We start from the raw sequence: 139,420 nt of genomic DNA on the forward strand, positions 1-139,420 counted from the left end.
CGCAAGGTGTGATCGTTCGACATGATTGTTGCGGAGTCGAGAAATGGTCGGCGATCCAGTCGACGCCGACGACTTTATCGGGGAAAACGACCCACATCATCTGCAATAATCAGACACGGATCGGGTATCACGTGCCTTGCAGTACTGCGGATTCGAGATTATTGTGTATTTACTTCCTATCTCCCCTCAGTCCGTGACTGCGAGCAAGATCGAACGATTGAACGATACCTGCCAGAAACCTGCTCACGTGACAATCAGAATTCGTAAGTTTTCCGATCGCCTGATTTTCCGGGAAACGCCGTTTTATTCGAGGCGTTTCGTCGGCCCCACAATCGATCGACCATCGAATCAAATGCGCAAAGAACATGCAATCTCATTGTGAGCACTTGATGTTCTGCAAGGTGAAATCGGCGGCGAAGTATTCTTGAAATATCTCACTCAAGCGTTTGATGCGCGACCCGACGGCTGCTACTCTACTCGCTGTTCATTTAGCATAAGTCCGACGGAGCGGAAGTCATCCTCGATTTACTGGGGTGTTCATCGCTTATATAGAGGTCAAGGACAGACGGAAGTAGTTGTCGTCGTCCCTACGGCCGCCGCGGCTGCCGCCGTCAACAACGAGGTCGATATCCGTGACGTTGACCGTAGTGTCCACCGCCCAGCACTGACCGGGTCCCGTTTCATGAGGGATTCTCTTTCGGAGAATGACGCAAGGCAATCATGGAATGGGCGACGCATATTCAGTAGACATTGTTTCCCCGGACGCGCACCGGATGGCAAATCACTTTAAACTGATTCTGAGTTTGCGGATGACTTAATCGCATGGAAAAAAAGACTCGTGCTGGAAGTTTCTTGTTTGCGGCGCCAAGTACGCGCTCTGACTCAGGTTCCGATCGGAATCTGATTGCGTCTAGTTCATTTGATTGTGGAGGTAGATTCGCTGTGCTCGAGAAAGCATGTATTGAATTTTCTCCTCGACGACGCCATGGTCCGCGAATTATTCCGCTGGAATTCCGCTCCACGTCCGCTCCACGTCCGCCCGACGACGGCATCAGCTCTGAAGGAGTGAGTCGTTGAGACTGCCGTAGTCTTCGGGCCAGCAGCTTGATCAATTAGTGTTCGTACATGAACCTTCGATGGTGTGGCCATCAGGAGAAATGTCTTTCTCTTATTGAGCTAAGCGTGACTCAAGACCCACAACGAGACCCTACCGTGTTTCTCGCCGTGGAGTCGTGTACAGCAATTTCTGTTCGCGATGCTCGTTATGCTAGCGGACCAGAAACGATCCTGGTCGGTTTTTCCATGCCGGAGCCGCCTCTTGGCAACGAGCTCCGAAGTTTTGTTTTGAGACAGAGCTTCTGGACGGATCGCTGGGAGGCTCATCGTTGGCGGCTCCTGACTCCTGAGCCTTGGGAACTTCGCTATTCACCTCAACTTGAGAAACAACGAAACACTGCACGAGCCGCATTTCAAGATCAAATCGAGGGCTATCGCGTTTGGCGAAAACCTCGACTTGACGAACGGCTTCAAATCAAAGCGTTGTCAGACGGTGAACTTCGATTCGCTGGAATGCTGGAGCGCCGTTCCGAACAGGAAATCGAACCCGGAATTACAGGGGGAAATTACGCAAACTATAGCGGTCGCAACGCGTCATCTCGTCAAGACAGAAAGGGTCAAAAACTCTGGTGCCGTCGTCGGCATCACCGCCGCGGCCGTCTAGTCCCCGTAGCGTTCTACCGCGAACGTAGAAACATCAGTGCGCATTCATCCACACCAGACCATCCTTCCCATTGAGTCAGCGGCACATGCAGGAGGCGACAGAAATTATTCGGAGCATCTGTGGGTAAGAGCTCTCCTAAGACGCCCATGGTTCTGATCTCGGTGGGCTTTTCGAAATTGATAATGCCCGAAAATAAAAATGTATCAGATTTAATCGCTCGGCTCTTTATGTTAATCTGTGTGTTTGTTGTTCGCGTGCTGTTACTTTCCTCTCGCAGCTACCTGTCATTAGAGAATTGGGCCCCGCAGAATATCCCTGAATGAAATTGTACCGAAAATATTCGCCGTACTGTTCTGTGCAAGCACTTCCGAATGAGTTCCGTGACACAGATTTTCGTCCACGTCAAAAACAGAAGAAAGTCGCAGACGTAGAAAACCCCGTCGATGTCGCCGCCGCCGCCACAACTCCGGCCGTTAGGGCGGAATCACCCAGAGTGTTCGCTTCGAATGCGATCGATCTTTCGGCGCTTTTCTCTTCCATCCACGAAGCGAATTATGAATAAAATAAAATTATTACGCGTCTGCAAGTGAGTGTCTTGGAAATCTGAAGTTTGGCGTGAAAATCACCTGTGCCTGAAGGGGCAGCAGAAGACAGCAGAGGCACTCAGAGCAGGAGAAGAAGCAGCGAAAGTTAGATCGAGGAAAAAAGCTATTTCTCTACCGGAAAAGATTCGCGCGGCTGCTAGTGATCGCGAGAAGTTGTCGGATCGTCGACGACCAAAAGTTCAGCGCTTCCGATGTGAAAAGCGGGGAGAAAAACTCCCGAACGCTTCCGAACACGTTATACGGCTTCTTCTGTCGCTTCGGTAAGCCACCCTCACCTACAAGGTCGGCCATACTAATTAGGAAATGTCTCATAGTGACTGTTCCAGCCATCTCATGCATCAAATCTGTTGAAGACCGACGTCCATTCTTTGTAAGCTACCGAGCAAGCGAGCGAACGAACAAGTAGGGATGTAAACTAGCAGACAGACGAACTCGATCCATCATTCATCCATCGACATGAAGTCGCCGGTCCGAGAAAGAAACCCCCTCGAACAGCCATCTCGGCGGCTACCCAAAGCCGTAGCAAAGCCGATTTGATGTCTTATCGCCCTGGATTCAGAGAAATCATCGTCCCTCGTTCGGTCCGACTTAACAGAAATGTTCGAACGGCTCTCGACTATTTGTTTTGAAGTTAGTCGCCGCTACAGGCAGCTCCCCGGTATTGCATATAACGCCCCGGTGACTTCGATGTCCAGAACCTTTCACTTCTCGTGGTGGCGGTAGCGGGGCCACCGCAATTTCTTCTGATTCAACCCGAGAATATAACGCCCCAGTGTGAAATGAGAGGAAAGACACGGGGCCCGCCACCGCGGCAAGAAAAAAAGTGAGCTTAAACGCACACGGAAGTGAATTGGAGCTAATGAAGAACAAGAAAGAGCGGTGGCGCGAACGCGCTGACAACTCACTTTTGATTGACCACGGTCGGAATTTCTTCAGACCGAAGGCGAACTTCAGCAGGCCGTAGGTGCAGTCCCCGGTAATATTGAGTTCGTGGATGTCTCGCACAAAATGCGGCGCGATGTACTCCATAACGTCGGCGGACACGGCCTTAATGAGTTTGCTCTGTTTCTCCGAGTAGTACTTGAATGGATTGGCGGGGTCGGGTCCTGGATCCGGGGTTGTTGTTTCTTCGACGAGGAGATCTGGCTCGCTCTCGGCTCCATCGTCCATCGATGACTGAGCAAGATTTGGAGATTCATCACTTACGAGTTCCTGGCCGACTGCCGTACGCGTGACTAGACAACAACACACCGCAAACGCACTTAAACCAAACCAGCGCATGGTTGCTGGCCAGCACCGGGGAGCACCAGTTTCAGCGGATTCTGTCTCAGCTGCTCGCTCAACTCAACACCGAGTCGCTGTGTGACAACTAGAAAATGATGTGAGTACACTCTGCGTTAGAACTGGAATAACACATGGCATCGAACGAGCGCGCTGATCGCTTCCCAAAGCGCTATTTGCGAGACTTAATCTGAAGCGCGAGAAGGAAATTCGGAAAGGGAGTACCGGCCCGGTGGCACGTAAGAGAACCAGCCGTGCTTTCTCGACGACTGACTGACTGACTGCTCGCCTGCCTGCTCGTCGTCTGACGCTTCGACCAGCTCGACTTGGACGAGATGAACTTGAAGCAAAATTTCGACTTGTGGCACAGGCGATCGGCTTCAGCACCGCCACAAAATTCAGAAAATCCTCATCCTCCTCGCCCTCCAGATCGATCTCACCCCAATCGGTATATCGACCTGCAGCACGTTCGCTAACGACGGGGGTTCTGACGAGAGAGAAAGGGAGAGAGGGACGAAGAGAACCCGCGCACCTCGCTCGAGAGAGAGTACCCCTCGGGAAGTCACGTAAGCCACGTTCTCGAGTGTTCGGCTCGATGCGGATACTGGGACGGTATCTTAAGAGGCTTTCGGTCTTACGTCGAAAACATCAGAAATCGACTGAGTCCGCTGGTCGTTTCGTCATAGAAACGTCAGAAACGACTGCGCTATCAGTGTCATTGAAACGCACCCAAGAGAAGATACCTCAGTGCAACATTGATTCCACGGTAGGGAAACACTTCGATCGGAATTCTGGAGCGCTCCCGTCATTCTCATGCAATCTAACGGGGATTGTCGCGAGACGTTCGGTCGAATCCGCGCCATCGGATCAGATCTAGAGCAGCTCGACAGCTGCTCGCCATAGCCGCTCGATCGGTTCTCGAAACCCTCCGCGAAAACTCGACCCGATCGATGTTCGCTCAATTTTCTCGAAGGCCGCGGAACCGCATGTGTGCGTTTTCGGAGTTGGAATCGGATTGAGACTCTGGTCCGACGGCCCGTCATGAGATCGATGCCTCTCTGAGCGGCCGGTGTCGCGAGGGTGCCTCGAGTCTTCAGAAAACCTTGCTGAACGTTCGTTCTTCTCTTCGGCGACTTTCCTCGCGATGTTCGGATTGAGATTCTCCGCTCGAGAGCAAGGCCCTCTCTCCCCTTGGACGTAGAAGATTCGCCTCAGCAAATGGCTCAGTAAATGCTTTCCCTCGCTACCCTATCCCTTTACATCGGTACGAGGTGATTCGATATGTGCATCTTCGGACAATTTATGTCCAGGATGTACGAACATCCTTCGAAAATCCCTTCGATCTGTCTTTTCAGAAACAAAAGTTTTATTCTCGTTCCGCCGTTTACGTCATCGCAGAAACTTGTTTCTGGCGAACGGTAGGTTTTCACTTTGAACGAGCTTCGGATATCCCTGGCAATTAAGTCCGTCGACCCGCGCCGATTCCCGGCAGATCTTCTTCGAAGGAATTGAGTATCGTCCTACGCCAGGGGGGCCGAGATGACTGGGCGATGCCTCCGGTCGCTATCCGTCGGAGTGTCAACCAGGCAGGAGATCAGGTTTCCAAGCAGAGGAATTGACGTCTATCGCTCGGACTCGGAGCTCGCACCATTCCGGGACAGGAACCGGTACGCGTCAAGACGCGCAGCTGACAAGGTCGCGACGAAGTTATGCTATTTAGCGTTCCGGGCAAAGCTGATTCCTCATGGAAATCAGTGGCTCCTGTCCGAGATATCCGATGCACAGAAAATATGCAACGGAAACGGAAGCAACGTGATAAGCTGAGCATTCCCGGAGAATTCTACCCGAGTCAATTCGAACGAGTTTGATTCCTGGGATGGCCGCAGGTATGCCATAGGGTCGGCGGATCGAGTTTCCTCTGGGTTCGTCTGACGCCAAGGAATCGTATGAGAGATAAATAAACGACCGCTCGAGAATCGGTGCGAGTGGACCGCGTCGTTGACAATCTATCGAGTCAATCACGGGAGAGGAGCTGGTGCGACAGGAAAACATATGTATGCATATTCTCTCCTTGGAATGCTGAGCACGCATCGCTTTTTCCGTGAATCGTTCTCTGGATGTCCGACGGAGAGACGCGGTGGGGTCTTCGGTTTGCCAAATGGACTTGGTAATTCTTCAAAACATGGACAACGCCGATTGAGTCGCAAACACAACCTCGACGCCCATCCCTCGACGTATTCGAGACCTGAACAAACATTCATTTCGGCGCTTTGCGCAACGAGGATGCCAAGGTCCCCGAGACGATTATTTCATGACGTATTCCTGATTTATCAATAGGCACTCATCGTTCTCCGCTAGCGTATCGCCTGTGAGGGCTCCGAAGCGACAGAAAAAGCGCAGACCTACAAACATACGAACGAAAGAAGAGACGGTCAGAAGACGGGACCTGCGGATGGGCAGACGGACGCGGGGATCGCCGGAGAGACGCCGAGGCGATGCGCGCACGAACGCACATGAATCGCAGGCGAAACAAACGGGAATCCGATCTGGTGAAGAAACCACGAGGATTTCTGGGAGTGGGTTCGTCGTAAAACCCCGCTGGATAGGAGGATCAGAAGAAAGCTGGGATAGAGGATCAGAAGAAAGCTGGTGGACTCCCTGAGCGCCGGCTCCGTGGTTGTATCAGCAAACTGTGAGCGCCGAAGGAGAACGGGAGGCAACAAGCTGGCAAAGTCGCGAACCCTTGTGCTCATCCGCTCCGAGTCTGAATCGTCCGCGAGTAGAACACTAGCAGAAAATCCGGTCGGAGGCGCCAAGAGTTTTGCAAGTCGAAGGTACTTGTACTGATCTCTTCTTTCAAGGTGTCGGACTCTTCGCGGAGCTACCCGAAAAAAGATCTTGTGGGAATCTTGGAGATCGCTCGTCAGATAGACATATTCAAGTTCCTTCTTATCTGGTTGGCTGTCATCGGAGATTTTTCTGGGAACCCAGACCCTAGTGGCTCTTTACGTTTCCTTTCGGAACTTTGGGAATTGGCAACGTTCACCAAACCACAGATAAGTGGGTCACTTAAGTAGAATCGGCATAGATATAGAGAAAGAAACATTATTCAATAACGATCTCTCTCTACGTGATGAGGTTTATGTCTTACGAAAGGCGGACGTCTGATCTGTGGTATTTAACCAGCTCGTCGAAGAGAGACCGATGATTGGATTGAATCGATATGAGATGGGATTCGAATGAGGGAAGACGAAATTATCCAGAAAAAGTTCATTCGGAGTTTATTGTTACACATTCCAAATCTATTTCATCAACTGTCGTGTTACTATCTATCTCGGATCTGGGGCATCTGTTTGATTACGCGAAAAGTGGAATCTGGATTTATTACATACAAAGTAAAGAATCAGAAGAGAGGGAATCTGTCGGACTCGTCTGAAAAATCGATCGACGTCTGTCCGATCAATGAGCGGATTGAGAGAGGAGTGTTCTATCTAGAAGCTTCTACCTATTCGGTTTTTACCTAATTGGTGGTGTTCGCTCATAAAATCTACATTTTGCTTCATCGTCGAGTATTGCGCCCAGTGACCGACAAGTGCTCCGCTCACTTGGCGATCGGAATCGAAGCTAAACTGCTGATTTTAAATAAATTATCTTTCGCCGGTCCCTACTCTTCTTCAGAGAAGAATCAATGACGCTCAATCGCGCAGTCCCTCCAGAACACCGTTTTATCTCCGACATCTCCGATCCTACGTGTCCGTATTCTACGTCTTGAGCAAGTGCTCGATGGCTGGAGGAAGAAAGATTTCTCACTCCAATAATAAGTTAGTCTTTACGATCTACTTAATTAGCACGCCGCCAGCAACCAAACTAGGATGTTGGGTTCTGTAACTGAAAGCGATTTCTCTCCATCCTGTCTGACAGTTGCAAATGGGAACTTTGTACAACGGAACCTGCCCACGCGATTTTGTCTCTCCTCCGTCAAATCTATCTACAGCGTGTCTCTTCCAGGGCGGCGGTCCTCCAATGACTTAAAATGCTTGGCATTCAAAACATTCCTAACTGCAATTACTCGACTTCGATTACGAAGTCTGGTCCTCCGTATCGCTGTCTGCAATCGAGAGAGAAATTATGTCAAGTCGAGCTTCGGTTCAGATCTTCACGCGGATCGAATGTCAGAGATCGTCACCGCGGCAACGTGACAACCAGAGCGTGTCCACCCCGATTCAAAAGGATTCATTCACTTATATTCCAATACGAAAGAATCAATCACTTGATCGATCAAATATTCAATGGTTGAAGGAGATCAGGTAAGGGAATTGAGATTCTCTCATACCTTTTTTATGTCCGGTGTACTGATGTCGTCGTAGCCGGTCATAAAGGTCTTCTTTGGTGCCATAGAGGCTGGCATTGCTCCGAGCGAGCGTGCCGCCCTTGTGAAGACCATCTTTCATGTAGGTTTCGTTGTAGAAGTTGGGCATCTCCCAACCTGTAACAGAGAAGATAATTTTCTCGTCAATGAGGATTCCTTCGAGTCGAGTCCGGAATAAAATAATTGTTCGCAGTCAACTGCTGAGGAGCGCGGTGAGCGCTCCTCTCGAGCATGCTAGGGACAGAGACTGGACACATAGAAATCTACCAGAGTTAGGGAGACACGTGCCATCGTCTTCATCGTCGTAGTAATGCGCGTAGGTCGAATGATGCGACGGCGCTATGCTCTCGGCGTACGGTGCGGGCGCCCCGTAGTAGAAGTTCTGTTGTGAACCCGAGAGGTCCATGGCGGGTGGGAGCGGCATTTTCCCGGGCTTCCCTCGCCACGTCATCCTGCAAAGGGAATTGAAATGAAATTCACGGATCGATCGTCGAAACCTCAATCTCAGCGAACAGTCACGCTTCGGATCGAGCGGTATCAGCTCGCACAAATCAGCCTTTCCAGTTAGAATTCAGTGAACAGCCCGATACTTTTTTTCGCCAGAAACAGGTCTTTGTCAACTTTGACGAAGGAGTGCGGATTCTAATCGCGACATCTATCCAGGCCCTTTCTTCCGGTCGGTCGGTCTGACTGGTGGTTGTGTTCAACTGGCGCGCAAGCTTCGGCGCATTCGCGTAAACTTGACCTTCAGCCGATGTGACTACTCGAAGCAGCCTTGGGAGAACGATGGTCAATGACGAGCATGGCGAAGGGAACTTCTACACATGTGCGCGCAATTAGACACTTCACGATGTTTTTCAACAGAGCGAACTTGTGCTCCTTCGATGGCTACTCCGTTCTAACGGTCGTAAACAGTTCGAGTTCTTGGAACGGCTCCGACCGATCGCCACAGTTGCTGATTCTGTCGGCAATGGGGGGATAAGCCGACCGGAAGAAGAATCGTTCTGTTTCTCAATTCCTCGATTGATTCTCCCCGTCGCTTGACGTATTTCGCTATGCCGAATTCTTTTTTTGTCTATTCGCTCCGAGTTCCGCGAGCTTACGCATCTTCGTGTCGGCGCAGCACCCCAGAATTATCGCTTTTCATCGAGACGGTAGGTACTACGGTGCCTATGAGGTAAGATCCTTGCATATTCGACTGGCATCCATGATAGATCACATCGGAAGCGCTCGTCGGACGGAATTTCGGTTCTATGTGTTTGATGCGGATCCGTCTATGCTAAGCCTGTCTATGATACGACAGACGGCCCTGAAGCCGAACGATCGCTCGAGCACGATCCCGATGGGAGAATAATTCTTCTTCGCGATTAATAATCACCAACTCTGCTCGAGGATTTCTTCCCCCTTTTTCATGTAATCGAGCGTTCTCTCGGCTCTGCACGTAACATTACGTACCTGACGCAAATCATCCAGATCAGAAGCACCATCACGATGAGGAACACGACGGCAGCCGCGATACCTCCAGCGACGTAAACGAAGTCGGACTTTCTCTCACAGCGTTCGCCGTAGAAATTACTGTGACATACGCAACGGGGCTCGACTGCATTCTGCGGGATTTCGCATTTACCGCCATTCTCGCAGTAATCCTCGCAGACGTCTGTAAAAAACAGAAAAGTTCAGTTCCTGTCGTGCTCGAGCTTCTGAGAGAGCGCTCCGTGGATTCTCGAAACTTCGAGAACAATCGGCGTCGGCTTCGAATATATTTCAGAGGGAAGACATTTCCGTTGCGTTCAGGATCGATTCCCGAAGCTCAAGGATACTCACCGACACACTCGGCCGTCTCGTTGCTGAATTTGAACTTCGGCATACACTTGCAGGCAAAGTCCTGTTCGTCCTCAATAAATACGCAGTAGGCGTTCTTGTGACAGACACGTTTCTCGCCGTTCACCATGCACGGATCAGAGCAGTAGCTGGGATCCGTCGCTCCGACAGCGTCGGTGGTAGTGTCAGCCGGACACGGTTTGCATTCTGAGTCTCGTTGTTCTTCGTCCTGGTACGTTCCCTTCGGGCACGGCATACAATAGTTCCGTGTGACGTTGAGGTAGTGACCGATTTGACAGACTTCGAGCGAACACTGTTCCACAGTCGTGGAGCCGAAGTCCGCCGTGGTCCTTCCCTTGGGACACTGTTGACAAGACGGCATACCGCTCGTGCGGAATGTTCCTTTCGGACACGGTTCGCACTGTCCCGTGATGGTCAGTTGGAGTCCCGATTTGCATTCTTCGCGACATTCCTGGATCGAAGCGGCCTCGTTCGTGCGGGTCGTGAGCCCCGGTCCGCAGGGCTCGCACTTGAAGGATCCCTCCTCGGGCTGATAGAAACCGTAGCCGCACGGTCGGCAGAAACCGACGGTGGCGTCGAAGTACTGGCCTGGAGTGCAGCGTTGCTTGCACTCTTCGACCGATCGAGCTCCGAAACTGGCCGTGATGCCCTGCTTCCCGTTGATTTCGGGACATGCTTTGCAGGCGAGCTGACCGCTCGCGTCCTGGTAGAAACCGTTGGGACAAGAATCGCAAGTACTTGTCTTGTTGTTGTAGAATGTTCCGAGAGAACACTTGACGCAGAACGTGTTCACCGGAACCTCGCCGGCGCCGCACGAGTAATCGGTGGAGATCTTCAACGACGTGAGGTCAGGCTGAACGTTCGGGAGGGTTTCACGGACATCGAAGGCATTCGCCTGCAAGATGGCCTGCTCGACAACCGACCGCACGGTGGCTTTTTGTTGATTTTCCGAGCTGACTACGGGATCCTTGCGAGCGGGGAAACTGATTTCCAGGGAATAGATGCTGACCGGTTCTCCGTCTTTGTCGGCTTGGCGCTTGGCGCGACCGCCGTTCTTGTGGCATTTGACGTTGAGTTGGGTTCCGGTGCAATGGGGTGGGAATCGATCGACGCACACGTGCCACTTATCGTTGACCTGGAGAAGAGCTTCGGTGATCCTGGATCGCAGGATTTTCTTCCCAGAGTCAGAGCAGACAACGGTCGACGAGAAGTCCATCGCAATCCTGAAGAGACGTTGAGCCGGTCTCTTGGCTGAAAATTAAATTATTTTCATCATTATTTCCTCGATGATTCTCGTGCCCGACAACGAGTTTCGAGATATTCATCTGTAGAGAAAGATGAATCATTTATTTCTCAGCGGGATATAACAAAGAAACCGATTCGACCGTGGTCGACGAAACTCACGAGCACAAGCGGGGAAGGTGAAAGGCAATTCGGGTCGATCGTTGGGTCGCCAGAAACCTTCGGCTCCGCAAACGAAGAACTGGGGAACTTTTTCAGAGAAATCCAATCCGTCATCGCATCCGATGCTGCACACCTTGAACCTGCTACCCGGACCCCAGTCGGAGCATTGCCGGTAGCCTCCGATCGGGGCAGGCGGGATCGGACAGAAATCGTTGAGGACGTGAATACGGAAATCGCATTGCGCCTGGTTGCCGGCGACGTCCTTGGCGACGTACGAGAGATCGAAGATACCCTTGGAGAAAGTGTGACCGGATCGGATACCGTTCAGTTCGCTGATGGCCACCTTCTGTCCCGTCTCGTCCGAGAACTCCGGCTCTTCCCACTGAAGTGCTATCGAGTCGTTCGGGGTGACGACCCACATGTCGGGCGGGCAGTAGATGGTTCTCGGGGGGACTTTGTCACCGACTTTGGCGATGCATTCCTCCGTGACAGTCGTGGTGCACGACTGCTCTCCGCAGCGTCCCGGGCTTTGGCGTTCGACCGTTCCGACGATTTTGTCGTAGTTCGCCCATCGAACCAGCAGGCCGTTGAAGAGAACCGGCGAGTTCTGACACGATCTGAATTGTCCCGGAATTTCATGGTTTTGGTCCAGCACGCGGTCCCAGATGTTCACTCGAGACAGACGCCCGTGGAATCCGCTTTCCGGCTTCGTTCGCATTTCGTCGGTGTCGACCGGTGCCCCAAGACTCAACCAGCCGTACGGAGGGAGTCTCTCGCCCTTCACGTAGCCGGTGACGACGCCCGCGAGGGCTGTGTCCGTGATAAGGGTCAAGGTGCCTTCCTGACCATCCCATTGGACGACGACGTGATGCCAATTACCATCGTTGATTGGAACGTTGTCGAGATACGGTATGAAGATTTCGATCGTGTGCCGAGGGAAGAACGAGACCCGAACTCCGGAGTCGTCGAGTTTCAATAGTCGAGTCTTGTTCTGGATCTTGTGCATGTGTGATACGGAATAGAGAGTGACAATGTTTCCGCTGCTTCCCGGGGTGTTGAACTGAACCCAGAGCCCGAGAGAGAAGCTCGTCGCGTTCAAATCGAAAGGCGTGTTGAGAGCAGCTCCAGAAGAACGGCTCTCGTCGTTGAAGTACAGATCATAGTTGATTGAAACCTGCTTTCGGCAGTCTTCACCGGTGTAGTTGAAGGGACACTTGCAGTAGAAACCATTTGTGAGGTCGATGCATTCGGCGTTTGGTGGACACGAGGTAGCGCTACAATCCTGGATGTCCTGCTCGCACATTTTCCCGCCGTATCCCGGAGGACAGTCGCACACGTACGTTTTGCCGCTACGCTGGCATTTGCCACCGTTCTGACAAACGTTTTCGGCGCATGCCTGAGGATGATAAAGAACGAGTTATCCCGGGGTCAAAGGGGAAAAGAAGGAACGACGAGGGAACAAAACTACACCGAAGGGTAGGAAGAAGAGGTTGTTCTTCCATTGGGTACTCACGTCAAATTCGTACTGGCAGCCTATGCCGGCGAACTCTTCAGAGCACGAGCAGTTGAGTCCGCTACCGTAGTCCTGGCAACTCGATCCGTGCATGCAAGGATCGCCGATGCATCGTTGAGGCGAGGTCTGACAGCGTTTCCCGTCGGTACCGCTTGGACAGACGCAGAAGAAGTCCTCGAAGAGATCGATGCAACGAGCATTGTTCAGACAGGGGTTGGAATCGCAACCCCCGATGTCGACGTCACAACGTTCTCCAGTCCATCCAGGCGGACAGTTACAGTAGAAACTGCCGACCTTGTCGATACACTTGGCACCGTTCTCGCAAGGCGAAGCCTCGCATTCGTCGATGTCTACTTCACAGAATTCTCCACGGTAACCTGCGTTGCACACGCATCTGGAAGTGAATTCAAATGGCGGCGTTAGAGGGGAACCCTCGGATAAATTCGGACTGAGGGCAATGGAGGAAAGTAACTAATTTGCTACTCGGGCGCATCATCTACGTCATCGGTCGGAGTCTCCATTGCACTCACTCGAAACCGTTATCCTTGTCGATACATTGCGCCGTTCCAGTGGCGTGGCACGGTAACGAGAGACACTCGTCGATTTCAGCTTCGCACTGCAGCCCGACGAATCCAGGTCGGCACTCACAAGTGAAGCCGTCGATTTGGTCGACACACGATCCACCATTCTGGCAGGGTTCCGACTTGCAATCATCGATGTGATGCTGGCACCTGTCAAACGAAACAAAATACTTTACTCGAACGCGGATCAATCGCAATCGGCTCCCTCCGTTCCGCAGCCCTCGCGGGAGTCCTGTGGCCGAGCCACATCATCGGTACGGATACCGTGGTGCGTATCGGGTGAACTTACGTCATCCCGGTGAATCCAGAATCGCATTGGCAACGGAAGCCGTCGATCATATCGATACAGACTCCGTTGTTCTGACAGGGAGACGAAACGCATTCGTCGACGTTGTCCTCGCAGCCGGGACCGCTCCAGCCGGGTTTGCATACGCATTCGTGACTGAACATCTTATCGACGCATACTCCGTGATCTCCGCATGGATTGTTCGCGCAGAGGTCCACCTTGATTTGGCAACGTTTTCCGGTGAAACCAGGCGGACATTCGCAGGCGAAGTCATTGACCAGATCCGTACAATTAGCTCCAAGGAGACAGGGACTCTCGGCGCAATCGTCAATGTTTGATTCGCAGTTGGGTCCGGTCCATCCAGGTGCGCAGCTGCACTTGTATCGGCCGTGCTTGAGAGGAATACATCTTGCCTCGTTGTGGCATGGGCTCTGACCCACCGTGCAGGGATTCACTGTCACGTTGCACGTCGGACCCTCGTAGCCCGATCGGCAGAGACAGTTCACCGAACCAGAGCCGGGCAGGTCCTGGCACATGGCACGTTCAGGACAGATGTTCGGTACATCGCATTCGGACTTCTCGATTTCGCACTGGGAGCCCGAGTAACCGGTAGGGCACTTGCAAGCGAAGCCCTGGGGCCGATCGATGCAGGACCCTCCGTTATAGCAAGGATTCGAGGCACACTCCTCCATGTCGTTCTCGCAGTACTGACCGGTGAAGCCCGCGGGACAGTAGCAGGTGGCTTGATGATTCTGGGCGAGACACAGGCCACCGTTCTTGCAAATGGTTGGGTTGCATTGAACCGGCTGACACGCCTCCGGAGTCGTCTGGCCAGGAGAGTTGGTCTTCTGGTTCGACGCGCACCGGATGCATTGTGTCTGGCCGTCCTGTGGCTGGTAGAAGTTGGCGGGGCACTCGTAGCAGGGTTCAAGTCCGGTCTCGGAATAACTTCCCGGACGACATCTGGCCTTGCAGGCGCTGGCGTGGGCGGCGCCGTCCGAATACGTGAACGAGTTCGGCTGGCATTTAGTGCACTCGCGGAAACCTTCAGGAGGAGGAGTGCCGGCGAAGGAGTTCTCCGGACACTGCAAGCAGGGCACGAGGCCGCTCGCAGAGTAGGTTCCGTATCCGCAGACCGGTACGCAGTCGCTGAGCGATTTGCTACCCTCCTCTCTCGTGTGGGTTCCGTCAGGGCACTTCTTGCACTGAGCCTGTCTCGTTAGGTCCTGATAGAAACCTCGAGGGCAGAAGCTGCACTTTTCGTCCTCGGCTGCGAAAGTCCCCGCGGGACAGTGCAGACATCTCGGCACGATACCTGTTTCGTTAGTGAGCACTTCCCCGAATTCGCAGGTGAAGCCTCGTTTGATCGTTGATCGTTTTGCTTGAATCGTCGGACAGAGTCCTCCGATCTCCTGGGCGCTAATATTGAGGATCGGTTCAATGAGTGCTGACGTGCTCGGGACGCTCAGATCGAAAATGAGTCCGAGAGTGGACCCACAGAGATCGTAGAGCAGTTTCTGGTGCACGACGGGTACGATACGAACCACGTAATCGATAGTCAACTCGTTTTCGCTTTTAATCATGGCCGTAGTGTTGTGGAACGATAAATCCATTTGTACGTTGATGGCGGAGCAGCGGTCGGAAAGCTGTCGGTTGAGCCGTTCGTAGAAAGTTCGGACGTAGCGGACGTAGTGGTCGAGACAGGAATCGTGGACCGCGCCTCCGGAACGGTATTCAACCTGAGCGGTGACGTCGTACGAGGCTTGATTCGTCTGTTCCGATACGCAGTCGGGTATGATCGATTTCGGTAGCCACGGTCCCTTGTTTTTGCATTCGAACGTCTTGGCCTTCTCGCCATCGGTGAAACGGTAGCCGTTCTTGCAGGTGGCCAGACACTGATAGCCGGTGGCTTCATCGTTCGGCAGACAGTTCACAATGCCGTTAGTGGGAGCGTGCAGTGACCAATCGACGCAGCTCGTGGCCTGCACCGACACTTGGAAGTAACAGAAGGCCTGGTTCCCGAAGCGATCCGTCCCGGTGACGGTGATGTTTCTATAACCGCCGATCGGAATCACGGCAGTTTCCGGGGTGACCGTAATATCGACGTGACCCGATTTGTCGTTGGCTGAGATCTGGGCGCGAGTTTCGTTGAAGTTCACCACGAAACTTTCCTGTTTCTCGGTCAACTCGACCACGTACGACTGGGGACACTTGATCGAGGGCGGTGTGTAGTCAGGGACGGTGATGTTCACCACGCAAACGGCGACGTTACCGTCGTGATCGTACGCGATGTACTGCACCACCGTGTCTTCGAACACCATCTGAGGGGGTCTGAAGCCGAGTGGCTTAATTTCCATGCGGGCAACCCGTCCGGAATTATCGGTCGCCGTCGGCACCGGGAAGTTCACCGGCAGAATACCGTTTGTCGACGACTCGACCACGATTGGGTGGGTCGGACAGTTCTCGAAACGAGGCGGTTCCTTGTCAACGCAGACGGGCGCAGCGCTCTCGTAGCCGAGAAGTACGTCGTCGACGCTGTCTTCACAGCCGAGGAGCTCGAACTTCAGACATGGGTTCTTGTTGTAGCTCACGATCCCGAGGATCACGTAGCGGGCTTTGACGCTGAGCGGCAGATCGATCACGGTGAGCTCGCCGTAGTTTCCGGGATCTCGGGACGTCAGGTTGAAGTTGGGGAAGTAGACCACGAAGTTTTCGTTTTCTTTCACCTTATAGAAGAATCGCAGCTCGGTCGGACGACCCACCACGTCGTTCGTTATGACTCCCTTAACCATAATGGCCTTGACGTGGTGCACCTTCTGGAGGTCGACGGTGACGTAGGTGAACGCTTCTTGGGTGCCGCACCATCCAGTGGTCGATCCCATTCGAACGTTTTTCGCCTCGTAGTTGCTTCGAGCGGACGTAGCGTTGATTGCGCTGTCCGGAATCTTACCAGAGGTGATTCCCAGCGGCTTGACGACTTTGCAGTCGGCATCTGAAATTAGAGTCATCCATTAGAAGACCGCTCCTGGACTTTCAAAAAGTGGTTCCTTCGATTCTTCAGCCGAATATTTTATTCAATTGGTAATGAGAGGAACGCTCCTCGAGCTAGGATTGGTAATCTTTCGTTTCTTCTCGGGAATAATTGGAATGCTCCCCGGGCGGGTTTCCTCTTCGGATACCCCCTCCCGAGCGTTCTCTTCGGTGTTCCGACAGGGCCCGATAGTGAAAATTTGCTCACTTTTGACGCAGGTGATCGGATCGGTGCTGTAGGGCACGTATCCGGGTCGAGTACATCCGAAAGTCACTTCAGATCCTTGTTCGTAGCTGTTCGCGATCTGGTAGCCATCGGCGGGCCTGCCGGGATCTTGACAGACGGGTCCCTCACAACGGAGGTCCCCGAAATCCCAGGAGCCGTCTTCTTGGCATCGTATGACATTATCGTTCAAACTGCTTTTGCCAACCAGGGTGAAGGTTTCTTCACAGCCGAAGAAGAAAGAAGCGCGATATTTCGTGTCAACGTGGAAGCCGTACGTAGCACCGATGCTGTCGAGGGGAGGTCCACAATCGACTCCTGTGGAAGAGAGGAGAATTAGTGACACTGAGTTTGAACTTATCTTGCTTAATATTCTTTCCCTCAATAAATTCCGCATGCCTTCGTTGATTCGAGTAGATTCAATGGCATCTCGCTCAAAGACGCCCGAATGTCTTACGCGGCCCAAAAATGACTTGAATCGACACCGGAAAAAATTAGGTCGACTCACGTTCACAAGCTGGAGAGGATCCAGCGAGCCAGTAGTCCTGCTTCCCAGGTTGTGGATTGTAGACGCACTGACGGAACTCCGAAGTGGCGGTGTTCCGAAGCGGACGTCCTGTCTCCGAGCACGAGATGGTCACGTTGTCTTGGAACGCTACGTAGTTATCATGCGAATTCGATCTTAGTGAAAGGCCCTGAGCCGGATCGTCGTGCAATCCGAGACACTTCGCTGGCAGGCACGCGGGCATGGTACCGTTCCAATTGCCGCCGGACGTGCATGTGAGAGCGTGGGCTCCGTGCAGCACGAATCCAAAGTCGCATTGGAAACTAACGGAGTCGCCGAAGCGGAATCGTTCTTTCGTCGAGAGCATACGACCGTTTTCAGGTGACCTCAGCATCGAACATTCCCTAGCTGCAGCAGCCATGTAAGGGGAAAAGATAAATATGGGTTAATTCGGCCATAAAAAACTCAGTCGCTAGTGGATAATTACGCTTTAAATATGTTTGAACGACAGCGATGGCGGCGGCGGTGGTGGTGCCGATGATACTCACGGACGCATGTCTTGTTAATTTGATAAGTGTCTCCATCGCGGTAACCGGTTTCGGTCGGCGGAACGAAGAAGCCCGAAGTTCCGTTCTTGGTGTAGAGTTCGTAGCCGACGTTACACATGCAATGGAATCCGCCGGGACTGTTGACGCACCGCTGATGACAGCCGCCTTGAAGGAGCCAAAAATCAGAAAAGACGACAACGACAAAGGGAAAAAAATGCCAAAACAAAAACGCTCTTGTTTCTGTGACCGTTCGGAAACAACAGGCGCCATTTTTACTCCTGTCATTTTCTCCCTTCTGCCGACTCCGAGAGGTAACGCGAACACTAAATGACTCGTGCCACGAATTCAGCTCCTGTGGTGGGTTTCGAGTCGCGACTTCCGAGTCTGGTTCGCCCCCTCCCGGCCGGGGATTCATATTTGCCCATTGGCCGTGCAGAACGTCGGAATGACGACTCACCGTTCTTCTGGAGACACTCATTGACGTCGATACAGTCCTGACGGGAACAGCCCATGACTTCGAGCCGCATGCATGGTGCTCCGACGTACTCCATGACGAGCACTCGCACAAATCGGGCCTCGATCGGCAGAGGCAGATGGACGACGGCCAGACCAGATCCGCCATTGGGAGTCAGAGAAAATTCCATTGGCCGACCCAACGCGTCGGTATAATCTCTGAACACGTCGATCACTTCATCGGTGTACTGGATCCTCACGCTGATCGGGAACGCCTGTCCACCGTCCTGACGGATGACCGGTTGCGTTCGCAGACCACGGATAACGGTAGGAGCTGCGAGATCGATCTGCACGAAGTTTTCTCCGGCTCTGGGAACCGATCCGCACCAACCTCCTTCGCCGTCCAGTCGGAGCTTTTCTTTCGGGTAACCGGTCTCAGAACTCGAAACCGTGATGCCATGGTCTGGGATAGCGCCGTTGGCGAGCCCAAGATCGCCGACGGGCCTGCAGTCGACGTTTCGCTCGAAGCCCTTTTTGCCTGGGGGAAAATGAATGGATTGCGGATGTTAGCTTCTCGTTTGAACTGCAGCGCAACCTGACGGCTTCCACGGTATTGAGAGTTTCCGGTGTCGGAAGCTGTCTCAAGATGTTAATTTTTACACATCCGTTAGGACTTCCTATCGGCATCTTTGAATACTCATGAGTCATGACCGTCGCTGAGAGGTGAACGGCCAGCTCAGATCTACGATCAATTAGGAAAGAATTATACGAAGAGTCTCGAATGTCTAAGTCAGCGGTGGCCTGAGGGAGCTGAATGTGAATAGAACAAGGTGAAAAGAGAAATAATAGAATGTTTTGCAATCAATGATTGTGTCGATGATGCTTCAAATTCAGAACCCACCGAGTGGTCTCATTCTGTATCAGATCGTTTTGGTCGGGCAGAAATTATCTCGCCCGACTGATTGAGCTTCCCCTTTTCTCCGACGTCTTCGTCGTCGATCTCGTTCGTCGTTTTTTTCTCCCGACCGGTGCCCTGGAGACGGCACCGCCACGAGCGGCCGCGCCGGCACGGCAAAGACGGCCCTGTCAGAATGACCCAGATGCTCGATGGCACTTCTGGAGCAGCAGCGGCAGCATCGGCAACGAGCACCACTACTAGTAGGAGCGAGCGAAAGAGCGAATCTGCCAGCCAGCTAGTCAAGTTCGCTCCGGCATTTTTCTCTGCTTTCCCCCCATTGCTCCAACATTACCACCGGCGATGCCGCCGCGCGGCCGCAGCCCTCGAGGAAAACGCTACCACTTGCAGGAATTCTGCACGCCGCAAATCATCGATGCCTGTCATCGTTTGGCTGGCGCTCTCGATACCGCTTTATCAATATCATCATGACTAACAATTCTTTTTCGGTCGTTTTATGCCGCTCTATAAGGCGACGTCGACACGGATCCTCCTCTCCAGTATATGTTCATGAGGGATGCTTATCGATCGGTGCATAGCGGCGGACAGGAGCATCGCAGACACCGATCGCAATCGCCCTCGATGCTCACGAGCACGTCCGGATAGTTTGATGACCATGCTCCTGCGTTTCTGGTTAAACGTCGACACAACAACTCAATGTTTTTACAAAACGACGCATCGCTCCTTTCCGGATAGCGGCAGATGGCGCACTCATTGTGCGATGAGTTGTCGTTTCACGATCCACTTTCGCGTTCATTTTTTATACGCGGTATTCAAAAAGAGAAAAATTCAAATTCCCGAGTTCGAAGCCGCCCTAATCAGTTCTCCGCCGATCGCCTGCTCACTGAAAATGGAACCAGAAGGAGACAAATCGATGAAAACAGAGGAAATTTCATAAAAAAAATGGACAGGCGCCGGGAGCCAGAATCCGAGGAAGATCAGACACGTCCGAAGAAATCAGCTCAACCAGGCAACAGAACAAACGGCAGAAGGAGGAAGAGAGACCGCGCGGACACGCCAACTCAGTGTTGAAGCCCACAGCGATCATGCTTTTTTCTCCGGTCTGCGGTCCCGTTTCCTTGGAGTCCCGAATTATGATGCAGCGTTATTCAGAAAACGAATAGCATCTTCCAATGCGTCCGATTCTTCCCATCAAGAAAATGTGCGTGAAAGTGATCGCATCAACAATCACGTTCAGAGCCTACGTCGATTCCGGTCGGTACCTATCAAAACGCTTGACTTTCTTTTCATATTTCACCATTCGCCTCCACCGGCCTTTCATTGAGCGATATCAGGCTCTTTCTCGACAAGAAGCCTTTCTCTTCTCTAAAACACGATTCGACGATCGGAAAAATGCTTCTGTCCTCCCGAGTGCTCGAATCCCCGAACGATACGAAGAGTGAACGTCACAAGTCGTATCAGGGATCGCGCACTGGAAGCGGGGCACTCTGGGCGTTTCCCCATGATACAAAAAAATTGAAATCTCTTTCATTTCCTGCATTGCTCTCATTAATACTGAAATCAGAGCTGGCAGCTACTCAAGTCGCCGAGCAAGGTCTGACCGATTCACTATAAAAAAATAAAAAACGAGTTTGCGAGGCTTTGTCTGGACTCATTTTTTCTAAGTAAGTAGATAAGATGCTGAAGTTTTCTTTGCTTACATTTGCAGAAGAAGCTTCCTGGAGTGTTGATACACATTGTCGAAGCCGAGTCGCAAGCGGTGGGGGAGCTGCACTCGTTTATGTCGACGCAGGTAGGAACGTCTTCAAATGTTTTGTTCGAACCGCAGGTGATCGTGGATTGACCTTCCAGCTTGTAGCCTTTGTTGCACTGAACCTTAACTTTGTCACCGAAGAGGTATTCCCGTTTCTCCATCACGACGATTCCGTTCTCGATTTTAGGCACCTTATGGCATTGAGCTTTCTGACAACTGGGTGGGTTGGCGCTCCAGAGTCCGTTGCTCTTGCATACCACAACCGGATAGCCTGGAAAAGACACGTATGAGGAAAAAAGAACATAAAATAACGGTAGCTTGGATAATAGAATCATTTCCTTTTTTTTTGCGCCATCGAGTTTTGTATCGAGAATGATTCAGCGTGACGGACCGCCTGGCCAGCTCGTCTGGAATAGCACTTCACAAGTCGTTTGGCACGAGGGAAATTCGACGATGCCGCACCGTACGGTCGCCGGTGAACCGAGGATTGTTGCCCGTTCGCTCGGGGGCTGAATGAACCTCCCCTTTCTTTTGTTTTTCTCCCTCTATCTTTTGTGAATTTTTTTCAAGTTTATTATCCTCGATACGATTCATCCGCTTTTACCTGATCGTCTGAATCCAGGCTCGCAGTCGAACCGGACGACGGTTCCGTAGTTTCTTCCGGCTCCGTTGAGGAATTTGGCGACTGCGTTAGGGACTTCTGGTAGCGGAGGACACGACGACGCCATGCAGACTGGGAGATTATCCCAATTTCCGTATTCATTACATCTGGAAAGATTGAGATGTTTTTTTCTAATTTTGAATAACGATTCCGGAGCTTCTCCGTACTTTTGCCGCGATCGTCCCTCCTATGATCGATCAGGGGATTGGAAAATAGAGACAGCATGTCAAACTATTCAATTCGAGGCATTGTTGGCTGGAAAGCGTCTTTCCCCCGTTCTTCTAGCTTTCGAGTCGTCTTCTGACCCGGCTTCCTTGTTGTTCCCGAAATCCGTCAGTTAGCATCGTCTGATCACCAAACTATTTCGTGCGCAGCATTAAACTATTCCGTTCGCTTCTCACAATCAGTGAAATGGAGCCTCGATCATGATTCTACCGTTTGATGTCTGCGTGGATTCTTGTGACGGTCGGCGTGTCTGACGACGATTCGTCGATCAGCTGAAAAAGAGCTGTCGTTTCTCCGAAACGCTTGTCGGCCGGCAGCCAGTCAGTCAGTGAGTCAGGTCGTCCGTCCGGCCGGCCGACCGTCCTCCCCTCGGTCGGTTCGAGCGACCGACAGTCAGTGAGTGAGTTTTCTACCAAAAGTTAATGACGGTTCGTCGAGAAAAAGATGCCGCGCTTACCAAGGGAGCCAAGCCGACGCGCAATCGTAGAAGAAAAATGCTGACCCACTTCTTACCTGACCGCTTGTTGCTGAAGCCCGCCGGGAAAAGTGAAGCCGGCGTAGCATTGGTATGTCGCCTGTCCTCGGAATGTTACGTTCGTGGCGGCCACGGCGAATCCGCTACTGATTTGAGGAACAGGTCCGCAGTAAATCTCTTGGCAGGAGGGTATATGGGCGACCGACCATTTGCCACCCGGCAAACACTCGGCGACAATCTTCTTGCGTCCGGTGCTGAATTCCATTCCACTAGGGCACGTGTAGGTAACCTCGGCGCCGAACGTCGTGTCACGGCTTGAGGCCAGAGCTCGTTCTCCGACGGTCATCAGCGGACAATCAGAAGAGAAGCTCGCTTGCCACCCGGCAGCGGTATTCAGCGAGTTCGATTGGAACACGACGTAAAGAGAGCCTGACGTTGCCGTCAGAGTGTGGGTGGGCCTCGCGGCTCCTGAGTAACCTTGTCCAGCATGGAGCTTGACAGATTTGGCGTTCTGACCGTCGTAAACCTGGATGTGGTCGTCGCTGGCTACGAGGAACTTGTCGAATTTCAAAGAGATCGGGCCCCCACCGGGTCGGGTGATTCGGTAGGCGCAGTTCTGATTCGAAGGGTATTTGCCCACTCCAAAGGCCGGCGAGTTTATGATGCCCTGGTCAGCGATCATGTCCACTTGACAACCGGCGCGGAATCGGATCGAGAAGCCCTTGCTCGAAGCGTGAGCCGTGTCAGTTTTGAAATAGATGTAGACGCGGTTCTGTGTTGAGAGGATGAACTTGGGGTTTTCCGAGGTCTTTCCGCCCAGTCTCGCCAACAGCGTGTCGCTGGGAGTTGCTCCGTCTCGGAGGAGAATCGAGTCTGTCACTTCCAGATCCAGATCGACGATCTCCAACGAAACGAGTTTGTTGTGCGGCGCCGTGATGACCCACAGACACTCGATCCCACCGGGGTAAGCGTTCGGGTATCCTGGAGAATTCAGGACTTGAGCGGATGAGTGAGCGAAGAGCTCCCCTCCGCATTTCACAGGCTCAGTTTTCCAGCTTGCTCGGAATCCTTTCTTCTCGGCTGCCGCGTCCGATTTGAATTTCACGATCATCAGGTTGCTTCCGGTGATGTAGCTCTTCGAAGAGATGTTCTGCTTGCCGGAAAGCTGCGCCAGTGAAACGCTGGATTTTTCGGTGCGACCTCCAGACAGCACCTGGACAGCGTCGAAGTTCGCCTCGGTCTCGAAATCCGAAAACTGCAAGACGATGCCCGTTCCCAGTGGCCCCTCCAGAGTCCATTTGCAATCGAGGTTCGAGTCGTATCTCTGAGGGTAGTTCGGAGACTGGATCGAATCGCCGGAACTCTTCAAGTAGTGATGGCAGAGTCCTGGAAAAATGGGGAAAAATCGGTTCAGTTTCGGTTCACAATGTCCAGGGCAGAGACGTTCAGCTCTTTGCTTGACTTGGGTTCCTGTCCGCGTAACGGATTCGCTTGTACTGCGCCGACGATGTAATTCTCGGGAAACCAGAAACACTTTCTTCGGGTAATGCTGCTCGAGCCATAAGGAACTTTCGCCAAGAATGAGGAAGGTTCGCGCGATTTGCTGAATTGGAAAATTCTTCAATCGACAACCGATTTTTTTCACTATTTTCACGAACGTTCGAAACGAGCACGTCATAAAATCGAGCCAAACGAACCCCTGTTGGGTCTACTGCTGCTCCTGCCGGGGAATTGCGAGGGAATCATCGTGGTAAATGTGATGGAAAATATTACCGTTGTCGGAATGGATAAAAATTTCACTTGACGCCCTTGTCCCTCGTTTCGGTACGTTTCATCCGTAGCAATACATCCCACGAAGACGAGGAATCGACAACGATCTAATGCGAGGGGAGCTCGGGGACGGGCTGTAGGGAAGAGCTCATAAGGAGCATTATAGTTCGCATGGATGACAGCCGCGATGATCCTAGCCCTCATATCCTCGTCTTACTTTCACGTATCTGATCGCGAATCGCAAGGCCGCGCGCCGTCGTGAATCTTTCTAGAGCATTCGGGCCCACGAAAATCGTTCCGCGATTCGCAAATTTCGCGAGGGCCGAGCTTAGAGGATTCATTCTGTCCCAAGGTTCCCATAAGCTCCTATAAAGTCCGAGAATCTGACACAGTGTCCACAATTTCTTCCTATAAATTGCTGACACTACATGGGTGTCCTGATGCGAATGAAGAAAACAAGACCCGCGAAAAAATGTTGAAATGACGTACGCCGCGTCGCTCTCAGAGCTCGGGCCTGGTGTCCAACGAACGAGAAAAATGAACATCCAGTCGTATCGTGCTCCTTAGGGGCGACTGCGCGCACGTTCTTGCCGAGGGAGATCCTGGCGTCGTCATCGTCCCCAAGAGAGAGATTTGAAGGATCACCAAGGCCAGCAAATCACAAACCACTGGGGTGATTGATGCGAAAAGGCTCGGACAACGGTCCTCGCTCGTCTATCCCTCGCCGCTTGCCTAATGTCCACGGTATCTGACAGAACCGATCGAACACATTTTTCAGATCCCCTCGTCTCCATGAAAATTGCGTCTTCCCACTGTTGGATCCCCTTTTTCCACAAACTCTCCCGCGGACGGCAGGGAACAAAGCTCCCTTGTTACGAAACACTACTTGACGACATCGTAAGCTGTCACCATTTGTGGAGAAAAACGAGGAATTCTTCTCGGGAAGACCGTCAGGCGACGTTTCTCGGCGCCGTCTCCCGGAATCGGTCACCGAAGAGCTCGCTCATCGAACTTTTCCCGCTGGTCTCGCATGTCTCTGATCGAGATCCTAAATATGCCTCGATAGATCCCGGAGTTTACTCGGCCCACAGAGGAAAATATCAATAAGCGACAAAAATAGGTTGGCCCTGGTCACGTCCGGTACCTCGGAGCGGGAGTTGCGAGCTACGAGTCGCGACATGCTAACGACGCAGAACGAACCGAATGAGAGCTGTCGTCTTCACAATGAGCGGCCTGCTGTGACTCCTGAACAACTTTCGTCAAGGTTGCCCACCGGGCTATTTGTCAGTGACTCGTCTGTCCATTCAGTTGGTCGGCCGGTTCTGACCAGCTCGCTCGTTGTATAACAATTATAGCCGAGTGCTTCAATAGTGAAAATGGCCTTATTGTGTCACAAAAACCCCTCATCTGTCTGTTCACTGTCTCGTCCCCTGTCGACTTCCCCCTTAAGTTCACTCTATCCCGCTCTCTGTCCAAGTCGTTCGCCGCAACAGGAGTCCATTTCTTCGGTTTGTTGAGGATCTCCAATCCTTCCGCGCCATTTGTCCGCGATCCCGAAGATGATTCAGCGGCTCTGAGCGACCGGAGCGACACGTTCCTTGACGCGGAGAGAGTTTGCGATACGCCAACGGATAAATGCTTTCGGAGGGCAACGCTCGGTCGTCGACCGAAAACTTTTGAATTCTGGCTCCAAGCCAAATCCAAGGGATCAGGAGTGTTCGTCGCGCTCTTTTTCCAGTACCGCTTCCGAAGCTGGAAATCCAAGTCGCTGGAAGAGCGGCGGAAACAAGGGTAGTTTCAATAGACCGAAAAATTGAGCTAGAGAAGGCGTTCTGGACGACCGTCTCAGGTCGTCTATCGAACAGCGGCAGGGAGACTGCATGAAAGACATAGCAATGAGTATTCGCGATACGGAATAAGTCATATACGATTCAGGAGATGACGGCCGCGACCCTGAGGGGGAAGACGTTGATTTCGTCGAAGATAAGCATCGCCATTGTCTGGAGTCGTTCGCCAGGGGCTTTGTGTCTCGTTCTGACACAGTATCGAGCCTTCTCTTCGTCGGCATCGTCTGCTCCTCCAAGAAGAGGAAAACTCGCGCACGCTTTGCATGTTCCGTCCGTCCGAGCGGTCAATGCGTCGGGCGGACGGACGATGCTTCGTTCGTCGGAATTAAAAATTTCACGTTTTCCGATTTCGGTCCCCGGTCATGCGCTTCAAATCCGCTCGATGGTGAGGAGGTGAGCGCATATGAGAATGGGATCGCAAATGGCTTGATTCTTCCGAATGAGAAGCTATGAAGATGATTGTCCAGATAAGCCAATACAGATTTTTTAATCTCAACCAAGTACCGGTCAGCGGAACCTTTCGGAATTTTGATGGGCGGGTTAATTCTCGGAAGATCCCCCTGCTCAGGCGCGATGGAAATGAAATCACCGGCAGGAACACCGCTAGCACGTAATTAAACGATCTTTTTACGATCATTGATCTTTGAAACTGAATTATTCTGCTCAGTTATTCTCATTCTGTGTTCTTCCCTTCCGCGCAAGCGTCTGGCCGAAATGGACGAGCTACTTTCTAGACTTCCGTCCGTTGTCGTTGCTTTTAAAATGCCTCAAAAAGAGGAGGGTCAGAGCGGAATTTCGGGCTAGATAATATCATCAGAAAACTGTTCGTTCCGCCGCGGTCGTAACTAATAAATTGATGGTCGCGCGGACAAACGAAGAGAGGCGTATTACCACTTCTACGCTGGAGGAGCGACAGAAACTCCTCCTATCGGTTGATATCCCTATGAGTTGCGGAATTCCGCAGCGAACGGATCATCCGCGTTTCTCTCCAGCAAGCCCCGAATTCTTCATCTCGTGCTGGCGCATACATGGCAAAGATATAGTAAATGCGGCAACCGCAAGGAGCCGGCTGAGATTGGGTCGGTCGCACCAAGAACATTCTGGGACGAAGACCTAGCATACGGACGGCTTCTAGCAGCGAAGCCGGAACCTATCGTCATTCAGGCAAGTTATTATCGCGATTCAAGTTGAATAATCCATTGAGGAATGGGACAGGAGAACACTTATGAACATACAATAGGATACTTACGAGGGCAATCCATTTCGTCGGAGCCGTCTCCGCAGTCGTCCACTCCATCGCATTGCCACTTTTTGTTGAGACATTTCCCGCTGGCACACAGAAAGGTTCCTGAAAAAAAGAAGATGGATCCCTTGATATTTGTTTCTCGGATTCTCTTCCCCATTGCTTCTGATTGGTTCTGCTCCCCCAAACGAATAATTAGAGCACTCGAATTCTGATTTCTGGAGTCTGGGCGAGCGCCTAAGTGCCAAATAGCCAGGGAGTCAACCTTGCTTCAGAAAACGAACTCATCATTTTCGCACACTTCTGACTTCTCGAAGGTCGACTCGGTTCCAAGAGGTTCAAATGCGGTTTTTCTTTTGTGGATCCGTAAGGACGGTGATGTCAAGCGACTACTGTTCTGACTGAGCTGCAGGTAATGAGCTCTTTTAAGAAAAACGCCTTTTTCTGATGCCTTCGTTTTCCCCGAAGGTGTCGTCCTTAGCGTTCTAGCCTTTCTCTCCATGAAGAATGAGAATCGCGTTCCTCAGACCTGGACAAAACGAGTTCTGAACGGAATACGGACTAGACGGGCATAATTTACTGAAATTCCGATTTGCAAAACTGTTCGAGATTCGGAGAGATACAGTCAGCTCATGAGCTCGCCCGCCGAGTTTTTGAAGGAACTCGATGATCTGAGGAACGCAGCTCAGGCATTACCAATTCCACGATTCCAAGAAGCTCCTTGATACGCCGAAAGGACGATTCCAAGTTTTCCGACACGGATGCACCGATCGAATGGATGACCCAGGGATACCTGCCGGAAGCCGATAGCTCCCCTCATAAGACCGAGGAAATCGCAAAAATCAGCATGGGGACAAATATGCAAATCGGCGCAACGCTCAGAAGCGAATAGTGCATTAAGACGCACTTATGCGCCAGAAACAAATTACGAGCCGGCTTGGAGCGTCGGCGAACGACTCCGATTATTTCATTGAGGATCGATTGAACATATCTATGGAAACCGATGCACTCGGACGACACTTAATCGACAGACGGAACTCGGGCGGGCAGATTGGCGGAAAAGACGCAGTGAAGTAGGCATTCAGCCAGCCAGTCAACCAGACCGTCACTCACTCCCTCAGTCCGTCAATGGCAGCTGAACGGGCGGGCGGGCGTTCGAGCGGGTGGGCTTCATATGGACAGGAAGAGTTGTGCGTTCTTCTTCTGCAGCAGCTTCTTCTTCTTTACGGAGAGGTCTAGGGTCAGAGGTCTATCGCACCAAACAACTAATCGACTGGCTGGTGCCTCGGTCTGTTTTGCTGCCTAGCGACAAGCCTGTTTGCCTCCGATGACGACGCCACCGCCGCTCTGTCCAGCTAGCCACGTCTCTTCAAGTTAATAAAGCCAGAGAAGAATCAAGCGAGCAGCGATTCTGCATCGTTTTGTCGACGGCAGCGGCGGCGCTTTTAAGGGCACAACTGTTAAGAGACGCACTGTTCACTTTTGCTGCTGGGAAAATAGAATTTCCGGAACGGAAGATACCGGCAGATGGAGCGCCGGCGGCTCCGCAAGAAAATTCCAAAACTCTCGTCATTGCTGCATGTGGCGGCGGCGGCGCGGCGGTGCTGATAGCAGGTGAAAAGGGACGTTGGCGCACGTTGCCACAAGTGCCGGTGGTAATGGAGCCGAAATTCGAGGAACTACCGTTTTCCTTTCCGTAGTTTTTTTCTGCGAAATTCAGACGCTCAAACAGATTTGTTCATTCAGTCACTCCGTTCCTGCTCCTCCCGCGGCGGCTACGGCGATGGGTAGCGTTTACTACATGGTCATTATGCGTGCACACAGAACCACGAATAACTCGCAGCGAGTGTTTCAGTTCCTTCGGCAAACATGGGGTGATGACGTTGATGACTATATTTTATCCTGCTCCTCATCTCGCTCACAAACCAAAGTGTCTCAGACATTAACCCGAATCTACTCGGTGAGAGCCACTCGCCGATAGCCCCCTGACGTGCGCCCCGCGCGTTATGCGAATCCTGATTGAGATTTCGCCTACCGACGTGTTCCGTGCCGTTGCTGCGGTGGTTGTTCAGGAATCATACTTCGGACGACAATCGAGGCTTCTATTGGCCGAAACACGATGCTAGCAAATGTTTTCGAAAGGCCTGATCGCATACACATCTAGGGCTGGTGTGGATCACTCCGAGGCTCATTACCATCGGAGTGGATCGTTTAGCGATGGTAGAACGATGCTTGCTCACCGGGTAGGGCACCGATTCCTTTGATCTAAGAACAGTGATCGTAGCGGAAGAAATCGGCCCGGATCGGTCCGAACTTCCGATGACTCATTTTTTTGAGTCTCGGATCGATGATTGAATTTCGAAATGGAGACCGAATCATCGTTCGACTCGTCAGTATGAAAGGCTCGACCTAAGGAAGTATCTGAGATCGATGCGGGGTGCGGACAAGGTCATTCGAGCTCGGCGCACTGGTTCCTTGCTGTCGGAGGACGCTCTATAGAACGAATTCCACCGTGAAGGGACGGGTTGTCTTTGATTCGTATGTCGTAGCGAGGTTAAAAATCACAGGTAGACCCAGAGGGAAACGAAGAACCGCAGGAGATCCCAAAACGATTCCACCGAATCGGTCAGTATTCAGTATTCTCGGTCAGCCGCAGTGTGATAGCACGCCTCAACGAATTCAATTGGCGAGATCCTCATTCATATTCCGCTCTTCGATCTTCTTCCGTTTGTCGCCTCTTTCAGTCCCACATTTTCTCGTCCACAGGGTTGGTTGATTTCTCACATCGTAATTGATCAGAATGAGAATTTCAGATATCTGTAGATTAAGTCTGCGATTTATCTTCTCCGCCGAAAGTTTCCGGCTTCTAGCCGAATCTGTGTCAAGTGTTGAAATCAAAAGCAGAATGTGGAGCAGCGCAATTATTGAGATTTTCGAATACACAGCTTCATCGAAAAAATAACTGATTCTCCACAGTTCGGGTGGAGCATCTTCGCGGCAGCGGTCTTATCCATTCAGAAGTCATCACGAACCGAAGGGGACGATCCACGAGGAAGATTCGAGACCTTCACTGAAGAAGACAGAGGATGTTTGGAACTTACCGGTTGGGCAGGCGGGAACTTGACATACGAAGGGCAACATGGTCTCGCAGGAGGTCAGGCCCCATTCTTGCGTCCGTTCTCCAACCTGAGCATGAACGCATTGACCCTTCTCCGGTTGCGGCTGATCCAGAGACCAGTGACCAACGTACTTCGGGATGAAGTATCCTGAAGACGACTCCAATGTGTTTGTAGCGAGATCCTTGACTGATTTCAGACCGAGCCAGTAGGCATTCTGGGGCTGGTCTTTCAAGCCTTCGGTGGCCAGAGCCCTCGTGAAGTTATTCTGGTGGTAGTTGAGGACGAGCGCAAGTTGACTTCCATACCGACGACAAACCTCCTCGGCTCGTCGCCACGAGTGTTTGTTACTAAAAAACTTGAAACAATATACGCTGTCTCGAGTCCAACCTGGAAAAATGAAAGGACGTCCGTTTAGAATCGATTTCTGAACGGAAATAATTCGAGCTGGGGAATGAGGATGTCCCGCATGAACGTAGGACGTACGATTAAAAAAATCAGAAGTAATAATGAATGCCATTCAAGAATCTAATCCCTAGATCATGGCAGGAAGTGATAAAGAAAGCGCAGCAAAGTATCCGGCGATGCGGCCCGTAAATCCACCCTCGTTGGGTTCTGCGACGAGGTGTAGAACGTGACGAATCACTATCCGTTCGCAGTATATCACGCAGATTTCGCGTTTCGAGCCCACTTTTCCGGCTTCCGATGGTGATAGAAGGGATTGAGGCATCGTATACAGGAGAGTCGCTCCATCCGCCAGGAGACTCGATTCCAGACAAGGGCGCGGGGGGAGGATGAAACAGTGTCGCCGATGGACTGCTTATGACCGACTTATCAACGTACCGATTCTAGTCCCTATCGCAGATTGCCCAGCGGAATAATCAGGTTGCAACCCATTGATACTCTCCGAATTTTTTTTCCGATGCACCGAAGTTTTGGAAGGGTTTCCCCTCGTTCTTCTCCCGCGAAGTCCAGGGGTGTCAGACTTAAATTTTTGGCGGGTTACGTTCGAGCGCCGCAGGTGCCCGCGGGCCATATTTAAAACTCACTTTCGTACGAAAGGAGAATATATGCCTAGCGTCCATGGAAGAATGCTTTTCCAGCCTCCAGTGATCGAGGGAAAATTCGTTCGTTCGGTCTTCAGGAGCGATTCATGCCATCGATGTCATTCGATTTCCGAGCACTCATCCGAAATGGTCGGCTTCGAGTATGTGGGGAGATAGTGGCGGGCCACAAAAGAAGACCTCGCGGACCACATGTGGCCCGAGGGCCACGGATTAGACACCCTTGGCCTAGTCCCTTAGCTGACAGTTCTGCCCGGTCTACTCGCTCCCGGTGGTCGGAACGAGAGCTCTGGTCCAGAGATCGAGCCCAGAGGGGTTCGCGACGGGAATACTCTGGGATCCTCCGCAGGAATCGTCCCCCAGAGAAGCTGTGGTATGTCACCGGGAGGAAGATCCTCGGCTGACTCGGTGCTGCCGGCAGCGTCAAGCGGGCTGCATCCCAATGACACAAAGAAGCATTCTCTTCTGAGTTTCTCAACAGATGGAATGCCACATCAAGTGATGACACCGCCAGTACCCGCAAGAGCAAGACCGTTTCCGCGGGGAAGACGGACCTAGCTAGGCGACGGCTGCGGCGAAGGAGAACTCGGTGCCAAAACAACTGTCAACAACTCGACTTGGGGACAGGACACCGATAACTCGAACACTTGTCGTGCGTCAACACTCGTCCACAGGCATTCCGCCTATTTGGGGAGAGCCGGGATCCGAACCCAGAGGAATGACGGAAGGATCAAGGAGAGGTCAGGCGCTCTTGGCTTGGAAAGAGTGCGTGCCTGAGAGTAGGTTGAAAAATGAAAATATTGATGTCAGAACCTTCTCCTTCTTCCTTACCGCTTCCCTGCAGAGCTCGATGTTCTCTTTTGACATTAGCGCTACTGATTGTCGACGTGCCGATCACGTAGTGACACCGGGCTGTGCACTTCGTTCACTGGCGAAGAGACGCCCATGGTTCGGACATCAGGTGCCCCAGAGATGTTGAAATATCGAAAGAGCGTGAACGGCCAGGAGTTGAAAGGAAGCGCAGATTGTCTTACACTCGCGAGAAAAAAAACTGCGACGGAGTCGGGTCGAGCTCTTTGACTTGCACAATCGAGGCGAATGAAGGTCACCGCTGATATTTTGTAGCAGGAACTAGCGGTTAGAACCCCCCATTCCGGCAATCCAAGAGAAGAGAAGTGTGGGCAAAGCCCAACTTCTGAACTTAGACTTTTTTGTCGCGGTCTTCGGAAACACGGGATATCTGACTTCGCTTTCACTTCCTTAGCGAGCTACCAGCCACCATTCCATGAATCTCTTCTTGACGGGGAGAAAAAAATGTGTAAAAAGCTCCAGTGGTCCATAGATGGCAGATGTCCTTTTGCGGTGCCTGCAGCGGTCCATCATCGAGAACGCATCTAATGTGCTCGATGCGAGTTTTTGAGTAGTATTTCAGCTTCTCCCCTTTTACCCCAAAAATGCCGTTGTTTTTAGCCCAATCATTCAGATGATTCAGGAGCCTCGCATGTCCGCTCGTTAATATCAGAGACGATTTTCGACTTGGCTCGTTCAGAAAGCTCTAAACGGTGCGTATTATTACGGTCGGAAGATCTGGATGGGATGTTTCTACGTTGCTCGGAATGAACATGGATGGTCGCTCGTTGGAGTTTAAGTCGACCATTTGAATGAACGTTTCCGAAACATATCTACGCGCCCCATTAGACTTCGTGCTCACCTCAGGAAGACGACATACGAGGAGGCATCATCCGTCTAAACGATCCCGTCCATTGCGGATATTAGAAAACGCGCAAAATGTCGGAGAATAACCGCACTTTGGGTTCAGTGGGGGCGTTAAGCCTGCCGGTTTGCCTTCAACAGAACCAGACCATCAACGTCGGAACCATTATTTCTGCAGCGGCGGCGGCGACCGCTGCTGTACTTATTGTTCTTAAACAACATCAGCACCTACAACAAAGCCCGGAACGTCTTTGACTCGACGTACAACACATCAGCACCGCCTCGCATTCCGACACACGCGCTCGAAAATCAACAGTGTCCGCTAATTCACATTCTGCCGCTTCCCTGACTTCCAATCGATGAGAGAAGTGCGAAGGGAAAACGAACGACTGTGCGGATTCCGGAATGTTTGCGAAGTTCCCATTCGACGAATCGCTGCGAAGTGAAAGAAGAAGTCGACTGAAGGTCCCATACAAAGACGCGTAGGGAACCAAACGTGGGACGTGAAGAGCCGAAGGAGGTGCGATTTCAATTAGATATCAAATTGACCCGAGAAGCAAGAGGGCAAAACGGAGCATCTCGGAGCAAGAGGTATTCCGCTCTGAATGGGCAATAAAAGCCCTAAGAGCTTCCCTCCTTGATTGCTGCTCCAAGTTCCGGAAGGGCAAAGGTTTCACGGCGATCGAGAGTGCGGGCCAGTGGTGGCCGGACCGAGGCCCGCGGTGCGGACTCGGACCGAAGCTCTTATTTCGCTGACCTCCAAAAAACCAATACAGAGATTCTCCGACTTGAGATCTCAATCGAACGGCGACTCTCTCCGCACTTCTGTTCAACCGAAACTCGCGACCGAGGGCGGAATTAAGTCGTTCTTTGCGGTCTTATAATACCGCTTATCAAGAACGTGTGTAACAACAACGGTCCTCTCGGTAGAGAGAAAAAACAGGTCCCCGCACAGGATCCGACGTTGACGTAAAGGCTATCCGGAAGTATGTGGGGAACAGACCGGACACTTTGATTGAAATCAGCTCCCTCGAGGCTCTCCTGATTACCGCCGAAAACCGACCAGATCGTTGCGATCTAATTTCCCTGCCGCGAACTCCGTTCGAAATTCAAAACTCCACTCGCTCGCCTCCAACGCGAATCTTCATCCCTATGGGAAAATCTTGCGATTTTTCAATGCATTTGAAACATATTTACTGTGGGAACAGTATTTCAATGGCTCGATATTCCTGAGAAGCATTGCTGAATTCCCCAAGGGAATTCAAGAATGAGAGCAGCGACGGTGAAATCGGCACGAAGATGCAACGAACGAAAGAGTCCGGGCCAACAAATTGCTCAATGATATTTTCCTGATGCTTGAAGCCTACTGCGGTTATGCCTCGGCCATATTCACATTCCTGCTCCTCACACTGGTCAAGGAAGGCGGAGTTTCCAGCACAAGGAAATTGTGGCTCTTGATGGCTGAGCCGAGTCCGAACCCGACCCCTAATTTCATCTTAGTGAGCTCGCCACGTGTCAGGCCCGAGTTGGATCGTCGTCCAGGACACGGTCCTGAGAACATTGACAAGTCCAACTTCTTGAGAGATTTCCGGTAGAATTCTCAAAGTTTCTGTCGGGAGGATCCCGGGGATTAATGGAAGGGCATTGGTGTTCCAGACGGATATGAGCGACTGACATAGTAAACAAGCCCCGGAAGAAAATGGAGCCATTCCAGAGCTCACCCGAATTTTCGGCACAAAAATGCAGTCACATTAATTCTGAGTTTGGGGAACAAGACGGCGGATGGAAGTCAAATAATGAAAAAGGCTCCCGAGTCTCGTTGGGATCCCATGGTGGAAGCGATTTGCAAATTGATGAAGCTAAATCGGACACAATGCGATATCGACCCACGCGTGCCTCAAGAATATATTTGCATGCATTTCTTTCTATTCGAGGATGTATTCTGGAATTTAAAACGTACCATGTGGACAGTCGAATTGAGCAGTGACCTGAAATCAGGAGAAGAGACACTGTTAGAACCAATGAATCGAGCATGCTTTCTTTCTTCTAAGCAAATGAGATCGTCCCGAGTTGGGAAACTTCGGATTGAAACCCGGAATCCCCCCAATGCGCTTATCCTAGATCTCTGTTTGCCAGAAGCCCCTCCTTTCTAAGGCATCGGTTTTCACTCTCCGGAGCCGTTGAGCTCATGACCGAATTGGAAACGAGGCCAATCTGAGCGAATTAAATTGAATGATACGTAGCAATGTCGGTTCGAAGTTCGACGCCTCTCCCGATAGGAGCCATCGAAATGCATCAGAGGTGAAAGTTCGCTCTCAAAGATATCCTCCGGCTGCGGATAAGGCCCTCTCACACGTTCGCCTAGTTCTTTGCGCGAGGTCCTATGATCCAGACTGCACGTTGTGGCTCGGTTCCTGGAGATTCTCATGGAGCTCCTTGAAGACTGAAGACGGCTCGTCTTTCCGCTTTTAGCCAACGGATATTGGCGGATATTTTTTTTCGTCTTTTTTTCGGTAATTTCGTCTTGGTTCGCCTGATAAATCGTCTGTCAATATTTCTACTCATATTAATTCCGTCTGCATCGTGCCCGCCTGCTCGGGGTTGATGAACTTGGCGACCGATTTTCTCCGAGTTTCGTTTCGTCGGGAAAACTTCACTGCTGCGCCGCCGCCGCTACCGCTTTCGACGTCCGTGGCAGAAGCAGCAAGTAGCCGAATTAGAAACCCAAAAACAAATAGGGGTACTTTTGTAAGAGCGCTCTGAAGGCGACGATATCCCGCTCCTGGAGCTTTACACGAAAGAATAATAATTCTACGGTAGCTGTCAACAGTTGTCTTCTCATAGTCGTTGACTGACGGTGTCCCAAAAGGGTGGAGGGTCATCCTCCCTGGTTTTAACTGAATTTTTCATTCGCTCGTTCTTGCATTATCCGGTTCTACATCTCTTTAATGAATCACTCCGGAGATAACTCCGACTGGAAAAGCAAAGGTCACCGAGATCCAATCCTCGTGTCGCAGCGGAGTGCCGTGAACTTGTCGCGGTGCGGCGTACGCTCTTCGATTCTCCGATAAGGTTCCTGTATTTCCCTACGTGCCAACAAGACATAAATCTGAATGTTCAACCGACGAGTTATCCCCGTCGACCGTTTCGATACTGATTCCGATCCCGGAGTTCAGCAGCGAGACGATAGCGTTCTTCTTGAGCTGTGGACGTTTTCCGGAGCGGAGTGGATTTTCGCGAGTTCAGCAAATTTTCTTGTTCCGATTTTCCAACACTGGCGGCTCTGCTTCCGATCATTGGGTGGGATAGCGATCACGCAAAAGATAATCCTTTGCCTCCTGTCTGTTCCCCATACCGTGGCCTGTCGTGTCAGTCTTCCACGGTGCTGCGGCGTTGCCACTCCGATTCACGCCGATATTCCGCTTCTTTTCTTCCCCGATGCGCTTTCGCGGTTCGCGAATTGCCGTCTTCTGCCTGATTTTCACACTCGTGCGAGCAGATGCCGCTGTCCATCATCGCCGAACTCACGCATTGTGCGAGGGAAGAGACATTTCGTTTGTTGTTACGAGCCGTTAACTCGCCGCCGCCACTGCTGCCACTGTTCGATGATCGAGAAAATTCCCTCGCTGGTGGTGTGTGTCTTTCTGTTTGACCGGTAAGCTCGGCGGCTTCGGATGATCGCGTTTGCCTCTCCGCGGTCTTGGTGACCCTCGTGTCGGATCTCGATCTAGATTCTGATCTAGGTGCGGGGAAGATCCTTCCTTTCAAAACGCACTGGGCCAAACTTTTATCGCCTAAATGGCGCTGGTGATAAGCGACCACGTATTTTCTGTCTCTTCTATATCTCCATTCGCTAAGCGAGTGAGCGCCCGTCTGTCTGACCGTCCGAACGAACCACCAACCGACTGAGTGACTAGGTAGCTCTGGCTCAATCCATGTGACATCCAGAAGACGACCACCTCATTCAGTGGTGATGATGTTGAGCGCTTGCAGTGAAGGGGACATCTTCAGTTATCCAGAAAATGGCTTTGCAAATGAACACAAAATGGATGTCCAGAAGTGGTATTTCGCGAGAGCCTCGCAGAACGTTGGGCACCACTCAAAAATGCCATCCTTAAGAGTGATATCTCAGTCTGGTCGAAGCTCCGGGCCGTATTTTCGGCGTTTCTTCCGTTTCTCTCGCGTCGAAACTCACGTCTAGCGACGGCCGAGGGCCGCCGTATCGGTAGGTCCCGTCAGTTTCTGATTGAACGGACCTGCCGACCGGATGACTGGCGGATGGACGAGCGTCGAAGACGTAGGGGAGTAGGGAGGAGGAGGGGGAATTATTGTCGACGTTTGTTAATTGCTGGAAGTGTGCCACTGAGATCCACTGGCCCATGCAGTCCAATCGGCAGCTTCAACATATCCGAAGCCTCGCTAGGAAAGCTTCTGCCGTTTCTATCAACGTTGTCTTTCTGCCGCCGGCCGGCCGTGTGGAGGAGGAATCCTCCCATGGGTTTCTCCCATGCTAGCCTCGACTGCCTTGCAAGTAGCTTTCTGGCTCGCTCGCTCACTTGCCCGCTCGCCGACGGACCAGCCCGCTAGTCGACCGACTACCCGGCGAGCGGGAGCCGTCGTCGTCGACTTGTTGTGGGAGAATCGCTCCGACATCCTAGCCTAGTTACCAGAAATCGTCAGAAAAACCAAACACGCAAAACACGCGCGAGAAAAAGCTGCTCCCGCAGCCGACACGGCTAGCCCAGCTCAGGCCGATACGACGTCGACTACAACAAGTGGTGAAGTGCCCACACAGATGTAGTAGCCTGTCCTTTCGGATTCCTCGGCGCTTCCATTCACAGGAGATAACGGCGAGCCTCAGCCTGGCTCGCAATTCCCCCTGGCTCTGATTTATCTGCCTAATCGAACGCGCTCCAATCAAACTATCTCTGACAGCCCGCGAGATGCTCCTTTTCCCGATGGTTTCCTCCGGCGAGATTCGCTAGAAAGCTGCTGGATCGATCAGGTGGTAAATTCACTCGAGCTCTCACCGAAATTCTTGCCGAAATCCGCGGTCATCGTCGCGGTACGACCTGTCGCGCGCTCCAGAAACACTTTGTGATCCCGGCTCTCGATAGGAAGACACGCGACATGCGACAGGTTTTTTCTTCCTGATGGGGCGAGCGGCTGCCGGGCTAAGCGGCCTGCCTACTCGGTTCTCTGGCTTCGGCCTTGCTCATTGTCGCTCATATTCGCTCATACCCGTCTGGAGCTCTTGCCCCAAGAGCAACGAGAGCTACTTTCCCCGCATTTCACAGCCAGGCAGAAAAAAGAGTGACTTCAGAAAAAAGATTGGGAGGGGCTCTCAATTGGTTCGCTCGGTCATCCGTTCACTTACGGACACTTACGCAACTCAGAATCCATTCAGAGTCGGAACGAAGAAAAGAATCGAGCCCCGCCAAACCCTCCAGTGTTACGACCACTCGCATTCTGGTGACGTCTGGCTTTCGAATTGCTCAAGTCGTCGATTATCTAGTTTGAGTTTGTGTATATCGGGAGGGGAGTTTCAACCATCCGGTCGTCTATTTCTCCATATAAGAGAGTCACTGTCAGACAGAACGCGTGGTTGAGTGTTTCTAGATTGACTGACTAGAAAGTGAGGGTCGTATTCCTAAAACAGCAGACTTATGGACGGCCTTAGCCTGTCACGCTCACAAAACGTTTGTCACCGTTCGAGCAAGCAACCGATCAACCGAAAGAAGGGGTCGCGGCACTCCCATCGTGCTCAAACAAATCCTGGAATCTTTACGCTTGTCAGACAGGGTTCCGATCCTCATTCGAACAAGTCTCGAGGGAGGGAAAAGGAAGAGAACGGCACATGACTCACGTTCGAACTGAATGAGAAGTCTCGCGTTTCTCGCTAGATTCTTCGATTAAATTCAATAGTTGATATTCGGAGTGAGTGGGCATGACGGCGAGCGCGTGCCAAGAAGACGAAGGATCGAATCTCGAGGGTTCGGTTGGCCCTTCCCGCGGTATTGTTCTGATGGCGATTTTTTGAAGCGAACTCAGGTACGGGTCTGCCAAAACCACACCTCTCAGAATTTCTCCAATGGAGACGAGCGATTTCTCTGCTCCCGTGAATCAAGTGCAGAGTCCTTGGAAATCCGAAGTGTTTGTTCCGCGAAATCGATGCAGCATCCAACGGACCTGATTGACCGACTATTGGAAAATATCGACGAAGTCAAATCAAAGTCTCTTGTAGAAATCCCGGGGTGAGTTTCATTCACTGAAGGAGTTGTGGACGACTATCCCGAGAATGTTGTCGGGACGCTCAGCCGATCATTCAGAGGAGGGGATGCCTCCAAGCTTCGAACGAGCGCTGGGTCAGGAACCGCAGCACTTCACCGGTGGATGCTCAAGGAATCTCCTCTGAGGGGTCTGAGAAGACCTCAATTGGGGTGAGGGATTCACGACCGCGGAAGTTCCGACAGAAACCCGAGCGAGACACGGGGAAGCCCAGGGGAATCCGGGAGCTTTCCGCGGGTGGCTCGTCGTCGGATTTGAACCGGAGACCTCCCGCTCGATACGGTTCCGACACGTTTGATAGAGAAGTGCATGCGATGTGCAGACCGCTCCGACTTTCCGAGTACCCGTCGGTAGAGCTCCGATGTCGCCGAGCGCGTTCCCTGAACCGATAAATTTTGTAGTTCCGTGGATGACCCGGAGATATCGAACGCATGGGAGGTGGAGAAAAAGTTACACATGGAGCAAACAGGAAAATCAGGTTTGTCCTATCTTGGACCTTTGACTGCAATCGACTACGACGGCGGCAGCGAGTACAGCAGTCCACAGCGAGAGATATAATAAGGTGTCACCTGAAGGTCAATGGAACTGTGTCACCGCAACCACACCGGCATCGTCGACACCGCCAATGGCCGCATCGCCGGTCGAAGACATCGTCGATGTACGAACGTGGCACAGAAAGCAGTTTGGGCAGATTTTCACTGACGGCCAAACCGACGGCAGCAATCGCTCCTGATTTCCCGCGTTGTCAAGATAACTCCCCGGATAAGCCGGCCGACGCTACTACAGCACAGAAATTTGGTCGTGTTCGATTTCACCTAGCTCTCATCCGTGCTCGCTCCCTTCTATGAAGCTGGAGGCTCACTGAAAAGCCCGCAGAGCGAGAGATAGAAGCGAGCCAGAACTCCTCTGGAATGTCGGAGCTTCACCACAAGCTTGATTTGTTGTCACTGCAGCCGAAGTGTTTTGAACTATTTTTTTTCGGAAATCTCTCCCTCTCGCTCCAAAGGGAATATACCCGAATAGTCTTCTCCCGGTGTAGTCGGAATATTTTATTGTTCCTCCGGGATTTCCAGCGGAAGATTATCCGATTTTACGTTTGGATAGGCGAAGATCGAAATTATGAACGTAACGGAAAGCCTCACTGCCGTCGCCACAACCGGCACGGACTCGTCTTGGCGAAGCGACTGACTGGCCAACTCTGTGCGAGAACGTGGAAAGATGATAATTTTTTTTCTGGCTCAAAACAGAAGATGAAGATGCGCCCGTGGCCCAAATCTGGTCTCTGCAGAAAGGGTGACCAGCCACCACCGCCGACGGCAACACCAGCATCTTCGGCAGAAACGCGTCCACGTTGACCAAGCAGTACTTGAGCCGGGCCGAAGAGGAAGGAGAAGAGGCTTTCGAGAGAGAATGAGAGTGCTAGACGATGGAGACGAAGTCGATTTCGTCTCGACGCTCTTCAAAATCAATACCGCTGACCGAACGTAATAGGCATCGCACAAGTGGTCAGCTCCTTGGAGAATAACCGCTACCAGGCTACGGGCCAAAGAGCCGACCGGGCGGCCAGCGTCGGTGGTGCTGCTCGTTCCTCGCGGTTGCTCTGACCACGCTGACGACGACCGGAGTCACAAGGAATGAAGTCTGTTGGAGAAAATCCGATAGTATGCCTCCGCTTCTTGTTCCCGAAAACCCGACGCACGACTCACAACAAAGGCTATAGCGGCACACAAAGGGGGGAACTATGTTTGAGTCCCTCGTGGAATACGAGACCCACCAGCACAGCTATCGCTCAGGATCATCTTCGCGAGCATCGACAGGTCGACGTCGGTGTATCGGCAGCGGCGGAAACGTCGCTCGATAAGTAGGAGTGCGTCTCGCTGAGCCGCACGACTCCCGGCGGCTAATCCTCAGCAAATAAATCAGGACACACGAGCATCGAAAATGTCGGAGCGGATGGAGCTCGAGAGCCGAGAATTCGGGGCGCAAAAAACCGCAAGAAATAGGCAATGAATATCGGCATCAGTGCAAACACAGGAGGAAACGGAGAGCCATGACAGGCCCAGACGAACCTAAACGCTCCGATATTGCCGAGGGGAAGTGGCGCTTAATGTTTCCACATCATCACGGGAATTTACGGGGCTGATTCCATGACTCCGTTTCCGATCCTTGTTGGTTCCGTGATTAGAAAACTTGTGAATCGGAATTCTCTTACGATCCGTTCGGAGCGCCGTTCACTAATGCGCCCGGCGACCCCGATTCATTTCTTTCCGCGCAAGGTCCAGAATTCTTCTCTGATTGCGAGTTTGGATGGGAGAACGTTCTCAATAAAACGGAATCGAATCAAAGCGAAAATCAAGGCGGCCATTGGAAGATTCCAACTGATGTGCCGGACCAACAGGAGGAATTCGTAGCGTTAGGGTGAACGAGACACCTTCCGGAACCGTCCCCTCGACCAATCGGAGTTCCTACGCCTTGCGTTTCTCGACAGAGGAGTAAAAATTAGGAGGGTTTGCGAACGAGAGGATGACTGGAGCTCGAGAACGTGAATTCCATCACACACGCCTACAACATGGCGTACAGTCGCGTAGAGACGGAGTGTTTTTGTAAAGGCAGCTTGAGAAGGAGAGGAACTTCTGAATCATTCTGAAGATTACAACGAGATGATACGATCAGAATAGAATGTAATTGTCCGTCCACCCACACCATCTGCAGCAGAAGATACAGCCGGTCCCAATCCATCAAGCAGAGAACGAGATTACGAAGCGATGTTCACAGATTTGTTGAGTGGAAGTTTCAACAGGCGGATCGTCCAACCGTAAGTTTGGGTACGAGACTCCTTCTCATTCTGATTTCCTGGGTTTTTGAAAAGTTACCAGAATTCGACACCGGCGTAATCGGGGACGCAATGGAGGGAATCGAACACAAACCCGCTCTTATCTTCGATCGGGACGGGCTCGCAATCGGGACCGGGACTCCATTCTATTAACGGAATATCCGAACAGAGGAAGCTCGCTCATTGCTCCCTGGCTCAGCCGAGTTCTTCCGATGAATTGGATCTTCTGACGCAAAGGCCGACCGCGGCGACGTTGGTGTCGCCTCGCCGTCGTCGCCGCACTGCCTTCGCTAGAATGGAGAAGTGTCTCGCGGCGGCGATGTTTGCCTCTCGGCTTGTCTACAGTCATCCACAATTGACATAGATCTAGATTCGGATCAATGTGACTCAGTCAGCGAGACATTTGGTCCGTTTTCGGCTTTCCCGTTTCGACCAGAGAAGGTCTCCGGGAGCTTTGGGCTAACATCGATCGTTGAACGAAAAAATAAAAATAAACCGAACGCAGTCATCATCGAATTCGCTGCACAAACACCCTTTTTGACGACGAAATCGAAGAGAATGAAGGATCCGGGCTCGATGGAGCTCTCAGGAAAAACTTCGTTCACTCGGTCTGTTTGCCGAATTTACTCCGCCGAAATCCCGCTCCAATTTTTTTCTCTCGGCGTCCCCGGCGAAATCGCCCCGAATCGGAGCGAGTGAGAAAAGAATGAAGCGATTCTCATGATCTACCTCGGAGAGATACTTTTCGGCTGTGATTGGCGGCGTCAATTCGAATCCCACTCACTCACTCAGTCAGTCAAGCAGTTTCGTATTGGGTGACACGCAAACACACGCACGCACACCGGTGGATAAACGGCCGAGCGGACGAACAGACGCTTGATCCGTATATCGAGGCTGACGACGTCCCACACCAGCCACTGCTGGGCGGGTCCCTCATCATTAGTACCACTACCGTAGTGAACTCCTTGTTGTCCATACGGGTGTCACGTTGTTGCGAGATCCCGACACCCTGACAGTACTCGAGCCCGGAGCCACCTAAGCTCAGCGGCGTCGGCCCCCGGGCCGAGATTGATTGATGCGAGATGACTGCTACACAATCGTCTCCGTAGCATTTTTTGGATCTAGTCACATTTTCAATGATTTGCGCGAGCGGCTCGTCGATCCGCTCGCGAGGACATCCTGTGCGTTCCGTCGCACGAATGTCGCTTCAAAGGGAAGCTGAACCCGTTTTTGAAAAACTTCTTCCTCCAGTTTACTCCACTTTATCATTCTTCTGACGATCGGGGCATTGTCAATGGATCAATGAGTTTGCCAACGTCGATCATGCATTATTTCTTTATGTACGCGTGGCGAGATTCGGCGACGGGTTGTGTCCTTTGACCAATCGCGGGTCGCAGCAACCTTGCTCACAAGTGTCAATCATGAGCAAAAAGCCTCAGAAATTCCCTTTGCCGGCTCTCAATGCTCCGATAGCTTTCTTCCTCGCCGCTGTGTCTTTTTTTCTCCTTTTTGTGTTCGCTATCCTTTCGCTTGGTCTATATTCAGAAGAAATCAATGCTCCGACGGAGAAAAATCCGCGGAAATTCTTCCTTAGCGTGTTCGAAGTCGAAATTCCAGGAAGTCGTACGGAAGAAAAGAAAATTTTCGAATCGAATGAGAGCTCCGGCGTGACCGCAAGCTCTCACAAAAAGTAAACTTCAATCATCATAGCGAGCGATGATGACGATGAAGTCTACAGTGATGAACCACTGCGACTCACGCATGGCCTCAGTTCTTTTTTGACACATTTTAAAGAAAGCCACTCAGTCAGTGCTGACAGAAGAATCATTAGATTCCACGTGAAGTTCCGTGTCACCGGCGAGAACCGCTATGAACGTGGAAGAATTCGGAGAATAACTATACGAATGTATGGGCGCCGAATCACCGCTCCTGCCGACTCAGAAAATCTGTCGAGCATTTTTTTCCTCCCGTAGTCACGTTCATCATTTTGCCGACACCATCGGTGCGTGATGTGAAAACCCTCCGGAATCGAGCCGGAACACTTGAAACAAGCGAACCTATTATCGCGAGAACAAGAGAAATCCACTTCGAATGGAGATAGCGGCGACGTCGCGGAATACGTTTCCATCATCAGCAAACTGGCCAACGTAACCATTATTCAACTGCGTACCCCGGTCGTCGGCTGCGGCGACGAGCTCCGTTAGGAATTCCATAACTAGCCTATCCGGTTATCGTTTCGCATTCCAATCAATTTTCCTCTCGTTGACTCCGCCTCACGCTTCGATTTTCCGGTGGGTCGTCACTATCGTGTGCGCGTACGGAACCAGCTGAGACCTCAGAACGTTTTGGTTTCATTTACGTTGAAAATTTCAAACATCCCGCTGTTCTTCGCTATACATCTTATTCTCCCTCGCGGTGATTTGTTGTAAATGTCAGTCCCGTTCGCATGGACATCCCCTCGCATAGTATGTCGACAGTTGAAGAAAACGATGGGAACGGACCTCGTTCTTATAACCATGGTGCTATCCCAAGGCTGACGAGAAGACCTACAAGTGAGTCGCTGACGTAAGATCCGATGAGTCTATCGAACGATCTGCCAAGATAAGAAAAATCCCAAAGTTTCCCATTTAAATTCTCGCGACACGGGAACGCTCGTCTTGCGTAGTCTCCGTCCGATCGAGCCGGGACGGCGTTCATTAAATTCTCCTCCAGGAAGACTGCTCCGCCGATTCGCAGAACTGCGATCACAACGGAACGATTTCCACAGATGTTTAGCCGGAGGCATCACTTAACCCGTTTTCTCCGGGAGGATCGAGAATCCGCTCCACATATATTTTTTCAGTGGCGTGCCAGCCCGGCGCGAGATGCGCGACCGACGCGACGTTTTCCCGAGCAAAATTCTGCTCTTCATTTTTGTTTCTGCCTTTCTACCGCTGATTCGGTTTATTTACCCGTTCACGGTAACAAAGCAAATTTCCTCAACAGCGCAAGAGTTTCGTCTTCCACCGTGTCGCGGAAAAGATCTTGTTTCGAGCTCCCATCAAAAAGTTTGAGAGCCCGCACGCAGAAGAGCGCAGGGCTCCGACAGTCAGGAATTCACGGGGTAGGAGCTTATGAGCAGTAAACATCGCATTGGGACAAGGGTTCTTCCGTCGACGCTCATATGGATATATGGAGACGGAACTCAAGGTGTTTACCCATTTTTCGGCTGTCTGAGTGAGTGACTGATCGCCTAATACAGTCTCGCGGAACTGAGCAGAGTTCCGCTAGTCTGAGTTCATTTATCCGAAACATCATTTGACCGTGGAGTTGCTTGAGTTGCCGCTTCGGCATCATCATTGCAGTTTTTGGTGATGGTGGTTGCGGTACGTCGACGTTGATAGAACAGACGACTCCAGGCAGCACCACCGTCGAATCATTGCGATTTCCGTTTGTTCCAACGCTTGGGAAAGCCGGGGTCAAAGATTCGGAGGAGAATTTTATTTTCTTGCTCTTACGCAACTGGTTCCCGCGGACATTCCTCCATCGGGTCACACTCGTCGCTGTTTAATTGCTTCGCACGCCTGAACTTGGACCACTGTCGGCGACGGTTTCGACGATGAGAAACGAGAAAAACAGAGGAAAAGCGGCGTCGGAAAGATTCGCAGACGACCGCTATCTATGGCTCCCAGTGTTGATTCTCACTCAGAATTCTACTCCCATGGGTGAATTCCCTCGTTCTCGTTGACCGTGAGTCGATGAAGAATTATTATTCCTCGGAACTTTAGCCGTTCAAGTCAGGCAGGTTTCTATTACGCGAGTCCCTCGCGGTGGCTCCGAGCCATCAGACCGGAAGAGGAGGATCCATCTCGTCGACTGCATCTCCTTCGAGAGGTCCTCTCGTTACATCAAATGGATGGACCCTCGCGGAGATTCAAAATTATCTCACTTGCATTAATTCATATGCATTCCTCCGCCGCAGTCGGCTCCATGTGCGACAACCTGCACGGTCGGTCGTGTTGCTGGCTGTTCGGTCGCTTGCTTGATTGGCCGCTTGATCCAACTCCGAGTGGCAAGTTATGGACAAATTCGTGCAAAGCGCCGTGTCTCTGACAGCCCGACCTATCGGCGGGCCGCGCGATCGGTCGACCGGCCGGCCGGTCGGTCGAACGCCGCGTTTTGGTGTTTTGCCAAGTTGCCGTCTTGCTCGTCGGTTTGTTGATCATGGATTCGTCGGTGGGTCGCTCGGTTGGCATTTTCTGGGAAACGGTTCTTCTTCTTCTTCTGTGCGTAGCGGCAGAATATCCAGTCGTCGAGACGAGCTCCTCATGCCCAGGTGGACGAAGGAACGCGCGGATGGATGCATGCATGAATGAAGGGACGCATGGACCGAGCGAGCGACCGACGCATAGATGAACGGAGGAATGGATGCGACAGCAGACAGCGCCTAAGGCCATCCAGTCTGTGCGTCCGTGCGTTTGTCTGACTGACTTGGCAGATTCTCCGTTCGTTCCGACGTAACCCAGTTGGCTCGACGTCACTTGCCCTACTCAGTGAAACGCTAGCGGTGCAAGCAGCAGGAAGCAGTCCACGTGCTCTAGTCGTTCGCCGTCCAGTTTGATCGGCTCGCGTAAGGACTCACTCACGCAAAGGCTCCATACAAGCCCCCCGCTTGTTTTACACGTTGTTTTCCTTCTCTCCCTGGAACACGCTCCTCTTTGTTCCGCCGTCGGAGCCGTTGAATCCGTCTGCACGTGGTCGAGGACGAGCTCGCGGGGGACGAAATGAATAATCGGATGTTCGTCGCGAGGTCTATCAGAACAAATGAGGTTCTTCTTGCCGAGCGTAATTTCTTCGCTCGGTCTGAAACAAACTGTTCTGTTCGAATAGCTCTCAATGGCCGTCAATCACTCGGGTCTTGAACTTGGCGTCGACTGCTCGCCTGCCGGCTGGCCAACCCGCCGGCTGGTCGACTAGCTGTCAAGGCTCGAGATGCCAAACCCTCAATGCTGGACTTCGGAGCGGGCCGGGAAGATCTCAAGGATCGAGTCGAGTTGCTGCGATGATTTACACTATCCGCGACGACGACGACCGACTTTGAGCTTGAGCACGGACAACTTTAACGGACGATTTCACAAAAACGGAAAGCAATTTTACAATGACCGTCGTCGTCTTATCGTTTTTTTACGAGCGAAGGCCGATCTAGTTCTGCTGCTCCCGCGTGATCATTAGCTGTACGTAATCTCCGCAAGCAGTGCTCGCTCGAGCTGTCCGAGAGACGGAGCGTTGGAGACCCTCAACCCGCGAAATATCCGATTGGTGAAAGTTCCGGCCCCATCTATCCTTCCTATCCGTTCGCTCGCCCGCCCGCCCGCCCATCCGTCTGCTTGCCCGCCCGTGCATTCGTCCGTCCGTCCGTTCCTTCATCGGGTCTAGTGTTTTTACGCCACCCACCCCACGTATCGCACCGGGTCGACGCAGCGGCCGCAGAGGAGGCGATATCGGAAATACTAGATACAATAAAAATAAAGAGAAGAAGAAGAACGATTCAATTTGCTCCATTCAGTATCCGAGTTCCAGATATTTCTACCGGAGGAATCAGCTGATTGGCTGCGCTGTCCACCGCTGATAGACTGGGTTTCAACCAGCACACGTATGATTCCGTGTCTCAAGGATTCCTCTGTTCGGGATCAATTCTGGAGATTCATGAAATCCGCATACATTCCCTATCTATGTCCACCTCTTCGCTCCGTGTGACTTAAAGCCATCGCGTCATTCATTCCACCGAGAATGATCGCTAGTCATTCGACGAGCAATCGAATGGATATCTGCGGCGAACGAATATCTGTCATCGTCGAAGAAGTTTAGCGGTGCCGCCTCCGGGTTGAGCTCAAAATATGACGAAAGTCTCAAACTATACGGTTTTCGAGTCTCAATTTACAGCCCCTGATGAAAACTACTCGTTCGCCCCATTTGATGGACGGAGTTTGAACTGCCCCAAATCAGGGAATTTTTGAATGTTCGTAGCATTCCAGTCCACCGGAACAACGACAAGAGTGACTGAGAAGCAGAGATTCTAACGATAACTTGAATGCATGAGCGTCTGGCAACGATCACTCTTGGACTTGAGCCATGGGGCAGCGAAACCAGATGTGGGCACTACGAGAGAGTCGACTGTTGTCAACAGACCCACGCCGGCGACTTATATCATAGGCGAAAAAAGAGTGAGACTCGACATCCGTTGCGTAATATCAAAAAGAACGTCAACGAGCGAGTCAGTGATGAGGTCAATTCAATGAGTTTGAGCGGGTGGGCGGGCGTCGAACAGACGGGGGGCGTCGGCTCCCGCAATTCACTTGGTCAAGAACACCCCGGTTGAGATTCCGAAACAGGTTTCAATTCCGAGGCTTCTCCCCGAATGGTTCGCGGAAGCCTTATTGCCTCCTACTCCGATCCGAGCGGAGATCTTCGGAGCTGCGGATTCACTTCGACACGATCAGACCGGCGTACACGATCGGGGGGAGAAATCCGGTAGAGAGTCTATCGTATACAATTTCAGACTTCGACCTTTGACATGGAAAAGTCCCGAGCCGGGGGAAGAGGAGAAAAAACAGGGAAGAGTCGACCAGCACGAACTGGAAGTCGATTTTGGAGAAGTTGTTGTGGAACGAACGCAATGTCACAATATTACAGAAATAGTGTCATCCAAACGTCGACGTCGGCCCAACGCTGAATGGGTTGAGCAACAAGTCAGTCGGATGTGAGTATTTCTTTCGTTCTTTGTGCCATCGTTTTTTTTTCCTTCCCGATTCGTATATTTCTTGCCTCCCGATGGATCGGTTAGGAAACGTCGGCCTGCTGAGAATCAAGACGGCTTAATGGTCGACGGATACCATATTCAAATTTCTAATGCACACAGCGGATTCCGAGAGAGTTTATGGATACGCACAATGTAGTACAGCCGTGGGTGAAGTAAAGCGCACAGTCGGCGGATGGTCGATAGCGACTTGAACTTTTCTGGATCTGACTCACGGGCTCCTCGCTCGAACAAGCGACCGACTGACTCGCTGAATGAATGAAAGAGTGACACGAAACCGTCGAAAAAACTCCCACTTTTTCGACTCGGATGAAATTCAAATTAGGCCACAGAAAGTGAGGCCACGCACGAATTTCTATGGAAGCGCCCCAGAACGATGTCTCGACGCTCTCCCGCTTAGTCGGGGGGCATCACCAGGCTAACGCCAGGCGCGGCCCCAAGGCGGCTCAGCTAGTCAGATTATGAGCAGATCAAGCGGTTCGTAACATTTTCCACCACAGAGTCATCGATCGCCACCGGCCGGCCCGCCTGCAGAAAACTGATCGGTGTGTTGCTCCGAGAAGAAGCCGCGATCCGTTCAGTTCCGAGAGGAAACGAGCACTGATGGAGATTGTGAACGAACACACTATTTGCTGGTGCAATCTAAGACAACGATCTGCCCCTTACAAATGACTGTATTGAATGTCGCCTCTGATGTCTCTGTCAGTCGGTCGCTCAGTCGGTCGGTCGCTTTACGCGGAGAGCGACTCGAAGGAGAAGAACGAGATGGGATTTCAATTAAAGAGTTGAATCGATAGATGTCACGCGAGCATCCGACGGTAACGGTTTGAAACGTGACGAAGTTTTCGGGCAGCGAGCGGCTACAGCGAGATTTGAGAACCTGTCCAGAAAGATGAGCACGGATCGGCCGCGTGCCCCGAGCTCTTAAACGATGGAGCCTAGAATGTGAGCTCCTTGAATACGAAGCGATCAGGGCACGCACCCGGGTGAGCGGATCAACTGCAAAAACAGATTGCGATGACGAATCGAGCCCCGGAACTCCGAGACCTTGTCTCGGAAAACGTCTCGGGTGCAGTGAGGAATTCAACTATGAAAAAAACGATATAAGGGCATGGGCAAATAAGCGGTGTCAATGAAAGTCATCTGAGAGCTGCGCTAAAATTCGACAATGAACCCAAAGAGGAGGAACGATGCTTCGAACAATCCATCCACGTATCACAATAATTACTCGTGGTGCAATCTTCACCTCAACGACTTTTGGCCTATGTCTCTGTGTCTGCCGCGGCATCTACCGATGTAAAGTTGGTGGTGTCGATGGTGGTCGAGGTGGTCACTCGTCAGCCGTCCACCGCCAAAGTGGCCCTCGTAAACAAATCAGTGAGTTTCATCAGCTAGGGTAGTTACCCTTTTTCTTATTCTTCTTCATTCTTTGATCAATCGATCAATCAAGCAACCCCTGCGTCCGTCCGTTTACTTGAAAACCACGACGAATTTCGGCGAGCACGGCATTCGAGGCTTTTGGCGAACAGGAGGCTAATCAACTTTGCTCGGGGAGAAACTATTACCAGGTGCCGTTATGAGGCACCACCTGACATCGAGCGCCGTTGTTCTTAGGGAAGATCGTGTGTCATCCGCTCTGTCCGTCGCAATATCTGCCGCTCACCTAGCGGTACAGCTCATGGGATCGACAGAAACGTCCAGTGCGTGGCGGGTTCGATCTCTTCCCTCTATCCTTCTAGCTTATCCGGGACGTATCTTCAGCTCAGAAAGACTTGTACGCCGAGGAATGGCGAAGGAACGAGCTAGCGAACGGATGGATGGATGGATGCATGGATTTATGACAGCTATTCTTCTTTGGAATGCTCACCTGTTGGAGGAGAACAGCTCCTCCTATGAGTAAGGTCACTGCTAGTTTAACCATGGTATTCCTAAAAGGTATTCCCAGTTGAAGCAAAATACTTGTCTCAGAACCTCATGTTCGTTTTGGCACTTGGAGGCCGGTCAGCCCTGCACTTGTCAAACACCAAACACAATCCAGCCGGTCTCTTCGCGGTCCGAGTCGATTGAGATCAGCACTTGGGAGAACTCGACTCGGAGGGAACTAATTTCTCGATGTCGGCCGAGTTGCTGGTGGTGGCAGTAGCAGTCGAGAGCGCTGGAACTCGTTGGTCAAACGTTTTAAAAATCGTATGTACCGCCTAGCCCTACAACACCAGCAACCACCGAAGGGAACTGTGTGACGGTGAAGCCGACCCGAAGACCGTCAAACGAGTTCTTCGCCCTCACCCCGGGGATGAAGCGCCGCTGTCGACGTCTTCTTGCCGAGCAGCGCCACCGAAGAACGCCAACAGCCAAGACCGAAGTTAGACGGAGCCCCTCGCGACGGCGGCGGCTGCGCCAGCACCAGCAGCAGAAGAAGAAGAAGCAGCGGCGGTTCTATAGGACAAGCAGCAAACAGCAACCCGTCAGTTCAGCAAGATTCAAGATCCATCCGACCAACTAGGGTTCCGAAGCCAAGTTGGCAACGGCGCTACCTGAGTTCGTCGCTCGCTTCGTACCACCACCGCGGTATGAGGTCTATCTGGTACGGCCGCGGAAGGAGCGCGCTGTCGAGAGACTGAACGGGGTCAGAAATGTCAAAGATTCATTGGATTCCAGCGTCGTCGTCGATACTTGAGAAGTATCCGATTCAGCCTGTGGCACTGAGAAGCGATCGATCGGCTCGCTTCAGAAGATTCAGCGATTTTCGAAAATTCTCGACACAATCGCTCCAGATCGCTAAGTGACCCCTCAGAGCTATTTTCCTTGCCGTCGCTGCTCTAGTCACTTCAGGAGTTCCATGTCGACTGTTGACTCCGACCCGATTGATACGCCGGTATATTGGAGCGAATCGTTCGTATTCCCGTAGATTTATCAGCTGTTAAGTAGCTGCAGTGTCAAGCTCAATCCACCTGGGTGCTGTTCCTGGCCGGGGTTGTCGCCCCATGCCGGGTCTTCCCTGTTCTCGTTCGGACGGGACTCATTCCCGGCATGATTTCGCACGGAGGGACGGACGATTTCAGTGATGACGCTCCTGGAGGCAAAAATGGCAGAGAGGCCCTCCGGCATCTGGAAAGACTTCAGCGTCCCGTCGTTGCTAACTTTCACTGTCGGACTGCTCACCGGCAATATCAAAATGAACGGCAGTGGTCAAGCGAGGGGGCCAGCGACCGTCGCGCGGCTCTACAATGTCAGTCTCGGCACGGCTCCGCATTCAGAGCTTGATTGGTAAATGTGGGAGGTGTTTGATGCCTTCGATATAATTAGAATTCATTTTCTCGACTCCAGAAACTATCACGCTAGTCGAAAAACGGATTGAAACGGGAAGGTCACCGTGGGCCATTGTGCTTATATCGCGCGTGAATCTCGGGCGAATAGAATCACTGTATCCGATTCATTCCTCCCGAGAAATAATTACCGGCTTAATTGATTATTATTTATCATCGATGATGAGGTACTCGTCAAATTTTTGATGGTCATACCCAACGATTCTTCTGCCTTTCGGTATTGAGAATAGCATGCTCATTCTGATCGAAGACGAGCGTGGATTCGAAAAAATGGTGATAGTACGGATCATGACTCATGAATCACAGCTCTGGAATGCGTAAGGTTCAAAAATGGACTTTCCGTTAGCTGGACGCTTCTTCGAAGCATTAACGTGTGGAAAAATGTTTTGATTCTGTTTGAGAATGCGGAGCGAATCATCCAGGAAATCTCAGAAACCGATGAAGAAGATTCCTCCGATCTAATCGCATGGCGATAACCTAGAAAAATCCACTTGAGCGCGGAAACCCCGGACCTAAGCTTTTTATTAGCGCCGTGTTACAGAACTTCAGGCGGACGGTCGGCGGCGAAAAATATCGAGATTAAAACTCGCAGTGAGCCTCTCCTGTAGTTTTATCCTGCCATTGAAGAGTTTTTACGTGTCTTTTCCCGAAGATGTTATTCCGTTCTACTGACTTGATTTGATCGGTTCGAGTTGCCTGACTTTGCCCAGATGGCGGAGCGGCGTCCGAGATACGAATTAAAAGCTATGGAGGAAGCGCGCTGAGAAGCGGACGGAGAATTCGTCCTCTTGTCTGGATTCAAGCGTAGAAATGAGGATAGACATTGTTGACTATTCGCTGCTTTACGTTCCTGTGAGACATGTTGCATTCTAGACAAGTGCATCCATCTGTCCCTCACAAAAAAAGTAATCGATCGACCGAGAACAAACATTCCAAATAGTCGATCATTCTCCTTTCCTCATTGTCGTGGAGACGAAATGTGAAAAGCCAGCGAACGTCTTTATGTGCTTTGGAGCTGCGAATTCCGGCTGCGTCCTCGTCTGTACCACAGTCGTTTAAAATTTCTTCTGTGTATGCTCTCTCATCGGGGAACTTATCGGGATGGACCGATTGTTCCTCCACGGGAAAAATGGGTTCCTCGGGAGATCGGATGGCGGACTCGACAATTCTCGAGAAGAGTCCTTGAGCATTTCGCTCGAGCGATACGCTCTTAGTCGGTCCCGGTTAGAAGCTCGACGAAGATTCTGGTGTGATATGCTCGTGGGAAGTTCGAAATGCATGCGTTTATAGGTGACACCGTCGTTGACGTTGGTGGCGTTGTCGTCACGACGCTCAATTCTGTTTGCAGCATTGACCTTTTTAACGGAATTCCCACGGAGCTTCACTTCAGTCTTCGAAAACGTCTCGTCTGTCTCTTGAGGTCAACGTCGCCGGTGAGCGGTGTCACTATTGCGAACAAATTTTCAGAACGATATATTTCCATGCATGAAATGTGTGAGTTTTTCATATTTTTTTCCTGCATTTCTTCTGGTTCGGATTAGCCTCGACCCGAGTGAGGTATTCTTGAGATTTTCGTTCGACTGCTCCGAGAGAATCTCACAATGCGAAACGGACAGGATAACCCTTGGTCTAAGATTCAAACATGCATCCCATGTCAGGAATTTTGAATATAAATAATATAATATTTACAGTAAGCGGTGACTCCTGATCTTGTTCAGGGCATTCAGCTTCCTGTCCATCGGTATCGAATAACAAAGCGGAAGATCAAGTTAAAATCTCAAGTAGCATCTAAACTCGGACGGGAACCGGATCGTGTAGTTCCCTGGTGTTCGAGTGAAGGTTGAAATTTGCGAACAAAGGTTTCATGCTGTGTATTTCTGCAGTCCGTCTCGCTAATTTTCATCCCAGCTGACTGAAGTGAGACAGCCGTGACCGATGGAGCAAATTCTCAGTGCCAACGACTAGGATGTTGCTTCGCTGAACATCGATAGCCGCCATCCTTTCTCTGCGCGTGCTCCGAGTGACTCAGGAGTCCCTGATTATCGCCACTTGTTCTGCCGGTATGGGGAGACCGAACAAGGTTGTTACGGTGGAAAATCACAAAATCAAGAACGATGCGGTGAAAACGGATTGAGGCAGGTGGCTCTGTATCGATGTCAGTCGGTGGATTCCCGTCGTCTAAAAACTTCCCTCGCAGACGATTTCTTTCCGGCTGCAACGGAGCACTTTCAGTTTTCGCCCCCCGATTCGCGATAATATTACACCAAACACCCACGCAGACAGTTATCGTACAATAAAGCACTGAAATCGCGTCCCGATGCTTGCTCTTGGAACGTTCGCGATAAAGGCAGCACCGGCGGCCAGCGATACGAAAAGCGGTGAAGTTCTTCTCACTCAGGTCTGAGGGCTCGACACCGGAAGAGTGTCGATCGACAGTTTTTCGCTTTCGTCAGAGCGACGCTCCAAACTAACTCACCCCCTGAGACCATTGAGGTATCGTCTGTGCTTCGACAGTCTCAGCTCCCGGTCCACATGGCGAGCGGAAGGTCAAAAAACGTCGATGATTGGCTTGTCAATGGAGCGTTCTCCCTATCTCAGTTTGGAGCGAGACTTAGAGGGAGATCTCGGGCGGAGTCATTCGGTTCATTCAAAGGATAAGGTAGAGAATTTCGGTGGCTTTGTGATGAGGGCGAAAACTCGGCGATAAATGAGGCTGGTGAATCGCGGTCTGACGCTACGCAGAGCGACGGAATCAGTGGAGTTCGGGGTGCGCGTTCTTAATGCGGAAGCCGACTTCAATGAAGGCCCTGCGAGCGGTTCGATGGATAGGAAGCTCCGAGGGCGATGAATACGAGCAAAAAGGAAAACTCACGTTAGGGGGCCGACGTGAAGCTCAAGCCCCGAGCAACACCTTCTTCGCTTTTACAGAAAAACGAGACAAACATCGGAAAGAATTCAACCCATGCGGAGGAAAAGTTCCTTTCCGGTCGCGAGGAGGCGGATCGAACACATGTGCCGACGGAAATCGTCACGAAGGGGCGAATTCGAGGAACGACACCCAATGATCAGAGATAGACCCTCCGGCAAACTTATTGTGTTGGAACTATTCAATTTTCAATGACAACAGCGTGCGCGGCACCGACGACTTCAACGCCACTCGGCAGCGGGTGGGACGCACCGACCGATAGACGGAGCAGGCAGCGTAGGGACAGACGGAGAAATTGACGGAATAGTCGAAGAGCCCAATAGGCACAGGAAGATGCAGACAAGGAATTGCGACCAACTACAAACGTCAACGTCAGGTGGATCCAAACGGAAGAGAAAACCAGAAAGCGGGTCAGCTTTCCAGTCGAGTCCTTTCACCAGGTTTGTTCGCGGCCGCAGTCTGAAGCAGAAAACTATGAAGACCAAAGAAAAGTCTATTGAAGTTTTACCGTTTCTTTTCCCTCTCTCTCCGTTTCAGCGAGGGGGAGGCGAATAGTGAAGTTGTGACCGCGGGGAAATCGATATTCCATCTCGTTAGGCGGAACTCTGCGGAATGTCGGACAGCGCGGGATCCCTGATCGATTGATTGATTGAGGATGGGAAAACCCACCTCAGAGACCCATCTACAGTCATTGGGGAGTGAAGCTCTACGGGGCGTCGCCGTACTCGCCGCTCGAATCGACGATTGACAAGACGACAACGGGAGACCAGCCAGCACATATACCCTACTCTTCTGTCCCACTTTCTGCCGGCTCATTAGAAATAAATATGTAGTGTGCCGATCCTGTCGGTGACGGTCGCTCAATCTGCGGAATGAGGAGACGGCAGAGAAGGAAAGGTTTTGACTCGGCCGAGTGCCGCGAAAATTTCATCACCTTGGAATAGCTGTTACCACCGAAAATTATTATCGACTTCTCGAGAAACCCGATTCCGTGACGAGCGCGTTTCGAGCATGCATTCCAGTCGGCGAACTCGACGGTCTCCCGTCCGGAACTCAAACCGGCACGCGGAACTCAAACCGCGTCTCACCTACATTGATTGTATTCTTCCTGTTCGACTCCAGAGAATCTCTCCAGGAGTCTGACGTCAGACGGTGAACATCGGATGATTGTGAGCAGAAGACGCTGTAACAAGAGCTCGTTTGATGATCACTTGGAATGTTCGTGATGCATTCCGGAACCCCCTCCTCCTCGGAGCTTCAGCAGGCGCGTCAATGATCCGACCGAAATGCTTCCAGAAATCGTGATTCATCAGGAGCGGGGACGGGAACGGTGCGAACCCGATCAATCGGTGCTGGGCATGACACAGAAATTATAAACGAACACCTGAACAAATAATGAAGAGAATATCGGGAATGCGCAAGGTTTTAGCGAGTCGTTTCCCCGAGGAGGTTTCAAATGGAATCCGTACCCTTGGTCGGCGTCGATCGTGCCTGAAACGGCGTACCGGATCGTCAAATTGATTTCTGCTTCTATCGGAGTGAAACTTGTAGGGTCGACCGCAAGTGTTCCCTCTCCGTAATTTGAGCAGTCTCGAGAATTCTCATACTTCGAAAACGATCAACGCTCATATCGAACCCACAATGAAGCCCACCCCTGTCCGAGCTTACCAGGAGATCGGAACCCGGACCGCTTGTCCCGAAGTTTCCCACGTTCAGGAGCTCGGAGATATTTCCAAAATGAGAGACGATGCATTAGAAATGATTAGAATCTGAAGTCTAGAGTCTGCTTTCCTGCCTCGCAGGAGCATACATGCGGACTGACGTTCGATATCTTCTGAATCGTGAATACGCACTCGACGCACCGCTCTGCAGCGGCTATCTGTACCGTTTTTACGCCACCCAGAATTGCCATCAATTACTGTCAGGGGACTACATACGCGCAAAATCGTGAGATAGACGACGAGGTGGACGGATGTATAGGCCATCAGATTCATTGATTCATCTGTCGATCGATATTATTCTGCGTTTCAGATAGACCCACATTCATCGCGTTATCTGCTATTGCCGACGGAGTAGGGGAGCCGATTGCCTATTGGACACACTAGGGAAAAACTTTCTTCTGACGATAACTAGACTTACATACGGAGGAAACACTCGTAAAAGTCACTCGATTCGCCGTTGACCGAGTTTCTCCGAACCGAATTCGACCACGTGATAATCATCACTTCGATTGGTTGATCCTGCAGTGATGTTGACGCTTCCCAAGTTTTTCACTTTCTGAGTTATTCCTCAACGCTGCCGGGTATCAGGACAAGGCGAAAAATAGCTATCCTCGAGCTTTTCAGTGAAGTGACTTCTTATCAGATAATCATCCTACAGGGAGCAGCTCAAACGGGTTCTAATCCCATGATTTGCTGCTTTCAATTTAGTCAACTGTCATCCAGCTCCGGATCCTAGCGCCGGATCAATGTACGATTTGTCCTTAATTTGGGATCGGAGGGAAATCAATTCGATTCCTGACCTTCGAATCGATGCCACGCCATCCGGCCCCTCGATTCTTAACCGGAGTTGGGTGTTTGGACGAACGTCCTTCTTCGCGGGTCGTTCCGTCGAGTTTCCATCATCGGGGAGAGCTGCGAGTGAGAATTAGAAACGGCAGCGGCTCCTTCAGACATCGTCGGAGCAATGCAGGAACCTCTAAAGAGCAGAACGTCGAAAATGTGCGTAATGACAGAAATGTCGTGGACGGATCTGGGGCGATCCGCAGCTCCTCGGAGGTACTTGTATCGATCCGATGTTCTGCGCATGGCGAAAAAATTCCTCTATATCAGAGATTCGAATCTTCTATTCAGGGATCATCCAGAAAAAAAGGGAAGAGATCGCTCGTTCGTCTGCCGTTTTCCACAAGCGGGAGAATGCTCCAGATGATACAATCTGTATAATTTGAAAAACGGCTTGTGTCTTTCCGATAATGGTATTCGCCATCAGTGTCTTCGACCGTCTACGTTCCGTCAAAGAAGTCATCGCGACTTCTGCCGAGCGGCTGCCATCTCTATCGTTTGTTTTGCACATGGAGTCACGCCCGCCTCGCCGGCAACTACGCGTGAAAAAAATACGTACAGAATTGTCGGGTGGAAATATCTCCGCCGTCGGCGCCGTCTACAAAAGGACGATGGAACATATTCTCCCACAACGCCCTCGTTTTCCGCCGACGACCCGGAGTCGCCGTCCTCATAGACGACGTCTCTCCTCCGAAATTAGCCCGTAAGACTTGTGTAACATCGTGACAAAATCATGGCTGCCTCAGCCGGCAGCGGAGGAATTCATAGAGGAAAAATGCCTTTTTAGCTTCTCCTCCCGCCGATTAACTGGGTCGAGCCAATCGTGAATCGTGCCCTCTTCTCATCGTCTGTCGATCATGAGAATCGGGCGCTCCAAGTCAGTGGTCTCCTCGCCACGGCCACCGTTTTCGCCCCGGCTTCGAGGTAGCCACCGCGCCATTAAAATGTATATTGCTTCTGATGACACGTTTTCGGAATGGGCCTTCGTATATTCGGGCCGGAGTCGGAATCTCGGATCTGATGGATCGAATTCCTCACAGCGTTCCATTCTGTGTCTGCTCCCCTGAGATTATTTTCCTTCGGAAGATCTGTCAGGGCATGATTCCAGGCAGAATAACTTTTGGGAGGAATTAATTTTCAATATTCAGTTCAGCTCTGGATCCCCGGAGAATTTCCAATCCGATTGTTCGAAGACGACGCCTCACGAGTCACGATGGTCAAGAGCAGCCGTGATCGGAACTCGTTCCTAGAGACGTGCCGCGTGCTGCCGGGGAATGTCAAGGCCGATCTTAATGCGGCTCCGATTATTGTTATTATATTCAAAAGCATCAATGGCCGCCGTTGGTTACGCCTTCGTAGCCTCTATGGAATGGAAAGACAAACAGAGCCGGCCTCATCAGAAAATATCAAAGCAGCGCCGGCGTCGAGAAGTTTGAGGCTTGGGACCCGGCCACCCGCCACAACGTCATCGCTGCGACGTCGTTGACAACATTGGCGACGGCAACAACGAAAACGATAATAATGAACGCAGTGACGTCGCCGACCATGACGGGAGCAGCATCTGATTCGGGAACGAACTAGATGCTGTCAGAATGTCGACAGAAAATTACGGTCAGCCCTGCGTCGTCCTCGGCGGTCGCGAGATCACCCGACCGAATGAGTGAGGAGATCCGGGCGCGTCTCCAGGACGTGCGTAAAAAGCGTCAACTCTGCTTAGCATATTTTCCGACATCGTCGCCTGTTTCGAGCCAGTGAGTCAGGCGTCTTAAAGTTCACGAGTTCCGCGGCGTATGCATCGGCGGCTGCGTGCGACGTCTCGCGGCGGGGTTACTTTGAGGCGTATGATATCAATGCGAAAAGAACGATGCCAGATGATGAATATCTCGGCGTTGCGACACTCCCTCAGGGAGAATCGATGAAGTCCTCGGAATCCAAGAGTTCCGCTCATCGACAACTTCTGCAAGCTCTTGCGCAAGTAGGAGGAAGTGTAGGGACGACGAACTGTCGCGTCGCTCATTGTTTTCGAAACAAACATCTGTACCGAGAGGGAATCGATCGATTTTCTGAAGAATACAAAGCCATCGATTGTAGGAAGTCCACCGACAACCGAAGAATGATGTCTCACTTGCCGCTTCGGGAGGACGGGCAACAATCGATCAAAGGATCAATTAGATTTCGCTCCATGGCGATTCTATTTTGTGATCGTTTACCAGCTCGCTTCTGCCAAGGTTCTGCGTTTGTGTCTTCTTTTGTTTTCCTTCAGGGAGCCGTTGTGAGCCAAGTGTTAAGTGCGAGTAATGGTGGTACGGGGGGATCAGAACGGTATCTGAAATACTGTTGCTGGGACCGAGACTGCACGATTCGGCTCGATGTGCGCTTGGATCTGTAGGAAGATATCTATTCGAAACCCCAAGAGGAACGGACTCTGCCTGACAGAGAAATACGAGCGTTCAATAAGCGAGCAATTTACCAAACGGGCTATTTACGCTAGTGGAAGAAGAGCCGTACATCAGTGTCTCAGTCGTTCATTAATCGGTGTCGCCGACATTTTCGGACGTTGCATTGAAAATCTGAGAGATAGCTCTATGAACACAGATGAGCGGTCCGAGCTCTGAGTTGGAAAATATTCCGAAAGTTTCAGGCAGAAAGTTCATTTTCGCCCTCCGATGGCTATTCGATCTGAAGGCTATGATTGGGCTGTCTGAGCTCAGATCCGGATTGGCTCACGCTGGAACGAGAGCTCCGTAGTCGCGAATTCGCTGATTCAGACGACGCAGTGCCGAAGTCTCGGGGAAAGACTTCGCTCCCCGAGAGATGCGTGCTCCCAACGCTTCTGAGCGATTTCAATCGATTGGAAATTCTTGAGTTCGGGTTGACCGATTTCTTTTCAATAGATTCTGTCAGGATCACAGCCGTTCGGTTCCGTCAACTGCAGTCATGGGCTCAGGCGCTCAAAGGTAATATTAGCGTATGAGCCAGCACGCTCACCGGCGCCGGTAAGGTTGACGACCTCGATCCCCTGGCCCGATCATTGCCCGCTATAATTGGTACTTATCGTCCACGATAGTCACCTCATCGTTGACTGGCGAGAAATCGGGGCGAGAAATCGATCTCTCGATCCAAAGACAGAGACGACACGACGGAGAGCCACCGACACTGCGGCCGCCGCCGTGGAACGATTCATGTGTGAACTCATCCTAATATGATTGTCCAGCTTCATGAGCCGCTAATGAATATTCGCGACATTTCCCCGCTTGGAGGAGCACGACGTTGAGAGGGATTCCGCATCCTTCACCCTGCCTCCGGGGATCATTATATATCTGTGTCTTTCTTGATCGCCATTCGTTCGGAAAGGTGCTCTTCCTCGTTCCCACGCATAAATTCGTTGGGCAATGGGATCTTGCGCAGAATCAAGAAAAAGTCTCTGCTGAGAAGCGCGTCTTGTGATCTACGGGACCTGCAAAGTGATATACAAATGTTTATTTCCTCTTGGTGCATCGAAGCTTGATTCCTCCACGTTTTCCATCCCGATAGGTAGAAATAAGCTTCAGATAAGGGCAAATAACCGATGGCACCGCTCTCCGAATACCATTTGAAGTGTCGTGAAGTAACATTCACGAACCTCGGAATTACAATACTGTTTTGAAATAAATCTCGTTGATCGAATCGACTCCCTGAAATATTCTCCCCCGTCGAGATCAAGGATCAGGCATGCCGATTCACGGATGTTCAACGCCGGTCATAGCTGCAAAGCAGAGGCTCTTTCGCTCTCGATCTCTCGTGGTGATATAATGTCATGCATTACGAATGGAGTTAAGGACTTTCAAACTGGTTCAATGGGAAACGAGCCCGAAAAAATCGAATCAAGAACGAATGTGTTTGTTGCTTCTCCACTGATATATGTAAGTCGTAACCGAAGTCGAGCGACCGACAGGCAGATGGCTGGCAATAAACATGCGACGGATTATCGTCCCGAAGAACATTTTTCTCTACATTTCTGCCCGATGACACGGATCGCTGCTGGAGGCTCGTATTAGGGTGAGCCGAATCGTTAAGAACCTTCTCCCATCTCGGTTTCGCTTGAACGTCGATATCGAAACTTCCCCCTACTAATGCTTCCGTTCTCCTAATCAGCGTGCTGCCTCTCCTAGTCAGCGGTCTCTTATTTTAATATTTCTCCCGGCTGAACGAGCGACCTCCTCTTGTCACTTTTTCCGTACCGAATTACCGTCGGCGTCGGTAGACCGACGAGTCTGGCGGAGTCCCGGAGGGAGCTCTTAGCGCGAAGGCTGGGTTCGCGGAATGCGAGTAGCATTTGGGCCGCTGATTGTGAGCCGTGTGACGAGTCAAAGAAAAAACAAATTGAGAGTGGGCTACTGATGAGGCTACATTTGACGCATTACGTGACTGCCCTGTAATGTCTTGATTATTGGCTCTACTGAAGTTGTATCGGATAGAAAATTAGTGGGGGGATCGAAAGTACCGTCAAGCGCCTCATCTGAGAAATTTCGACTAGGGACAGGGCCGATGGTCGAGCGAAGTACGGTCCGCTTGCTCCGTACGAAGCGAATCTGGGCAGGCTCAATCGGAAGTTCGAATTCGTTGAGCGTGGGAAATACTCGCCGAATGTCCCGCTCGGGTTAATAACCTGGGCCGTAAAACCCGCAGTGCCAAGGGAGAAAAAAATGATATATCCCATAATATTCTCGTCGAATCGAAAGACGATAATTAGTGAGTAGTGAAGTGAAGGGTTGGCAGTTGGGGGTGTTTACAGCCATCATTGCTTGATACCCGACTCTAACCCGACTTTTGGCGAAATATTAAAGACTACAGACTGCATTTTCATCATCATTCCTTATTTTGTCACTTGGCCCGCCCTCGATTCAACTCCCGAGGGTAGAGAACACTTTGAGCTCGTCGATAAAATTTCTCGTCGGAGGGGAAACCAGGCTTCAAGAAGAAAGTCCAGCGGACTCAGCCTGGGACATTGTCAACAATCTTGGTCGGTGATCGATTGATTTTACATTGAACGTCATCTGAATATCAATTATCAATTATTTCGAATATTATATTCCAAGTGAGAATCAACACATTTGTCTCTTCAATATCCGAAGCGATCGGTGTAACTTTGATTGCGTTTTGTAGCGTTTCGGTCCAGAGCGTCCAGTCCCCGACCCTGCTCTGACGACTCGTCACGAGGAGGATTGGGGTCCGGATATCTTGGTTGTTGAGTTTGTTTTGAACAATCAGGTAACAGACTAGAAGGCTTGATGTTGAACAATAAGGGGGCCGCCGGAGTTGGAAGATCTGTAAATGTGGAAATTCCGCTTTATCTCAACAGATCTGATCAATCCTTCCGGCGATTTACTAAAACGGTGAGCGGAGCCCAGGTGGAGAAAGAAATGGTTCGAAAAGCTCACCGAATGTCGATTTCCCCCAAGGACTGTACTGTGCTCGCTCTTCGTGCGAGAAAAGCGACGCGTAGGAAGGTTGACTAGATGAGACCGACGGTTCTGTGTCCTGAACGGACAGATTATGGAGGCTACTGAGAATCGTGCCGCTCAAGTCGTTGTAATTGGAACGAACCCTACTGCTTGTTGAGGCCGAGGAGAGGAAATCACCAGGAATTCCAGGCGGCGACGGCTCGTCGAACGACAGCAGCGAATGGACCTCAGAATCTCCGCCTCTGACGCGTTCCCTGACAGCGGGCTCTCGATAATCTCGTCTTTGACCGATCGCGCCGCTTGCGCCGCCCGCACTAGCAGCTGCATAGGAGGCTCTCGGAGCCTCTGTTGAGACCGATTTACCGGACGGGAAAGCACCCGCTCGAGATTGTACGGTCTCGCCGCCGCTTTGATAAGTTTGATGGAGCATTTGACTGGAAGTCGCCCCGGCCACACTTGTTGCATATTGGTTGTAAACATCCGATATCCCCAAGTATTGCGTATTCAATGATTGAGCACCGGTATGGGATGATATCACTGATGGGAAGAAAGATGACATTCCGGGAGGGGGGGAACAAGTCGAACAAGGAGAATGAGTAGTCTGTGTTGAAGTATTTCTCGTTGGAACCGTGCGCGTCGGAGCTATCTCCATGCCGTTCGGCTCCTTTACTAATTTTTGGTTCGCCTTTAGCTGCGTGACTTCGTTCTGCAGGGTCTGCATTTTTTTCGCCAGGAGCGAATTGCTTTTCTTATACCGCTCGGTTTCGGCGCGTTCCTCGCTAAGTTTGCCCTCGAGCTCCCTCAACTTGTAGTCTGTCTCATCGAACTTTTGCCACGACCGCTTGAGCCGCTCGCGCAATGAGTCTGTATCGGATTTGGCTTTCATCAGGTCTGATCTGCTTGACTCTAGCTCGGTGGCAAGTTCCTCCTTTTTCTGCTTTATCTTGTCACGGTCTGAGAGGAGCTCCTTTTTCACGTTATCGAAATTCCTTATCCTCTTCTCTTTCGCCGTCAGGTCCTTCTGTAGTTTAAGAATTTCTTCCTCCTGAGTAAAAGTTTTCACTCGGTGATCGTCGGCCAATTGTCGAAGATCCACGAGCTCCTTCTCTAGCGCCTCGACTCGGTGATCGGAAGCGCGCGCCCTCTCCACCACTAAGCACATTTCCCGCTTGTGCGTATCCAGGATTTCGTTGGTTTTCTCGCGGTGGGCGTCCATGGCCCCAACGAGTCCCTGGAAGAAAAGATACCTCGTCAATGATTTGGGAGGTGAAAGACCGCAGAGGGAGAGTAGAGAGAGAGAGAATTATCCAATCCGCGCACTCCTGAATCGATCGGTGACTGGACAAGCATCGAAGGAGATTTCACACCGGCGGGGACTGACCTTTTTGAGCTCGTTCACCATTTCGAGGACTTCGTTGACGAAATCCTTATACATCCTGCCATACTTGACGATAAACTTCCACAAATCGAGCGAGTTATGAGCTTTGTTTGCGAAAGCTTCCTGCAGCTCCATATCGTTCGGGAAAATTTCGGCCACTAGGTCTGTCAAGTCGTCCAATGATGTCACAGCACAACACTCCGCCTGAGCAAGGCAATGAGGCTGGATCTCCCCTTCCACTAGTTGTTGGGACCGAGCGGGAACTTTTGGGGTGCGGCTCTCGATATCCTCCACTAATCGTAATGGCTTCGAGATTGCGAGGTAGGTCGATGAGGATCGACCGCTCGAGCTGGCTGTATCCAGACCGAATCTGGAGCCAAGGATGTCCTCGATATTGAAGCCAGTGATCTCTTTCATTCTCTCTAAAACGGCGAACTCCAGCGCATCCTTCGGTACACAGGCTGCGCTCCCTGTCGCCGATCCGACCTCCGCGGCCGGTGCCGCCGCATCGATAATAGTTTCGTCGTCGTCGTCTTCGTTTTCATTTTCGTCATCGTCGTCGGCGATCGCCGCAGCGGCATTCTTCTTCTTCTTGTTCTTTTTCTTGTTGCGTTTCTTCTTCTTCTTTTTGCAAGCAGCTGCGCCATCGAGCTTCACCAATTCTTCGTACGTACATCCCGCGAACTGGAACACCTCGTCACAATCGCTGTCATCGATTCGTTTGGGCGTAGTGGTCATCAGAGTGATGTTGTCCACCGATGCGTCTTCTAGACGGAGCAGCCTCAAAGCTTTCGTCGTGGCCCCCACCACTCGGACGTAACCGACCTGGAGCTGCGGTGACGTCGGCGAGGGCGGTGGTGCGGAAGGTTCTGGCAGGGTCTCCTCGATCTTCGCACCATCGTCTCGTACCCTGGCAGGCGTTGTCAACACAACTTTAGGAATCGGAGGAGCCGACAGCATCTTGGACTCGGGACTGCTAGCCTCGATTTCGCTTAGCGATGGAGTTTCTGAAACGTCAGGCGTCGGAATACCTCTGACGTCAGACGACGATGTAGCCGCCGACAGCGTTGGCGAGCGTCGCGTCGGAGATCGTGTCGAACTAGCCAAGTTCGGAGAGGAACTTAGTTTGGTGGGCCTGGTCGCGCTCTCTTTGTCGCTGTTGACTTTGGTAGTTTTTTTCGGAAGCACAGCAGCCTCGTGACTCGGGTCGATTTTGATTTCTTTCACCTCAGCCAAATTCTTCAGCATCACAACCAGCTGTTCCCTCAGCTGTGGGTTCAACTTAACGTAATCTTGAATGAGCTTATCAACATCAGCCGCTTTCTTGCCACTCTTATCGGAAGATAGTAGGTAGTCTATGACGAAATCGATGAAATTCCAATCGAAGTTTTGCTTCTGTTGCTGATGGAAACAATCGTTGACAGCTTTGATATCGTTCAAGGAGCAAACTGTTCCGGCTGCAGAAGTTTCTGAGCCAGGGCTCATCGCTGAGCTGGAATAAACAGAACAAGGATACCTCAGCTATCTCGTCACCTTTCGTTAATTTGGGCAGGACTGAGCGATCATGACCGCATGGAGTTCTCATGAGGGCCCGGAGGTCGGCTAACGCTTTCCGGCGGGAAAATATCTCTTTGCCGAACGAAACCTCATTCGACAATCAATCATGACATATCCGGCTGAGTTTGCTCGCGAGAAGTCACAAGGCGAGATACCACGGGAGTCCTCTTCTCGAAATAGGGCGGAGCATGAGAAAAAGAGAGGAACTAACATTCTCAGGATCGGGACCGATCCTTCGGCCATCGCTTCGCACCAATAGTCAATAATATTTAACCACAACCACATTCTGCCGCTTGCCTCGGCGTCTGCCAGAGCGGACATAGAGCTTCGAAGCCCAATTCAGGCCGTAGGCTCGGAGAGAATGAACACAACCAAGAATCGTTGGCGTGCTGCCAGGTCTCGCTCAGCTGTAAGCAGCAAAGTCCGCTGTTAGGAGGGGCGGGCGCACTTTTTTAAGACGGTGCTCGATATGATCATGACCATAAAACCACGTCGACGTCAAAGCTCCTCGATAATACAGTCTCGATGGGGGAACTGTCGACGCCTAATTCCCATCAGCGTCGTCGAGCCTGGTACAGGCGGATGGAGATCGCCTCCCCGGAGCACCTCAGGCTCGCTCCGACGATTTCAGTCAAATACCGGGGAACCTTGGACACCGAAGACAGATTTCGAGATGGCCACCGAAAGGACCCCGTCTACATGTGAGCATCCGTCGCTCGTATGGCTTCCGCATGCCGTAATCTCCGTAAGCAGTGAGCGGCACCAAAGAATGGAGAATCCCGCCGGCCTGACTGGGCTAGTGCGCTGCGAACGAGTATTGGTTCCGATCGCGCAAGCTGAAACGGTCACACGTCCTTCACGAATCGTTGTTCGGAGCGGTCGTGAGAGGAGCACTCAAGATTGATTCGGAGATCTACGTAAGCTTTTTGGAGATTCACCGCGAGCTATCCTCTGGGATGATGGGTTCCGAAATCTTCCAGAGCGCGGATTCGTGACGCGGCGCCGGCGATCGAATTCCTCCCTATCCTCCCCAAGCTTCAATCGAAAACGACCGTGTTATCCCGGAAGTGTCACAAGGGATATGTTCGTGGTAATGAACGAAAATGAGATTTCTGAGATTATCCGATGCTGTGCAATCGGAAACGTTCTCCCACACACAAACTCAGCTCTGGCAGCTGCTGTGTATAAGTAGACGAAGTACTGAAAAAATCCTACCAGTTTTCTTTGACGGTCCTCGATACGGCACCCTGGCCAAATTTTCGCACGAGGGTCGAATAGAATTCATCCGATTCAGGGCCTGCAGGCATCGAAAACTTGATCACTGCACCTTGATCAGCCGCCGCCGGTAACTTTTTCGGAGCGCTCTCCGCATCCATGACTTTCGCCGGGGAAAGATGTTCCGATAGGGATTTATTTCTTCTTCCGAACGGGGAAAATCAACGGAGAAAAAAAAGAGAAAAGAAGTAAAGTTTCGATCGCCGATGCGACGACGACGGCACCATTCAGACTAGCACTCGTGTGGTGAGAAGAATATTGAGCCACTTTCAAAACAAACTCTCAGACCAGCGTGGCGCGCTTTTCAAAGATCCCGAAAAAGCGATCCCTAGCACGCGGACAAGGTGATAGCTATCTCGAATTGTGAGAGCGGACTCTGGCAACGAATTCGTTCCGCGGGGGGAACTTCGCGAAAACCGAGTTGGTCAAGTGAAATATCGCTCATCAACAATTGGCATTACTCCCGATGCATTCGCACGACGATCCGAGTGACGAAAAACTCGAAGATCTGCTCACCGAAACTCAGAGATTCGAGCTTTCCTTCGCGACTCTGACGCACCTACTGATACGGACGGGTTTGTTTTCGAGTCGGACCGAATAGGGAAATCCCTCCTCACCCTCGCAAGCGAAACGTATGGTCAATTGCGATGGACAACCACCTCGCATCCCTAGCGAAATCCCCAGTATCTGCATGCGCGCGCATCATGGGAGACGCGCACAATGCATATTCCCGCTCACTCAGCGAGCGGTTTCGCGCACGGAGTACGTGACGCTGATTCCGCCTCAGCGAACGCTGGTTACCTGCGAAAACCTCAGGTGCCTATCCAGGCCACCGCTCCGCGAGCTGGGTGATCCTCCGTTCCTCAGCGCTCGAGCTCCAGTCATTTCTATAAACGCGTCAGAGCTTCGGGGACTACTGCAATTTTCAGGGCACGACAAAAGTATATTCGAGATGAGAAGAAGGCATGTCCCGGAGAGGGGAACAAAAATATCGCCCAACGTGGGGCTCGAACCCACGACCCTGAGATTAAGAGTCTCATGCTCTACCGACTGAGCTAGCCGGGCGTGGAGAGGATGAGCGCCGTCGCTTGTTTTATGCAAGCTCTGAGCGAACTAAAGACGAAAGCCTAGTTGTACGAGGAAACTGTAATCCGCGTTCGAACGCTAGTTTGGGCGGGCTCAAATGTTCAGGTATGGTCTCCGTGGCCGCTCAGAAATACGGTTGGAGGAGCATATGCTCGGGGCGGTCGACGACCTTCACGACATTCGGCGTCGTATTGGCGGCAACGAAGAACGCGCCAGACGGTTCGCTATGATGACGTCATGTCGAATCCAGCTGGCAGCGCGTCCAATCATCCGTTATCGGTACGTAGACCGCCGTTAAGCGTCAGACCGGTCAGCGATCTGCCCTATATACCGTGGGGATGTAGCTCAGATGGTAGAGCGCTCGCTTAGCATGCGAGAGTACGGGGATCGATACCCCGCATCTCCAGTGTTCATTTTTCCTCCGCTTGGGCTGGACATCCCCCCTGACGTGAGGTTCTGACTCGGGAATTCTCGCCCTCCTCGACCATAACCACGACCATCCAATGACTCGAATGAGCCGACTTAGAAGTCGAGGCCGTAGACGAATACTCGACGCGTAGCTGACGACAGGCTACCCCTCCGAGAGCACCAGCAGCCGAGGATTCGGAATGGTTTTCCGGGGATTCCCGAACATAAGCGATCCTGATATTCCCCCCGAAGTCAGATTATATCAGTTTTTGAGTCGTGACGCTCGTCAAAACCAGGAGACTTGCGGATCATTCAGTAGGGACTCTGAAACTCAATCTGCATGAATGGTTTGGATCCGTTGCCCGTGTGAAAGGCCGTGAAACATTGACGCGCTGAGAGCGCGCAGTAGTGTCCGATCCCGATAGAATTCGACCGTCTGACGATGAGAGATGACGAGGGACGACACGAAAACGGCGAAAAAAGCTGGCCCACACAGGGATCGAACCTATGACCTTCGCGTTATTAGCACGACGCTCTAACCGACTGAGCTAGTGGGCCGATGAGCAGCGCGGGCCCTATCGTTGGGCACAAGCCTGCCGATACGAGCCCTTGCAACCGCAATCGCACAACCCGATGATCATAGTCTCAATGATAACCTGAATCTGCCAGGGCTCGACCTTGATCATGGCACTGCTGCCGGAGTCTCAAGGCGATCCTCAGCTCCCATGTTCTCTATGGGAAATCGTAACGAAATTCTGCGGGACACCACGGCTTCGGCCACGGGCCGCGACAGGACAGGAATCGAGCCTGGAGCATGATTATCGGCTCTGGTAAGGTCTCGACCGATTTGAATCCCCGAGGCTACCCCTGAATCCATGTTCAGGGAACGCACCGTAGCCGGTTCCATGGATGGGTTTGTCCCGACCAGGGTCAACACGTCGGAGCGCAAGCAGATCGATGCTTCAAACATCCGATATAACGAAGTTCCTTGAGAACTCTCATGATTCATGATAATTCCTTGATTGACATGTCGCCAAAGCACGATGATGCAGATGAGGATGAATCGTCGTCAGGCAGTCGATCCTCTAGGAATCGCGGACCGGAGATACGACTCAGGGCTGAGGATGAGGCCTCCGCTACGAGGACGAAACGGACGTCTCTGCGGAGGAGGAGAGCTTCGCGCAGCCGACTCCGGGTATGTTGGCATTGCTCCGGAATGGAAGTTCTCTTCGACTTCGATTCTGGGCATCGGTATCCAATTTGATAAGTTGTCTCGGGTAATCGAGGGAGTCGCTCTTATCATCGATATTCTGTCCAGGCGGAGGGAATGAAGAAACCTGGACCGTGTCTCACAGCTATAGGCAAGTCCCACGTCTATTAGAACTGGGCTGCGGATGAATAGAATTGGGGTTATAGATTATCTCGTCCACAGGATGCATGAGCCTGATGTTCGGACTGATGAGTACAACCATAGCACTTTTCGCTCTGATCAAATTCGACTTAATTTTCGTGGGGGTTTTGAACAAACACCTGGCTTTGTCCCCCGAGTCGCCGAACTTTCACTATTGGACCGACATGGAGGACCATTACGATGTGCGGCTAGCTTGGTATTTCTTCAATCTGACTAATCCGAGGGAGTTCAAGAGCGGCGAGCCTCCCGTGCTTAAGGAAGTCGGGCCTTTCTGGTATTAGTAAGTACCTCAGCGAGACGACCGCGCTATTTCCCAGATTCCGTCGGTTCGTCATCCATTGTCTCGACTCCTCACGAACTCCCACTTTTCGCAGTGTGTCCGTCGTGAGAGACGATATGCAATTCCACGCGAATCACACCGTTACCTTTCGTGAGACTCACCTCTTTGAGTTCGATGAAGAGAACGTTTTGAGCGAGGAAACCCCCATAACGACAGTGAACGTCCCACTCCTCGTGAGTGAGATTTTCCCTCGGGATTTTTTGGGCTCAACTCCGATTGCATGCACACCTCTTCGAATTACAGATCTATCTCTACAGAGTGAGGGCGGAGAAAAAAGACGGTAACAAGGCTGTGAAAGCGATATTGGAGGAATTCCCCGAGACCGAATCCGTTGTTCTCGTTCGGAAAGTGAGGGATCTCACTTATGGAGGTACAGACAGTCTACTCATGAAGGCGATAAGTGAAGAGATTCAGGGCGATTCGCTCCGGAAGATCTTGGACGAACGAAGTACGGGAAAGTTCAGCTTCGCGATTCAGGTAAGAAAGACATCCGCCATGATCGCAAACGTCTTGAAAGGCGCGGCTCCAGTAGAAAACTGCTCGATGGGGGGTAGGATCTCGGTGCTTCCGACAGAAACTCAAAGCTAAGAGATGATATTTTCCCAGAGGAATATGACCGAGTCGATTGTGATCAACATGTATACTGGAATAGGCGATTTCCGTCAGAGGAACCGCGTACATTCCATTGACGGCCAACAGTGAGTACCCAGACCCAAGCAGCGGCTTAGAAATCTTCCACCCTCCATGTTACTGAACGGGCCTTCGACTGGCCTTTCATGAGAGCTCAGGATCTGAAACGTCTCGTAGCAGACGGGGATCCTGTGGTCTGTGTTATACGACTCCTCATACCATTCTCCTTCAGTGTGCTGAAAGTCTGGCCCATAAAGCACGAGGAATGCAATTCAGTCGACGGGTCTTGTGAGTGGCACAAAATTTCCCCAATCAACGATGGAGAGAATTAAAAGTCATTATATGGGAATGGTCTGTTGACGGAGGCCGTGCGAACAGTAGGATTCTTCAAGCCGACCGGGAGCAAGACTTCCGAGTTCGTGGTCTACATGCCGGAATTCTGTCGGAAATTCAAATTCCGCGAATCGAAGAAAACCTCATGGAGGAGTCACGAGGTAGAGAGGTTCTATCTCGCTCGGGACAACTTCTTCGACCATCGCATCGACCCAAAGAAAGCCTGCTACAACGGAGGCTTCGATGGACCGAAATCAGGTGCTATACTCTTCCCTCTTCGGGAGATTAATTCAAGAATTCGGAGTCGGGAGCAGCAGCAAGCTTGCAGACAGTAGCAAGCCTCGGAGCGTTTGATCTCGTTCCGTCTTTTCTCCGCTTCCAATCATGAATCACTCAAAGAGTCTTCACGGTAGGTTCCACCGGGGTATGGCCTTGCAGGAAAGGCTCCACCGTAATGATATCTCTGCCTCATTTCCTCTACCGGGACCAGCTGGAAGAAGTCCAGGTCAAGGGACTCACTCCGAGGCAGGATCAACATGAATATACTATGGATATTGACCCGGTCAGTGATGCGCGTTATCGATAGACCGAGTTTTCTGAATCATTGAAGTCACCGAGTTGAGGCTCCGCTCCAGAACCCGAAATACTACTTGCAGTTTTCCGACTTTGATGTCCTCGCGAGTAATACTTCCACCGAATTGCAGTTGACCGGCCTTGTGGTATCGCTCTCGGGGAGACTACAATCGAATGTGCCCGTCGTCAGATCCAATTTCGTGTACGTTCACTCAAGACCCATCGACGCTCACAGTCATCGTACCATCCATATCCCGGCGGAAAGTCGTTCGCGGATTTCATTAAGACTGGAGCCTCTCATGCATACCTATACTGGACTCGATGTCCGACGTCGGCGTCGTTCGAGACTTCGTCGCACGGATACGATGAAGATTTCCGACTCCATTGCAGGGAAGCAGCGGCCCATTTGAATCCCGTCATGTATCCGATATTTTGGCAAGAATACGTGAGTAGACCTAGTCAGACAGAGGACCGCGTTTTCGCAATGGAATGTCCCTCCTCGTGTAACAATGAATTTGCTGTTTCAGCGGATTGAGGCGGATTACGAAATCAGGGATATGTTGAGACAGATGTCCGGCGCCCCCTATTATCTTCAGCTCTTTTTTATGGCCATAGCAACTATCGGCTCCATTCTGACAATTTTCGGACTCTTCCTCTGGTGCCAGTGAGTACATCCGCTGCGGTCGGATTTCAGGTCCTCCTCCCTCATTCGGGAGTACGCATCGATGTAATGAGTGTCGCATTCCAGTCCGGACGATGTCGATCGATCAAGGAGTCGATATCGCAGCTCGAGCTTCTGATCGTTTGCCCGAATATCGATTCTGTAAACCTACTTATTTGTACAGCATACAAGAAGCCCTTCGAACTGTTTCATATCGCGTCATCATTCATGCTGAGCTCCGGTTTTTCGATTCGCTCTTCCTGGAGACGATTGATTTCGGGGTTGAGGGCTTATTCTTCGCACTTTTTGCGGAGACAGATGTCGTAGGTATCGCTCGTCGAGTCTAGAATCGCAGTCGATTCTCGATTCGAAGCTTTCGTCTCGATTGGTTGAATGAAAAAATCAGAAACGGGTATGATTCCTCTTCACAATTCACCACATCCCGCGCGGCTCTCCGAGCCGAGCCCTCGCTATTGGTTGAGCGAGGGGAAGGAGTGTCCTAACCGGTTACCCTAGTGTCCTAAATTCCGCTCTCCGCACGGCGCGCTACCAGGGAGGAATTTCGCTTCACGAGTCGGTTCTCGAGTGCAGTTCATCATGCTGCCGGAGGAGTCTATTCGACTCTCTTCGCTGACCTGTCGGTGGGGTTGCCCTCCCGAATCAAAGACTCCCGTGTGACCTGAGACTGAACACTCGAGCTGGGGAATTCTCGCTCTCGAAGTTTCGTCAGGAACGATGACACCAGTCTTATCAGGATCGACACAGCGAATGCTAGCAGCTCAACCCATACCATGCACGCACTCCACAACTTGAACCATTCCCTGCGAAGGGAAGTTCGAGACTTGAATCCGTGATTCTACACCCAGCAAGGCTATCGGATCACAATTTCACTTTCCTCATGGGAATTGGGTAATCTGGATTGATCTTAGGAGTTCTGAAACACTGAACAATCCCGAATATTGAGAACCTCATGCTGGTCTCCTCGGGCCGAGTACCGACTTTCGGACAATGCTTTTCATATTCCTTCTCGAATGCAGCGAATACGATAGAATGTTGCATCGAAGTTGAGCTCTCGAGGGAGAATATCAGACTGGCGGTGACGGCGACGACGAGACCGGCCAACGCTCCGCATACGCTGGCCTGGAATTCATTGAGTTGCATGTTTGCCGTTTATTTCAACCTCCGCACCACATCCTATGTCCACTCATCGAATTGATTTCGAGAAAAGCCGCGGGAAGCCCGCATTTAGGTGGATACGTGGCTCAACACTGCCAGAGAATAAGCTTCGCGGACCTTCAAAAAACATCGAGAATTGAATAGACCAATGGTGAGGAAGGATATGATAGGACCACCGACGCACGCAGTCAGGCTGAGGAGGATAGGTGGAAGAATTTTCACCAAGTACGTGAACGAAGCTAAGGCCGATGAGATGAGTAAGGGTAGCAGGCCTAGAAAGAACTTGGTCGGGAATATACAATTTCATCAGAAGAAAACGAAGCGACAGCCCTTATGATCTTCCAGACTCCCGAACTGATCCTTAGCAGCACCTATGTATTTGGCAACGCTCAAATGAAAGCCTCCATTAGCCCCCGGCTCTAGTTTCGGGTCCGCGAAGTCCTGGTACAGCACTGAACCGTCTCCATTGCACAATGATGCTGCGCATCTGCAGGGAAAAGTACGCCAGTTAGCTCCTGGGATGAGCGGGGTACTCCTTGTCTCCCGCGCTACTTCTGCCGAAGCGCACGCAGGCCATGGCATCCCGAGTTCCGTGAAACGACTACGACCGGATAATGCCGGAGATTCTGGAGAGTTCCAAAGCTTCGGAGATCACTGAAGTACTTGCCCGACATCGATGCTGAACAGCATACCGGTGAGGAGTCCAGGCACTCCCGGAATATGTCCAATTGCTCGTTTCACGAAGAAATACATGTATCACCTAAAAAAAACTCCAATCATCAGTCAATGAACATTCATGATGCTACCCATCGTTACGAATGATTTGCAGTGAGGGGGAAATTACCTGATCAGACGACGCATCCGCCCGATGGATCTCGAACAAGTGCTGTCTCGCGTGCGCGCCCTTCAGAGAGGAGCCCACGAAGCTGCCGATCATCATGAAGCAGGATATTATTATGGAAGAAAGGTCCATGTCGAGTCGCTTCGGTCCGGTTCCTCGCAGCAGCAGAGCGCTGCGCGAAATTTTGATGAGAAACAAAGTGCAGCATCCAATGTGCGCTCCACGCCACCAAGGAAGCTGAGGAGGTTCAGCCGCTGGAAATTTTCGACTATTCATCGTTTGAATGAAAGATGATTGGACTATTTCCAAAGCATAGAATCCCGGTCTATCGTATTCAGGCGGAGGGTCATGTGTTGTTGAAGAAAGTAATTTCAATTTCGACACGATACTATTCACTTGATTATTGGTGTTTTCGCTCAAGGCATCTGCGGCATTATTGGCTTCGAAGAGAACGGTGAGAAGAGCGATGAGAACGAATACTACTTGGAAATAATTCGTCCACTCCAGTCCTCTGACTCCGCCCTGCGAGAATGCAGACCTCAAGAGCGACGAGAAAACTTCACATCCGAGGATGGATGTAACAGGTCCCCGCTGGAGTCCATGAAAAGCTGTGGAAAGTCTCACCTGGAAGCTGGCACAAATCCCATTAACCCAGCCTGTCCCCGGAGAATTTTGATGAGGGGAGAACTCTATATTTTCCTGATCCGGATGTCCCACGGAGAGCTCCCGCAAGTTACTCTCATCTGCCTACGGGCTGCCAGAGCACGGGTTCTCATCCGCACGGAAGGTGTCAATTATTGGGGGTATTTCGGAAACCTTTCTAAATCGAGATCTCCGGCGGTAACGATCGTGAATAACTTCGCAACGCGCAGATTGGCTTTATTTAACCCCGATACATGACACCTCTAGTCTTGAAATTCTATTTCCGAAAGAATCCTGGGAACTTAAATCGAGTCTCAAATCGACATCTAATGAGGGGTCGCCATCCAAGCTCCGCAAATTATGTTACTCCAAATCATCCGGGTATGGAGCGATAAAGCGGATCTGCCCTCAGAAGCGCCAAGCTAGTAGGTACTGAGCCCACATCTTCCGCAGGTATCTCCATGGTAGTTTCGGATTTCTCAGGGACAAGGTTGAGGAAATCTAGTAATTTCGATCCGCTTCCGGCTGTCCGGACACTGGGGTCGAGATCGCCGATTAGAGAGCTCCAGCGACGTGGCTACCCAGCAGAATGTGGACGGGCCGGATATCGAACCCCTCACAAGGTTTCGGTGTCAAAGGAAGGAAGCGGCCGAGTTATCCGTTTCATGACTTGGGCTAAGAATTCACTTCACAGAGGAATCTGATGCGCATGCGACTGTCCTTGGCTGCTCATCCGGAGGGATTCCTTTGAGGGAAGGTCGCATGTGTTCAACTAACCGCGTTAATGCTGATCGAATTCTCGCAGACATCATAGACAATGGGGGTGAACAATATAATTGTGAAAATCCCTGCGATCAGGACCCCGGAAGCCGATTCCCGATGTACGATTTCGAGTCCAGGGAGGAACGCCCAAGTTACAGCGAGAATCCCGTGAGGTGCCGCCTGGATCGCGATCGAATCGCAGACTGGGATCATCTGCGAGGAAAATCTATGCTCGACGCTTCTGGAATCGGGCTTGAGGCGAGACGCGTGGGAAAGGCACGGCTCGCAAGAAGTCCCGTCGTGGATGACGAAAGTGATTCACTCACCGAAGTATTCCGATCTCCAGCAAGAGAAGTTCTCGGCGGAGAATGAACTTTGGAGAAACCCTCGATTATACCGAGCTCCACTACAAGCAAGCTCACGCAAAATAATGTTGCCGTCTACAGCCTATCGAAGCTACCTCGATGAACGGTCTCATTTTTCATTCTGCAAGATGCGAGACCGACCTATTGCACGCGAACTCTCCAAGAATGAAAGTTGACCTGATTCGGCGACGAACAATCCTCGAATTTACGCGTCTGGCAGCTTTTCTGATTCACGAATCACGGAGGCACGGATGAATCTTTGAATAATGCTCCACACAGCTCATGCGCTCAAGAACGAGCAGTGCATCGATGTGCAGGGCTGATGACCGCCTTCCCGCAGACAATATCCATCATTTTTTCGGAAGCTCGTGGTTGGCCGGCGGCCTGCAAGGGTCCTTAGAGCTAGGAAGTTATCATTTAATTTTCGACTCGGCTGAAGATGGGAGTGGGGCGGTGGATGGCCTCGAGGATCTCATGGTGAGGATTGGAGGGCGCGATTTTCCGAGGGCCTGACATAACTCGCTCAGATTCGCTCATGCTTAGGAAGTAGCTCGCGGTTCCAGCTTCTATCCTGTTAAGTCTTCAGCCTCGTTGCCCAAATGTGGTTAGTTGAACCCACAGTGGTGGCTCGCACATGGAGCTGCATCTCGTTCTCATTTCCGGAGACCCGAGGAGAGTGTTGAGTCGAAAGCTTCGATCTGCATGTACTCTGCGTGTACAGTCCTCGCAGATGCGCTTCGCGGATCATGGCAAGTACATATGTTCAATGTCGCAAATGGTTCATAATAAGCTTGCGCTTCTGTTGACAAACGAAACACGCGCGCAGGGACAAGATCGCCGTGGAAGTCTCCCTCGAGAATCTCAGACTCGCTCCGATTCCGAGGAGCCCAGGACAACTCAGCAAACGAGTGCAAGTTGCGGAGTACCCGAATGAATGTGTGTGTGTTTCCTGAGGGTAAGTTCGAATAGCTCATTTGGGGAGAGTTTCATCATCGGGATCCGCTCCTGGCAGGGAGCGTGGGCTTCATTCTCTCCATCTCAATCGAGTTGAGTTCAGGAGTTCAGACAGGATGATTTCTGGCTTCCAGCAGGCCGTCCCTGGGAGAGAAGCGAGACGTTCCAAGCAGGAGGAGGGATATATCCGTCAGCCATACTCCGTCAAGAGTTCAAGGCTGTCCTGGGGGAATTATACGTCGCTGGAGAGCCACAGGAAGCCACCATGGATGGACTTCCTCTCGAGGTCAGCGTGATGGATTTCCGAGATTGTCGGAAGACTCCGAAGGACCGGACATGCATTCGACTTCTATCCAAGTTGCATATGTGATTCTTGAATTCGAACGAGAGATGCCCTCTTCCGCGGTTCTCCCACGCTCTCTGCGTCAGGGTGCCCTATTACTCAGACCTACGTTTCAATATCTCCGCAGCTTCTCGAGCTTATATTTCTGAAGCTGCCTACCGCGGATCGTCTTTCTTGTGCTCGGGCATGTCGTCAGTGGGCGCAGGTTTTGTGCTCGTCAGCGTTGCTCATGGACGTCCGATTCGTCGTTCGGGGTCCGTGTTCGAAAGCAAGGACCACTATTCTCATGGGAAGTAACCGCGAATACTCAAACTTCAGAATTGTCAGAGGTATGATCATCAAACCGATGAGTACACTGGAGGAGCTTTCTTATGCTCGAGAGGGCTTCCTTCGATTCCACACGCGTATTTCTTTCTCTCTGCAGCGAACCTCAACACGTTCAATCGATCGCTTTGGACGAAAATCGGAGGAAATATACGAGATCTGCATTTGATCAGATGCGAATGGTCGATTCGGAGTCTGGCTTCCATTCTTCGGCAGTGCCCGAAACTGGAATCCTTGACACTCACAGGTGAGAATTGTCATTAGTGCACCACCAAACTCCCTCCAATAGACCAATATTCCGGGAGGCGAAGACCCCAGAATTCAGTCTCTTGACCCAAGTCCTCGAACATTCCAAAGAATTCCTCGTTCCAGCCGGAGCTCCATTGTGCACTCTCCCCGTCTTGCACAAGCCCCCAAAAAGGATCCGTCTCGACAAGGTCCGCACGTCGGTGTTGAGCGTGAGGACTTTGATCATTGAAGACTCCGAAGAGCTCTTCCTCTCAGAAGACACCCTCGACCATCTGCTCGAATTGATGCCGAACCTTACTTCTTTATCGATGCGATCGAGCTTCGAGGGAGACGCTGACTTCAAGAACGCATTCCCAAGTTTAATGAAGTCGAGGCACAGGTTCACTGAACTAGACATCGATTTCGACGACATCGACAGCGAGCACGTGATCCGTCTCATGGAGAAGTATTCGGAAAGTCTCCGAAAACTGTCCTTGAGGAGCTGCTGTTACCTCACCGTTGAGGCATATGCGGCAATCAGCCGTTGCTCGAATTTGCGTTCCTTGCTGCTGAACGAGGCGAAATGGCTCGACGACCGGCAGGCGAGGATCCTTCTCGATAGCAGCCCTGAGCTGGAATCTTTGAGCATCAGGGTCGGCGCGCTCAGGAATGAAACGACTTCCGCGATCTTGGGGTTGAAGAAACTTCGCCGTCTCATTCTGAAGTTCACTTTCATTGTCGACCCTGGCTTCCTCAGTTGCTTGAAAAGTCTCTCCTCGCTCGAACATCTCGAACTGGATTTCATCGAGGACGGTCCGGAACTTTTCCGGACTATGGCCTGTCTTAAGAACCTTCGTACTTTAATTCTAGCAGACTGCGAAATCACTTCCGATTGTGTGGAGGTTATCGTGGAGAATTTCAAAAAAATTGAGACGCTCGAGCTCAACTGCATTACACTGAATGAATTGGACGGGACGAAATTCCGTCTTCTTAAAAACCTCAGAAGCCTAAGTCTCGATCAGGCTCTATGGCTGACGGACTCCGCCTTCGAAAGTGGAATTGGACCCTCGGATTTGGAAAGTCTTGCCCTGAGCAGTTGTCCTCTGACTGATGTCGGACTCCTGAGCATAGCGACCAATCACGGTCGTTTGGAGAAGCTCGAACTTTCGGCCTGCAGAAACATCTCAGACGCTGGCGTCGCTTCCCTCCTCAGCCGTGAGCCCTTCCTCCGGAGCCTGTCGTTGGCATCGTGTTGGGGCCTGTCGGACAAGATACTCAGATTCATCAGGGACCGATGTTTTCGTCTCGATCTCTTAGAGCTTCAATTGTATCAGATGACGCGCTCTGCCGTGGCTCTTTTTGTGAAGCGCAGACCTTCGGTCGAAATTCAGGAATATTGGTGAAGGACGAGCCGACCGCGTCTCTCGTTTAGTCGGCCTAGTTGTCGTGCCGATAAAGGTACTTGCCATGTGACAGCCGAATACTTTCGCACACGTGAGCGGAAATGCTCTCAAGTGCAGAAGTCGTTGTACTTGGAGTAGGTGGTTGAGTAGAGGATCCTATTCGATAAAGGTAGTTTGATCCTTCCCGAATCCCGCGTGTCCCAAGGACCTTCCCGAATGACGCAGCTTACTCGCCGGTCGAATAGAAACGCGGAAAGTATCGAGAGCAAGTTTTGAAAAGGAGGAGGATCGACGTCGTAAACGGAAGAATTCGGTCAAGTTCTGACTTGAGGTCAGTAGGTAGAGATGCAGGGGACATAGAGTGGAAGAAATCGTCCTGAACTCTACTCTCATTTGTGTCAAGAGAGTCTCGGAAGGACAAAGACGATAGGTAGTTGGAGTCAAAATCCGCAGGGTTTTCCGATAGGGAAAATCAGCTCCCAGGAATTCCCCGTGGATTCACGCTGCGGAATGCATTTGACGAAAGGGAAATCGATTCTTAAAATAAATACAGAGAGCATACGCTGCCAGGGAATCTCTTCCCGTGCGGATCTCGAGGTTACACCATTTCCCGCAACGGCTGCATAGGAACGTCCTCCGAGGTGCAACCCTCCGGGGCGTTCGCTTAGTCGCAAATTCCCTTATTGGAGAAAGACGGTTCGACCGTGCTCATTCGGCCAACATCAGCGATATTCCGAATGCCCGAAGTTTGCCTTGGTGGACGTGCACGCAATGTTTCCGAGCATAGCACGCTGAGTTGAGGGATTCGATTATCATCTGGGCTGTTGCGATCGATTCGCAGAGCTCGTCAAAAAGTGGTCTTCCAAGCGCTGAGAAGTGTGGTGGCGAAGCCGTGAGTGATAGATCTTTCCTTCTTCCACCTCGACTGGGGAGGAAGACGCTGGGGCCTCCGTTCGGCATAATGATAAGGGAACCATCGACGCAACATCGCCCATTTCAGTCTTGTAGTCATAATGGTGGGCACTTCTTTAAAGACCAGCGTTGGAACTCAGTTCTCGTCCGGTCGGAGGCGCGATCTTGTCGTTAATCAAACACGAAGGAGCGTGTACGCGAATTTTGCAGGTACCCTGCTTGAATTGTTATCGGAGACGCTGAAGACAAAGGACCACCACGGAAGACGTCCGAAAGTGTCTGCATAGTATCGAGGAGCGAAGAACTTTGACTTCAACCGAAAATGGAAGAGCTTCCGTTCGAGGTTCGTGTGTGATCCGTTCTTCCCTCGCAGAGAGGATGGACGCCGAGAGCCCTGGTGACTCTCAATGCGATATCGATTCCTTATCGTAGACGCACTCTGAAAATCTAGAGCCACGACTCTAAGCGGAGTTTTGATCGCTAGTTACTTGAGATGATCTTGAGCCGCTTGGATTTGTATGATCGCCTCTCATGTGCCCAATTGTGTCGGAAACTCCAATTGGCAGCGACTGCACCGAGACTTATGCAGAATGTACGGGCGGTCATTCACGCCTCTAGACTGCGAGAGGCCGTAGCTAGAATGACGAGGGGCGAGCGCGTTTACAGGGCGATCGAATTCCGCGAGGGTAAGAAACGATTAGCTTTTCCTCAAGAGAGATTCACAAGCCGCCCCTAGAAGAGGTCGTGCGTCGAGATCAAGACCATAACTCTTTTCAAGTCAACATGGCCGATTTACCCTTTGGGTTCTGGAAGAAGGTCGGCCCAGGACTCCGACACCTGAAGCTGACCCGCTGCCGTTGGTCGAACCAGCTCCTCTACCTCATACTCCGACGGTGCACCAGCCTCGAGACTCTCCTACTGATAGGTGAGCTCTCGCGGGCCTCTGGCCTTCGACAGGCAAATCCGGCAGGCGACCTGGACGACTTCGGCATGCTTCTTGACTGACACAAAGTCTCTTTCCAGGATGTCCGTTCGCTACCGAAGCCGACAAAAGAGCTTCCGAAGACTTATGCTATGAGGAACCTCTTGAACCCTCGCCCAGTTTGCTCACTCTCCGTATAGCGGAGAGCTGCGAATTGTCTTGGGTGCCAAAAACAGTCTCAATGCTTCTGGCATTGCTGCCCAGCCTGACGTTTTTCTCTTTGACAAGTCGAAGTATGACCCTTGAGGAGTTCGAAGAAACAATGGATACGTTTTTAGCGGCAAAGCAAATTCTGACAACTTTTGAGCTCGATTCTCGGTCGCATCTCCACGACGAAATCGTGACGGCGCTCATCGAGAAGTATTCGGAAAAGCTCAGAAAACTGATCCTTAAACACTGTTCGGAGCTCACGGAGGGTGTCTTCTCCGCGTTGTGCAACTGCGTGGAATTGCAGAGTCTCTCTTTGAAGAACGCGAGGCTTTTCACCGAGCTCCATTTGCGGAGACTCCTTCTCAACTTGCCGCACCTCGAAGAGCTTACTTTAATCAACCCCGGAGATCTGGCGAGACCCGTCTTGAATCGTCTCTGTGAATGGACCAAGCTCAAGTGTCTGACCCTTTGTCACCGTTTGCCGGACAGAGCGTGGGACAGGCTGCGCGTCGGACAGTTCAGCGGGCTTCAGCATTTGGAGTTGACGCGGGTCGACGGTACGCTTCAATATTTCTCGAGCATTCGCTTCCTCGAGAATCTTCGGAGCTTGAGCCTGGTTGACCCTGCTCCGTTCAACACCAGCCAACTCACTTTAATCACTCGGAACCTCAAGAAGCTAGAGAGGCTCTGTCTGAAAGGCTGTGCCGAGCTCACTGAAGCAGATGGATCCGAGTTTTGTGAGCTTAGAAATCTCAGGAGCTTGTCGCTGACGGCGGTTTCGCACGTTTCGACGCGGACTTTCCGAAGATACAAGACGATCGACGCGCTGAAGGAAATCGCGGTGGACGACTCCTCAATCGACGATGCGACGCTCAAGGAAATCGCGATTCATAATCCCCGTTTGACAAGTTTGAAACTCCGACGCTGTCCAGGTATCACAACGAGAGGGCTAAGACGACTCCTCCTCAGGGAGCCCGCTCTCCGATCACTCCATCTCCGAGAATGCCGTTCGTTGACGTCCGCGATTCTCACACGAATCGCACGCGTCTGTCGCCAACTGGACTACTTAGATTTACGACATTGTGCCTGTATCGATCAGTACGACATTGAATGTTTTCACAGCCTGAGGCCTGAAGTTGGCTTACATTATTGATCGATGTCAGAGTTTCGGCATTTCTTGCGCGAGATGACTGCTCCAGGAGATCACCCGCCTTGGCGATCGATCACAGAGAATTATTGATTTCCTCAGCCCGGTCGTTCCGAAACGAGGTCGAGAGATGTTGGAAACAAGAAAGCATGTCATAGATCCTTTCCCCGCATCGACCTCCTGCGAATGATGAAGGCTTTGGGGTGACGCGAATCCCTAATGTATTTGTGTATTGAGTATTGACTTATCGTAATGAATAAATGACGAGGATTTAGTGTCTCGTGGCGCGTTTCCCCATCTTCCGGCGAGAGGCTCAACTCTATTATCGTGGAGCTTCTCCAATACTCCTCTTGAGGATGTGCTTCTGCATTAATTCTCGCCACGGTTGACTTCCTAACGCTGACCGAGGGCATTTCCGATGCGAACAAAAACACTCAAAAGTCGATGGATGTACCGGATATATGTACTTCCGAAAGAAAATCCCGCGAAACACAAGAATCGTATCCTCTTCATGAGATAGCTCTCTCGGAGTCTACGAAATGCCGACCTATTCGTGAGGCCACTCAGCAGAGACCCCTGACTAAGCGGAGTCTCATCGTAGAAACAGGCCTTTGAAATATCCGCAATTCTCCTCGAGATTCGTGGATCCCAGATGTCCAGAACACATGTTATCTATTTTATAGGTGTCAATATAATGATACGATATTCACACTTTACACATGTGTACCTGGATATACGTATAGATGAACATGCTATATTTATGCCGATCAGCGACACCAGCCGGCAGAGGCCGCGAGCATCCCGAAAATCTCGCGTACCGGATCCTGATGAGTTGGGAGTTGGGAGGCCCCCTAAACGAATTCCGGCGATAGTGATGACTGATGACTGAGAACGCATACCACCTGTGACGTGGCCACCTCGTCGTGGATCGCTGCGCTCGTTTACCTGGGAGGAAGCGCATGCTGGTGCCGAGGATGTGTGCGGAGGGTCGGCTGATTATTATTCATAACCTCGCGATGGAGCATTATGATAGAGTATCACCCGAAACGATTGGGAACCTTGGGAGAATGTTTATGGCTCTCGACTGTGACTTAGCTCTTATGACCCCTCATTATCCGCCTAATATTTCTAATGGGTTTCTATAGATGTATAATGTGACGGCGGAATGCTTCTGATGCATTACGAGCTCGCGGCTTCTCGCATGTCTCCGAAGTCGATTTAATCAGACAAGGGTGCTGAATCCTCCCCGATTCTACCAATGATCCAGCTTCTGCTCCTAGAATTCGCAATATCGACACACAGCGGAAAGTTCGCAGCCTCGCCAGAGACATCCGCATGGAATGGATTCAAAACCTATTAGGCGTCTCCATCGGAATTTCGAAGCTCACATACCTGGCAACTCTTTTTCCACTCATCTCATTCGATCTGCTTTATGTGCTCTGAAGGATTCATCCTCCTGGTACTCTGGCTACAATAATTTTCCTCTCGTCTCCGGTCTCGCGATCCTTCCGTGTACGTTGCCTTCCCCGTCCAGAAAATGGAGAGAGAAGCCCAAAACCATAGGCTTACGCAGCAGTTCTACTGGGGCGACCAGATCTGGTCCTCGCATTCAGGGGCCTCACGCGGTCCATGGATCTTTGCACGATTATCAGAGGAAAAGGCCATACCGAGACTAACGAGAGACTCGAGCCATTCGGAGTTTCCGAGCTGAATATACATGTGTGCTCGTCTTCGCGGCTCGTTCCCGCGCATCCTCTATACTTGGTAGAACAAGGGAGCTCTAGAAATCCGCGCGACCATCGAGGCCCCGGAGCAGACTCCATCAAGACAAGAATGCTTATCTAAGACTATCGCCGAATCAGGTATCTCGGACGATCACCCGCTGTTTCGAATCCGTGTCCGATATCGCTTTGTTGACGTCGCATCCACGCACGTGCCAGACGCCTCCGTATGAAGTTTTCCGGGGGAGAACAGCTCAGGGAAACCACCTTGTTCGACGGCTGTTTGACTACGCGAGAGGGAGAAGCATCCTGACGGGAAGCTCGAAGCTCAGTGAGGATTTGAGCAGAGAACGTCAGCTTAGGACTTAGACGACCTGGATTTTGTGCTCGGGAGGCTTTTGGCGACACACCAAGTGAGTTCTATTGCTTCTCCCTCACGCAGGTCTCGGAGTATACTGAAATTCTATCCTAGTTCCAACCAGTTTGGTGCATCTCCTCCTAGGCACAATGCGTTCGAGGATGTTTTTTAGATCGCAGCGCTGATCGAGGCCTATTAAGATTCGCCATTCCGCCGTCCCAATCAGTTCATGAGCTTCGTAGAGTCTCTGCGGGGATCCCAGAAGGATGGGGCGCAAGGGAGCGCTCGATCGGTATACTCGGAGGCCGGCGGCCGGCTCTTTTCCGTGAGCTCCATTCTCCCTGATTGTCTCCGTCAATCTAGATGGAGCTGCAATTTATCCCGAGGAATACCGCACTGGATCGGCTTCGCTGAAGTCATCCAGCGTCACGCTCCCCCATGATGGACTCGAGAAAATCAGCCTCGACCGGGAAACTCCACAAGAATTCGCCACCGGCCGATGAGCTCGCTCCGGTCCCTCGAGCTCCTGTTCTCGGCAGAATGATCGTTCCTGCACTCGAGAGCGTGACGAAATGCAGCGTGACGTCAAACCTCGAGCAAGTTCTCGTCCCTTTAGCCAGTTTCCAAGCCGGGGGCCAGTGACCAGACCAGGCAGCAATGCAATCTCTTCTGTTCTGAATTGAGGAACGTCTCTGCTCTCAGCTCCTGGGCCCTGGGCTACCGCCCACGTATGTCTTGATTGAAAATGGGATGGGTCTTCACCCAGGGGGTTCTCTTCGCTATCGGATGCTCGCGAGCTTCCATGAATCAGAAGCTCAAGTCAGGCTCCCACTTCAGGAGGGGATCATCATCAATGGGCCTCCTACCTGATGCCATGACGCGAGCAGTTCTCCTCCGTGCATCAAGGTTCTCCGTCCTCAACGCTCTGCAACGGAATTCCTCCAGCACAGGTCTCGGGATGACCTTTGACGGTTGGGTTCCCAGACGCGTTTTAGGACGTGTGGGCTCAAAAGCAACTTTTCATGCGGAGGGACACGGAGCGGGCTGCGAACAAAAGTCTGAGATTTCAGAGCGGAGTTCAGCGGGGCGGAGCAGCTGAACGATTACAGCCTTTCTCGGGGACACCGGCAGGTCAATACGGATATTTTCGAGCTCTCATGACATCATGCCCAGCATGACACATGAGCAGGGAAGCCTCATAGTCGGACCGGACTTCGGAGTCGGAGTCCTCGTCGCATACTGTAAACATTGCAATCACCGTACGGGTACCCTGTCCCTTTACTAGTCGGTACAACCTCGAATGAGGGGGGAGGTTTTCGAATAGCGCGCCCTCAGGCACCGTCCTCTCTCTCAGGCCCGAAACAACCGACCCCAAACATTCAGCTCGACAACACGCTCTCTAGCCTTTCGCTGCCAAGGATCTTCCCCGAAAACCAGGCTATTAGCCCGCCGCCTGGTGAAATCCGTCTGAAACTTCCGAATATTAGGCGAGGAGATCGCGCCAAAGTGCTACTCGATGATTCACTGAATCTTCTGAAAAGTGCCATTACTTCATTGACTCAATACCAAGAAATCGCGGTTGTTGTTGAAATGTTGCGGTAAGCGTGAACGAGGCATGAACTTCTTGCGGGGGAAATTTTCAGCGTATAGAGAAGTCATGCAAGAACGTGTTGGGAAACCTGACCTCACAGATTTCGGCCTAGCGGTCTGTTAACATGCAGAGATTTTCGATTTCAATCGCGTTCCGCCAGGTTTCGACAAGAAGTCTGCCTGGATCTAAGATCGGAACGAAGGGGATGCCCTGGGACGCCAGTTAGGTCACAAGTGCTTGGTGACGAATCGGAGTAACTCGCGAGCGTTACGGAGTGTAGTCTGGGGAATGACTACGGACTGAGACTGGAGCTTCGTCTCGAATGGAGATACTGGTTATATTGGTGGGACAGTAGCTCGTCCATCAGGCGCATGAGGAGCTCGCTCGATCCCTCAGAAGCGTATTGTATTTCTGAGAGTGGAGAGTTCCGGACGAAGCATTACGCCCTTCCGTACAGTCAGCTCGCGGAACTTCGTTGTGATGGGACGATCGTTTTAGATTGCTCCAATAACCGACAGATCTTTGCGAAGTTTTTCCGAAGGCCGGCAGCCTCCCGAAAAGCTACCTGCGCCGTTCCCCCCGAAATTTCATTCGTGACCACGGGTGTCACAACTCACAACCCCTCAATTCGAGGATGACTCAAATTATAGGTTCTGGTTCATCTTTCGAAAAACGTTCAACCTGGCTACCTCGCAAGACGCAACGATCAGAACGAACAATCTGGTCGCTCCTTCGGGGACTGAGAGACTTATGGAACACGAGCGCTCTAAGGTCGAACTGGTAGAACTTTTTTGACTCCAGCTCAGCATCCTTGATTTTCGGCGATCCCTAGAATTACGCCGGATGCTCTAAATGATACTCTCAAACGAAACTGACAAATCGTCGCGTCGGTGAATCGGGCACTTCCTCTTGGAAGCCTCCCCTCGAATTGGTGAGATGTGACTCGACAAGCACCTTCCTCATGAAATACTCTGGATTCCCGAAACATGCTGATTCCGAGCACCAATCATTCCAATTTCGAGATACGCCTCTCAAGGTCGGTGATTCTCTCCCATGGAGAAGCATTGCAGGCTAGAGATCACGCGAGAGAATGCTGCGTCTCCTATCGGGAGCTCGCTCTAAGACTCCTCTCTTACTGAGGAGTCACTACGAGAAAAGGATCACAACATTGGAAAATTTGTACCTCGGGAGTTCCCCAGTATATCATACAAAAAAGCCACACACACCCAATCTCCCAATCGGACCGAGACGTTCCATAATCATCCACGACTCGGAGATATCAGCTCGAAGACGCTCAACCTGCCGTCCGGTTGTGTCACCACAGAGACCTGGGAGCTCCGCACGTGACGCAGCGAAGACCGTTGCTGATATATGTACATCCGTTTGTGTTTCGATTGGGAGCGCGGATCTGACGCTTAGCTGGGCAACTCTTGGAAATGGAAATCGTCGAGCATTATCCGAAGTTTGAGCTCGAACGGTAATAGATTATTCGAGTTTCCCATCCGATTCGCTCCTCGTTCTTTACGAAACATGCCCCTGGCGCCGGCGCCGGTTCACAAGCCTCCCGAGAGCCGAGACAGGGCCCTCGGGATTGAGTGCGTAATCGATACACAAACAAGCGCTTGTCTACAGTTTCGTTTGTTTTGCTCGATCGCGGAATCGTCTCGCCGGTTCAGATCTTCGGTGATCTTGTCTACGTCGAAATATCAGTATATCTTGTCCATCTCATTATCTAATCGTTCTTGCGCTCCTCTCTCACCTTATCAATGCTTGTGACCACTTTTTACAGGCGGCTGCATACTCCTCCAAAGTGATCCCCGTCTTCGTCCAAACCAGTCCTCCTCAACGGTAAGAGCCTCTCCGACTCTTTTCCCGAAATTCGAGTCCAGATCCGTGGGGGATACCGGAATCTTCAACCCAAGTAGCGTCGAGTCGAAGCTCGGATTCAACCGACCGAGGCCGTCGCAGAATTCTTCGTCGGAGATGGTTCTCGCGATAAGCCCTAATTTTGCTGATCTCTTGAACTCGATATCGTATAAAATCCGCTGGTCGTCAAAGGCTCGAGTGATGCTGCCGCTATCGTTCCCAATCCAGCCACGCTGAGGCCCCGAGAGTATAAGCGTATATAGAGAGTTTTCTTCGATTACTCCCGTTCCGAGACCATTCTCCTCGATTTCCAGATAGGAAATGTCCGCGTCCAAGCACGTTATCAACAGTGATGACGGCTACAGTGCCGCTCAGCTCATCGGCATGGGAGACGGCCTGACCTACAATGATTTCTTAATTCTACCTGGTTACATTCACATGTCGGCTGATGATGTTCAGCTATCGTCGAAGTTGACTAAGAAGATCAAGCTCAATGCTCCTCTCGTCTCCTCACCGATGGACACCGTCACCGAGGCCAACATGGCAATCGCAATGGCACTTCAAGGGGGCATTGGCATCATCCATCACAACTGTACACCGGAATTCCAAGCCGATGAAGTTGAGAAAGTGAAAAAATACAAGCATGGATTCATCCATGATCCCAAGTGTCTCGGACCTGAAAACTGCGTGACCGACGTCCTCGAAATCAAGGCCAAGTACGGATTCGCTGGTGTACCAATCACCGACACCGGCCGAGTTGGAGGGAAGCTTTTGGGCATGGTCACCTCAAGAGACATTGATTTCCTGCCCAACGGTGAGCTCAACGCGAAGTTGAGAGAAGTCATGACACCCTTGGACGATTTAATCACTGCGCCAAACACTATCACCTTGCAAAATGCGAATGAGATCCTTCGAAAAAGCAAGAAAGGAAAATTGCCTATCGTAAACCAGAGGGGCGAACTCGTTTCATTGATGGCCAGGACTGATTTGAAGAAGAACCGTGACTTCCCTCTGGCCTCCAAAGACGATAACAAGCAGCTGCTGGTAGGCGCTGCAATCTCCACTCGGGAAGAGGATAAGCATCGTCTGAAATTGTTGGTCGCGGCCGGAGTCGATGTCATTGTGTTGGACTCGTCTCAGGGCAATTCCATCTACCAAGTCGAAATGATCAAATTCATCAAGAGCAACTACCCCAAAGTCGAGGTCATCGCTGGGAACGTTGTGACGTCCGAACAAGCCAAAAACCTCATCTCGGCAGGCTGTGACGGACTCAGAGTCGGAATGGGATCGGGCTCGATTTGCATTACCCAGGAAGTGATGGCGTGCGGGAGGCCTCAGGCGACTGCTGTCTACAGGTGAATTCCGGAGTCAATCTTGAATCCTCGTACAAGATAGGGATATGGGCCATCACGAGCACTCCCCATCGCTCATGTTCGGGATGCAGTTCGATGTGGTTCCTCTAATGTTTGCAGAGTTTCTGAGTACGCTCGGCGCTTCGACGTACCGTGCATCGCTGATGGCGGGATCAGTTCCGTGGGACATATCATTAAAGCCATCTCAATGGGCGCCTCCTGCGTCATGATGGGTTCGATGCTGGCCGGAACCACCGAATCTCCGGGAGAATATTTCTACTCTGACGGTGTTCGACTCAAGAAATACCGTGGAATGGGATCTCTCGATGCCATGGATAGTGGAAAAGGCTCACTGTCGAGGTGCGTTATTCTCTTCAGAAATGGAATTCCCCGAGCCGCCCCGTATTGGCTGGAGAGTGAAGCGAGCTTTCGGGACAGCTGTCAGGCTCGACACGGCCATGATTATGATCATTTCATTCACCTCTTGAACGTTGCAGGTATCACCAAAGTCAAAAGGATAAGATTAAGGTTGCTCAAGGAGTAACAGGCACCATCGTTGATAAAGGCTCCATCCACACATATGTACCTTATCTCACCAGTGGTCTCAAGCTGGGCTGCCAGGATATCGGAGTCGGGTGAGTGATCTCCTATTTTTGCCAGAAGAATCGAATGTCGATAAGACATTCAAGCTGTCCATCAACGTTCACCCACAGATCGAAAGAATGTTGGGGCGAAGTTCAACAATATTCAGGAATCTTTCCTTTTTCCTTCAGTTCCGTGATGGCTCTCCGAGAGCAAATGTTCTCGGGAAACGTCAAATTCGAGAAGCGAACTGTCTCTGCTCAGCAAGAAGGTGGCGTCCATGGGCTCTTCTCCTATGAGAAGAAGCTGTTCTAGGATGCATCAATTATGAGATGGATTCGAGACGCCCGGTTCATATATAAGATTTACGATCAGCTGACGAGTCACAGGTTCCATGTACAAACCAGTCATTTTTTAATTTACATTCCCCCTTCCCGCACGAGCTATGACGATGATGTATGTGAGCGGTTCGGGCACTCGATGTCGACCTTGAACGAATAAAATACCTCATCTGATTTCATCTGACCTACATTCTAATCTCATGGTCCCATCTGTCAGGATCCGTTCATGTTCGGAATTTGGATGACAACTAGGAAATCAGAGCGCGTCGGGAATCGTGTATCTTTCTTTGGATCCCACCGTTCACCGTTCCCGAGAGAGAACAGGCCAGAATTGTCGTCTCTGCAGCGAGAAATCGAGTTTCATACACTTTCTATGAGTGGTACTCTCATGAGAAGGGCTATAGTTCTCATGAAAGTGCAATCGAGGAGCCGGGGAGTCATGATTCATACCATCATACCTCCCCCCTGAACATAAGCATTTTCACCATGGATAAATTGAATCTAGGATCACGTTGTGTAAGTGCATCATTCGGGGATGTCCTCCTGTGATCCCGTTCTACACATCTCCCCGGACAGGAACATTTTTCTCCATGACGGCTCTATATGAGCGAGTATGGGGAAGAGAGGAAAAAATATCCGACGCTCCTGTCGGCACAATTTCTTAGCGCTCCTTACATCGGGCGAGCGAAAGACGAGCTGAGCACACGTGGTAAAACCTCTTGGGCTTCATCGAGACGGCACCGCCTCAAGGGACGCATGAGATCCCAAAGCCAGATTTGTGGAGCCCGATCGGCCGGTGGACGAACTCTGACGGAAACCTCGACAGGAGGCTGTGGCGAATATCCCGCTGCTCGGGAGGCCTCCTTCTGATCTCGCAGAAAACCAGGATCGTCGGGAATAAAATTCCTCCTACGTTTTCCAGCAGCTTCGGGTTTGAGACTCGCAGCGTAATTTCAATTTGTTTCCTTTCGAGGAGGTATATGTACCCTTCCCTGCCCGTCCGTTCGTTCGGCCCGTCGCCATTCAAGGGTGCGACAGACTATGCGCCTGGGAGGTTGGCCTGGAGCTCTCGACTCTCTGCGCGAATCAGCCGCGGTGACTCCTGATGAGGTCATTGATTCCCCTTGACTGCGTTCACCTAAAAATCGTAGAATGGGTACCGAAAAGTCTCTAGGAGCTCCGGAGTCGCGCAGCAAAGAGCTTCCAGCAGGACTCAAGGGATCGCTGTCAGCCTTCTGGACGTCTCGCGGTGTTCTGTTCTCCTCGGAAGTTGGATCATGCGCCCACGAAGAGCTGGAGGAATTGAAGTCCGAATATTGGGGCCGCAGAACTTCCCGCACGGCTCAGGGAACGATGCAGAGATGAGATGCAGGGAACGATGAAGGATTGTATTACATTTTACGGCTAGAATCAAGATCATGAGGCAATACCTCACAGGTAGAAGCGCCTCATAGGTACCCTTCCTCCTCATCGTAAAACAGATCGAGAGCGCCTCGTCAGAGACGATAAGGAGCAGATGTTCCAAAACAAATCGAAGGCGGCGCGCAGATTCCTCCGTAAAATCATTTTTGTTGAGATGAGCCTTATTTTCAAAGTACGCAGTTCCAACAGCTTCTCGCTCGAGAAGGCGAGGTCGATCATAGCGATCTCCCACGGCGAAAATCTGATGGATTCCGGCTCCGCCGGCCATCAATGGATAATCTCGATTTTGTGCCGTCATGGCTCGACAGGACGCCAAAGAGTCGCTTGGGCATCAGTGATTGCGTCATGAAGGAGCTCGTGTCATGAAACACATGTGACGACGTGCTCTCTTTTTCTGAATTTTAGAGACCTGATGTCACTCTTTAGTTCAATCAAGTTGTAAAGCATTATAAAAAGTGCATTATATAGCACGACGAGACAGCTACCCTAAGCCATAATGGCGAACGATTCCTGACCGTCGCTCGTTCGAATCTATTGCGAATATGGGAAAGCCCAAGAAGCCCGAAACGATCGATGATCTCTACGGAGTCATTACGAGATGGCACCTTCCGGTGAGTTTTCGAGGATTTTCTGCTCCGAATCCTACGGAGAGCCGAAGGGGGCGAACGTGAATAGCTCGTCCTCGGTGTCACTCTTATTCGCATTATGCGCACTGTCATTGGAGATATCCGTCTTGTGTTTGTTCGGGAGATTCCGGAGCGGGAGTGTTCATTGCAAGCGGAAACTCGGACCAACCCCTCTTATACACAGGTGTTCTTATTTGCTGTAATCCGGGGAATCCCAACGACAATTAATGTGATGGCGATGGTGTTTGTAGCCCCTCATCAAAATTATACGTGCAAGACTCCTCCTGGATGGGTTGCCGTCGAAGGTCAGTGCTCAGTCACTCCTCTGAATGGGTCTGATCCGAAGGAGATCGTTCCCTGCATGGAGTGGAACTACGATCATTCAGTCTACGCAGGAACGACTATCGTCGAAGAGGTAAGAGGATTCCCGCCTCACTGTAGATATACATGGAACCAATTCGAAGGAATCGACCATTCAGAAAGCTTCAATGATGGTCAACGATCGGGTTCTGCGACAGGCTATAATCTTTTCGCAGTGGGACCTGGTTTGCGATAGGCGATGGCTCATCTCCACGTCCCAAAGTGTTTTCCTTTTTGGCGTCATGGTCGGTACCATCCTATTTTCACATATCGCCGATTGGTAAGCCGATCCATGAGTCACGAACCGAGTCATGGAAACTCGAGCTGTAGCTCCACAAATGAGTCAAGTGGAGCGCTCTGATCTGATACGACGAGACCAATTTTTTCCGCAGGTTCGGTCGGAAACGGTCGTGTCTTATATCTCTCATTTGGTCAAGTGTGACAGGAGTTCTGATGGCATTCGCTCCCTCGATCGTTTGGTACAATTTCTTTCGCTTCCTCACGGCGGTCGGAAGCAGCGGCTACTCGGATTCCGCTCACGTGCTCAGTAAGTCTCCGTCCTGTAGCGGCATAACCCCAAACTTGGAATACGATGAAGGGCGTTAGCCTGCAAGCAAAGTGCCGATGTGTTAGATGGGTCCCAGCCGTAGGGTAGGGGCGAGCCCTCGTCCCCTGGTGAGCTTTCCCAGTCAGAGGAGACAATCTGATGGTGCAAATCGTTCCGGAACCCCACAATCAGGCCCGAGGAATACAGAGGGGAAGAGCCCTCGCGCCCCCTCCCCAAGCAGCAGATCGAAAAAAGTCAACGCAGGACGATCACACAAGATTCGTGAGACAAGTTATCTGCAAACACCCGCTGTCGAACTGCTCCCGATAACACGGCAAGAAACTGAAATCCGGAAGATCGCCTCCTTGGTTCCGCATGGACGCCCCCGAGGGATTCGGAGAAAATACAAAAACAGAACTCTAGAGACAAAGCATGCATCCGTGTGCCCGAAGTTAGATAATTCAGAATATTTTCAACTTTTTGTCTCTTTTTCATCTCTTTACCTTTCCTCAGTCTTGGAATCAGTGGCTCCGAACATGCGCTACTTCTTGACGCTGACCGTGGGCATAGGTTGGTCTATCGGAATGCTCTGCGTGCCCCTCCAAGCGTACCTGCTACCAGACTGGAACCTGATGCACCTTGTCACCCCTGTGCCAATCTTCTTTTTGTTCATGCTTTGGTTGTGAGTATCCTCATTCGGGTTCCGAACCGGATCAGTATCATTGAGCCAAGTATACTATCATGCTTGAGGAAGACGAATCGATGATCTCTGCCCTGGAACGTATTTTTCGTCTTTCCTAAATTAAGCTGCCTCGACGAGTCTGCACGATGGCTAATGGGCGCTGGTCGCTATGCCGAAGCTCGAGAGGTACTTGTTCGCCTGGCGAAATTCCGAGGGGACGTCCCAGAGAGTCGGATCGATGAAATGATTGAAGTCATCAAAAAGAAGGATTCCGAGGTAACCGTGCGCCCGTGAGGATTTTAATTCTCACAACAGATATTCGCTTGATTACCGGCAACGTAGCATGACAAATGTCTCGATTTCAGTGTGAGCTCATGACAAAACCAACCATGGCCGATCTCTTCTCCAAACGATACCGGAAATCTTCCATGATATTTTGTCTACTGATGTGAGTCATGGAGATGAGCGGCTCTGACCCAACATGCCTCATGTGCCCTTATGGTTCCGCTTACATGCCGGAATTTCTGAGCTCGGCCACCGAGTTTGACTAGAAAATCAATAACTATGATTAAAGTTCCTGAATCGTTCCCTTAAGGATGACAAGTTACACGCTCTGGTATCACGTGACCGTTTCAACCGCTGGAGTCGGGGCTAACCCCTACATAAGTTTTGCCGCCGCTGCGTTCTTCGAGCTACCGGGGAAAGCGGTCAATGTCCTTTTCATACGATTCGTCCGACGCAGGAAAGCAACAATATTTGCTCTTGTAGTCGCCGCTGCGGCCGTGACCGCCTACTCCCTTGCGCCGGACGGTGAGACGGCCTCTCCGCGCTGTACTTTTCGCGTATCCGACCTTCAGCCATGTTATAACTCGACCTGCTCTGTCATTATTAGTCTTTCCTTTGGAAGCGAACTCCGAAACGCAACTCTTCCGCAGATCTTGCGTGGCTGAAACTGGCTTGTCTGATCACCTGCAAGATGTGTACAGGCGCTCAAGGCGCTGTGCAAAGAGTTCAAATTAGCGAAATCTACCCGAGTATCGTGAGAGCCATGAGCACTGGTTTCTTCGTCACATTCGGGAGCTTCGCAGGTGCTTTCGCACCGTTCTTCGATGACCTCGTGAGTTTGCAATTCAAAGGCATTAACGAGAGCGTGGCCGCGGATTGCGCGATTTCCTCGACCTAGGGAGTCGATCCGATCGGGAGCATACTTAGATAGCTTATCAGCTAAGTACTCGAATTTACAGGCTTATCTAACGTACCCGTGGGTTCCAATGGCGTTTATCGCGGTTATGTGTATTGTGAGCTGCTTTGCGCAACTCGGATTGCGCGAAACCTTTGAGGTTGTTCTCACCGACGGCATGCATAAGGAGGTCCAGAAGAAGGCACCGTAAGAGCAAATTTCCTTGCCTTGAGCCAAACGTCTGTTTTGTTTTGGAGAATCGATCGCTAGTCTGTCTCGTATTCGCAGTCGGTCTCCTGCGCTGTTTGGAAAACTCAATTACCTTGTGTCCAACGTATATTTTCCAGAATAATTAAACAGGGCGAAATCAACCAGACGTTCAAGCAAGGAGTCTGAATAGGGGACGTCCCCTCGCGCGGACGCACTTGAAGGATACAAGGGCGCTTTTCTGGAATCGGATCCAGATAATATCCTCCTGAATTTGTCAGATCGGAGTGGCTGTGATCGGGAGTGCCAATCGTCATCCAGCAGTGAACGACAGCAGAGGCGCCTCCTTAAGTCTGCGCGAAGTTCTCCCACCACAGAAACTTCGTTCTAATTTGTATACAAATATGTACTTAGTCTTGCCAGTCGATCGTTCGAAGTCGGTCGGCCATGTGTGTGATAAATGATAAACGCAGGATATGCGTTAGGGAAGGTCTCCGAGCAGCTGGTAATAAAGACAGCCAGTGTCACGAATGCCGCGATCGGTTCCTAGAACTTGCCGTGTTCTTTGTACGTGGGAGACTTACTGAAATCCTCTCCTTGCTTTCCCTCGAGGCAGGCATCGGATATCCAGCGAAGGCTGCGAGCTCCAAAACCGCCGACCGACGCGCTCTACTCGTTATTCCGACAGACAACCTTACCTTCCGATCACCGTGCTGATGAAGGCGTCCGAGATGAAGGTACCATTGCGTCATGACTCATGACTCTCGGAGGCTCGACGGGGACATGTTCGACATAGCTGAGGGAAATGACGCGATATATTTCTTCAGAGATAGGCTAAACCGAACCGGAAAGTTGGAGAAATCCGATATGTCTCTTCGATCTTAACGAATGCAACCGTCCGACTCGAAAGAAGGACGGCCTGGAGGGGGAAGTAGGTGAGACGCCATGGTTCTCCCCTCTTCGAAGCCGAAGAGCGAAGAGGAGGCTGCCTCTGAAGCGCGCGAGTCGAGCTCGGAGCTCAATTCGCATAAAAATGGTCGAAACGCTTAGATCACCTGAAACGATCTACTTGATGTGATAACCAGATGGCACATTCCGGTGAGTTAGCAGGCCTATGATCACGGCGAAAAATTCGCTTAAGCGGAAACACCGGCATTCCACGCTCAGATGTGTTCACTGCGATGATCGCGCACAATCTCCCTATATCTGTGAGAGCCCGTACCCTCTCAGAGTGTTCGAGCACGCGTTTCAGAATTCGTGTGGCCTTGGGGTCTTTGGCGGAACGCCACGGTCTTATCGGGACTGATACGGCGAGTTTGACAGATGTCAGATTCGTGATGCTCTGAGATATGCGATAAAACTGAACTAGGGAAATATCGAGGAGATCTTCTGACCTAGCAGGGGTTCCAGAGCTTTCGCCATCGTACAGCGATCGGAGATAGTTCCAAATAGAAACGAAAAGTAGCGCAGAGCCGTTGTGCTTCCGGGTGTAGGATTCCTCTTCCTTGTATGATCTCGAATTCGCGCAGTCTGGTTCGTGGAAGTCCAAAGACTTCGCTCGAATCCGACCGGGGACTCATTATTGTGTCATGGAACTTTTTGATCGTCGGCGGCGCTCGAAACCCGATTCGATATAGAATGTCGGGGGCGAATATATGTACGGATAGCTGTATACAATGCTAGATGGAATTTTTTTCAAGCGCTCGATTTTCTTCAAGTGAAGTCATATTTCTTCGCCTCCAATTCGAAGGCGGATGATTACAAACGCGCGTTCACAAAGGCGCGGTACGAGGAAATAAAAATTCAAATCTACCTGCTGCAATTATTCGACCAAGGTTCCTCTCACTCTGTGGCCGACGAATATCCGCTCGGCCATGGGAGACGCGAAGCTTAACTTTTAACGAGGTCGGAATCCTCGTCATGATTATGACTGATTGCTACCGTGAGGATGTGATTTGTCTTGCTTAAACCCAAAAAGTCAGAGTTTGCCGAACTCGACGCCGCTTAAAATGAAAATTCGAAAATACTCCATCTCGCAAGGAAGTTCGAGAATCGCACTCGGACGGCTCATCAGTATCCGAACTTTTTCCCCATTCCTAGAAGCTGGAGGGCCCTAGCCAATACATGATGAACACAGAGCTCTGGCTCTCCCGTGTCCTGGAGTGTTGGGCTTGGTTCCCCGCTTAATGGGCAGGGGAGCGCCCGTTCGCCGGTGTAATGCCTGATGCCTAATGATGACATTCTATGCCGATGGAACGAGATTCTGTTCGATCTCGCTAATCACTCCTATTCTCCGGCAGATTTTCATTTTCGCTTTCATTCGAGGGATTCCAAGCTCAGCGAACATCATGTACCTGGTCTTCTTGACGCCGAAGCAAAAATTCACGTGTGTCACGCCATCGGGATGGACAGCTACCAATGACCAGTGTTTCATGAGACCGAGCGGAACGATCAACGGCACTTTGATTGGTGGGGTATTGCCTTGCTCGCAATGGACGTACGATCGTTCTATTTACGCTGGAATCACGATGGTCGAGCAGGTAACATGAAACCCCAGATAGGAACGCTGCTACGCCGTTGGACGTCGCTCCCCTCCCCCTCTGTCTCCATTAGAGGGGGGAAAGAGGAGCGGGTGTATTCTCAGATTCTGTGCTCAGATATTTAAAACCGGAGTCTTACATTCGTAGTCTGGAGCTATGAGAAGATTACCCTTCCACTGGAATCTAGTATGCTCCCAGAGGTGGATGGTGTCGACGACGCAGAGTGTCTATTGGATTGGGGTAGTGTGCGGGAACTTCATATTCGCGCACGTTGGAGACTGGTGAGCACTGGCCGAGAAGGTATTCGCCTCGAGAGCTTCGCTGAGCCATATAATGGGGTATGGGTATCGCTTGGAAAAGAGGAAACTCAATCTCACACTGCGGGATATCCGCAAGAGCACTTTTGGAATTCCCGTGAATTTTTTCCAGGTATGGGAGGAAACGATCGACTATGATCGCCTTGATCTGGTCTGCCGTGACCGGGACTTTGATGGCCTTCGCCGCCTCGATCGTCTACTATAGCTTCTTCCGGTTTCTCACCGCTGTTGGAACCACTGGATACTACGAAGCGTGCCTCCTCCTCGGTGAGTGAGAGATCCCGAGTCCTCGTCGACTTGGAAAATTTTCCGCATGGAAAATTGATTTTTTCTCTTCTGTGAGAGCTCTCACTGAATATCCGCAGTCATTGAGGCTCTCTCACCGGCGAAACGATACATAGTCACGCTCACGATTGGTCTCGGCCACTCGTGTGGTATGGTACTGGTCCCGGTGACGGCCCATCTACTCACGGACTGGAACTTGGTCCATTTGGCCCCGCCTGTCATTGTTGCGATTCTCCTCATGATTTGGACGTAAGTGTGATTTCAGTTCGATTTCGTAGCGATAACGGCATCGAATCCGAGTGCTCTGGGCGAGTGGTCGTGGAAACTCCGCCGTTCTTTTCTACTTTTCCCTTCTTTTCTCGCACCTGATCTTCGTTCTTAATCTGGATACGGATCTCGCTGAGAATGGTGTGCTATTCTATGCGGCGATTTGCAGCCCCCTAGACGAATCAGCGCGGTGGCTGCTCGGTGCTGGACGATTCGAAGAGGCTCACAGAGTCTTGCTGCGCGTTGCATCATTGCGACATTGACGAGCAACGCGTCGATGAAATTCTCCAAGTGATCCGGAAGGAGTCCGAAGGGGTGCGTATCCGTGTCAAAGAAAGCGCTAACCCACGATAGTAGGTATCCGATATGGTTCTCGCGGAGGTTTCTGCCTAGATAAGGCGAAACCTTCGATGAGGCGCGATGTTGAGGCTTGTGTCTACGGCGAATTTTCAGACCGGGCCCAAAACCAAGCCCACGTAGAGCGATCTATTTTCTGATGACATCCGGAAACAGAATTCTTCTGCTATGTCATGTGGGTCCGATGCGGTGATGCCCTCGATTTCAATGCAATTTTTTTTCTTGATTTGCCGGCTGATCCCGATCTGGAATCTCGTCCATAATGCGCTTTTTATGACTTCTCAGGGTTGTCAGTGGCCTGCTGTGGTACCACAGCAGCGTCTCTACAGCGGGGGTCAGCGACCATCCCTTTCGAGGTTTCGCTCTCGCTGCCCTATTTGAATCGCCTGCCAAATTGCTGAACGTCCTCTTCATCAAATAAGTGGACCGGAGAAAAGGAACGATAGCAGCCTGCATCCTAGCCTCGCTTGGCATTCTCGTCTACAGTCTGGTCCCGGAAGGTTTGTTCTGATGCTATAGCCTGCCATAGTCTGTCTCTCAGATCGAGCCCGTCGTAGGACTCGGTCACATTGCTGGCCTGGGAGTGGGGAGCTCCTAGACAATGAAGAAGATTCGATTCCCGCAGGAAGTTTTGCCCTTCGCTTGAGTAGCTTGATAGTCTGCGAAATTTCCGTCGGAGTTCAGGGCTCTATCCAAAGAGTCCAGATCTGCGAATCGTATCCGAGTATTCTGCGATCGCTTAGCAACGGAATCATAGTCACGGCATGCTATTTTGCACTGGTTTTCGCACCTTGCCTCGACGACATCGTGAGTATGAGATTGTTGATTGTTGACCGTCCCGACGTGAAATCAATGTCCCAAACCCGATCGGATGAACCTCTTTTTTTATCTTATCTCCTTCTCTGACAGGGTCGCCTCAAGTTCTCGTGGGTGCCGATGGCTTCGATCGGAGTTCTGTGCATGCTGTGCTATGTGGCTCAGCTCCATCTCCGGGAAACGTTCGTGGCTACTCTCACGGAGGGAATAAGAGCCTCGGAGTTCGAAATAAAAACACGGTGTGCATGAATGATCTCCGGCGATCTCTGCCCGATTCTCGAGGAGTGCGGACGATTAATCCAATTCTCAAGACCAGTCCCGGACCTGTCTCGATTCTAGGGTAAATGAAGAGATCACAATCAGACGTGGAGCATTTGTAAGAGCGATGGGAAATATCATGCGCCGCAAAACAAGGGTCGTACTGGTCCAAGGAGGGGACTTTGGCAGAGAAATATCATAGCTCGCTCCATACGTCTCGAGGGAGCCGCTGGAGCGAACTCCACCGCATCAGCAGGCATGCACGGATGGAAAATGCAAGCATGAGATAGAAGAGAACAGAACACCTACCAGAACCGCGACAGGCGGCGATACTGCCGAACTTTGCGCGAGGTTCTCTCCGCGGGGCTCGGGACAGAGTCGATAACATGACATGTCTCATTTTCAAAGGAAAGAGAGTGTCATCCATCTAGAGTCAAGACCCACGGGACATGGAATTGACAGAACCTCATTTACCTCCATTTTATGGTCGCCTCAGGAATTCAGGAATTACAATCGGAATGTATTCGGGTAGAACGAGCCGCCGTCGTCGCCGCCGCCGATGCTCATCCAACAGCTTATGCTATCTCTGGTGGACGAAGCCTGGGACGTTGGGTCCCGCGGCGAACAAACTTTGCAGGATTCTCGGCTGATAAGTCTCTGGAGTACCATCCGATGAAAGTTCTCCATACATGTGATGACAGGACGGTTTCTGATCCGGAACGCACGACCATCGCATTCGGGTCACGTGTCTCCACTCGAAAACGACACTGACAGCCCTGGATGAGGCTGTTTCCCACTCCCACGTGACGGAAAGAAGATATAATAGCCTCTTGGTCGAAAAGACTCGGGACAGGGCCCACGCGACGATGTTTTTCTGCAGTCGGCCGCAGCATGTCTCTCTGTCAACGGACTGCGGCTGAATTCAGAAGGAGCCCTCCGATACGGAGTCCGTCACTCCTGGAATACCAAGGGATGGCAATTCTTTCCGTGATGCTCCCGAGAAAGAAAACGCTATTTCGAGAGTCTATTTTTCCAAAGGTGGATTTTTCCTGTGTGAAAGAAAAGCCGCTCGAACCTGAGGTCGGGGAGGCAAACGCCTCTGGCTGAACGCTAGCTAGGTCCTCACTTTGCGGGGTGGTGCCGATCGCTCTCGTTCGACAAGGGGATATTCTCTGTGATAGGAGCCGAGATGTCGCAACTGATCGTGGTTTGATAGAAGGAAATCCGCGTGAAGATCAGATATTAAGGAGGAACATGAGCTCCACCTCAAAGCCTGCAGCAGCCCGACGTGGGCTCCGGGTCGACTAAGAGGGCTCCGTCGGCTTCGAAGTGTCTCCTCGAGCCAGATCTCTCCTTGTGCACCTATACTGTGCGAAAGGCGGTGATCCGGAACGCGAAGAAGACTATGTCTTGGAGAAATGCGACGCCTGCCGAAAGTGCGCATTGATTCATGCGAGAAGCAGACGGAAGCACTCCTCAAGAGTATTCGACCTGAACGGTATCTCCTACTCTGCGAATCGTTCTCAGCAGAAAATAGACGTGGCTCTGGCCGGCGCTTCCTGGAATCACCGATATGCAATACGGCTCTCATCTGCATAGGCTTGATTGATTGTCAAAACGATCAGCTACGGGCCTGAGCACTTCGTGCGACGACGTGGAGAAAATAGCCGGATACGAACGATTCTCATGGTCTCCATATGCCTAGTTGCCGGACGATTTTCGCACGTGTTCGATAATAATAATTCCCCGATACCTCCGACAGAGTTCAGAGATTCGCGTTAGAAGGCTGGAACGCCCATACACGATGCATGCCCGTGCTTCCTGATACCGCTTCCTCGGCTTCTCGAAACTTTCTACGAGCGGAGTCGATAAAAAGAATTCGCCGGCTCAAGAATCCTCAGGGTACGAATCGAGGAAGTTTTATCAGCGTCACCTCGACTATCACAATGCATGAAGAGAATAATTCCGGAACGGATGGTCGGGATGCCGTTCCGATCCAGTGCTCGCACGAGCTAACCAGAGCGGACACTATCCGCAAGTTGCGCCACTTCATTCACCATTAGGTGAAAGATCGTTGAGCTTTCTTTCGGACCATCTCTGGAAGCGAGGATTGTTCGTTTCCCATGTCAGGAGTTTTCGTCCGGAAGTGCTCCGGACACCCAAGATATGGAGTTCATCCTCGCGATTCTCCGTCGCTGCTGAGAGCCACCCTAGAGGACTGTCTTCTTTCAAGTGTTCCCAAGATGTTAGAGTATCGCGAGAGACAATGAATCAATTAAAAATTGTTCTCGCGACACCGACAGGACCTCATGGGAAACGTCGGACTTCCAAGCGGAGCGGCGCCATGATTCGAGAATTCAAGGCCACCGTGAGAGCTCTTATCTCCGACAAAACTCTGTCTGCAGCCTTCGACGAATGCACGATGGGGACGCGACCTAGACCCGGGCAAAGTTCAGAACCACCAGGACTCGGCACGGAAACAAGCACCGCAGGAAGTCACTCGGAGCCTGGCGCCTTCACCCCGGTGAGCACCCTCGGAAGAATTTTCGCAATTATAGTCTTCTGAGCATTCGCTCAAATGCCAAGACCTCCGGATTTCTAGTTTGAAGAGTATTGCCCGACAATCGCGGGAACACTCAGAGCCAAATGCATTGTTCGGTCCGTCGTCGTATACAATGATTGTTTGCGGAAGTCAATTGAGAACGTTCTGTCATCGAGCTTCGATACGTCTTACCACAAGCGTACTCATTTACAGGACACATAATCATGTCCTGCAACCTTGTTTCGACTGATTGAGAGCCAAGACTCCGCTGGTTCCCCGCTCCCAGAAAACCTGCGATACTTCTCGCACAGCTTGTTCTGGCGACAGCATCAATCTCGAGAGAAACATAATACATAGCTTGTACCTCAATTATTGTCTCCAGAAGCGAACCCGATTCACTTCTTCTCAATCCTCACGCCTGCTGTGAAAACAGCTGTTTCCGTAGTTGAATTGCTAATTCCCTCGCTTGCAGCTCCCTGGGAGAACTCTGACTACCCGAGGGACTGAATGATGATGGCCAGGCGCGGAACAATTTCGCGGGTCTTCCGGGGAACTAAATCCTGGGGACGATTTCCTTGGTGAGCTAAACCGTGGGACTATCACGCCCCTCGCTGTTATGCATGTGTGTAACACGATCTCATCATTGATTCGTCTGCGTGAGTCCATACGTTCATCGATTTTCGCGAGGAAACGACCTTGCGGCCGTATGCAGGAAGGGCGATCATCCATTATTTCACAGAGAGAAAATCGAGCTCTGGACCGTGTTTTGCGGAGGTATCTGCGAACACTGGTTGCTGAAGATCGAATGGATTGAGGCGCTCTCGGTCGTTGCGAGGGGGAATTCAAAATGCTGCGTTCCCAAGGAGAGCTTATACAGCACGCGGCCGGACGTGACTTTACCGATTTATTGAGAGAAAGCGTCTCGCGTAGAATCATTGGGCGAACAGTCTCGATGAAATCCACGTTTCAGTCGCGCAGAAGAATCCAATCACGACCTACGGACTGGATTGAGTACTTCGTTCACAGCCTCGCGATTTCGTCACATTGAGACTCGGCTAGCATTGCCCCATCTGGACTGCCAGAAGAGAAGAATAATTGGTCACATCATCCTTTCCGTGGCACCGAGCTCTGATTGGGTGTCGGATCCAGCCAAAAGAGTGGTCATCACTCCCTCATTGTTGGTCCAGAGTTCCCGAACTCCCCTCACAGAAGGGAGACTCAAATCGAAGCACGCCTGCCGGAGGAGTTCGTGTATCCGCGGCTGCTCGCACGATCTCGAATAAGAGCTTCCACCGCGAGACCCGCAGGTGATTATAGCCTTCGTGCCGACAATCCTCACCCAATCAGAACTTGCGGCTAACGATAAGTCAGGCCGCGCCGCATGCAATGCCGTGCAAGAGTGGGATGACGGCGGAGCACAGGAACCGAGAACAACGGTCTAAACACATCGACCATGCGATTCCCTGCGTGCCGTTCCGACACGATAATGGCATGGGAGGCGGAGGATACACGATCTCGGCGAAAATCGTTGTCTGCCGATTGGGCAGTACGTTGCGAGCGAAAGTTGTGAGCGGCCCATCGCTTCCATTTGAGCGCTCATTCATGCCGATTAGGCTGATAGGGTCTCGTTATGGATGACGATAAGCACTGAAGAGCCGAGAAGGAAGTCCAAAGGTAAGAAGACAGAGGAAGATGAACCCGAGGGTTTGTGTGCGCCGTCGAGACCCTTCGAACCATCGGGAACCTCCTCTGTAACGGTCGCAAAGCGTTCTCGATTAGGTCTGGCTGAGGGTTCCGCTCTGTTGGCAGCTCGATGCGCGACAGAATTCCTCCGATCGTCTCGTCGACTTGGGCTCGGCGCGGGGGAAGGCCGAGAAGACGTTTGCATCATCTTCGGTCTGATGGGACAAGCGGGATCTCGCCAGAAACGTTCAAAGCACTTGATTATAAACCTCTCTGAGCAGGACCGGGTCTTCATTCGCCATGCGAGAGCGCGGCGCCCCGCTCGGACGGCCGGGTTCGGGCTCCTACATGGAAAATCTGGGAGCTCTACGCTCGAGCGCAGTCGGACTGAATAATGCGTTGTCGCAGCCCGCCGTTAGAGTTCCGTGATGGGGAAAAGGTCTTAACCTCCGAACTGATTCGAGATTGAAATTTCGGGATTAAGGTGGCTCCGCGCTGAGGAAACAGCTCCGAAGTTTTCGTTCTGCTTTCGCAATGCTTAGCGATTCCGCCGGGAGAACTCCAAGGAAGGAGGACGCTCGAGGAGCGAGGCTCTCGGGAGGAATCAGATGATTTCGGGATTCATCCGTCGACGGTTTCGGAGCGCTACCACTTATCGATTAAGGATTCCAGCGGCATCCGCTACCGATCAGACGATGAAAGCGGTAACTGTTGTAACACCCGTTGGTTTGAGGAGTTCGTGCCGCAATAACTTCCGCCCGGGGCTGGGGGCCTCAACGAATCCTCTGATTAGTGACGCAATGTCGACTTCGGAAGGATGTGGTGACCAAGGTCGGTATGCGGAATGTGTGGGCTAGAAGACGTGACGCGGCTTCATATCATCGCACACAGATCCGAAAACGAGCTCTAAGCTCCGGTATTTTCGTTGAAGATTTGCCTATCTCCTCAAATCCCGCTGTACCGCAATCTTATTTATTATCACATTTGGAGGATTTAAATTGTCATAGAGACGGCCAAGGTCGCTTGTTACCAAGCAGGTCAGTCGACGGTCGAGCTTGAATCCATTCAAAAGATTGGGAACACCTTCATTGTCGATGCCGGCACGCCGCGTGAGGCTCATCTCCCGAATGAGACAATCGGGCATCGCTTTTTCTCGGGGAACTCGATTTCGGATAATTTTCAGGGTCTCGCCGTCCGGAAAGGATTTCTTTTCCTCGACTGCAACTAATGATCTCCACCATCGAGCAGATACTCTCGATCTCTGTCACATACGGTCTTTCCGGGATATTTCGTGTGGAGTCTTTCGAAGTGCAGTCCGGTGCGGCCAACAACGCTCACCGCAAGATATCCCGGAGACGTGATCAAATCTTCAGTATTTCAACACCGGGCAGGCACTCCATCACCGGAAGAAACTCCGTGGCTTTGAGTTGACATGAACAGAGGATCCCCCTCGGGCAGGGTTTGCGCAGCGTCGACCCCCCGCCACGTAGACTGCGAAGTACGGACAATGCGCCCTACCTCATGACTCGACAAAGTCGATGCAGATCACGGAGCCCAACTTTTTTTCATTTTCCTCATCTGTTTCACATTCTTCTAGAGACGAGCGCGAAAACGTGGGAATGCAGGCTCCGAAAACCTGTTCGCATGTTCCCGAATAACGGCCTCTGCACGACTGTATCAGCGGAAATAGGGAGCACGTGATGGGAAATCGCGTGATTCACCGATATTTGGGCTCACGCTCCGAGCGTGCCGCTCCGAGAAGAACTCGGCGGTTCGATGAAAGTCTCACCATGCGCCGCACATTCCGAAGGTCAGCAACCTCGGAGGGGGATACCGCTGAATTTCTCCCGAATGACTACCATCCTCTCGTCATCGTCATCTCTCGGCGCGGGATGGGGGGTAATATAGATTGCCACACTCCACCCATCATTTCAAAAGCCCGCATTCGTGTGCACGTGAGATTACATGAGAACGTAGCGCGACTCAAATCGACAGACGGACAGAATCGCTATCCGAAAAGCACGATCGTTCTGCAAGTTTCCTCGCATATTGCGTGCTATTGGATCTCTTTGATCTCTCTTATGCACATACGATCCTTTTTCCTTCAGGCTTGTGCTTTATTGCGTTGACGGATCTCGTCTCTCCCATGTAAGGGGGCTTCCTTTGTCTTCCGGAGGACTGCACTAGGAACTCGGAAGAGTCCCTGCTATATGATTATGGGACTCTTAAGTTCTATCTCTCCTCCACCTAATTGTATGATTTATAAAGTGTCCATTTCGACGTGTCATCGGAAAGTTTTGAACTTTAGCAGAGTACTCCTTACTTTATTCTAGAATTTCACTCTTTTGGAGACTCCTCTCCCTGGAACGGGCACCACCCGCTCCTACTCTCGCTTCTAGTCCCGAATCCTCAGGGGAACTGATACCGATGTTCGGGTGAACAGTGAAACCACACGATCGCGAGGCAGCTCCGTGACACCTCCTATCAGAAAGCCATATGAGCCTATTGTCGATCTCGAGAGAACGGAGCCGCTTTGAGACCCGACGCCTGAGTCAACATGTCGCCGCAACACCCCGTCGCCTTGCTCGAAATAACCTCGGTGTCGCAGACTGCTAGGGTTTCCAAAGCTCAGCCTGTTTCACTCCTGCCGGCTCCTCAGCCGGTGATGTGGGTTCGATTTCTGCTGCCAGAAAAATAAGAAGGTTCTCGGCCTTTATCCTCCCCGGTACATCTGCTCTATGGATGCGTTCTCGGGAGCACTGTGAATAACAGTTCCCGGGACGATGAACCTTGGCAGTGTGGTTCAGCCCGAAAAAGTTTCAGGCTCTCTCGGCACAGCTAGCGCGTGATTTTCGCTGTCTCCCCGCTGCAAGATTCATCGAACAGAAGGAATGAATCAGCGAGATCCGATTGTTTCAACTCGTGGACGAGATATCATCGGCCATACGCGATTCGACACATCGGATTCTTGTGGAGATTCGACAGAAAGCTCGTCCCTAAGAGAAAATCGATTCGACCCACGTTCACCGCGTCCACCAGACTATTGCCTTCGAGGAACCGACGTCCACCTGAGGCTCTCGAAAATCACGAAACGGGGAGGAAACTCCCATGAACTCCTGGTCGTCAACGACATACTCTCATCCCGAGGAATGAATTTGAATATTAACAGGGAGTGTATCTCGGTATTCATACGAGAGGTTTCGATAATCTCCTCCCACCTCAATGTTTCCCCTTTCTTCCTGTAAGGGGAAGAGCCGTCAGCTCGTGAATTTCCAGTGAGGATTTGTTGCCGTTTGACCCAGCGCCGTCTTTAATCCGAAGTATTCATTCAGGTTCACAGTACGCTGGGAATGATGCCGTGCCTCACGGGGACCGCACTCCGGTGCTACTCAGCTTCTTGCGAATGAGAGCTATATGTAGTACAGTAGTACCCCAGAGACCGGACTCCTAAAGATGTTGCTTTTGAGGGAGTTTCAAGTCGGTCTTGGAACTTATCATGGTCCGTTCCAGCACCAGTGTCGCGGCGTCCGCCCGAATCTATGCAAGACCTCGGGTTGGTGCCTGCTGATGAATTCTGATCAGGATAGGGAATCTCAAGCGCTCCCAGGCCAATGATCAGTACGTTTCCGTCTTCCTGAAAGCCCGCAAGATCACTCGTGCTTCGAGTATCTGAGTTATCGAGGGCGCATTCAGCGAACCAACAAATGTTCGACCCCGGACTCTTTCCTTGCCGTCTCACCACGATGGTTTGGATGAACTCGGGTGAAATGGGTTCCTGTCGGTGATCTTGGTGCTCCAGGGATATCGAGAGGGAAAAAATGCAGCGCAGACCATGGTCGCTCAGACTGATTGCGAATGCCCCACGGCTGTTATTCTGTTCTCCCTCGCTCGATCCAATTCCGATTCTCTCCAGAACGGAGAGACGAATGTCATCGAGGTTGCTCCTGGGTCGACAGGGTTTGAATCCACCGCCTGTCACGGCATTATCCAAACACCGGGAGGCAACGTGAGGGGAATCCATAACAGGGAGGATGTTTATCACTGCTGCTGTAAATCTGAAGTCAAAGATGTCCAGGTCTGTTGCCCATTCAGATCTTGCGTCGTGGAACGACCCGGAACCCGGAGATTCGCCTTGGCTCTAGACGTCTCTCGGTTTCGAGAAAGTCGTGAGTCGACCGACCGCCGGTGCCGTATAGAATTAACAATTGGAATCAATGCCTGTCACCGAGTAAGAAATTAGCGAAAGCGCTTTCGGGAAATTTTTACACTCAGGGGAGCACCAGAGAAGAGGTCTCCATCGGCAGTGACGCCGAAGTCGAACCCGGTCTCGAACCCGAAGGGGATCAATGTAGGAATATGGCTGGATCGGGAATAACCAGATCGGGCAGTGACCTGCATGCGACCCCGGGAATCGCTTCATCAACTAGCGAGTGCGCTTCTCGAGAGAAAAGAGCGAACATTTCAGGAATCATCAAGCTCGATATGACCGAGGTCGGCCTACTCGAGGCTAGTGCTCATGCAAGTCGCTCCTAGTTGCCGAGCTTGGGGAAACCCCCATATCGTGGATTCACTGGAAGCGGTTGACTGACTGAGAGATGCCCGACGTGAGTCTTTCCTCGTTCGATTGGTTTGTAATTCTCCATGGCGTGGCTTAGCTCCGGTTAGGAATGAGCGAAGAAGCTTATTTGGCGTTACATCAACGTAGGCGGGCCGGGGCGCGCGGCTGACTCCCCGTGTAATCCGTCCTCAGATTACCTACTTTGGGAACATGCGGAGGAGACCCGACTCGAAGAGGATGGCGAGCCTAATGGACTCGCATTCGACAGCATCTAACAATCAGTGAAATGCGAATGAGCTGATAGACCATGATTCCGGTGCGCTAGCGTAGCGTTGCGACTGTTCTCTGACTGAGCCGTTTTTTCAAGCGATCGGACGTTTTCGGACATCGTGGTAGTCGGAGGAGATCACGGGGATCGAACTCTGAGACTAGAGACAACCGAACAATCGACACGCGAGGCCTGTCGCTGTGCTTTGAAGGGCTCCCGGCGCCGGTCGTGAGCCATCGCAGAAGGTTGATCTCCAATTGGCTTTCCATTCTTTAGCAGGACTTCACTCCGAGGCTCACAGGTCGCCCGGTACTATCCTTGGTCACTGAGGGGAATAATTGAGCACTATCGGTATCTCCTCACACGCCGGCGGAGTGAAGGTCAGGGCGGCGGAGGGAATATGCCTACATCCCCCCATAATCGCGGGACAATTCGTTGAGAGACCGTTCGCCGTCGTAACCCCCCGTTCCTGGTCGCGGTCGGCTCACACACGGGTGCACTGAGGAGGTCGAAGGTCCACTGCGGGTCTAGTCTGGAGTGTAAGGCTCGGCTGCTGGATAGGCTGGAAAGTTATCGAGATCTGCGGCGAGCCTCGAAATCTCGCGAATCGGCTACAGGCTGCGCTAATAGCATCATACGTCGTATTCCGGAGCCGGAGGGGTTCTTTAAGGATCTCTCCCTTCAATCCATAGGGTAGCAGGTCAGGCGAACGTCAGATGGAAGTGACTCCACTCCTTTGAAACTCATTCCGATAGGGACGAGGAACTTCGGCTCGATGATCCAGCTCGAATTTCAGTCTGATGAGGATTCAGCTCTCGATATAAAGTATGCTGTCGGCGCCGACATCGAGCTCGCGTTCTTATAGCTCCCGGCCATTTGACCGCGGGAAGTTCATTACGCCGCTTGAGACATCGCTCCTACTCGGTAACTTCACATATAATACTTCTCGACGCCGACGTCGCTCGTGGAGGAATATGCTCAGGCTTGCCGGTATACTGGGAATCACGAAGGTGGTTCATAGAAGAAAGAGGAGCTGACGCAAATATGTAGACCGATAGCAGCTAGTTCTCTGGATCGATACGAAGACGGGACTAGGCTTATAATGACGCTTCGAGTTATCGTACCCAGCCTGCGTCGAGCCTCCATCGACATTCTGAGAGCGGGAATCTTATGGGGAGAGAGAATCCTATGACCCTGGTCTCTGTTCTCGATTCCTCCCTTTGAAGCTCGACTGAGCGCTGCATGAAATTGCAACTTTTCTTTGGGTGGCGATTTCTGACTACAGTCGCAAACGATTCTCCGTGATTCCGACGTATTCCATGTCGAGCCGCGGGAACAAACTTACCAGCTATCCGCGAAGCCCGGACTAGACTGACTGTACGTGCTTGAGGAATTTCGTCACCGATTATTCTTCGAGTGACAGATCCAGATGGAGGGCGAGCGCTTGATCGTCGCCTCGAGCGGATTTCGATTTCTCGGAAATTTTAGGTACAGTCAGGTGGGTTCATGATTGGGTACACAGAGTAAGGAGGCGGGATCGGGATATAAATGGTCCCAGCCGAACACCCCCCACCCTATCCGTGTAGGAATACAAGTCTCATGCCGCGCATCGCCAAGCATTGAATTGATTTAGTGTTCTACGATAAGAGCCAGCCAGAATCTGCAGCGGATTCGACGCTATCATGTTAGTGAGGAGCTCCCTATTCCGTCCTAGTGGGTAGATCCGAGTTGAGTCGCGTCGAATATTCACAGGGGACGAGTTCTTAGCTCGACGCCTCCGATCGAACCAAAATTTTCGATTCATTACGCAGTCGTGGCAAATCAAACACGTGCCGTCGCTTCGAACCTATGGAAGGTTAGTCGAATTCCGAATTTTTTGCCCGAGCTTGTGGACGCCACTCGTGGGGACTCATGACGCATTCAGAAGTTTGCGCACGGGGTGTGAGGCTGGTAAAAGTCTTTAGCCAATGCGAGAAGTAGATGTATTCGACGGAATGATCCTAGACTTCCCCAATCCCGCGAGACATCAAGAGTTGCATTTCCGCGACTTCCCAGCCGCCGTGAGACCTGCCGCGACGTATTCGAGCGACGCTTCGACTACCCAATAGATGCAGATGAACTTTTCCGTCTAGAGGCTGGATATGCGACTCAACGGCGCGCGGGCAAACTTCCTCGCCGTTCCCATGATTCGAGACTCCGGTGGTGCCATGAGCTCGCAACACGCCGTGACATATCGGGGCTATGCTTTTTCGTGAGCATCATTCGCGGTATCCCAGAGAACGACCTGATCGAAGAGTGTATCAAATATTAGCCGCAGGCACCCGCCGATTCGCCCTTAATCTGCGGGCTCGGCCTGGATTTATCCGCTCGGATCACTGTGTTGCCCAATGACTCACTTCATGAGGATTACCCTCATACCAGGGTCGAAGGGATTGAATGCGGGGTTCCCGGAGCCATGAATTGTTCCTGTATGATGGAATTCTCGCGAGTCAATCCCGATACGAAGCTTCATTTGCCTTCTCATCCGAGACGTGTCAACTACTCCAGCTCCGGAGGCGTAAAGCTTGTCGAGTCGATCTCAGGCTTCTGCAACCCTATGCGAAGTCATTGAGTCATTCATTGAGCTTCCTCTGCCCCCCTCCGACTTGTCGAGTGCATCGTCCAAATCTCTCGGACTCGGTGAAGGTCCAGTATCGCGGGATTTGGTCTGAAAATTTGAAGAATCATCGATTGTCCTCGAAGTATGGTCATGTGGCTATTGGCCCCCGGAGTATGGCCGTGTCTCGCGCGTCAGTTGCAGAATAATGTATGCCCTCCATTCTCGACCAGAGGAAGCCTGGAGCGCGTCGTACAAATCAAAGAGAAAGAGCCGGAAGACGTGTCTCACTCACGTTTAATCAGCGCCCAATTATCCGCCCATTCTTTCACTTCCACGCAGCTAGGCTCCTGTTCAGCATTCCTGTAAACAAATCGACTCTACCGAATCCTAATGATCGAGACGACTCAAGTGAATCCATATGACTGAATCGACTCGATCAAAGCCGTTCTGCCTGATGAGGTTCCTTCATGAACCCGTGAGGAGTCAGGTGAATTACGAATGCACGGTCACAGCTTCATTAGTCGTCGAGATAGAAGAATCATCATGAGGTAATTTCATTCAGTGCATATTATGTTCACAGTAGAAGTATCGTTGTCGACGTATATATCATGGGGAAGTGATTGACCTCAGAGCAAGTATCTTCAAGTGATAGATTATACGAGACACGAACCACTGACTGATGATTGATGCGTACATGTGTAGTTCTTGGAACTCGCCAGAGTGCCGAGTCTAGATCCGAGTTCCCTTGCAACGCTTCCAGCGTACACCCTCTTCGAAGCTCGATTCCATATGTCAATGTCTCAGCGGATAAGGGGGAAGCGACTCGGCCGAGCCGCCTCGGTCCCACGGCTCTGGTCGTCTGGCCGTATGAACCCGGTCGGGAGGGGAGTCACCGAGTACGGCACGACAAGGTTCTAGCTCCTTTCCCAATCCAGGGAGGAGGTTGAATCGAATTCTTGGTCTCAGTCGGAGTTCTACGTCCTGCCTAGATTTCTGGGTTCTGCCACGATACCCGGAAGTTTGAGACCATCCTTGTTCCGTGATGGATGACGCTAATCCTTCTACCGAGTCCTAATGTCGCGCGTCAAGCATTCCATGTATTGACTTTCCGTTACCGACAATGCCCAGACACCAAAGGCTCCTTAGAGCGTACATTAGGCGCTCCATGCGAGACATTACTCGATCGCTTGCTAGGTCGGTCCATCCTTCCAAGCTGATCTGGGGGTACACCTGACTTCCCGGGACCGTCATTGGCATGCATAGACCCTGGATTCGTCTCTTTTATGTTGCGGCAATCAACATCCGGAATGAGGACAGGATCCCTCACAATTAACGAGCGCATACGCTTGGTACGCCCTGGACGGGTCCGTGACTTGTGGTCGCACATCGAGCAGCAACAGGTTCGAATCTCGTCATCCCGCATCGCTCTCCGCTGGATCAGGCTGACTGAGAACTGCTACTGATCAACTGAGGACGAGCACGAGCAAATCGTGCGTTAAATGGTGCCGTCAGTATTGGGCTTGAGGTCTCCGACGGGTCCGCAAGCCTTTTTGCGATGAAGGTCTGAGCTCGACCATTCGTTGATTCATGCGGCTTGTAGTAGATGCACAAATGATGACTATGGCCCGGAGATTAGAGAGATTAAATTAGCAGCTTGCCCGGAATGATGTCGAGGCCAGACTGAATCATTGCTCGTCGCAAAGTAGGGCAGATGTGATGCATCAGACTCGGGCTCTGACAATTCACATCGGTTCCGGATGCCCTTTGCTAGTTCGGGAATGTTCCCCTGTTCCCGGAAGTGCACGGGAAATCCGCGGAGACAATCAGAACGATAAACGTAGAAATCAGTAAGTGCCGGGGAAACCCCGGGCCAAATGTGAACCAATAGGGAGATTAATATTTCGAGTCGGGATAAAGCTCGACGGGATTGGGTTCGTATCCGTCCACGCTGGCCCCTTGGGACCGGTCGATTCGCGTGCCAATATGTTGGGTGCTCTGGCGATTAATTCGAGGACACTCGTGTAGCTTACCCGGATCGAGACTGCGGGAAGACGTTCTATAAGCGGGACGATCCCGGAATTCGTCCCTGCTCGGCCTGAGCGAGCCTGGAAATATTTGTTCGGGAGCGGTCGTCACCGATAAGACAAAAAATAGTGAGCTGGACTGCTCGGGTTGTCTGACGAGACAAGCCCTCGGAGTCTTTTGATTGCGAAATTCCGTCGCTATCTCAGACATACATACCCAGAAAACTCACCTGCCGGCGTGTCCAACATGTACGAGCAACGACATCGTCAATTCGATTACGCAATTGTTTCTGCTGCTTATCAAAGGACGCGACTTCCCAAGAGTCGTCAGAAGAGCTCGGGTTGTCTCTGGGAGCGTAGGCAAGTACCGTCTGATGAGGTAAGTATGAGCCTGTCCTCGTGTCCACCCCGCGCAGTGTACAGCTTGCTGAGCTCCCCTAGCTGACTAACAAGCTACTGCGTACTCGGAGTCCAGAGTGAGCGACGAATCGGGAATATAGGAATCGAAGGACTTGGTTAAAAATTGAGGAAGAGACTCCTGTCAGGCGAGGGTTCTTTAGGAGGAATTCGTGAGAGTGACGTGATGCTCGCTAGATGCATGTAGAGTAGCCTGACCGAAGACTCGGCGTGAGGCCCCATTCCCCTCCGCCCTGGGATCGCGAAATGGATCAGGAGAATTTCTGCAATTTATTCCAAGTGCCTGATTCCAGCTTCGTCCCAGGATATCACGGCTTAGAATTAATTCAGGGGGGAGATGCAGAGCACGACTCATTGAGCTTCTCACGATGCACGTTGCATCACGTCGCACTTGTTCTCGGAGCCTAATTAGTCTCGAAGAAGAAGCCCAAGAGAGGGAGCCATGGTGTGCCAATCGTGCCCACGGAACTCGAAGCAAGCGTGGGCGTTTCAACCTCTGCAAATGAGCCCGTGTTTCGTCACATGCCGGAGGATGATATCGATCGATCGAACCATCCATTTATCCGGAAGAGTCCGATGAGCAATTCGAGAAAATTCCCTGCGCACATACATATATCAATTTAGTGCCGTCTGATTGCTCCGTGATTTGGAAAGCGCTGTCCGGACAACGCTCCAGAAATCTCAGGCACATATTCGCTCTGGAACCTGCACAACTTCATTTCGTTGAGCGGTTCTCATTGTCTCGGGGAGAAAATGATGCATCTCGATTGAACTCAATCAACGACTGGTCCCAAACCATGAGGAGAGCTTACGTTGGCGAGGGGGGGGGGAAGCTCTTTCTCGGAGGCTGCGCGGTTTTGAGGGTGAGCTTTTCTTGAGAATCCTATGATGAGAATACTACTTGAATTCGACACAGCTTATCGATGGGTTCGTTGTTCGTGAGGATCGCACCGAAGCTTCTTACCGCGGCGTGAGCTTTTCTGATGGAGGATATATCGCTCCTGCAAATCCAAAAAGGCAGGGATGCTCCCGATTTCGGAGCCTATCAGTCAAGGAATTCAGTCACTCCAAACCGATTGAGATCATATGATATCGAGGCTTGAAGATATCAGATTCCCGTGTCCGCGGGGCGATCCGTTTTCCCCACGGGGAATATCAGCTGCTGGATGAAAACCTAGATTCGCGATTTGAACTGTGCGCAAATGCTGCGATCTCAAGGTTCATGAACCCATTCCATTGCCTGGGGTGACTGCTCGAATCGTGCGTGCCTGCATAAAATTAGTTTCGTTGTCGACATTCAGCGGAAGCTGGGGACCCGGCTCTACGCCTGTGGAGTTCCTCGAATCCGGTGAAAGCGCCTGCATACAGAAGCGTAAGAATATGAACGCGTCCGTCACTATGAATTATGGCCCGATATGAATTGCGACTTCGGGAATCGTGTCGAGAAAGCCATGGATAAGTTGCTGTTTACCCTATGCTTCGCTGTTCTTCACGGCTCGAAAGTTCCCCGCTCTACGGGAGCTCCGTGCTAATCCTGCGAAGTACCGTAGGAGTCGTTTGAACATATCTGGCGTACCGGCCGAGAGAGCTGAGACCAGGAGTCCGGACGAGGAAAACAGCCCCGAAAATATTTTGAGGGAAAGCTTTATTAGTCGCCGCATACGCGGGACGATGCCCCGAGCTGAGCCAACTCGAGCAAAATCTTGGCTCTCTCAGAGTCAGGGTTGCGCGGCAACACCGAGGACGCGAACTTAGCGGAAGACTTTGTTGCTGGATGGAGCTCTTTCGAGTCGGTCGCCACGCGGTGCACTGCGTGCTGACCCCCTTGCGAAGCAACGTCGGTGAAGTATAGCCGAGATCGCGCGCTCTCAGATGTGAAGTTCATTGAATGGGGTACGACGATGGATGGCCGATTCGATATTTTCAAGAACAGGGCTTCTCAATCCCGTCTGAAACCAGGTTTCGCGCCGGGAAAAGTCTCGTCGGCCGTATAGCACCGACCGAAAGTTGATCGAACGCCTCCCTTCGAATGGTAGACTAGCATTTTGTCACGGATCGCGGTGGAACAGATTCTGCTCCAACGGGGTCAGATTTCTGATTCCGATTCGTATCGAGAAACTGGCGATTTCCGCCGCTTTCGATCGAATCCTTTACGCGACTCGGAGCTTCGCCGGCTCACGGATCATTCAAGACTGGAACTCTGACCACGGCTCGTATGTCTCTAAAGAAGAATAGATGTTCCGCCATTCGGTGAAAATATTCCGATTGAGAGCTTTCGTAGACGGTCAGAACTCCGAGCGAACACTTAGACTCTTCTCGACTCGGTGGAGGCAGCGCAGTTTCACTTTGTCACCGCAATAGTCGAAAAAGGCTTCCCGAAGGCTTCAAACGGGTATGGAAGCGAAGAAATATTCTCCATCCGGAGAGAGAATTTCTAGACCGGTAGAAACCTCGCGATCTTCCGCTCTTCGGTCGATGCCCGGAATGGCGCTCTTGCATACCTGGGCATCTGCCCAGCACGGAACGAGAGTTCGAAGGATCTTCATCCGTCCGGAATATTCGGTTTCGAATCCGCAGACGTCTCGGGACACGTTCGATGATGGACGTTCCGACCTCGGGGAGTCACCCGATCTGCGATTCTGTAGAGGCAAATCGCTTCGTGACGGACATCTTGAAACCGCTCCATTCGTAACGGAGGTTAGCCGCCGGGGAACTCCGACGGATACTCATAGAGAGAGACTCATCATTCATTCTTACTTTTGCTACTACATCCATGCGATTCCTTTGTCAATTCCTCCCGATGTCAATGCTCGTGCCACGATAACGGTTCCATGTCTAGTTTCGTGGATATTTTAGAGAGGTTGTCCGTGTACTCAATTTATTTAAAACGCGTAGTTCTACGCCCACATGCCGCCTGAGTCACCGACTCGGGCAACCCGCTAATTTTTTTCTTCTTCTTTGTTTGATTTTCTTGGTGGATGAATTCTGGAGTTCGGTCAACATTTTGCCCTTCGCAACATTCAACCGCGACATCCGAACCCATAGGCCTGAACTTCGGAGAGCTTCTGTGATATGGCGCGCTGAAATTCAAAGTTTGAAATTGCGCTTTCCGAAATTCCGGCCGAATGTGTCTGAACTCATCAGGCGGGTCCAAATGTCGAGAGAGGATCGAATGAACGAAGTTGGCAGCCTTTCGTACGTGGAAACGCACGACATCGCTGTCGACGCTCATCGCACGACTCGACATTTCGCTGGTGCGCTTATAGATGCGCTTGAATCGCGACCGCTGATTTTCAGCGTCGACGGAACGGCAGCTGGTCGATGTCCTCGCTTCGAGGGACACTGACCTCAAGCTCTTTGTCGCCTTCATCCCGCGCAGGGTGAAGGCCCTCATTTACGCGATGAGTTCCATAAGAGTTCTGGTGGTCGAATGTAATGCACTGACAGGGTTGCGGTCCCGACGCCGCGTGATTAGAATATCGAGCGAGCTTTTTGGAGACAGAGATGTCCCTTATATGAAGGCAAGCTCGGCGAGTAAAAGCTTGCGATCAGATTTACTGCGCTTGGAACCAAATCATCGGCCCCACCTGCGGTTTCAAGGAGCGAGTGAAACGCTATCGTTTTCGGAACGTCGAAGCTCTGACGGGTTGCCACCAGAAGCGATCGCACTCGATTGCAGCAGAGGGGCGATATAGGATCAGTAAGAGCCACAGTCGAGGATAATTCCCAATGGCGCCTGGGACCAAACACATGTGGAGAAGATTTCGAGCACATTGTGCGAGCTTTTGCATCAAGCAGACGTCCTGTTGCGAGAGCCTCGTCTGATCGTCGTGGCTCTTCTGTGCCGATTCTGCGTAGAATTCCGAGGGAGTTTTCGCAGTCACGGAGTTCCACCGTCAGTAACCCCAATGAGTCACTTTCTAGTCAAGTGCTGCTCTGACAAATCGAAGTCGCCGACTCCTGGGACGAGCGCTCGAAGGGCTTTGCTTGGAACGGTTGTTGACAATGCATCCGTCGCTGTGTTGTTTGAATTCCGCATGTACCCTGTCCATTTCGGGGGGTGGGGGGAGGCTTGCAGGGGAGGAGAGAGAATGGGGGGGGGGAGGGAAATCCAACCTCTAGAGCTAAAGCCGAAAAGTCTGCAGAAGAGTCATGATATCCCAGACTCGGAATTCTTTCTTGTATTCCAGTGGTCGAAGCAAGAAGATAAATCCAAGTAAGTCCCCGCTAAGCTCTTCTCTGTCTAGCAATCCCCTCAGGTCTTGCTCAACTGAGGCCGTGTGATGACGTAAGACTAGCGAAGCGAGCGAAACCTGGAAAGTTGAGTTCACCGAAGTGATTCGGGCAGAACGCCATTGATTGAGGTATTGAGCTGTGTAGGAGGACTCGACACGTCACGTGGCTGTTCATCACAGCGACCTAGAGCTTCTATCACTTTTTTCATTCTCGAATGGAGTTAAAGAGGCGACATGGAACTCTTCCGCTGCTCCGATCGATAACCAGGAATAATTTATAGATGATCGACGGGGAGTAAGGAAGCTGTGCAGCTGCGTCGCACTATCGGTTGTAAGATAATTCGAAGACTCTGACCTGCCATTTCCAAGGCACGAATGAAGGGACACACGCGGAAGTCTCGCTCATCCTCCCATCCGTTTTCCATTTCATTCCAGTCTCGTTTCCCTGACATTATTCCTTTTCGTGTTTGCCATCAGACTCTCGGAAGGAGTCGGGCTAACGTCAATTTTCCGGCGCAGCAGTCTCGCCATTCGCGTGGGTTCTCGGAGAGTTACCTAAATCCAGCTACAACAGATTCGTCCTGGGAACACTCGACGAGTACGATGAGGAATGGCCTCACCTTGAGTTTGCATACGAGCTGCGTCTACTCGAATCAGCTTAAGGTCGGGAGTGGTGGATGGTAGACATGTCTAGTCACTCACTTACCCGAATCAGCATGAGGAATGATAAAAATGCGAGATCCGCAAACGAAATTCAATAACATGATCCCGAAACTCTATTCCACGGGCGCTTTGTTGCGGAATCTCATTGCACCGCAACCGTCAGATTCTGAGGAATCACGGAGGGAAAAGTTCATCCACGTGAGCTCCTTTTGTCGAATACGAATTCTTCTCACTTGGAATCATATCTGCCTTCCTTGAGCAATATCGCCTAGATAACCTCCGTTATGTCAGCTACTCTGAATTCGAAGCGTGCCGAGTAGATCACTTGGATGTGGTCCGCGTGGATTCGGATGAATCGCGGATTCATAACGATCCATTCTCTTTTTCCGGGGTGGGGGGTTTCACTTACCTGGCACCGCCCTTTTATTTGACAAGCTCACCTTGAAGTTGAGATTACATCGCAGACTGTCTGCGCAGATGCCGAGCGGCTCCCCTGGCCCAATGAGGATATGAATGAGGATATTTATCCATGCAAGGAACGATGGGTCCTTGGCCGCTATCTCCGGATCGTTTCCCATCTATGACGATTTGACTTACTATCTCATCACCTACTCGTTTCATGACTCGCTTTCAATAGTTTTCCAGGATTCACAGCCTACCTGAATTAAACCGCGGAACAAGCCGAGAGCAGCAGAGGGAGCGAATACTTGTCGTGGCGGAAGAGCCTAGCCTCTATTCGATTTGAACAGGCACCGACTGCGATTGAGTGACCCCATCGCTCTCGGACGTACATGGGTACTTGCTGTAGGCGAGACGGAAGAGAAAATGAATTAGCGCATGAGTGCATCGAAGGCTTTCGCCCGTAGATTGCATGAAAGCGTCGCATTCCGCTTCATAATTCTCTCGAAGGCAAATTTCGCAATCCCCTCTGAACTCACACCGACCGCAACAATGGAGAACGTTGTGCCGTCGTCGAGGTTCTCTGATCGTTCTCTCTGATTCTCTACTCCCACCATTCAGAATATTCATGTGATTGTCATCGTTTCGTTCCCCTGTCAGCGTCTCCGTGAAGCTCGGAGTTGAAAAAATCGCATCATGAATACGGCCATCTCGTGACTCGTAACGTTGGGTTGCTTACCCCAATGAGACATGAGACGGCTCATTAGAAGATAGAAGTCGCATTAGAGGCGATGTAGATGCTGATAACATGAGCGCCGTCTTTGTTGCTGTAGACGGCTTGAGTTTCGAACACGCTTCGACCTTGAGCTTCCTCCGTACTTCCTTCTGCTCTGTCCCGAATAGGTATGAATGGTACTCTCTCCGATAGGAACAATCGGATGGCCACCGAATCAGGCAATAAGCGGCTGCCTTGTACGAGCGTCTAGAAAGCTTCCGGGATGCTAGGCGGGAAAGCGGAGAGACGTGACGTTAAACAAGAAGTGTGTGCTCAAGGCTTCCAGGAATAGTAGCTCTGAATGGGCTCCTGAGGCACGGATCGATGTTCTCGCTCAAGAGCTGATATTCCAGCTTGCTCCGGCGGCTACATCGTGTGCCGTACCATGTGCTGCCGACTACCTGGCATTGATGGCGCGAGCGTATTTCGGAATGAACAAAATTCCGGCGACTCTTTCTGAATTCGGGGATGAAAAAAGTCTATAGCTCGGATTAGCGAAGGGCACAACGTGAGCTCCCCCAGAAGTCGAAAAGGACTATCGACTGGGATGAGTATGAAGGAAATTATGGAATGCTTACATCGATTGTGTATGCTGTCAATACACTGCCGGATGCTATCGAGGGGCTCATCACGCCGAGAGCAGAATTCGGCTGCTAGGATACTCCACTCGAATATCGAGGAGGCCACAGCGCAGAGATCGTACTTTTCAAAGCCGACGTGAAGGAACGTGAAGAGTTTTGGAAAAACTTGGTGGTAAACAATAAGATCCGAATCCAGCCTCTTAAACTATAGAGAGATTGAGAAAAGAAAAACACTGACTGGGAGAAAGAGACTGAGAGAGAGAGGGTGGGAGATTCGGAGAAGGAAGGCATGGCCGCGCCCTTCTCACCTTATATCGAATATCGAACATGCACCAGAAGCCGTAACGGGAACATACACAAACAGCATCATCCCGTAGTGGACCGTATCCTAGGCGAGCCCACCGCACGACGAACGAGCCCATCGACCCGGGTCGAACAAAATGTAGAAGAGAGACAGAAACCGTGCCACACGGCATCATTAGTGAAATGAGTGGGACGAGGTGGCCGTGAAACTGGACTTCATTGTGGCGGCTGAGGGAAGAGAACTCGAGTATGAGGAGAGACCACTCCAAAAATGCGGGGCTTAGTAAGACCAAAGAGACGCGCTGAGAAAACTCGGTTCTGTACCAGAATCCCTTATGCGTACAAATGATAAACATTTGTTGAGATATGAGCCTTAATTATCTCTCTTGATTATGACCATAGCCGAGCCATCTCCAAGCGGAGGAAGTGTATCGACATGCGAACTACCAGCCCAAATTGAGGGTGCGGTGATTAAGGCTTTCGTATGGACTCTCCGGCGGTAGAGAATGCTCCCCCTGTGGTCATGGCCCGGTTACTGTCATCGCCCAGCATCGATCGGGGTCCGCTTGCGAATATCGGTACTCGAACCAGCTGTTCGGACGGCCAGATTGGGCTGTGCTTACCCAGACATTATGATAAGAATGCCTCAGACTTTCTGCGAGCAGAGACTCCGGGCTACGGCTCTGCGTGATCGATTAGCTCGAATTCTTGGACCCTCAAACGATTTTCTTGTGGACCGAACGGTCTCGACATTCGCCCTCAAAGTTCCGTGTGGGTCGATCCGCGCGTCAGCCTGGAGCGGCTGGAGGCAGGTCACCTTTAATGACCGGGAGGCGTTGTTGGAAGCATTCGTTTCGAGCGGTATACTGAAATTCCATGTATTCCGGACGCCTGTAAGAGGGAGCATGAGGTCTAATAGTGCGTAGAGCGTTCCGAGGCCATTTCACCCAGGCTTCATAAGCGGTACCAGAGGCCGTGATGAAACGTCGCCGTCGTATCCTGGATGTCTCTTGCATCATCCTTCTTCGCATTCCTGCTACCGCTGATCTTCCCATCTTAAGCTCCCCTTGAGCATCGATGGGCTTCGAGAGCGGCTTCGGTGATCGATTCGAGACGGACCCGCACGATGTGGGGAATTTCTGATGAGCTGATTGCACCCCCACCGGACAAGGTGGAATTTTCTTCCATCGAGCCCGACGCTCCATCGGGGGCTCCAAAACGTCTTCCTAGAATAATAAATTCAGCTCGGATGTTCAATGGAAAAGTTGATGGAATTCGTTACCACAGAGGGAATGGACGACATTCTGTCGGAGCGTTACTCCTACGCTCCGGGAAACATTCCTGATTGACGTTCTACATCGGATGCGATCTGAGGAACTCGACTCGGTGTCCCAAGGGCGCAATCTTCCCCTGCTGTGCTCACCTACGCAACGCCTCGCGAGCCTATCCTGTCGACGTTCCTCTAGAGTCCGCAATCAGACCTTTGGGGTATATGAAGATCACTTAGACTCGGACTGTCCTTCGGAGCCTCGACTCGTCGTCTGAGAAAGTGCGAACTGTCGCGAGAATTCAGTGGAGTGAGTGTTTGCAGAGTATCCTTCCAGCTTGTCACTCGCAGAAAGGCGGAGGCCGCTCGGGACCGGAGGAATACGCGTCTCGAGACCGGCTCCGAATTTCTTCTTGAATCAGAGGCAGATTCGCGACGAGCGGTGCCGCGATCCCGAACCGCATGACGAATCGCTAATTTTTCTGATTCAGATGTCAGATCGTTGAATCAGGGTCCCTGGATCGAGCTGAAGGACTCGAATTCTTTTTCCTTTCCGCCCGACTGGAGCTCGGGACAAGGTGTGTCTTAGCACCTGCGGGGGTTTGCTAATTTGTAAGAAGGAGGAAGGTGTGTAACACTCCTCAGCCTTCCGGTCAAGTTGAGTGGTGAGCCGTGCTCGGGATTCGTACTACGTGGAATTCGCAGCCGCTATTCCCCGCGAATCCTCTCGTGGGTGAACATAAGTAGCGGCCAGCCCAAGACGCCTCACTAGCTGCGTTACACGGGTCAGGCGAAGGATTACGTCACCGCCAGCTTGGACGAAAAGAGCCAACCTGCGTCTATCCGAATTCAGCAAGGAAATTACACGACTGCGCTCGCACGTAATTTTTTCGGAATCAGGGGATCCTCCCTCGATAGTCGAGCACACGACCAAGCCCGTCCAACCTTGATGAAAAGGCCTCCCATCTTAATGGTATGAATCGGAAACTCGGGCTTGTTCGCTGTCGACGGGAAGTAATCGAATCGATGATCTGTTCCAAGATAGATGGAGAATACATCTTCATCGAATCGAGCCCTCATACGTAGGACGATGATTAATTGACCACGATAGCGCTCCAAGAGAGATACATTTCCAAGCATCCACGGTTCCACTTCCCATCATTACTATGAGCAAGGCCCGTGAACCGGGGGCTTAATTTCGCCTCATGGTGCACGGGATCACTGAACAACTGCGGCATGGATATGTACCTCTTACCCAACATTTCTGTGACTGATCCATCTCCCAAGTAATCTTTCCTGACTCAGGGAGCTAAGAAAATTGGACATTCCGCGCGACACCGGCCTGACCTTAAGGGAGATTCGATACCCAATCGATGATCCGAGTACAATGCGACTCCATGAGCTCGCCTTGCCTATGGGATCACGAAGTTTTGAGGAATTACCATGGCCTACGCTCGAAAACCTTGCGACAGGCACGCCGCAGGCAACGCAGGATGGTCGATCTCAGGATAGTCAACCGTCGGAAGCGGATAAACGCGGAGGGAACTCCAATCCAGGCTGGGCTGCTGGCTTGGAATTCTGAATGCTTTTCGAGGCGTCTGCAGCCTATCGAGTCACCCGCGCAGTGTACTCATATCGACTTTGATCGGAGGGCTCAATATTCTGCTCGGAGACGAACCATCTTCGAACCGGAGCTATTTCAACTCCAGGTACGAGATCGTTTCCTGTCTCCGTCCGAGCATTTCGCGCGATGCACTCTCCTTGACACTGCCCAGAGAGTTTGAAGGTCCACTGTCAAGGGTATCGGGTTGCAATCATTTACGAAATCCGGCCTTATTTCGAGTTACACGGTCACGCTTGTCAGTCGATAAACAAGTCACCGTCTGGCATGTCGAAATGTCCTAGTGTGACGCCTCGGCTGATCGACGTTCCGACATTTGTCATTAGGGTATTTTTCTCCGGTGCAGCCCCTCCGAGACGCAAACCGGAGATACGTATAATTTCGTCGAGAAACAGCAAGAGCAAGAGTCGTCTCGCTACTGTCAGATTACGTCGGTCCCGCCGGTGAGAGACTATGCGGGAAGCGCGGGAGGAGCCCCCTAGTGTGCTACTATACGCAAGGACATCCAATACCGTAAACGGTCGCTCTCGGCCAGCGACAGCGGAGCCCGAAATCGGGCGTGAGAAGCTCCCTGCCCAATTGAAGCCTTCGGTAGCTAAGTAAGACGTGGCTTCAGATTGAGATGGATCCCGGGACAAACTCATTGGTCATCCCTGCTCTACAGAGATGCTCCTCGAATGCGTTGCGGATGTGTCCGTTCTCCGCTGGAGCCCCCTGCACGCGAATGTCCCACGGTCGAGTTCGCCAGCCACTCGGGAGCTCCGCATGAGCTCGTCGGCATGAGCGAGTCCGATCGCTCCAGGGGCAACTCGTCGGAACGACAAGCCGCCCAGACAGCTCACGGAAGAGGGCTATCGATTTCCGTGGAACTCGGCGAGAAGCAATCGGTGCCTGAGCCCGCTGGGATCAAGTCACATTAGGAGAACCAGGCACAGCTCGATACGCAGGAAATGTGTTCGAGCACAGTTGGAAGCGGTGCCGTCACGCGTCTGTGACTTCTAAAGGCATGCACCGACAAGTCTACAGCGACAGTCCTCCGCCTGAGGGTTTTTCGTCAGCGGGAGCGGTTGCCCCTCGGCCTAGAGGGCATTGCACCCCAAGAAGCCAGTACTGAGACTCCTAGCTCGCGAAATATCTACCAGATCGTTCGAACACTCGCGAATCCGCTCCTCCTGGAAGTTGAGACAAGTCGAACGAAAGCTGTTTGTCAACTGCAGGCTGACCTGGAGCCCAGCGGATACTTTCTACGAGCGGCTTCAGGAAATTCCTCCCGGAAGAATGCGCGTCCCGAAAGGGCAAAAACCAGGGTTTGCCCCGGAGGCATTCGAAGGGCTGGCGGGTCGCAGGCCGCGTCAGTAACCGTGATAAATTCCAGTATACCGGGAGGATCCCAACTTCGGATTCCAGCTTCCAGGAATTATTCTGTCGTTTTCCATCGGTTTTCGAGCTCCGACGCTCCTCTTGCTTTTTCCTCTTCGGATCAGTACAGTTCTCGGTCCGAGAGCACGGAAACAGGTTCAGAGCCTACGAACCAGACTTGTCTGACTGAGCGTGAGGAGTATCCGGGAGGATGTTTTCGCTGCAAGCGATACAGAGGACAGCTGGTATCGCCAATATCGTTATCGCAGAGGCTCCTGTCCCGCTCACCGCAATAATGAGAGTCTTCACGCGCGATCTCTTCCGGCTTTCTAGATGCAGAGGGTCATACTTTCCACAGCTGAAAGGATTGGAGCCTCTATGAGAGCCGCGATCCGATACGACTTTCCGGTGGTGTGAGCACGCCAGGCCAGTGGCGGCCCGTCAATACCGCCCCGCGTTGATGTCGACCCTTCGACGGGATATGACGGTCGACCTCGTCGAAGGAGTGCCTTGGCATCATGGAAATTCTGAGTGGATGAGGTCTCATATCTGAAGGCGCTCCGCTCGTAGCCGGAAAATTCCTATTTGTGATCGATGATTATTAGGCTCTGAGGTGTAGGAAGCGGGACGTTCGATTCGCGTCGACCCATCAAGGGCTGTGTGCAATCTCGAATGTGGAAAGTTGTGCAAGCGTGACCCAGCGACGGGGGGGGGGGTTGATGTCTCCCGCAATGAAAAATTCACCAACTTGTCGTTGCTCGTCATTTCCCCAGAAAGTCTTGTGGATCAAGAGAAAAACTTCCGCCGGAATATATCGCAACCGTATCAAGAACAGCTAACATGCATCAAACGTAACCATCGAACAAGGAATGGGAGTTATCATCGAGTCTTTTTCCGGAATCCGCGGTTGAAGCGTGTAAGGAGCAGAAATTTTCCTCTGGCATGGCCTAGGGTTCCCCAAATGCAACGGCTGACAGATGACAAGATATAAACTACCGAAAATCGTTGTTGAAAGTGACCGAGCTCCCGCCGTCATTCTATCTCCTCGGAACAGTTTTACTGGCTCTTGGGCGGGCTGCGCGTCCCATCGTCGAGCTCCTTGCAATGCTCGTCAAGAAGAACAATGAGCCTCAGCAATCGCTGCATCGTTCCGTGAGCAAGCGGAGCCTAACCCCACGGAACGGGCCTTCTTAGGAATGTCCCAGCGCGAGCCATTCCTGGCTCTATGAGTGGAATCAGACCGGGATCGGTATCTGGGAGGTAGGACGCGAACGATGCTCAAAAGAGCTCCGCCGTCACCAGTGAGAGCGAATAGATGAATCCAGCATCGAGTGCGAGGCGATAACCGGAGCCTGTTTTCCTACAGAAAGATGAATTCTCCTTCCGAGCCGCCCCTGGGAGGGGCATCGTCACCCATACTCGTCAAACTCCCATACTCCCCTCACTTCGTCAAATAAGCCCCGGACCACATTGAGACGCAGAGGTGACGAGCGCCAGCCACGCGGTTCCGATGGTTCGTGCGTCACGATTCCGTGCAGCATAATCAAAGCGGGTACGCCTGCCCTGAGAGCTGCGTAACAGCTGAAATGTTCCCTGTAGCTTCCCTCGATCATGTTAGAGCGCCATAGCAGTTTCTCAGCGATAATCGCGTGTCTGGAATCGACCTCGGCACCCCCGGGGCGAACGACGGGAATAGAACCTGCTCTCATTACAACAATGTTTCTTCTATGTCTCGCCTGCCTCAAATGAAGATACGCAGCGGTAAAATGGAACTTGGATTGATTCGTCGGTGCGAATCGCAAATTCATCGTCTGGAGCAGGATGTACCCGACCTTGTTCCGCGCTCTGTAAACAGGTTTTCATGCCGAGTTGGTCCAGAAAACCTGCCGCCTACGCGCTCTGAACGGATTCCCCTTGATTCTGATTCTGACCAAGCGACAGCCGCTGGAAACGTACGCATGCCGCTCGTGGATGTGTCTGACTTGGGATATTACGATTTTCATCGAATCCCGAGCCTCGGATCAAGAAGCCTCGTTCTGAGTTCATGAGCCCGCCGCCAGATCCTCTCAAATCCTTGGGCGGGGCATTGCCTGGCGTCGGATAGCTTCCGAAATCCTCCCATCGATTGGAAGGGGAAATATCGGCGACAAACTTGATTCCCCAAAGATGACCGTTTCGCGCGCGCGAAATTCAGAATCAAATCGATTGGTCGCGGGGGACCTCATGCTCGTACCCTCGAGGCGTAGGCGAGGTGAGAGGCGCTCATTCTGAGGACTTGGCAAGTCATCGCGAGTTGCATATTCCGGAGAGGAGTCATTATGGCAGCCAAAACGGATCCACATGTTGCGGCCAAAAATCTTGCAGGGTATCATTCAAATCGATGGGAGTCATGATTCTGGGAGAATGATCGGAGTCATGTAACGTCTATTAGTGTCGACCTTGTCGGAAGAGAGCTGGGCTCATGATGAAACGAGTTCGTACATTTGAGATCAATTCGGGATTTTCTATTCATGATTCGCTCCCGCTAGCTGTCCATCGCTTCCCGCAATGTCGGCACGCTCGCGATTGGAGTTCATCCTTGCAGCATGTGAAACCATGAGTGTTGGCTCGGAGATGCGTCATAGATGAATACCAGCGCGGAGATCGTCGAATTCGAGTCGGTACGCAGAGTAGAAACCGCGCATGAGGGACCTTCCGCGAGCGGAGAAGAAAGTCGATCATATGAAGCTGTATCTAATATTTTCGAGACTCTTACCACCACGGGGATCCTATGGGGGAATTCGGGGGCGGTCGCATATACGCGATGGTCTCTCATACGCAAGTCTCTTATTTAACTTACAAGAAGCTCGAACTGTATTCTGATTCTATGGAATTATAGATATACTTCAGTTCCCGAGCTTCTTATCCTCTGGGGAGCCGTACTCATGCTGTTATCCGATCCACGGGGTATACTATCGAGCTCCCCGCGGCTCGTGGTCTCTCATCGGGTGAAATTTTCGGAGGAAGTTCTTGTTATCAACCGCCGTAGTCCGGGAGCAGAATCGCGGAACGACGCCCGGGGCTTGTTTATTCGAGATCGTCTCGAGGAGACAGCCTCCGTGCTCCTGCACTGGAACTTACTTGAGCGACTAAGCGAACAAATTCCTATTCTTGAGAGGTACTCTGCGGATGAAACAACTGTTGGCGATTCCCAGCATGCAGGATGGGTACATATATAAACTTGAATTGAATGGTCCCCGCCAGGGCTAGACGCGCAAGTTATTCTGCTGTTCTCGACCTTGATTTTTGAAACGAGGAAGAATTCTGGGTCGTTCGGGAGGCTCAGAGCGTGGTCCAAACTTGAATCTCTGAAATAGTCTGCGGGCACGCTAGAGAGGTTCTTCTATGGTTCGTGGAGCCGACCACCTATCTTTTGCGGCGGTCCCCAGAAAATCGGGATCCAGAGTCCCTCCCTCCTGCGAGTTCCGTCTCAGTCATCCCAGGGGGATGGGGGAGACCGCGGTCTCGAAAGATTGTCCTCCGTAGCAATTACGGATTACTAGATTGAGCCACCAGGACACCGTGTTCTTGAAGATTGAGGGAGAGCCCAGAACTGACTGAGTTGAAGGTAGCGGCACTCAAATGGAAGATATCAAGTGAATGACCGGGATTGCTGCATTCTCCCTTTCCATTTGTTCAGGAGTGGGCCATTGGGAGTATTACATTTCTCCGAATTCCAGCTAGGGCCCCCCGCCAGAGGTGGCTCACTGTCACATGGAGGGGAGGGATTGGGCTCTTCCTGAATATATGAGTCCGATTTATGGAAAACTTTTCGTAGATCGTGGAGCTCCGTGGCGGAGAAAGTTTTATGGGAAAACTAAGATTCGGAGCCTTACGGGAGACGGGGATACGGTATGTTCTTAGCGCATCTGAGTGCAATAGTTAGTGTAAACAATCAAATTGGTTTGTTTAGATGTAATACGCGCGAAATACAGTAGATAAGTAGTCATATTTATTGGATCGCGAAACATCGGTTTCGAACGGAATGCTCATCGCTGAATAAGAGAAACTTCCGAAGAATGCGCCAGTCTCGCTGGCGGATCAATTCAATGGCCTTAGAGTTCTGATCCTGCCTTCCGGTCTTTACACAATCAATTGAAGCGTTCCGGGACACCGTTCGAAGCGAAGCCTCGCGAATGGATCGTATGTCGGACAGACGATCCCTCACAATAGAGTTTCCGACTCCGACAGACAGGAATCGAAGATGTTTTGAGCAATAAGATTCTCGGTTGGAAATATCATGGTCGATCAATAGAACATCGACCAGACTGGTTAGTATGCAGTTATACAGTCCGCATTCTTGGGATTCCCGTTCTACCCGGATCCCGTCAAATATTTTGATTGAGGACAAGTTGGTTCCCGCGGTCGGAATCCTGTGCATGATATCCGATCCTGAACGATAGAGTCAAGTTGCTACACTATTCCGTATCAAACATTGTAGGTCACATATTTCCTGGATCAACTTTAATTTGAGAAATTCTCCGTCCGAAAGGAAGCGTGCGGATCACGCAGCCCCTCGACGCCAACATTCTCTGACGGAGAAACAGTGAATGGATATGGGTCTTCTGACACGATCATTCCCCTCAAATACGAATTTCTCGAGCAGATTCCTTCGATCCAGCTCGCTATGTGGCGGAACCTTCCATCCTACCGTCTGACTTGTGAGCTAATCTCTCAAAATTATCACAACACACTGGAATATTTTCATCCCAAACAACAGCCAAAAAAATATTCTTCTCGTCTCTCTGAACGGAACTGCAAGTTCTCTCGTCTGATGCTTCTTCGATAGTCTCTAATTCTGGTTACGTCCCCCAAGTAAGAGCCTTCAAGTCGAAGATCTCCGGTAGTACTCCCCATGGAGACAACGTGTCGAGAACTGAAGCTCCACACGATTAGCTTTCACACTCCGAAAATTGCGTTTCCCAAAATATGATACAAGTTCCGAGAGCTCAATCAACTTTGAGAGGAGGGGTGCAATGAGTGGACAGAAAACAGCCTGACCGTGATGCACTACGAGCGTCCTGACTACAAGCGGAATTTTCTACAGCTCATCATTCTAGGTATAAGACAACCCTCAATATACAAGAAAACCCCTGAAACGTCACCGACAACAATCCCTTTATGGGGTCCGTCGCTCTTTGGCACTGAATTATTTTCGTTCTCGAGAGCCTCTGTTACACAAGTAAAGAAAGAAGGTTTGAGATTTCCCGAGCTGGGGTCCGAAGAAACCTCGCTCGGAAAAAGTCGGAATCACAATCCCTCGCCACTGCGTGTGTACAATGGGATTACGCGAACTTGCTTCGACGTATCCTCTACTTTCAACCTTTCCCCCGTAGAGGTCACAATCCTGTCTGCTTTCGAGCGGGAATAGATTCCGACTAATTTCCCGGGCGGATAACAGGGGCGCCGCGGACATCGGTCTTCTGTAAGGGTGGGACGCCGCCTGGGACGGCGAGTGCCGCATATTGGTCGGAACACTGACGCATTACGTTTTCCGCTATCAGCGAGTTTCGGTGCTGGGACTCAAGCATCGTAACTCCGTTACCTCGAGTGTCCACAACGCCTGGTCCCCGATCCGGGCAGCGTGTCGTTTCGCTGACAAAGGGGAATTAGTTCGAGCTACAACTCGGAGCGAGATGATGGAGCCGTTCTTGAAGTTTGTCTCCGTTCGAGCGGAGCAATTGATAGAAAACGAGGAGTTTCCCTCCTATGCTCTAGAGCTCAGAGACGGAGTCTTCAGATGTTCTGTCGTTTCCTTGCAACTCATTGTCGGACTTAATCAACTTCGACCAATTAGCAGTTCGTGCTGACGGTCGGGGTGTCGAAGCTGTGACTGCATCCACACGAGCAATGACTGGTGCTCCCCGTTGCTCCGGAAAACGAAGCGCTCTCGCTCCGAGTTAGCCAGGATCACACGAACTGTTCGCGGAGTTTCCGGTTGAGCTGATCGCGATCAATGACTTGTAGTTGAGCATGCTTTCCGTGCAGCTTAATCGAGGCTAACCGACTTCCAAAGTTGGCCTGCTGAAATGTTAAATTGATTTCAACGTCGACACCGGAGCACAATTTCCTATCGAAAGCCATCGCTCAGTTAGTTCCGTGCTTCCAACCATCCCGTTCCCAGAACATTGATTCCTGCGGAGTTCGGGTCGGATGTGTCATCCGTGTTGGCTACTTTCGAAACGTTTCACCTCTATCGTTGTGTATTCTCGTCCCTATTCCTACCACGCAGGCTCATTGGTGTCGTTTCAAATTCACAGGGAATTACTCGTCGACTGTTTTTCGCTCGAATATTCGGAAACGATTACGATGAGGGTGAATGTTTCACAAGAACAATCCTAGACGTAGCTACCTAGGTAGGGGCAGGCCTGGCCTGAATCAATAAAATGCTATTCAAAGCATCAGCCTACCTCGAGAGGGAATGTGGAATTTTTTGAAGAGAGCTCCCCCGAGAAAGCTCTCCCCAAGGGTATACCGCTCAAGGAAATACCGCATTCCAGCTTGGATTGATAGGTGCATTCAACGGAGAAAAATCTTCGTCTAAGACAGCGTTTCGCTAATTAAGCCCGGCTCAACCGCGATCAGCTTACCCGCCGATTGTGCAAATCCGGCTTTTGTGAAGACCCGATTAATACTCTAATTCTCTCTGCGTTCTTGCCAGCGGTCCGTGGACCTCAATCGTTCCAGTACCTGAGTCAATCTATTTTGTTAGTTGATGAACAATACTATACCATTGGCGGACTCACTTCGGTGAGAGTGGTCGCCATAGTCTTCTTAGAGCTTCGTCTAGCGCGGAAGCGGAATGGCTTGAGACCCCAAAAATAACGCGCAAGTTGCAGCTTGAATAGTCTTGTAGTGAGTGTATACAGAACAGGGTTCAAAGCCGAGTTGACCGGTAACAGAATCACCGCGACCCACGCGTAAAGTGTTTCATTGATGGGAAAACCTGCAATCCGCGTAAAGAGGAAGCCCGTGGTAAGAAAAATAGAATCGTTCGATGTTGCCCTGCTGCTCCCCATGTCAGATATTCGCTGTCTTCCGCTAGGCTCACCAAGCAAGGCAACAATCTTGACACCGGCGATGGGCATCCAACACATGAAGTCAGTGCCCACGATGAAAGCAAAACGCTTCGCGATAGCACGGTCCTGAAGCTGCTGGGTCGACCGCAGATTCAAGCGCGAGTCCGTGATGCTCAGAAACATACTCACGTAGGCGTACGCAATGAAGGCGAACGCTAACGAGTTGATCGTGCAGAAGATCAACGCCGAATATTCCCAACCTAGAACATGAACTCGAGCTCGAATCCAAAGGTAAACGACAACAGTCCCTCGAACCTGCGGAGCAGAAGGAGGAAGAAGAGGTTCCTGCGCTCCACCGGATTCCGCCTGGACGGGGAATTCAGCTAAGCGTGAGGAGGTCAATAAAAGATCCCGATCCACGTACCTTTTATGTATGGCTTGTGCAGATGCAAGGGGAGACATACGCCGTTCGATCCATAAAAAATTGAAGCGAAAGAATCCGGTTGCGTCAAAGGGTAGATCGCAATCATGAAGGCGGCTGACCAAGTCAAGCACATAAGCGTCCACGCTTTAGTGATAGTGCGTTTCTTTGTTGACAACGGATACATGATTGAAATGAAGCGGTCCGTCGTGATCACCGTCAAAGTGAACACCGATGCCTCCGAGCTGATCGTGGCGATTATGCCTGAGAGAAGTTTCATGTTGCCCGTGAGATTCAACAGAAGGAGTTTCCAGACGAGATTGTGTTTGTCTTCTCCGGCAACTTTTTTCACTCTCACCACGGATATACGTATCTGCATCACGTGAGGAAAACTTTTGCGACGGAACCGAAAAATCCAAATCGGAAATTCTGCACCAGAAGACCAAGGAAGAGACTAGCGCCAAAAAGCGAATCCGCTCGGTGGTGTATCGCACTCAATACACACGTCGTCGCATGTTCGTTTGTCGTGCGAGCTCAAAAGAGAGTTATATATGCCGCCGGTTGTTAGCCTCTGTTGGGCGTTGACCCCGGCTCGCCATTGAGCATTCAATTGAACATGGTGTTGACCCGCCAACCTTGAGGTATCACACAGTGGGGTGAAGCTCCAGAGAAGCCATGACGGAACGACGTAACACCTCTGGTTGTAAACAACAACAACAAGAACAGAGACGTCAGACAAGGTCTTCGCGTGTTAATATGGTCCGTGCCCACCGAGAGAACTTTTTGCTTTTACAATGGAGCATATGGCGCCGGTGACGCGCCATCTCGACGCCTCATTTTTGGGACTATGAGATCTGGGAATAAAACGCTTGCGGTTCCGCCAAGTGGTTTCATCGGGGAGACTCCTGAGTTCGAACGACTTTTGGCATCACCACATCGATGAGTCCAAAAAAGAAAACTTACCCGCGGCGGCGCAGCTGAGGGAGTGTCGCCAGCGGAATTCGTGACGAATGTATTCTCCACGGAACAAAACATCGTGGGCTGCGATGATGAAGAGATAGACTCCCATCAGAAAATCCGAGAAAGCGAGATTCTTTATGTAAAAAGAGTGCACTCGATTGGGTTCCCGGAACAACATGCGACCAATGAGGACCTGTAGGTACGAAGCATCTGGTTAGGAAACCGCTCTCAGGGTCACCGTATGCCGGCTCTTCGCTCTGAGGAAAGTTTCTTTGGAAGCCACGGACTCCTTATACTAATATTCCTGCAGGAGAATGGGGAACGTTGCGCCATCGTCTTTGCTATTCCGACTTTGGAATTCGAGTAAGACGGAACTGGAAATCCTACACGCTCGAAAGAACATCATTGAATCTGACAGGAGACGACGAAGAATCTATGCACATTTTTTTCACAAGGAAAATATATAAAAATTCGAGCGACATGACTTATTGCCCAGAGGACCATGCGCAGACTCCTCCTTAAATATCGGGATTCCCGAAAGGAGTTTTGCTGTTTCAATATGCATTCGGTCTCTATTCTGCAACATTCTTCTATTGTTGAGGAGGAATGAGTTTTCTGATTTTGGGATAGTCCCGGATGAATTCAATTCGTATTTGAGGAATTCGCTCATAGGTGCCTCACCAGCAAATTCCCGAAGCATGCCATGACCGCGATGATCCAGACAAACACTCGAAGAAATTCACTCTGAAGCAAGTTATGAACAGAGGAGATCCCGTCACCCGGTGGATGACATAGCTCCGCTTGAGGAACCCACAGACACATCGCGAACTCTGTGAAATACCTGCAACCGAAAACCGCCTCGCTCACAGCTTGAGGGACCGACGAAGCCTCATATGATTCGAGTCTACTCGTCCGAGTACGGCAAGTTCAACTCACGCTGTTTTAAGATTCCGCAAGGCCCGGAAATGAATCTCTCCCACTTTGCTCAATGGATTGTTTTCCATGATTCTGGAAACGACAGAGCTTCCTCAATCTCTCTCCTACGAGGGGAAACCAATAAATAAGGGCCTCATGTTACTGAACTCACAGGGACGTGAGGATCGAAGTGTTGGAGAAGGCGGTCTCGGAAATCGAATCAATCTTGTTATTCTCCACATTCCTGCAAAACAGACGGATATTCAATCCAGATCCGATGTTGAACCGAGCTCTCGACGATGTTACTTCACGGAGGAGCTTCGATCAGCAAGCATCTCCTAACGCCGGCCATAGAATCGATCTCCTCCTACAGTCTACTCACAGGAACTCGAGGGATGGCAGATTGAGCTCGATGTCGATCTCTCTCAAGTGGTTTGAGCCGAGATAGCTGGAAATAAAAGCTCACAGCAAATATCCTCACAAACCCGAATTACAGTGCCAGGATACACTTTGTGCTTGTGATGCGCATTCCATGCGAGGGAGCGATTCGAAAGGAACCTCTATTTGCTTAGCACACAAGGGGAACGGAAGAAGGGCGAGGTAGTCCCGGGGCTTCAGGACTCAGGGGATTCACAAGAAGAAGCAAAAGGAAAACCCGGAGAATGTTCAGGGGGACAAACTCACAGATCTCTGAGCGATTTCAGTTTCATGAACCATCTGGACCGTAGATTCGTAAGACGATTCGATGATATAGATCTGTAATTGAGAAAAGGATCCGAATTCTCCCGAGGGCCAATGTATGCGGCTTCGCACCGTGAGCATCCCGGACACTCGCTTCTTCAGAGCCAAACCATGGGAGACGACCTCAGATTCACCAGTATTCACCGAACTCGCCAGTACTGGCGCTACGCTTATTGCGAAAGAAACCTTTCGAGAGGCGACTTTCCTGTAAACAGTTTCCCAGCGCCCTGCCTCCTCCGCCCGGTAGGAAAACTCAAGCACTCAACTGAATTTCGCAATTCCCCTCATTCTTTTACCGCGTTTCCGTCGAAGAATTGAAGTCGATCATCAAAATGAGCCCTCTTGCCTCCGCCGGCGGGAGTGCTCTATGGTAATGCTCAACTCGGTATATCTCGGACTTTCGCGCCAATGAGCGGAAGCCTTCGCGGCTCTGCATCATCGGAAATTAGACATCGGTCCCACTCGCATGGTAAACCATCCGGCGGAACTCCATACAGAATCGAATCGGCAAGCGTCGCGGACGACAAAGAATGGGGTTGGACCGAGTCCTCGTAAGCGTTTACCTCTCACTCAGCCGGACTCGATATGAATTCACAATCAACACACAGTCATAACCATGACTCAGTAGGATCGGGAGTCGCTCAGTTTCTGACAACACCTACTCATCCGACCTATCTGACACTTCATCTTACTGAACCACGAGGACTGTCAGAGATCCTCCCCGAGGCTTCGGCGAGGTTCCGCGAATTGTTTTCAGGCAAGGCCGGAGCGATTGGGACGTCATCTCGTCTCGGAGCGCAGGCGCACGCTCGGCAGCACGCTCGATTCTCGCGGGAGTCCCCACGACCTGGTTCTCATCATCCGTGATCGTTTCGCATGTCGACGCATGTGGAAATCGAACTCGATGGCGGAGCGATGGATCTCTCAGATGGATCAGAAGGAGATCAGGAGACGGGCGAAGCTCTCGGGGAACTCAAACCGACGACGGCACGGAGCACAGTTGGGAATTCCGACGAGTTGTCCGATGAGTAATGGGATTCAGATTGTGGAGAGTTGTCCAATCCCGACAATTGCGTCAATCCTTTCGAATCAAAACATCGCAGCGAAGTTTGAGTTCGCACACGGATGCTCTGAAGGTCGCGCCGATCGTCAACAGAGTCGTGACAAGAGGCGGTCCGGTTGTTCCTGAAGGTCGAGGTTCGGACAATCGCTCGGAACATAGACCCGGATTAACAATCGGAGCAACGATACGATGTAGCAAGTCTCCAGATGTTTTCCTCTGGCAGCTCATCGGCTTGTGGGCGAAGTTCCGAAACTTCTCGTTCTAGTTCCGATCACCGGTGTAGTCCTTTGGGGCTGTGCAGACGCACGGATTATTTTCCGAAGCGAAGGAACCAGACGATTATCCCTGTTTACGAGGAATTTCAGAGCGCCGCGCTGATCCGGAGGCAGCTCGCATTTCGAGAGCTCAGGTCGGAGAAGACGAAGCGTAACACTTCTTCATGGGAACAACACCCAGCGTTGCGCTTGTGGCGCTCGGTCGCGTGCTGTTCTCTCTCTTTCTCATGCGATACTTCATTATCAGACAGACGTTCATTATGACTACTCGGCTGAAAATGGTTTCGCTCCGAGTATAGTCAAAGGCACTCAGCCATACAGCTGGACGAGGTAACCCAAATCGTGAAGCACCCCTCAACAAAAACGACGCGCTCTTATATGACGAATGTTGGAGGCCCAACGCAATATGTCATACACCTTCCAACACGGAGCTTGTCTCTAGGGAGCACAGGCAGCGAATTTGAATACATATTGTTGAATAATTATCCGTAGCTCTTAATTAGAGAGTGCCGGGAAGAGACAATTCGCGTGAATTTCTAGCCAGAAATACTTGACAATCACGCTCTCACACCCAGAAGAGCCCCGGAGAGTAATATTTACCGGAAATAAGCGACGTGAATTATACCAGATCAGAAGCTCGAAGCTGAATACGAGATGCTCTCGCATGGCCGTAAAGACCGAGATTCGTCCGGACGACTATACAGTCACTGCTCAATACTGAGCCCTCCTTTCATTCTCGATCATATCCCGGAGGAGAGCAGAGTCAAGATATTCCTCAGAGTCAAGATAAGTTCATCAAAGAATGATCAGACTTCGGAGTTGTACTCACAGAATACGGAGTTTATGGAGGGAGTCGAAAGTCTCCATATCGATGTGTTTGATGTGGTTGTTGTCGAGGCGTCTAGAATTGATAAGAACAAGGAACATGACACGGGGTCCTAGCGGTGAGCATGAGTTCGCTGTCCAACTCGGAACCATATTAGGAGTGGGATTATAGGGACGATTTTTGACTCACAAAGTCTCCAACGCGACCAAATTCCGGAACATTCCGTTGCGAAGTTCCTTTAGTGCGCAATCGCGCAATTCTCTGCGAGTAGAAAGAAAAACCGAAAATGTGAAACGATTCTCGCCAACTAGAAACCATGACTATCAATAATGCAGACCGGCTCGGTGGCAGTCCGCGTGCGAGCTTGCTCTCATATCCTACGAGAATCCGCAATCCTACACAGGGAAATGTCGTTACCACGAGCACCATAAGAAAGAATTTCCACGAGCACGAATTGCCATGAAGATCATGATGGAAATAATTCGCTACAGCGAACTTTCCTTACAACGAGCATATTTTTTTCGGTTCGGCGATGTTGGTCGTAACGAGATTTCACTGTAATGGAAACCGCATCGGCCAGGACCGTGGTCTCTGGCGGCTTCAGCTAGTTGGTGTTAGGGCCACAAACGTCGCTGACTGAGGAGGCCCGCAAATGGGAGAAACAAGAAAAAGAGAAACGGAAATCTGCTAAGCGATGGAGACGTCCCCCGGCAATAATTGTGTTCGAAACTCACAGATCTCGGAGGGTGCTGAGACCGCTGAATGCTCCATCTTGAATGCTCGTAATCGGATTATACGAGAGCTTACTGGGAATAAAGAGGCTTAGGTTTGGAGCTTTCCCCACCGGTGAAATTAAGCCCGATTCAGAGCCTATTCAAAAGTTACTCACAGTTTCCTCAGCTTCCCCATGTGACCAAAGGTATTCTTGTGGATTTTTCGGATGCTATTGCCCGTCAGACGTCTGATGAAAATTCTCAGAGTCAGAATCGTCTCC

At 51.4% G+C, this 139,420-nt stretch overlaps 11 protein-coding genes and 3 non-coding genes across 14 annotated transcripts in view; 7 read left to right on the forward strand and 7 right to left on the reverse strand.

Annotated features, from left to right (window-relative positions):
• LOC100906063 (nose resistant to fluoxetine protein 6) overlaps positions 1-3,759 on the reverse strand; it is a 12,275-nt gene extending 8,516 nt beyond the window's left edge. The window contains exon 1 of the mRNA XM_018639440.1: positions 3,231-3,759. Within this exon, the coding sequence (XP_018494956.1) occupies positions 3,231-3,606 (376 nt within the window). The 5' untranslated portion in view covers positions 3,607-3,759. The remainder of the gene's footprint in view (positions 1-3,230) is intronic.
• Positions 3,760-7,685: 3,926 nt separating this feature from the next.
• On the reverse strand, positions 7,686-50,981 carry uif (sushi, von Willebrand factor type A, EGF and pentraxin domain-containing protein uif). The gene is made up of 20 exons (XM_029111392.1): positions 50,928-50,981; positions 35,104-35,131; positions 30,352-30,756; positions 27,257-27,355; positions 22,429-23,776; positions 21,634-21,797; positions 20,977-21,300; positions 18,365-18,898; positions 17,908-18,072; positions 17,363-17,767; positions 16,840-17,172; positions 13,605-16,593; positions 13,265-13,465; positions 12,735-13,128; positions 11,222-12,617; positions 9,800-11,068; positions 9,431-9,632; positions 8,264-8,427; positions 7,940-8,092; positions 7,686-7,714 (listed from the first exon to the last, which is right to left on the reverse strand). The coding sequence occupies exons 1-20, from the start codon at positions 50,979-50,981 to the stop codon at positions 7,686-7,688; spliced, it is 10,656 nt and encodes a 3,551-aa protein (XP_028967225.1).
• An 11,729-nt stretch (positions 50,982-62,710) lies between these two features.
• Positions 62,711-63,807, reverse strand: LOC100906208 (uncharacterized). Its single transcript, XM_018639443.1, has 2 exons — positions 63,294-63,807; positions 62,711-63,180 (listed from the first exon to the last, which is right to left on the reverse strand). Exons 1-2 carry the CDS (start codon positions 63,745-63,747, stop codon positions 62,975-62,977), a joined length of 660 nt encoding a protein of 219 aa, XP_018494959.1. The 5' UTR covers positions 63,748-63,807; the 3' UTR covers positions 62,711-62,974.
• Positions 63,808-63,851: 44 nt separating this feature from the next.
• LOC108864221 (dynactin subunit 1) lies at positions 63,852-68,111 on the reverse strand. Its single transcript, XM_029111393.1, has 5 exons — positions 68,044-68,111; positions 65,353-66,187; positions 64,699-65,292; positions 63,980-64,548; positions 63,852-63,918 (listed from the first exon to the last, which is right to left on the reverse strand). Exons 2-5 carry the CDS (start codon positions 66,178-66,180, stop codon positions 63,852-63,854), a joined length of 2,058 nt encoding a protein of 685 aa, XP_028967226.1. The 5' UTR covers positions 66,181-66,187; positions 68,044-68,111.
• Positions 68,112-68,519: 408 nt separating this feature from the next.
• TRNAK-CUU (transfer RNA lysine (anticodon CUU)) lies at positions 68,520-68,592 on the reverse strand. The gene has a single exon. It is a non-coding gene; the product is annotated as a tRNA-Lys (tRNA).
• Positions 68,593-68,947: 355 nt separating this feature from the next.
• On the forward strand, positions 68,948-69,019 carry TRNAA-AGC (transfer RNA alanine (anticodon AGC)). Its single transcript has one exon. It is a non-coding gene; the product is annotated as a tRNA-Ala (tRNA).
• A 486-nt stretch (positions 69,020-69,505) lies between these two features.
• On the reverse strand, positions 69,506-69,579 carry TRNAI-AAU (transfer RNA isoleucine (anticodon AAU)). Its single transcript has one exon. It is a non-coding gene; the product is annotated as a tRNA-Ile (tRNA).
• Positions 69,580-70,348: 769 nt separating this feature from the next.
• On the forward strand, positions 70,349-72,976 carry LOC100906352 (sensory neuron membrane protein 1-like). The gene is made up of 11 exons (XM_003743072.1): positions 70,349-70,382; positions 70,454-70,712; positions 70,807-70,945; positions 71,016-71,249; positions 71,379-71,470; positions 71,635-71,690; positions 71,781-71,993; positions 72,149-72,297; positions 72,440-72,510; positions 72,699-72,753; positions 72,836-72,976. The coding sequence occupies exons 1-11, from the start codon at positions 70,349-70,351 to the stop codon at positions 72,974-72,976; spliced, it is 1,443 nt and encodes a 480-aa protein (XP_003743120.1).
• A 4,667-nt stretch (positions 72,977-77,643) lies between these two features.
• On the forward strand, positions 77,644-80,007 carry LOC100906498 (F-box/LRR-repeat protein 7). The gene is made up of 5 exons (XM_003743073.1): positions 77,644-77,710; positions 77,844-77,995; positions 78,180-78,381; positions 78,477-78,623; positions 78,749-80,007. Exons 1-5 carry the CDS (start codon positions 77,686-77,688, stop codon positions 80,005-80,007), a joined length of 1,785 nt encoding a protein of 594 aa, XP_003743121.1. The 5' UTR covers positions 77,644-77,685.
• A 773-nt stretch (positions 80,008-80,780) lies between these two features.
• On the forward strand, positions 80,781-86,879 carry LOC100906642 (uncharacterized). The gene is made up of 6 exons (XM_018639427.1): positions 80,781-80,899; positions 81,130-81,262; positions 81,404-81,605; positions 81,698-81,844; positions 81,943-82,983; positions 86,632-86,879. Exons 2-6 carry the CDS (start codon positions 81,242-81,244, stop codon positions 86,877-86,879), a joined length of 1,659 nt encoding a protein of 552 aa, XP_018494943.1. The 5' UTR covers positions 80,781-80,899; positions 81,130-81,241.
• ras (Inosine-5'-monophosphate dehydrogenase ras) lies at positions 86,667-91,088 on the forward strand. The gene is made up of 6 exons (XM_003743031.2): positions 86,667-86,875; positions 88,658-88,716; positions 89,049-90,089; positions 90,207-90,446; positions 90,584-90,721; positions 90,860-91,088. Exons 3-6 carry the CDS (start codon positions 89,056-89,058, stop codon positions 90,981-90,983), a joined length of 1,536 nt encoding a protein of 511 aa, XP_003743079.1. The 5' UTR covers positions 86,667-86,875; positions 88,658-88,716; positions 89,049-89,055; the 3' UTR covers positions 90,984-91,088.
• Positions 91,089-92,932: 1,844 nt separating this feature from the next.
• LOC100906789 (solute carrier family 22 member 6-B) lies at positions 92,933-96,578 on the forward strand. Its single transcript, XM_003743075.3, has 11 exons — positions 92,933-93,042; positions 93,242-93,472; positions 93,594-93,697; positions 93,810-93,964; positions 94,478-94,646; positions 94,772-94,922; positions 95,012-95,094; positions 95,242-95,428; positions 95,539-95,763; positions 95,891-96,033; positions 96,174-96,578. The coding sequence occupies exons 1-11, from the start codon at positions 92,974-92,976 to the stop codon at positions 96,220-96,222; spliced, it is 1,566 nt and encodes a 521-aa protein (XP_003743123.2). The 5' UTR covers positions 92,933-92,973; the 3' UTR covers positions 96,223-96,578.
• A 186-nt stretch (positions 96,579-96,764) lies between these two features.
• Positions 96,765-100,220, forward strand: LOC100906935 (solute carrier family 22 member 6-like). The gene is made up of 6 exons (XM_003743076.1): positions 96,765-96,770; positions 98,334-98,573; positions 98,721-98,854; positions 99,003-99,157; positions 99,256-99,424; positions 100,085-100,220. Exons 1-6 carry the CDS (start codon positions 96,765-96,767, stop codon positions 100,218-100,220), a joined length of 840 nt encoding a protein of 279 aa, XP_003743124.1.
• A 31,896-nt stretch (positions 100,221-132,116) lies between these two features.
• LOC100907083 (relaxin receptor 1) overlaps positions 132,117-139,420 on the reverse strand; it is a 7,321-nt gene continuing 17 nt past the window's right edge. The window contains exons 1-14 of the mRNA XM_018639428.1: positions 139,316-139,420; positions 139,161-139,232; positions 138,616-138,687; positions 138,430-138,501; positions 136,206-136,277; positions 135,904-135,969; positions 135,694-135,765; positions 135,543-135,614; positions 135,288-135,447; positions 134,610-134,799; positions 133,650-133,910; positions 133,258-133,485; positions 132,953-133,152; positions 132,117-132,230 (exon numbers count right to left, since the gene is read on the reverse strand). The exon at positions 139,316-139,420 is cut by the window's right edge and continues 17 nt beyond it. Of these exons, the coding sequence (XP_018494944.1) occupies positions 132,117-132,230; positions 132,953-133,152; positions 133,258-133,485; positions 133,650-133,910; positions 134,610-134,799; positions 135,288-135,447; positions 135,543-135,614; positions 135,694-135,765; positions 135,904-135,969; positions 136,206-136,277; positions 138,430-138,501; positions 138,616-138,687; positions 139,161-139,232; positions 139,316-139,420 (1,756 nt within the window). The remainder of the gene's footprint in view (positions 132,231-132,952; positions 133,153-133,257; positions 133,486-133,649; positions 133,911-134,609; positions 134,800-135,287; positions 135,448-135,542; positions 135,615-135,693; positions 135,766-135,903; positions 135,970-136,205; positions 136,278-138,429; positions 138,502-138,615; positions 138,688-139,160; positions 139,233-139,315) is intronic.

The sequence above is a fragment of the Galendromus occidentalis genome, unplaced genomic scaffold, assembly GCF_000255335.2.
Source record: "Galendromus occidentalis unplaced genomic scaffold, Mocc_1.1 scf7180000077438, whole genome shotgun sequence".
Lineage (NCBI taxonomy): Eukaryota > Metazoa > Arthropoda > Arachnida > Mesostigmata > Phytoseiidae > Galendromus > Galendromus occidentalis.

Coding starts and splice junctions, on each gene's coding strand:
- uif (XM_029111392.1), bottom strand. CDS start 50,981: ATGGTTAAACTAGCAGTGACCTTACTCATAGGAGGAGCTGTTCTCCTC. Junction 23,777..27,256: donor CGACGAAATGGATTGCCCTC/GTAAGTATCCTA, acceptor CCATTTTTCCAG/GACTCTGCCATCACTACTTG. Junction 8,428..9,430: donor ATCTGGATGATTTGCGTCAG/GTACGTAATGTT, acceptor TTCCCTTTGCAG/GATGACGTGGCGAGGGAAGC.
- LOC100906208 (XM_018639443.1), bottom strand. CDS start 63,747: ATGCTCCATCAAACTTATCAAAGCGGCGGCGAGACCGTACAATCTCGA. Junction 63,181..63,293: donor TTGGGGGAAATCGACATTCG/GTGAGCTTTTCG, acceptor CCACATTTACAG/ATCTTCCAACTCCGGCGGCC.
- LOC108864221 (XM_029111393.1), bottom strand. CDS start 66,180: ATGAGCCCTGGCTCAGAAACTTCTGCAGCCGGAACAGTTTGCTCCTTG. Junction 65,293..65,352: donor GATGTACGTACGAAGAATTG/GTGAAGCTCGAT, acceptor AACAAGAAAAAG/AACAAGAAGAAGAAGAATGC. Junction 64,549..64,698: donor TGGTGAACGAGCTCAAAAAG/GTCAGTCCCCGC, acceptor CTTTTCTTCCAG/GGACTCGTTGGGGCCATGGA.
- LOC100906352 (XM_003743072.1), top strand. CDS start 70,349: ATGAAGAAACCTGGACCGTGTCTCACAGCTATAG. Junction 72,298..72,439: donor ATACTATGGATATTGACCCG/GTCAGTGATGCG, acceptor ACCGAATTGCAG/TTGACCGGCCTTGTGGTATC. Junction 72,754..72,835: donor CGATATTTTGGCAAGAATAC/GTGAGTAGACCT, acceptor TTGCTGTTTCAG/CGGATTGAGGCGGATTACGA.
- LOC100906498 (XM_003743073.1), top strand. CDS start 77,686: ATGAATGTGTGTGTGTTTCCTGAGG. Junction 78,382..78,476: donor AAACTTCAGAATTGTCAGAG/GTATGATCATCA, acceptor TTCTCTCTGCAG/CGAACCTCAACACGTTCAAT. Junction 78,624..78,748: donor GGAATCCTTGACACTCACAG/GTGAGAATTGTC, acceptor TCCTCGTTCCAG/CCGGAGCTCCATTGTGCACT.
- LOC100906642 (XM_018639427.1), top strand. CDS start 81,242: ATGGAAGAGCTTCCGTTCGAG. Junction 81,845..81,942: donor CGAGACTCTCCTACTGATAG/GTGAGCTCTCGC, acceptor GTCTCTTTCCAG/GATGTCCGTTCGCTACCGAA. Junction 82,984..86,631: donor GAAACTCCGACGCTGTCCAG/GTATCACAACGA, acceptor CCTCTCTCTCAG/GCCCGAAACAACCGACCCCA.
- ras (XM_003743031.2), top strand. CDS start 89,056: ATGTCCGCGTCCAAGCACGTTATCAACAGTGATGACGGCTACAGTGCC. Junction 90,090..90,206: donor CAGGCGACTGCTGTCTACAG/GTGAATTCCGGA, acceptor TAATGTTTGCAG/AGTTTCTGAGTACGCTCGGC. Junction 90,447..90,583: donor GGAAAAGGCTCACTGTCGAG/GTGCGTTATTCT, acceptor TGAACGTTGCAG/GTATCACCAAAGTCAAAAGG.
- LOC100906789 (XM_003743075.3), top strand. CDS start 92,974: ATGGGAAAGCCCAAGAAGCCCGAAACGATCGATGATCTCTACGGAGTC. Junction 93,043..93,241: donor TTACGAGATGGCACCTTCCG/GTGAGTTTTCGA, acceptor TCTTATACACAG/GTGTTCTTATTTGCTGTAAT. Junction 96,034..96,173: donor GAGGTCCAGAAGAAGGCACC/GTAAGAGCAAAT, acceptor TATATTTTCCAG/AATAATTAAACAGGGCGAAA.
- LOC100906935 (XM_003743076.1), top strand. Junction 98,574..98,720: donor GAATCACGATGGTCGAGCAG/GTAACATGAAAC, acceptor TTACATTCGTAG/TCTGGAGCTATGAGAAGATT. Junction 99,425..100,084: donor ATTCTCCTCATGATTTGGAC/GTAAGTGTGATT, acceptor ATGACTTCTCAG/GGTTGTCAGTGGCCTGCTGT.